This window comes from Salvelinus alpinus, chromosome 6 (genome assembly GCF_045679555.1).
Source record: "Salvelinus alpinus chromosome 6, SLU_Salpinus.1, whole genome shotgun sequence".
Taxonomy (NCBI): domain Eukaryota; kingdom Metazoa; phylum Chordata; class Actinopteri; order Salmoniformes; family Salmonidae; genus Salvelinus; species Salvelinus alpinus.
Window position 1 is genome coordinate 35,868,769 of NC_092091.1, and position 144,179 is coordinate 36,012,947.

At 42.6% G+C, this 144,179-nt stretch overlaps 4 protein-coding genes and 1 long non-coding RNA gene across 8 annotated transcripts; 3 read left to right on the plus strand and 2 right to left on the minus strand.

Moving 5' to 3' along the window:
• Nucleotides 1–14,802: 14,802 nt before the first annotated feature.
• Nucleotides 14,803–33,111, plus strand: LOC139578641 (gelsolin-like). 2 transcript variants are annotated; one of them, XM_071406510.1, is made up of 16 exons: nt 14,803–14,904; nt 21,349–21,533; nt 21,919–22,073; nt 24,232–24,393; nt 24,716–24,865; nt 26,055–26,141; nt 26,287–26,508; nt 26,773–26,988; nt 28,007–28,140; nt 28,839–28,929; nt 29,187–29,357; nt 30,200–30,377; nt 30,642–30,757; nt 30,867–30,944; nt 31,751–31,811; nt 31,943–33,111. In XM_071406510.1, exons 2-16 carry the CDS (start codon nt 21,353–21,355, stop codon nt 32,101–32,103), a joined length of 2,163 nt encoding a protein of 720 aa, XP_071262611.1. In that variant the 5' UTR covers nt 14,803–14,904; nt 21,349–21,352; the 3' UTR covers nt 32,104–33,111. The 2 variants fall into 2 exon arrangements, with proteins under 2 accessions (XP_071262611.1, XP_071262612.1); XM_071406511.1 differs by lacking the exon at nt 14,803–14,904 and adding an exon at nt 15,860–15,992.
• A 13,522-nt stretch (nt 33,112–46,633) lies between these two features.
• Nucleotides 46,634–50,159, plus strand: LOC139578636 (protein Dr1). The gene is made up of 3 exons (XM_071406503.1): nt 46,634–47,451; nt 47,723–47,886; nt 48,357–50,159. The coding sequence occupies exons 1-3, from the start codon at nt 47,232–47,234 to the stop codon at nt 48,501–48,503; spliced, it is 531 nt and encodes a 176-aa protein (XP_071262604.1). The 5' UTR covers nt 46,634–47,231; the 3' UTR covers nt 48,504–50,159.
• Nucleotides 50,160–54,276: 4,117 nt separating this feature from the next.
• LOC139578637 (guanine nucleotide-binding protein G(I)/G(S)/G(O) subunit gamma-12-like) lies at nt 54,277–115,354 on the plus strand. Of its 3 annotated transcripts, XM_071406504.1 has the most exons (5): nt 54,308–54,412; nt 54,547–54,593; nt 114,626–114,668; nt 114,767–114,878; nt 115,110–115,354. In XM_071406504.1, exons 4-5 carry the CDS (start codon nt 114,798–114,800, stop codon nt 115,233–115,235), a joined length of 207 nt encoding a protein of 68 aa, XP_071262605.1. In that variant the 5' UTR covers nt 54,308–54,412; nt 54,547–54,593; nt 114,626–114,668; nt 114,767–114,797; the 3' UTR covers nt 115,236–115,354. The 3 variants fall into 3 exon arrangements, with proteins under 3 accessions (XP_071262607.1, XP_071262605.1, XP_071262606.1); XM_071406506.1 differs by lacking the exon at nt 54,547–54,593 and having other exon boundaries at nt 54,277–54,412; XM_071406505.1 differs by lacking the exon at nt 54,308–54,412 and having other exon boundaries at nt 54,507–54,593.
• On the minus strand, nt 60,360–61,525 carry LOC139577837 (uncharacterized). The gene is made up of 3 exons (XR_011675428.1): nt 61,269–61,525; nt 61,084–61,167; nt 60,360–60,858 (listed from the first exon to the last, which is right to left on the minus strand). It is a non-coding gene; the product is annotated as an uncharacterized lncRNA (long non-coding RNA).
• A 10,768-nt stretch (nt 115,355–126,122) lies between the features above and the next one.
• On the minus strand, nt 126,123–130,531 carry LOC139578638 (growth arrest and DNA damage-inducible protein GADD45 alpha-like). The gene is made up of 4 exons (XM_071406507.1): nt 130,329–130,531; nt 130,011–130,112; nt 129,551–129,764; nt 126,123–128,328 (listed from the first exon to the last, which is right to left on the minus strand). The coding sequence occupies exons 1-4, from the start codon at nt 130,376–130,378 to the stop codon at nt 128,221–128,223; spliced, it is 474 nt and encodes a 157-aa protein (XP_071262608.1). The 5' UTR covers nt 130,379–130,531; the 3' UTR covers nt 126,123–128,220.
• Nucleotides 130,532–144,179: the final 13,648 nt, after the last annotated feature.

The window sequence follows — 144,179 nt, forward strand, 5'->3', positions numbered from 1 at the left end:
TTTTATAAGGGATTTGCGTCAATTCAATCTGGTATCAGGACAAAATGTGATTGAGTCACCGAATATACTTTAAGTATTTTTATTAAACTCAAGCGATAAATGGTAAATGCAATTTTCGTATATACGGGCTCTCTATATCACCTCGCAGGGCAGAACAGAGAACTGGCAGGATGTAAGTAAACAGCTGTTCTTATACTGTGACAGACTAGTTCCAACCCGTCTGTTGGCCTATCACCGTAGAGGCTAAGCGTGGTTTAAACTTTGCTCAGCCTATCGCCGACGCTCAGGCTAGTCCCAGCCTCTTTGCGCTCTTTGGTGTCCCGGCGCTGTTGCTGTGTCGATTACGCTCCCTCACCCCAGAGACTGAGGTCAGACAGCTCTGCAACATTGTCGGCGCTATTTGCACCTGCATACAAAGCACACTGTTCTCGCTCAAGGCTAACCACAGCTTCCCACACACTTATCTGGGGCTAACTGTTACTTCTAGCACACACACACAGACACCCAGGCTAACAGTTGCTAATATATCACATGTGATATAGCATTGGGTTATAGTGCAATAAACACCAATCCTAACAATTTGAATTAGGGCCACAGAATTATGCCGAGGAGGAGCGGCTTCTATGAAGATACTTTGAATGTCCTTTGAGCTAGCTAGCTAACAAGCTTGAGCTAGATAGCTAACAAGCTTCTGTGCAGAACAGCACCAGATTTAAAAACAAGTCTTACCTTTGAGTTAATAAATCCAACGTGAAACATGATAACTAGGTCTATAGTATCCTTAACCAGCATTGAAAAAGTGGCCAGGTACAGTAACCTATGCTTTGGAAGGGGGGGGGGGGGGCAGGTAGCCTAAACACGCACTGGCAAAGATTTTCACCTTGCAGGCAGACGCTGGATTAAGTTTGAGTGACAGAATGAGGGCTTTGCATAGGCACTGTTTGTGACTAGAAAAAAAATGTTGGGAACGTAAAATAACGTTATTAACCCGTATCAATGCTTTAAAATAACAGTTCTGTTCCAGATGAGTATGGATCACTTCAGTTCCTGATTTAGTTTATGGTTTTCGGTTCTGTTCCTTGAACCAGTTCCAACGGTTGTCTGTGTCCAATAATGTTTGTACCATGTTTTGTGCTGCACAGTACCATGTTGTGCTGCTGCCATGTTGTGTTGCTAACATGTTGTTGTCATGCTGTGTTGCTACCATGCTGTGTTGTCATGTGTTGCTGTCATGCTATGTTGTTGTCTTAGGTCTCTATGTAGCGTTGTAGTGTCTCGTGTGATGTGTGTTTTGTCCTATATTTCTTTTACATTTTTAATCCCCCATCCCCACAGGAGGACTTTTGCCTTTTGGTAGGCCATCATTGTAAATAAGAATTTGTTATTATCTGACTTGCCTAGTTAAATACAGGCAACATTAAAAAATAAATAAAAACAGTTCCAACCCCTGGTAGTTAGTGATGGGGAAAACAAAGCTTCCTGAAGCATTTATGGCTTTCCAGTCAATTGTGTCAAAAATACAGTAGGTATATTATGTATTTGTATTTCTTTATTTAACCATGCAAGTCAGTTAAGAACAAATTCCTTTTTACAACGACGGCCTACCCCGGCCACTTGTACGCCGCCCTATGGGACTCCCAATCACGGCCGGTTGTGATACAGCCTGAAATTGAACCAGGGTCTGCAGTGACACCTCTAGCACTGAGATGCAGTGCCTTAGACCACTGTGCCACTCGGGAGCCCATTACTCAAGGCTTTGATGAACGCAGTGTACACTAGTGGCACCTGCTGGTCAAAATAATTTAGAGCAGCAAATTATTATAGATGACGTCCCACACCCCATAGCGCGTGCGCAGTGTAGCCTTTTTGTCTTCTACCAAACCAATCAGGTGGTTTTTCGCCAAAATGAAGCTTCAGATGTCACGTAACGGTTTTGACTTGAGGTTATTATTTATAGGGGTGCCAGGTAGGTTGTGCCTACCAGAGAAAACATTGGTTTCTCCTTTTGGTTTGGGAGGGAATGAGTCCCATCAAGTCTACACCAATAAAAAGGACTTATGTAAAAGTCAGGATGGAAATACACTTTTCATGAACCCTTAAAACATTGGAAAGAACTTCAAAAACAACTATTCTTTTGCATGGGTTGTATTACCAACATAAATGATCACACACACATAACCATTTAACAAATAATGAGCTCTGGTTCCTCCAGAAATGTCCTGTACCTCGGGCCTAAAAAGAGTCCAGCCCGGTAAAGAAGGTCAGGGACTCAAGTGACCTTAGTCACGCAATGTTTGTCCATAGCGTAAACCCAGTATTAATCATACAATCAAAACACTTATTTTACAACAACTATAAAGCGTATCAAAGACTAATACGTCCTCACTTACAACTAACTACATAAATCACGGTGTACATCACCCCAAAACAAATGAAACACCGTGTACAAAAAGGTTGTAGTCAGTCGGTCAGTCAGACAATCCGCCAACAGATCTCCAGCGGAGAAAGGCCACGAAGAACAACGGAGAGGTGTAGTCCACGGATACAAAGAATGGATCCGATCCTGAGTAAACTAGCTATTAGGCTACAAAAGCACACTTTTAAAAATGCAACAGAAGAGACGCTTCAGAACTGAGGGTTGACCACATCCTCATTCACGTCTCCATCACAACCCCACTTTTGCGCAGCTAATGCTGGCTATTTAATTGGGAATTAAAGGGGAAGCGCCCTATTGGAAGGAGAAGAACTATTTAATTGGGAATTAAAGGGGAAGCGCCCTATTGGAAGGAGAAGCACTGAGACGGTTCAGAAAAATTCAGGGCCGTCACAACGTGCTTCTGATAAAGTGATATAGGCATCGGCACACTGCTTCGAAGTACACCGCTTAATCAAAACTCTGTGGCACAAGTTGACTATTTATCCTAAATGGAATCTATGGCATTATTTAGAATGCTTCAGAGAGAAGCTTATACTATACTAAATAAAACAAATTATTTGAACAACAGTGCAGAAAGTGTGGTTTCACATTAAATTATTTTCTAAATATTATGCCTTCAACAGGATTCAACTTCATTCACATCCCTGAATTTTCCATAGTTCCCTACTCTACTAGCTAAGCTACCGGTCAGGTGAAAATACACGTACAAAATCCTAACTATATTTGTAAGTACGGTGTCCAGTTGACATACTTCTGATAAAGTCATATACGCATCGAAACACTGCTTCGAAGTTAGCTGCTTAGCGATTTTGACGCATGCCTCGGAGCTCCTGACTGGTGGTAAATTCAATTGATACGACATGATTTGGAAAGGCACACACCTGTCTATATAAGGTCCCACAGTTGACAGTAAATATCAGAAGAAAAAAACAAGCCATCAGGTCAAAGGAATTGTCTGTAAAGCTTAGAGACAGGATTGTGTCGAGGCACAGATCTGGGGAAGGGTACCAAAACATTTCTCCAGCACTTCTGCAGAAACAAGATTCTGCAGAAACAAGTGCCTTTGAACAGGATATGGTAGAAGGTGCCAGGTGCACAGGTTTGTGTTAAGAACTGCAACGCTGTTGGGTTTTTCACGCTCAACAGTTTCCGGTGTGTATCAAGAAAGGTTCACCACCCAAAGGACATCCAGCCAACTTGACACAACTGTGGGAAGCATTGGCGTCAACATGGGCCAGCATCCTTGTCAAACCCTTTCGACACCTTGTAATCCTCTGAAAAAAATAGTTGAGGCTGTTCTGAGGGCAAAAGGCGGTGCAACTCAATAGTAGGAAGTGTTCCTAATGTTTTGTACATGCATCCTGATTACAGGGGGAAAACATAGAAGAAGAAATTCCTTTTTAACTGTAATTAGACTGTAAAACATTTTCTGTAAGATTTACAGTAACGCACTGGCAGCAATTGGCCACTAAGTTACTGTAATTTATTTTACAGTACAGCTACTGTAATGCATTTTAAGGTAATCAATTTTACTTCACCAAAAATGTTTCTCTAATCTAATTTACGGTATATTACTGGAATTACCCATGCAGCGACACATTACCCAGTGTTATTTGCCAGTTTAAAGTTTTATATAACATTTTGGTAATTTAGTGGGAACTCTTGTCCTTAGCAACTAACATAGCAACCAACTGTAAAATGGAGCCGGAGAAGAAGCGGGACGTTCTACGTGTCCCCAACCGATTGTGTTTTTGTTCGTTTATTTGCATTGTTTGTAACTTATTTTTTTACTTATTTTGAACATAATGTTCTCCATCTCTCGTGACCAAAAGTAACTTCTAGACATCAGGACTGCGATAACTCACCATGGACAGAAAGTATCCTTTTTCCTTTAATTAATCTAACGAGTCCGATGCGAATGATATACTGCTTTCTCGGGAACAGGTCCAGTTCCCCGTGATTTGCGTGAAGAGGAGGCAGAGAAAAAGGGTCCAGAGGGCAGGCTGCCTTCTGAGAATTCGTAGGCGATCGAATAAACCCCCACTTCCTTACATTCTGCTAGCAAACGTGCAATCGTTGGAGAATAAAACCGATGACCTACGCGAAGATTAAACTACCAACGGGATATTCAAAACTGTAATATCTTATGCTTCACGTAGTGACGACACTATCAACATACACCTGGCTGGTTATACACTGTACCAGCAGGATAGAACAGCGGCGTCTGGTAAGACAAGGGGCGGCGGACTATGTATTTTTGTAAATAACAGCTGGTTCACGATATCTAAGGAAGTCTCGAGCTCATGATAAGCTGTAGACCACACAATCTAACTATCTATCTGTATATTTTGTAGCTGTTTACATACCACCACAGACTGAGGCTGGCACTAAGAAAGCATTGAATGAGCTGTATTCCGCCATAAGCAAACAAGAAAACGCTCACCTAGACTACTCCCGCTCTGACGCTTGTCGGATGTGGCAGGACTTGCAAACCATTACAGACTACAAAGGGAAGCACAGCCGAGAGTGCCAAGTGACATGAGCCTACCAGATGAGCTAAACTACTTCTATGCTCGCTTCGAGGCAAATAACACTGAAACATGCATGAGAGCACTAGCTGTTCCCGGAAGACTGTGTGATCACGCTCTCCGCAGCCGAGGTGAGTAAGATCTTTAAACAGGTCAACATCCACAAGGCCGCAGGGCCAGACGGATTACCAGGATGTGTACTGCGAGCATGCGCTGACCAACTGGCAAGCGTCTTCACTGACATTTTCAACCTCTCCCTGTCTGAGTCTGTAATACCAACATGTTTTAAGCAGACCACCATAGTGCCTGTGCCAAAGAACCCTTAGGTAAAATGCCTAAAAGACTACCGACCCGTAGCACTCGTATTCTGTAGCCATGAAGTGCTTTGAAAGGCTGGTCATGGCTCACATCAACACCAATATCCCAAAAACCCTAGACCCACTCCAATTTGCATACCGCCCCAACAGATCCACAGATGATGCTATCGCTATTGCATTCCACACTGACCTTTCCCACCTGGACAAAAGGAACACCAATGTGAGAATGCTATTCATTGACTACAGCGCAGCGTTCAACACCATAGTGCTCTGACCCTGGGTATAATCACCTCCCTCTGCAACTGGATCCTGGATTTCCTGACGGGCCGCCCCCAGGTGGTAAGGATGGGTAACAACACATCCACTACGCTGATCCTCAACACGGGGGACCCTCAGGGGTGCGTACTCAGTCCCCTCCTGTACTCCCTGTTCCCTCATGACTGCACAGCCAGGCAAGACTCCAACACCATCATTAAGTTTGCCAATGACACAGCAGTGGTAGGCCTGATCACCGACAACGATGAGACAACCTATAGGGACAAGGTCAGAGACCTGGCCTACAACAACCTCTCCCTCAGCGTGATGAAGACAAAGGAGGTGATTGTGGACTACAGGAAAAAGAGGACAGAGCATGCCCCCATTCTCATCGACGGGGCTGTAGTGGAGCAGGTTGAGAGCTCAAGTTCTTTGGTGTCCACATCACCAAGCACACCAAGACAGTCGTGAAGAGAGCACGACAAAACCTATTCCCCTTCAGGAGACTGAAAAGATTTGGCATGGGTCCGCTCATTTCCAAGACCGTGACAAGAACTACCACTACATATTACATAAATAGGTACAGGACTTTTTTTAACAGGGACAACAAATATAGCCTCTGTAAAGTTTCCCTGGTTGTTTACTTTTGCTTTTCTTACTTTCACCTAAGTTTATGTCACGTCTCTTGTGAGACGTGAAGAGGGGGAATTAAAACTTTCTCTCTGAGAAAGTTTCCCTGGTTGTTTACTTTTGCTTTTCTTACTTTCACCTAAGTTTATGTCACGTCTCTTGTGAGACGTGAAGAGGGGGAATTAAAACTTTCTCTCTGAGAAAGTTTCCATGGTTGTTTACTTTTGCTTTTCTTACTTTCACCTAAGTTTATGTCACGTCTCTTGTGAGACGTGAAGAGGGGGAATTAAAACTTTCTCTCTGAGAAAGTTTCCCTGGTTGTTTACTTTTGCTTTTCTTACTTTCACCTAAGTTTATGTCACGTCTCTTGTGAGACGTGAAGAGGGGGAATTAAAACTTTCTCTCTGAGAAAGTTTCCCTGGTTGTTTACTTTTGCTTTTCTTACTTTCACCTAAGTTTATGTCACGTCTCTTGTGAGACGTGAAGAGGGGGAATCAAAACTTTATCTTCTGATAAAGTTTACTCTATTTTTTGCCACTTGTAGCTTTTGTCCTAGCGTTTGTCACGTCTCTTGTGAGACGTGAAGAGGGGGATTTGTAATAAATATCATTTATTATAACACAAGCATATTTGCTAATACATTGTTATAACTAACTTCTTTCCAAACAGGGTTTCTCACAAACTCATAGCAGATACGGAGACCCACACACACCCAGAGACAGATGGCTGACACAGGCCTTTTCATAAAGACTGATAAGAAAAGTGGTGCCTGGTACTGCATATCACGAGAAACTGAGACCCACACACACCCAGAGACAGATGGCTGTCACAGGCCTTTTCATAAAGACTGATAAGAAAAGGGGTGCCTGGTACTGCAGATCACGAGAAACTGAGACACACACATACCCAAGGACAGAGGGCTGACGTAAACCTTTCATAAACACAGATAAGACAGGAACATCTACGCACACACAAAAACTCCTCTTCAGTCTGAACATTTTACAGAGACACACAGAAATGTCAAAATAGGAACATCTACGCACACACCTAATCTCCTGTTTTAGCTGAACATTTCTGAAGACAAAGAACTCTACTCAGAGCCAATGGGACAGTGATACTGGCCTGAAGGAGACCTCGCCCAACTCATCAGAACCAACCAGAGGACCAGAACTTCCAGACTCAACCTACTTTCTGTACTGTATAAAATGTATATGCACTCTGTTATCTGGGCTTCTTTCGGAGAGTTCCATTTTGAGCTTGATGAAAGGGTCCGTGCACGCTATTTCAGATATCTTTACCTCTGAATAAATTGCATTTAATTAAACCTAATCCACCCTGTCCAGAGTCTCTACTTCGTCTCAGTTCTCCAGTAAACTTGTTTTATCAACACCTCTTAGAAGACACACTTCAAAATATGTTCATGAGAGACAAACATATTTTGGTGCTCCAAAATTGCAGTATTTGTACTATAATCTGAATTACAGTAAATTACTGCCAGCAATTTACAAATAAGTTAATGTAGCACTTCAGAACAGAGTTAACATAATTCATAAAATACAGTCTATTAGTGTATTTGTGGGGGTACAGCATTCTCACTCATGGGTGCAACAAATATAGCCTTTGACCAACCACGCCTTAAAATATGTTAATGGGCCAAAGGATTTCCCGTCGCCCACAATGTTTTCCCACGATGAACCATAATACTGGTTACTGTAATTAATACTGTAATTAATAATTAATAATTAATACTGTAAAACACATTTACAGTATTTTACTGTGCATTCTACAGTGTTTTACTGTTGAAATTACAGAAAGGTATAACAGTGTGCTGTAAAACAAATGTATGGTATTTCACTGTGCATTCTTCGGGTAATCTACGGTATTCAGTTTATACAGTATCATTCTGTTGATTAATACTGTAAGTTACTGATGAAATTACAAAAAACGCTAACTGTGTACTCTTGCACTTTGTCTGGGAAACACATTGCTCTCAGTTTCAACTATTCATAATTGTTGGGTGTGGACTGGACCCACAAGACACAAGGAATGTTGTCTTACCTGTACGTCTTTTACGTGTTGTCTTTGGGCTTGTTTGATTGTGTTTGGCTTGAGAAGCTGCAGTTTAATTGTAAAAGAAAGGAATGAGTTCCACCTAGTTACAACTTCAGTGTATGCTTGGTAGGACAATGTTTTTTAAACATTTGGAAATCACATTTGTCTCATGAGTTATTCAGATGAATGTGCCTCAACATTCAGTTTCATTCACAATAGGTTTAAAATCTTTGAGTAGTTTAAGCAGGTACGTTCCCTATTGTTATCATCCCCCAAATGATAGGCCTATTGCTTGGTGTCTGCAGCTGCATCACAGAGATAGACGGGTGAGTGCCGAAAGAATATTGAGACTGCACACCACACGTCCTCTCCCAAGATGGATTCAAGATGAGCACAGCATTATGCCTGAAAAATATTCTGCTAGATATCTCTAGCTTAAACAGATTTTGATTAGGATTTTTGTATTACGTTACTCAGATTGATGCATGGGTGCGTCAGTTGACTCTTAAGGATTTGAAACCTTAAATCCAAATGACAATTTTTCACATCTAAAAGTTAATATTCAACCAGAGAAAGATTTTTTGCATTGAGAGTGTAACTGTTGTCATTCACAATAGATGTAAAAACAAACGGACTTGGTTGATTTTCAAGGTTTTACTGCTAACCTACAAAGCATTACATGGGCTTGCTCCTACCTATCTTTCCGATTTGGTCCTGCCGTACATAGCTACACGTACGCTACGGCCACAAGACGCAGGCCTCCTAATTGTCCCTAGAATTTCTAAGCAAATAGCTGGAGGCAGGGCTTTCTTCTATAGAGCTCCATTTTTATGGAATGGTCTGCTTACCCATGTGAGAGACGCAGACTCAGTCTCAACCTTTAAGTCTTTATTGAAGACTCATTTCTTCAGTAGGTCCTATGATTGAGTGTAGTCTGGCCCAGGAGTGTGAAGGTGAACGGAAAGGCACTGGAACAACGAACCGCCCTTGCTGTCTCTGTCTGGCCGGTTCCCCTCTCTCCACTGGGATTCTCTACTTCTAACCCTATTACAGGGGCTGAGTCACTGGCCTACTGGTGCTCTTCCATGCCGTCCCTAGGAGGGGTGCGTCACTTGAGTGGGTTGAATCACTGACGTGGTCTTCCTGTCTGGGTTGGCGCCCCCCCCTTGGGTTGTGCTGTGGCGGAGATCTTTGTGGGCTATACTCGGCCTTGTCTCAGGATGGTAAGTTGGTGGTTGAAGATATCCTTCTAGTGGTGTGGGGGCTGTGCTTTGGCAAAGTGGGTGGGGTTATATCCTGCCTGTTTGGCCCTGTCTGGGGGTATCATCGGATGGGGCCAAAGTATTCATGCTGCAGTAGTTTATGTGTCGGGAGGCTAGGGTTAGTCTGGCCGTGCTGCTGCTCCAGTTTCAACTGTTCTGCCTGCGGCAATGGAACTCTGACCTGTTCACTGGACGTGCTACCTGTCCCAGACCTGGTGTTTTCATCTCTCTAGAGACAGCAGGAGCGGTAGAGATACTCTCAATGATCGGCTATGAAAAGCCAACTGACATTTACTCCTGAGGTGCTGAACTGTTGCACCCTCGACAACTACTGTGATTATTATTATTTTACCATGCTGGTCATTTATGAACATTTTAACATCTTGACCATGTTCTGTTATAATCTCCACCCGGCACAGCCAGAAGAGGACTGGCCACCCATCATAGCCTGGTTCCTCTCTAGGTTTCTTCCTAGGTTTTGGCCTTTCTAGGGAGTTTTTCCTAGCCACCGTGCTTCTACACCTGCATTGCTTGCTGTTTGTGGTTTTAGGCTGAGTTTCTGTACAGCACTTTGAGATATCAGCTGATGTAAGAAAGGCTATATGAATACATTTGATTTGATTTTCTGTGTAATAAAAAGTTAATGTTTCTCCTTGTGTATGTAACAGACAAACTGAATGCAAGCGTGGAGGGGAAATACAAAAACATTCTTCAGATGAGTGAGTGACCAAATCAGTGTATTCAGAGGAAAAAAAATGTATTGGAGAGAGACAGTCTTTCAAAAGTGAACCATTCCCTCGGCTGTGCATGTTTCTATCAAAAAACAGCATCAGTAAGTGTCCCACACAAGTCATGACTGCTCACCTCGCTTGGAAGAGCACTTTGGGACCTACTTCCTAGACCGTTCGACCGTTTGACACGCCTGTAAGTGAAACCAAACATGCGATCGAACTGTGACCGAATGCTGCACACAATGCATTAACGGTTCCTGAATCAAAAGGAATACCCTGCCGTCTCCCTTTGAGCATTAAAACTCACCGTACCCTTCGCCAGCTCATATCTGTGTGAAGCTGGATTTGGTGCGTTCATCTGCATTAAAATCAAATATCGATCAAGCTTGGATGTGACAGCAGAGATGAGGTGCACGCTGTCGACCACACCCCCTGACGCGTCATGCATCAAGCACACCCATCTCATTAGTGATGGTGAGATATGATGCATTATGTCAGACTAATTTGCAATTGACTGTCATATCCCCATATTAAATGTATGTGATGGTGAGTTGAGAAGAGAATCAGAAATCCTGTTGGAATGTTTTTCGATTGCCATGGCCTCAAGTATAAAAGTTAACATTGGCTGTTAATTTTTCACATGGTTGGGGTCACGAGAATTTTCAGATTTCAAAATGGGGTCATGGGCCAAAAAAGTTTGGAACCCCTAATGTAGGGGATCTAGTTTCAGCCGTTAATTTGACGTCTGCTACATAAGGTTATAGATTCATATACACAAAAAAAAAAATTTGGTTAAAAACAACCCAATTTGGTTAAATATTGGACAGAACACACGTTGGGTTATTTTGATCCAGCTAGTTGGCTCATTCAGCTGGGTTGTAGGGTTATTGATGTTGGGTTATTGAGCTATGAACCACCTGGTCAGCTCAAAAGACTGGAGGCATGATTAGTAGGGGGCTGGCTATCAGATAGTTATTTCTGGCCACCCATGACAGTAAATGTAATTCCAGTTCATCTGTTCTGTTGTACTGTTACCTGTATTTTGCGCACTGACATTTGATTAGGGTTTCTGAGTCTTACCCAATATTATGCGTGTCCCAGTGGTGGGAGGGTTACCACTTTGTTTTATTCAAATATTTAATATGATTTTTTTTCAAGAAAAGTACAATTTGCGATGTACAAACATAAAATGATGAACAGGGATTACTTTACTCGCACATGTGGCCAAAAATAACTATCTGAAAGCCACGCCCCCAATAGGCCATGCCTCCTAAAAATAATAACCCGATTACCCAAACATGGGTTAATTTAACTATAATTTGAGTGTTTATTCAATTTCATGCTGGGTTTACCCAACAGCTGGGTCTTTTTTAATGTAATCCACAGGATATTCTAAGGAGGCATGTACAGTGGGCTCCAAAATTACTGGCACCCCTGACTGGCAATGCACAAACAATACTTTAAAAAATATAAACAATATAATTATAGAGAGAAACTCAAAATACCAACATGTGAGAAATACTGTACTTTATTAATCCTGCAATATACAGTATATCTATGTTTCTCAGGATGTTTGATGATATTTTGAATAAAACAGTTTGAAATATGAAAATTACTGTTTATTTTTTTTAAATTTCTATTTTGACAGAGTTTTATTTTTTTTATTTTTTTGTTGTTTTGGGGAGTTATAGGTGCAATATTGACGTCAATTAACTATTGATGTTAACGTTGATACCGAAGCTCCGAGGCATGCGTCAAAATCACTAAGCAGTTTACTTCAAAGCACTGTGCTTCTCACTTAATCAATGTCGTCCAAAGCTTAGTTTTGTCAAACAACCACCTGATTGGTTTGGTATTGGTTTCGGTTGAAGACAAAAAGCTACTCTGCGCAGGTGCTACTGTGTGTGGGACATCATCTATGATCATTTGGCTGCTCTAAATTCTTTTGACCAGTAGGTGCCACTAGTGTACACTGTGTTGATCAAAGCCTCAAATAATGAACCTATTTGACACAATGGGATGGAATGCCTCAGTGCTTCAGGAAGCTTAGTTTCCCTATCAATACAATTTACACAGTTTATACCACATGTACCAGTAGGCGGCAAATTTTTTATAGAAAAATACATACAGAGAAATTATCATATTGATCACAAAGGATTTATTAATAATACAATTGGTATGTAAAGGCTTGGGAAGGGAGTTCCACCTAGTTAAAACCTCTTCTTGGTAGGACAATGTTTTTTAAACACTTGGAAATCACATTTCACTCATGAGTGATTCACATGAATGTGCCACAAAATGCAGTTTCATTCACAATAGGTTTAACGTCTTTGAGTACAGCATGATGCCTGATATCAGTGACAATGAGAAGAGAAAGGCACCAATCTCATGGCCTCAGAGATTTAGTTATTCTCTAGAGAGATATTCTCTCAAGACCCATCTATGTAATTTATGCAGTTGTTGACATTGTTTGAAATGCTACTTTGTTTGCAAAAACATGCCATCATCCACCTACACCACCATAATAAAAATAACAACTCAGAACATAATTTATTACACATAAATACATGTTTATAACATAACAATGTCATAATCTTGATGTGTGCTCCATTGGTGTGAGAATGAATTATGGAATGAATGCAATTTATCATACAGTGACAGTAGTTGTAAAGTTACATAAATAAGGATAAAAACACTTTTTTGAACTTCATGTAACAAAAATAGTCTGTGTACCTGTATGACTGGTATGTACCTAGTGTCTACAGAAAGTTTACACCCCCGTTGGATTTCTTCAAATGGTATTGTCTTAGAAAGTGGTATTAAATGGATTTAATTGTAATTTTTTGTTAACAATTTACACAAAATACTGATGTCAAAGTGGAAGACAAATTCTAACATGTCTTTTAAGATGAATGAAAAGTGAAACACTAATATACAGTACCTTGATTGGATAAGTATTCACCCCCCTGAGTCAATACATGTTAGAAACACCTTCGGCAGCGATTACAGCTGTGAGTCTTCTTGGGTCAGTCTCACAAGAGCTTTGCACACCTGTATTGTGCAATATTTTCCCATTATTCTTTAAAAAAATCTTCAGGTTCTGTCAAGGTGTTGGGGATCATGGCTAGACAGCAATTTTCAAGTCTTGCCATAGATTTTCAAGCAGATTTAAGTCAAAACTGTCCAACTGTCCACTCTTCTTGGTGAGCAACTCCAGTGTAGATTTTGCTTTGTGTTGTACGTTATAGACCTGCTGAAAGGTGAAATGCTCTCCCAGTGTACGGTTTAAAGCAGACTGACGCAGATTTTCCTCTGGGATTTTGCCTGTGCTTAGCTCCATCCCGTTTCTTTCATCCTGAAAAACTCCCCAGTCTTTGCTAATGTCATGCATATACCCATACCGTGACTTGCCTAATTAAATAAAGGTTAAAAAATAACAAATGCACAACCACTATGCTTGAAAATAAGGAAGCAATTATTCAGTGTTGTGTTGGATTTGCCCCAAACATAAGGCTTTGAATTTAGGGCCACATTTTTCAGTATTACATTAATAATAATACGGACCCAAAGTCGCTTTACAATTATAGAAATGAAAAAGAAAACAACAAAACAGGAGTCAAAACAAAACATCAGACTAAACATGACATGAATAAAGAGAGGGTTGGGCTCAAAGAAGGGAAAGAGTGGGGTGTGTCAGTATACAGGAGGGGCGGGATTGGGATTTGGATATGAAACCAGTTTGGGTTAAAGGGAGGGATTGGGGTTAGGATATAAACCCAGTTTATTCTAAGGTAAGGTAAGGGTTTGGTTTCAGTGCTGCTCAGTATGATGAAGAGAGGAGTGGGTTTGGGGGGGGAGTGGGTTCAGAAGGAAAACTGCATATTTGATGTGTCTGGGTGGTTTAGCATAATCCACAGCATAATTCAGTACTTGACCATGCTTAAAGATCTATTCAATGTCTGATGTGTTATTTTTACCCATCTACCAATCACTGCCCTTCGTTATGAGGCTTTTGAAAATCCCCCTGGTTGTTGTAGTTGAATCTGTGAAATTCAATACTTGACTCAGGGACCTTACAAATGTTGTATGTATGGGGGACCGAGGAAGAGGTAGTCATTCAAAAATCATGTCAACCCCTATTAGATCACACAGTCAGTCCATATAACTTATGTGATTTGTTGAGCCAAATTTTACTTCTGAACTAATTTCAGCTTGCCTAAACAAAGGGGGTGAATACTTATGCAACAACTATATTTTAGTTATTACATTTGTATTAATTTGTAAATATATATATATATTGTAAATATTGTAAATATATATATTTATTCACTTTGACATTACAGGAGTATTTTGTGTAGATCAATGACAAAAAAATTACAATTAAATATATTTCAATCCCACTTTGTAACGCAACAAAATATGAAAATAGGTTCAAGAGCGTGTAGGCTTTCTAAAGGCCCTGTACTACCTACTCAAAGTAGGCCTACAGTGGTAAGCACTAGTTTACTATGTGTTGTTACTTGCAGGTTCAGTTGGGGCAGGGCGGGAGACGCCTCTTCTTTCTGAGTGCAAAGCTCCAGCTATATAATAGCCTCACTCACAATCTTTGCAGAATCTTGAATAGGCTACTACACAACATCCACATCTGCCTTTGCTGCTGAGTTCATCTTCGAAAGTTTTCTACACTATCAGGTAAAAAAAATAGAAAAATACACAAGTTGTATAATCAGCAATTATCATACAATTAGGATACAGATAGATTTGTAAAATAAATTGGCTCCACGAGATAATCCTTGACTTTCTGTATATTGTAAAAGTTATTTGTTTCTTTATCAGCAGCATTTTTAGTATTAAAGAAACGTTGCTGCCGGTCTATTCTTTATCATATCGCAGTTGCCTTGCAAACTCATCTGAGGTAGGCTAGATGTATTGGGTATTCTTTCGAATAAATGTCAATAGGTTAATCACCACAAAATGTGTACAATGTCCGAGGGAAATATAAAATAACTTTTTTTGTTCACATAAATTGTTTATACGCTCCCAAAAATGGAGGCGTGGCTTAGTAGTGGTGTGGCTTTTTCATTTTTTTGCCACCCGTGAGAGTAAATTTAATTCCAGTTAATCGGTTCTGCTAAGATTGAGCACAGACTTAATGAGTATTAATGAGGCTTACACAAGAGTATGAGTTCCTCAACCGTCTATGCATATCTTAATGTTGGGATTGTTACCACTTTGTTTTAATATTAAAATAGTAATGTTGCAAATATCCAGCAACGTGTTTTTGTAAGGTGGAGTCAAGCATATTATGTATCTTTTCATTAAATTTATATTCAAATATGTGATGTGCAAAACTATTGATTTAAAAAAAAATCTGCAGTGTACAAACTTAACATGATGAACAGGAATTACATTTACTCCCACGGATAGACAAAACAATCTGAAAGTCACACCCCCAAAAGGGCACACCTCCTCAGGTGCTGGGTCAACCCAGCATGAAAGTTAATAAAAACCCAACTGATGGTTAAATGTTTGGGTAACCGGGCTATTTTCAGAAGACATGGCCTATTAGGGGCGTGGTTTTCAGATAGTTATTTTTGGTCACGACGTGTTGTTACTTGCAAATTGGATTGGGTGGGGCTTGAGATGCCTCTTCTTTCCGAGATGCTCTGGCTTTATAATAGCCTCACTCACAATCTTTGCAGAATCTTGAATAGGCTACTACACAACATCCACATCTGCCTTTGCTGCTGAGTTCATCTTCGAAAGTTTTCTACTATCAGGTAAAAAAAAAAAAAATACAGAAGTTTTATATCCTTACGTCAGCAATTCTCATCCAATTAGGATACAGATATACACGAGAACTAAACTTTAAAGTATTTTTTTTGTTTATCAGCAGAATCTTTGGTGTGAAAGTGACATGTTGCTGCCAGTCTATTCTTTATCGTATCGCAGTTGCCTTGCAAACACATTTCTGGTTTGGCTAGATATATTAGCTATTCTTTTGAATTGATGCATACATGTTAATAGGTTAATTCCCACAAAATGTGTAGAATGGCAGAGGGGTAAAAAAGAAGAACTGTTTCAGTAATAAACTGTGCCTTTAAATTGTAGTTGGTGGCTCAGCTAGTAGGATCCAGGAGGGGAAAACCTATGCAAAAACCGTCTATATGAGTCATATTCATATTTTACAGAGGAATTAACAGTATGATTGCATATTGGAAAGACTTTCACAGACATTTTTTTTAATTACAAATTTTAGAATACATCCATTTTATTGTATACTACAGCCATTTTTCAATTGTATTGCTCAATTGAGTTGCTGTATTAGCATGCTGCAGTGAATAAATAGTATGGAAAGTTACACACATTGGTATATGAGGTAAAACATATATAGGCCTATCTCTGCCATATATCTCTGCATATTGATATGTTTTAACACAATGATATTGTGAACTAAATAAACTAATGACAGATAATTAATTAATTGTTCTATTTTCCATTTATTATTTCATTTTTCATTATGTCGTTTATGTCTCAATCTTACATTACATTTTATGTAAATGTAGCAGTGGGTAAATGTTTTTGGGAGGGTGTGTCACACAGATAACATCAATTATACACTATATATACAAAAGTATGTGGACACACCTTCAAATGAATGGATTCGGTTATTTCAGCCACACCCGTTGCTGACGGGTGTATAAAATCGAGCAAACAGCCATGCAATCTCCATAGTCAAACATTGCAGTAGAATGGCCTTACTGAAGAGCTCAGTGACTTTTAACATGGCACCGTCATAGGATGCCACCTTTCCAACAAGTCAGTTCGTCAAATTTCTGCCCTGCTAGAGCTACCCCGGTCAACTGTAAGTGCTGTTATTGTGAAGTGGAAACTTTTAGAAGCAACGACGGCTCAGCCATGAAGTGGTAGGCCACACAAGCTAACAGAACGGGACCGCCGAGTGCTGGAGCGCGTGGCGCATAAAAATGGTCTGTCCTGCAACACTCACTATCGAGATCCAAACTACCTCTGGAAGCACGGTCAGCACAAGAACTGTTCGTTGGGAGCTTCATGAAATGGGTTTCTATGGCCGAGCAGGCACACACAAGCCTAAGATCACAATGCACAATGCCATGCGTCGGCTGGAGTGGTGTAAAGCTCGCCACCATTGGAATCTGGAGCAGTGGAAACGCTTTCTCTGGAGTAATGAATCACGCTTCACCAACTGGCAGTCCAATGGACGAATCTGGGTTTGACGGATGCCACGAGAACGCTACCTGCCCCATTGCATAGTGCCAACTGTAAAGTTTGGTGGCTGAGGAATAATGGTCTGGTGCTGTTTTTATGGTTCGGGCTAGGATCCTTAGTTCCAATGAAGGGAAATCTTAATGCTACAGCATACAATGACATTCTAGACAATTCTGTGCTTCCAACTTTGTGGCAATAGTTTGGGGAAGGCCCTTTCCTGTTTCAGCATGGCAATGCCCCCGTGCACAAAGCAAAGTCCAAACAGAAATGGTTTGTCAAGATCGGTGTGGAAGAACTTGACTGGCCGGCACAGAGCCCTAACCTCATCCCCATCGAACACCTTTGTGATGAATTGGATCGCTGACTGCCAACCAGGCCTAATCACCCAACATCAGTGCCCGACCTCACTAATGCTCTTGTTGCTGAATGGAAGCAAGTCCCCTCAGCAATGTTCCAACATCTAGTTGAAAGCCTTCCTAGAAAAGTGCAGGCTGTTATAGCAGCTACGGTGGGGACCAACTCGATAGTAATGCCCATGATTTTGGAATGAGATGTTCGACGAGCAGGTGTTCACATACTTTTGGTCATGTAGTGTGTATGTCATTTTGTGGTCTGTCATCCTATAGTTTTTACTGTTTGGCGTCTGAGGTGGGTAAGTGTTGTGAATTAGCCCAGAACCCATCCAGTAGAACCACAGAGGAATCGAGCTGCTTGCGGAATACTGAGAGAGTAATTGGTTAGAGGACCACATGGGCTACAGGGGCATATGTTTACAGATTCCCGTCTTGGGGAAAATGTTTCTTCTTATTCCAATCCAGTCTCATGAGACGCTTCAATCAAAACACTGTATTTGCTGAGATCAATAAAATGAAAAAATATCTTCTATCACGTCTTTTATGTACATGACATTTCAAGTTTGGAACGCAATCATGTCAGGTATGCTTGTATGGTGAATATGGACCACAATACATTTTCAGATGCTGAAATGTTGAGAAATGGATAAGTCATCCTAACAGTCAGTTTGAGAGAAAGAGAAAGAAAGAGAGATAAGTAGAGAGAGAAAGGGAGAGAAACAGTTCTTTCTCTCGAGTCAGTCAGGCTCATGTGACTCACTCTCTCATTTGCACCACCACCCTAGATCAACATTGAGTTACTGTCGGAATTCGAGATAGACACCATTCTCATTAAGGAGTAATGGTAAAGTATCCGGTTTCATGTAAGTCTGATATTGATACAAAAACATGAGGTATGAGAGACATACTGCCTCTGTGATACAGAGCGGTTGTTTGACAACGCGACATTCTAAAAGGTTTCACACACAATGTTAAAAGCATGACATTTTGCTTTAATTATGTGGATGACATCCGTAGTAAAGAAAGACTAAATACCGTTGCCAAATAAATGAAGTAGCCTATGTCTCTGACTCATTTTTCCGGACAGCTGAAGTAAAAACTCTGATGATTTGAAGGAACATTCAAGGCCAATGAGAAGGCTACAATCTTCTCTGTCTGTTGTAAGGGATATTGCAGCTGCACAAGCAGGATGCTGTCCTTACACATTGCATTGGAGTGAAAGCAATCTTTGTTTGTGTGATGATGTAGGCTTATATTTGTAGTTGCTGCCATGTCTTTTTTGGACAACATGTAAACGGCTGCATGTAGCCTAACTCTGAAAAAAGAACATGAAATCATGCTTATGCTTAAAAGCCTACTGAGGCATGGAATGCAATAGTTTGAACTTGTCGACCATCTCCTTTGTGTACAAAATGAAGTGTGTAAGCTACATCAGACAAAGGCATTCATCGCCGATCAAAGCGGCAGTGGAGCAATGAGCAGCAATTACATAGGCAGCAGACTTAGAATAGGGAACAAAATACTAGAATGGACATTAACCTTCTGATGATGGTCTAAGTGTCAGCCATTTTGGTCAAGGAGTTGGTCAACCATGGTGTGCCAGTGCTGTGATAAGATAGTGTGGGAAAAAATTAATTTGAAGAATTTATCTTCACTGTATGTTTGTTAGTTAGCTAGCCAGACAGTTTAAGAGGAATGATTCCAACATTCCATTCAAACAAGGCAGTCAATCCACAGCAATACACTGGCTGAAATCAGTTGATGATAAGAGTTAGACAAGTTGTAAAAAGTACTGATAGTGTATCATATAATAGCACTCACAGTTTACCAAGAAAACAAATAATTTAGTCATTTATGGTCTTTTTGAACATATTTTAGAGGCTATTTGTACAAAACCTGTATAAACTGTATTTATAATTATATGACAATATTTTAAGTTGACAGTAATTCTATTACTCAATTTCTGATATATCACACGCCTATCTGTTATGTTCCTGCATAAATCAAATCTGGATTATGCCTCTACTGCCATTAACTCATATTACACTGGTTTGGATTTGTTCCTGACCAATGTGGCTGCCATTTTCACTCCATTCTTGAACATTAAGAGTGTATGACAAAGCCCCTCTAGTAATTTCATAGGATCTCTATTGCAGCAGCTAAGAAAAAAAATCCTTCACATGGGCAGAAATATCAGTATTTTTAGCCCCAGCAAAACGGTTTCCAGAAAATCCGGAACTGCAACCACTCCTTTGTTTTGCAACAGACACAGGGATCTGCTGACATAATATTGGGTCATTCAACAGAACACACACCTGTCTTAAGTAAACAATACTGTTTAAAGTCAATAGTCATGTGATATGGCCTTCTCTTCAGTGAGCCAATAATTTCCTCTGTTTACCTGGAGAAAATATTACCTGGAGCTTTGACTTGTGTTGTGTAATAAATGCCTCTAAGGATTCAGTCAAACATTAACTAACATAATTGACGTACAACGTACAGTAATGATCCTATTACACATATGACACAATACTAAAGTAGTGGTGTATTATGAAACCTAGGACTTTGGTACTTCTACACTTCAAAAAATGGGTAAATAGTGGACAGAACACAAATAGGGTAATTTGGACGCAGGGTCACTTAATTGGGTGGTTTTCTTTGAAGACTGGAGGCATGGCTTATTAGTGACGTGGCTTTCAGATAGTTCGTTTTGGCCACCCGTGAGAGTAAATGTCATTCCTGTTGATCATGATATGTTTGTGCACTGCAAATTTCAAATGTTCTTCAATATTTTTTGCAAGTTACGTATGTTAATATAAATGTTCTAACATTATTAAAATATTGTAACAGTGGTAACTCTCCCAACATTGGGATATGCATAGGCACCTGAGCAACTCACACTCTTGTGTAACAAGCATTTCGCTACACTCGCATTAACATCTGCTAACCATGTGTATGTGACCAATAAGATTTGATTTGATTTGAACCCTCATAAAAGCCACAAAGTGTCAGTGCGCAACCTCATTAGTGATGACAATACAAAATAACATGAACCAGAATGATATTTACTCTCACGGGAGGCAAAAAATATCAATTTGAAAGCCACGCACCCACGAAGCCACTCTTCCAGTCTTCTGATCTGACCCGGTGGGTCATAGCTCCATAAGCCAGCATCAAAAACCCAACTAAGTGACCCAACTGGCTGTTCCAAAATAACTCAACAAGTGTTCTGTCCAATATTTACCAACATTGATTTTTTTAACCCAGCATTATTTTTGAGTGTACTACCTACAGATTTCCATTTTTAGCACCATATGTCAGCCTTTACCACTACAGACACTATCCAAGGTCTCGTTAACTGGTGATAAAGAGCCATACGTTTACATCATATCTTTGACTTTACTGTGATTCAGATTTTTTTGTGTGTTTGTCAGTGATAATGACAGTCATCTTGTGTATGACCTTGACTCTCCATCACCTCCTCCTCCTCCTAATCACCCCTTCGCTTTCTCCTGCTCCTCCTCCTCCCTTCCAGAACCATGGTGTTCCATAAGGAGTTCCAGATTGCAGGAAAGGGGCCTGGTCTTCAGGTATGGCGTGTGGAGAAGATGGACCTGAAGCCGGTTCCTAAACAGCTCTATGGGAACTTCTTCACTGGAGACTGCTACGTTCTGCTCTACACCACCGCCGCCCCCTCATACTACATCCACATGTGGATGGGTGAGAGATAGAGCTGGTTACCCCAGTGATATATCCTACCACCAGAGTCACACAAGCTGAGCCTTTAACTGCTATCCTATACGTGCAGAAAATGATCATGATAAGCATTATCAAAAGACAAATGCCAGTTCACCTGTCATATTTATTTGATAATTGACTGAATGGTTCCTCCCTTTTATGTTTTGAATGCTCCAGGGTGAAGTTTCCCCTAGGTACACAGCTATATTCAGCAATCCTAACCTTAATCAGTAGTAGGAAAAATGCAAATCTGACCCAAGAACACCGCCTAAGGGGGAACTTCACCCTACATCGTTCTGTATGTTCTATGGCCTTTCCCATTGGTAATCTTCCTCCTCATCTCTGTCTCTATTGGCTGATACCACAGGAAATGAAAGTTCTCAGGATGAAATGGGTGCGGCAGCCATCTTTGGCACCCAACTGGATGATTTCCTGGGCGGAGGCCCGGTCCAATTCAGAGAGGTCCAGAACAATGAGTCTATCACCTTCCTGGGATACTTCAAGTCTGGCATCAAGTACAAGGTGAGGTATTACTGAAAACTGTATCATTAAAAATGACTGAAAGTCTCTGTTTTCTTTTCCAGCACTTAGAAGCTTACTCTGTTATTATACAGCTCACTACTATACTTCTCTGTGTATGTCAATGACATTGAAACCCAATGCAGTGAAGGGAAGGAAAATAATGTGTGCGGGTTTTGCATTATTAGGTTAAGTATTGATAACCAAGTATTGACAACAAAGTAGATTCCAATTTGAACTTGGTGACTAATGAGACTGAAGTTTAGATCTATTGAATTACAGGATACCACAATGGGTGGTCAAAGGTGTAGTAATCAATTCTCTAGTGAGGACCACCCCAACAGCAACACTCCCATTAAGTTAAGGATCTCTTCAGATCGGTGTCCCACCCACTGGACGGTTGCGCTAATGTGCGCTAATATGATTAGTATGACATTGTAAGTAACAAGAACATTTCCCAGGACATAGACATGTCTTATATCGGCAGACAGCTTACATTCTTGTTAATCTAACTGCACTGTCCAATTTACAGTAGCTATTACAGTGAAAACATACCATGCTATTGTTTGAGGAGAGTGTACTGTTATGTACTTGAAAATGTATATATTGAACAATTAGGCACATTTGGGCAGACTTGATACAACATTTTGAACAGAAATGCAATGGTTCATTGGATCAGTCTACAACTTTGCACATACACTGCTGCCGTCTAGTGGCCAAAATCTAAATTGTACCTAGAGTCCTAAGTTAGATACTGGCCTTTCTCTTGCATTTCAAAGATGATGAAAAAAACACATGTTTTTTTCTTTGTATGATCTTTTACCAGATCTAATGTGTTATATTCTCCTACATTGATTTCGCATTTCCACAAACTTCAAAGTGTTTCCTTTCAAACGGTATCAAGAATATGAATATCCTTGCTTCAGGTGCTGAGCTATGGGCAGTTAGATTTGGGTATGTCATTTTAGGCGAAAATTGAAAAAAAGGGTCCAATCCTGTGTTGAAATACTAATGAGTCTCGACACATGTTGCCAAAAAGCTAACTGTACTATTTAAAGGACTGTGTCTTTAAGTTTTAGCTTTAACAGTGGTTAAAGTTTTCCATAGAAGGTTGCTATGGAGAGTTTGAAATGGCAGACAGGCTGAGGGAGGGCACATCTGGGTCTTTTTTCAGAAGGAAGCCTTGGAAGTAAATATTTACTTACTACTCTGGACAAAGTTACTCACAATGAACTTTGAAGTTGGAGTTTGTAACATATGTAATATACACTGAGTATACAAAATATTTATGGAAAATTCCACCCAAAAACTATCTTTTGGTATTTGTTTCATTAGTTAATTGTTGACATAGTCCTAAAATGTTTTGCTTCTCAGCAATCAAGTTTTCAAGACAGCGACCCCTATAACTCAACTCTGGACCTTGAAGCCAGTTCCACTGCTTTTTTTCATTGTTTCCCTCTAATTAGGGACTGATTTAGACCTGGGACACCAGGTGGGTGCAATTAATTGTCAGGTAGAACAGAAAACCAGCAGGCTCCGGACCTCATAGGGTCAGAGTTCAATACCCCTGACATAGACTGACCAGGTGAATCCAGGTGAAAGATATGATCTCTTATTGATGTCACTTGTTAAATCCACTCCAATCAGTGTAGATGAAGGGGAGGAGACAGGCTAAGAGTTTAAAGAAGGATTTTTAAGCTTTGAGACAATTGAGACATGGATTGTGTATGTATGCCATTCAGAGGGTGAATGGGCAAGACAAAATATTTAAGTACCTTTGAATGGGGTATGGTAGTAGGTGCCAGGTGCACCGGTTTGTGTAAAGAACTGCAACGCTGCTGGGTTTTTCACACTCAACAGTTTCCCGTGTGTATAAAGAATAGTCCACCACCCAAAGGACATCCAGCCAACTTGACACAATTTTGGGAAGCATTAGAGTCAACATGGGCCAGCATCACTGTGGAATGCTTTCGACACCTTGTAGGGTCCATGTCCGACTAATTGAGGCTGTTCTGAGGGCAAAAGCAGGAGGGTGCAACTCAATATTAGGAAGGTGTTCCTAATGTTTGGTATACTCACTGTGCATATAAACTTCTTATAAACTATGTTTTATTGTTAGCTTTGTTAACCTGACACATTATTTAAATTCTCTGTCCCTCAGCAAGGTGGGGTGGCCTCTGGCTTCCAGCACGTGGTGACCAACGAGACGAACGTCAAGCGTCTGCTGCACATCAAGGGCCGCAGGGTCATCAGAGCCACAGAGGTGGACATGTCCTGGTCCAGCTTCAACAGTGGGGACTGCTTCATCGTTGACCTGGGAAAGGTGAGCTGGGATAGGGTATCAGTGACTAAGCTCAACGATGAAATTAGAAGTTAAGGAGTTAGGTCTCCTCAACCAGACCCTCGTGCATTGAACTTAGCCGATGCTACATAAGGGGATTGTCACATAGGCAGAAGCACAATGTTTGCATATGTGTAATGGGAGGGATGACGGCTCCAAAGAAGGAGAGGGCAGTAAAATACCCCAGTTGTATTTTGTGGAGCATACATGAGCATGCATAAGTAGTTATATCCAGAGGCAAGACTCCTCCCTTACCCTAAGTCTGAGTCATGGCCATTAAGACAACTTTTGTTTCTATTCTCAGGACATCTTCCAGTGGTGTGGCAGTGAGTGCAACCGCTTCGAGCGACTGAAGGCGTCCGAGGTGGCCATCGATGTCCGTGACAACGAGAGGAATGGCCGGGCCAAGCTGCAAATTGTTGAGGAGGGAGGAGAGCCAGAGGCTATCATCAACGTGAGACATTTGCATTTTTACATTTTAGTAATTTAACACTCTCTTATCCAGACACACACACACACACACACACACACACACACACACACACACACACACACACACACACACACACACACACACACACACACACACACACACACACACACACACACACACACACACACACACACACACACACACACACACACACACACACACAGATGATCGAGGAGGGAGGAGAGCCTCTGACTGAATCCCAAATCATCCCCTCACCGCTCCCCCTCCAATTGCACATTCATGCGCACCTCTGCCATTTGCACAAGTGTCTCATTGCTGAGGGAGTGAAGATGATCGAGAGTGTAGGGGCTAATTAGACCTTCAGATAGTCACTTCCACCGAGCCAGCAAGGCTGCAGGCTTCAGAGCGAAGTGCTATCCCGACACGCACTGCGATATGTTTGGAGTCTGCGCAATTTCATAAAATAATGGAGAGGCATTCCTAATTATATGTTGTTTGCATTTGTTAATGTCTGATTTCGAGACTTGATACATGTAACAGATGACATACCTCCCAAATTAAATGTTTAACTGTTACTGTGGTTTATATCTTGTATAACAACAGGGGGATTCGTTAATTAGAATTTCATGGTCGTTTTATTGTTTAAAAGTGGAAAATGTATTGCATCATTCAAGTAAGGAGTGTGTTCCGAAGTTGATGGGTTTATTGATCCCATCCCTACTCTCTGGAGGTCACCCTCGGAGTTTCGTCAGCAACACGTGACGACGGAGGGCCCTTCGAGCGAGTTGATAGGGGCGAGGGGGCAGTTTGGGATTCACCGACAGGCTGTCATCGACGTGAGTCACCTTCACCACCACTTCCTGTCCCTGTAATACAGGAAGGGAATATGGGAGCGAGGGTTACTGGCATCTGGCATTATTATGCCCTTTTAGCACACTAAGACATTGCAGTATGAACTTGAATCATTTTAGCTGTCTTCTATTTTGTCTCATTTAATGCATTTTTTAAAGGTAAGGAGTTGTTCCTGGTCTTGCACGGTGGTCACAAACTCTATACAAGGGTTTTTATGCAATGGTGGAACTGTAGATGAGCGCAATGGGACTTCTTAGGCAGAGCTGATAAACTTGGCTATGACTTATTTCTCCTTATTCAGGGTATTAATAATAGCTGTGTTTGTGTTTATGTTAAGGCTCTGGGGCCCAAACCCAACATCCCTGCAGGAAGCCCTGATGACGAGACTGTTGAAAAATCCAACAAGAAGGGAGCTCTCTACATGGTAAAGACTCGCAACCCTGTGCTGTTCCCAGTCTGTCATATGTGTATGTTTTGTGGTGGTGCTGTGTACTGTGAAAGCACAATGGTCCATTTCAGTTGTCTCTGTATAATGTGGATGAATAAAGATGTATTGTATTGGGTTGTAGATCTCTGATGCGGCCGGCTCCATGAAGGTGTCAGTGGTGGCCCAGACCAGCCCCTTCAAACAAGAGATGCTCTCTCCCAGCGAGTGTTACATTCTGGACAACGGATCGGACTGCAAGATCTTTGTCTGGAAAGGACCTAGTGCCTCCACAGATGAGCGCAAGGCTGCCATGAATGCTGCAGAACAGTTCATCAAGGAGAAGAATTACCCCAAGCAGACCCAGGTAACGTTACAGCAAACATGTCTTCAGACTGCTGCCGTGCATTCGCATGCCAAAGTTATGCACCATGACAGTATCCTTTCTACCCTACTGCTGCTGAATTGTGCAAAAGTCATACACTACAACAACAACCTCTCCACATCCCATCACCACTCACTCAGCTCTGTGTATTGACCAATTCCTTTGGATCTACTGCTATCATGTCCCTTTACAGATATGTGGGTTGAATGATTGAAGTCCTTTGATGTCTTCTTCTGTCCTGTACAGATCCAGGTGTTGCCGTGCGGAGGAGAGACTACCCTGTTTAAGCAGTTCTTCTGTAACTGGAAGGACAAGGACCAGACCACGGGCCCAGGCCAGGCCTACAGTGTGGGACGTATTGCCAGGGTGGAGCAGGTCCCCTTCGACTCCTCCGCCCTACACACCAACAAGACCATGGTTACCCAACACGGCATGGTGGATGACGGATCCGGGAAGGTTCAGGTACTGCTGAGAGAATATAGTGATGAGATTCAGTATGATGATCTAACTCCAGTGGTGGAAAATACCCAATTGTCATACTTGAGTAAAAGTAAAGATTCCTTAATAGAAAATGACTCAAGTAAAAGTAAAAGTCACCCAGTAAAATCCTAGTTGAGTAAAAGTCTAAACGTATTTGGTTTTAAATATACTTAAGTAACAAAAGTAAATGTAATTGCTAAAATATACTTAAGAATCAAAAGTAAAAGTATGAATCATTTCAAATTCCTTATATTAAGCAAACCAGACGGCACCATTTTCATTTTTTTTCTTTTTATTTATGGATAGCCAGGGGCACGCTCCAACACTCAGACATCATTTACAAACAAAGCATGTGTTTAGTGAGTCCGCCAGATCAGAGGCAGTAGGGATGACCAGGGATGTTCTCTTGATAAGTGTGTGAATTAGAATATTTTCCTGTCCTGCTAAGCATTCAAAATGTAACGAGTACTTTTGGGTGTCAGGGAAAATGTATGGAATAAAAGTACATACTTTTCTTTAGGAATGTAGTGAAGTAAAAGTAAATATAAATATGTCAAAAATATAAATAGTAAAGTACAGATACCCAAAAAAACTACTTAAGTAGTACTTTCAAATATTTTTACATCACTCTCTAATTCTACTACTCCTGGTGGTGTGAGAATAGTTTTTTTGTTTTGTTTAAAGGAGTGAAAAGAGTGAATCTCAATTTGTCTTTCCACAAATCCTTTCATCTTATCTCCTCTCATACTTCTGAACTGTTTTGGAGGAGAACATCCAAGGTCCATCCCCCTCAGACCTCCTTCTCCAATGTGCCTTAGAGCCATAGAGAGAATAACAGGCAGAGGGAGAATGTGTTACAAGGAAGTAGGCAAACTTGTGCATGTGTGCTGGAGGCTGCCGTCCCGACCACTAGACCACCCAGCCCATATGTGAATTGTTTTTAATGTACCACACTGAGAGTTGCACCTTGGTAACTAAAGGTGATGCTTCTCCTCCTCAGGTGTGGCGTGTGGAGGATGGTGCCCAGGTGCCAGTGGACCCCTCCAGCTACGGCCAGTTCTATGGAGGTGACTGCTACCTGGTCCTGTACAGCTACCGCCTAGGAGGCAGGGAGCAGCATATCATCTACACCTGGTGAGTGCTGTTCACCATGTCGCCACAAGAGAGAGCCATCATCAAACTGGAGCTATAGACTGAGTATACCAAACATTGAGAACACCTTCCAAATATTGAGTTGTGCCCTTTTGGCCTCAGAACAGCCTCAATTCGTTGGGCATGGACTCTACAAGGTGTCAAAAACGTTCCACAGGGATGCTGGCCCATATTGACTTCAATGCTTCCCACAGTTGTGTAAGGTTGGCTGGATGTCCTTTTGGGTGGTGGACCATTCTTGATGCACAAGGGAAACTGTTGAGCATGAAAAACCCAGCAGCATTGCAGTTCTTGACACACACCAGCGCCCCTAGGACCTACTACCATACCCTGTTCAAAGGCACTTAAATATTTTTTCTTGCCCATTCACCCACTGAATGGCACATACACACAATCCATGTCTTAATTGTCTCAAGGCATAAAAATCCTTCTTTAACCTGTCTCCTCCCCTTCATCTACACTGATTGAAGTGGATTTAACAAGTGACATCAATAAGGGATCATAGCTTTCACCTGCATTCACCTGGTCAGTCTATGTCATGGAAAGAGCAGGTGTTCTTAATTTGTTGTATACTCAGTGTAACTGCAGGAGCACATTAAGTTCTCTCTGTTTGTGTCTATGTTATCCCATACCATAACAGTGATTGATGGATTGATATATTGATTGATTGATGTCTTCAGGCAGGGGCGGAAGTGTACTCAGGATGAGCTGGCTGCTTCTGCCTTCCTGACGGTCAGGCTGGACGACTCCATGGGAGGCTCACCTGTCCAGGTAACACTTACTGTACAAAGACAATCCAAGAACAATTGCTCCCCATTCAGATAAATCTGATTTAAACACACCTCATATGTCTTTCAAACACTCAGAGAAGTGTCCTCTTGTCTTTGTAGTTTGGAAGTGTGATTTATTTATTTAACCTTAGCCAGGTAAGTCATTGAGAACAAAATCTGTTTTACAGTAACAACCTGGCTGTGAAAGCCCATGGTCTAATGGTTGTGTTGAAATGTCTCCTCTCCTCTCTCCTCCAGGTGCGTGTGACTCAGGGCCAGGAGCCGGCCCACCTGATGAGTCTGTTCAAGGGGAAGCCCATGGTGATCCACCTGGGCGGAACGTCCCGTAAGGGGGGCCAGAGCAAGGTGGGCTCCACACGCCTCTTCCACATCCGCCAGAGCTCCACCAAGGCCACACGGGCTGTAGAGGTCAGTCAGTCACACAACATACACGTATATCTGTGACGCTAAACCAGACAAGATAAAGCATGCCTGTCTATATAATGAATATGAATTGTGTGGGTTGAGGTTATTAAATGTAAAAGCACTAAACCTCTCTCTAAAAGCTTCAAGTTTTTTCTTGAACCCTAAATGTTTTTCAAATAGAGTACTAAGAAAAGCTCATCCATTGTTTAAAAATTGCCTTTTTGCCTTTGTGCAGATTGCCATGTCCCATTTTCGATTAATTTAAAATTAAACATTTTTCAAGTATCTCTCTTTTTCAAGCAAGCACTGCAGAGCTGGTTACAATTTCAATTTCATCCCCCTGAAAAAATAGAACAAATATAATGGCTGAACTCAAATGTGCTGGTTAATAAAAAACCTGTATTTATGTCAAATATGTTTGAAAAGGGTATTTTGTTATTAAATGATATTGTAAATTGGAATGGTAGAGTTATGTATTTTATGGAGTTATCAGAATTGTATGGGAAGGTCTACTCAATCCAAGATTACAACCAATTGATTACAACATTACCACAAAAATGGAGGAGGCAGGTGGCAGCAGGAGGAGGTAAGGAACTGGTCTGTCTGCCTAATATAAAGGATCAAAACTGACGGAGGAATAAAAGTAGCATACATAGGACAGTATGCCAGTTTCATTTGTGGACCAGGATGTTGACAGCTGTGCCATACAAATTGAAAATAGTTGGAAAGAGATTTTTGATGTAGCGATGGTACAACAAAAATGGTACAGGGTGTATGAGTTGATTTATAAAACGACGCAAGATTCAAGACTTCGTGCCCTCCCCCGTCTCCAATCCTCTCCTCAGGTGGAGCCCTCTGCTGCGTTCCTGAACACCAATGATGTGTTTGTGCTGAAGTCCTCTGACACTATGTTCCTGTGGAGGGGAGTGGGGGCCACTGAGGAGGAGATGGCTGCGGCACAGCATGTCACCTCTTTCCTGGGAGGAGGGCGTGCCACTGTGGTGTCAGAGGGCAAGGAGCCTGGTGGGTGTTGTAGTCTTACACCTGGTGACTGTCATAACAAAATGTGCCTTAGTGATGATAGGATTTATTTTACATTCATTTTTTTCTATTTTAAATACTTTTATTGCAGTGCTTTTATTAGCAAATATTACATTTGAACAATCATTACAAAATGATGTACTCACTATAATTTATTCTTGTATTTTTCTGATGTTTCTCCATTTGCATTGAATGAAACTGGTATGATGAGTGTTTTGATGTACCATATTCTGCTCTCTTCCCCAGCTGGGTTCTGGTCTGCTCTGGGAGGGAAGAAGGAGTACCAGACCTCCAGCTGTCTGCAGAAGATGGTGAAGCCACCACGCCTGTTTGGCTGCTCTAACAAGACTGGCAGACTCATAGTGAGTGGAGGAATGCTTTCTCTTAGTGAAGGGATGGCCTATTTGGTTGTGAAGGTTGGAGACATCAAAGGATACTCTGTATTTTTCTCTTTCTCTTTCTCTCTCTCAGGCTGAGGAGGTGCCTGGAGATTTCAACCAGTCAGACTTGGCAACTGATGATGTCATGCTTCTGGACACTTGGGATCAGGTAAGGTCTTGGCATGATGTGGAATACCATTATAAAACCATTAGACAGTATTATCCGCATGATCCCAGTGGCTCTGATACAACTGAAGTCCTGCCATGAGTTTTTAGAGGTAGTGGTCCAATCCTCCAATCCCTCTTCACATCCTGCTTTTATTGTTTCCTGTATAATAATTTGAGTGTGCAGGGTTGATCCCATAGAAATAGAATGACATACTTCCTGATGTATATAAACCCTGGATTGCTGGTACTATGTATTGGCCAATGAGAGGCTTTGAAGCTACCGGTCAGCCGTATTGGCAGTCATCCATAGGAATGAATGGAATTCTACAGTATTTCAATTAAATTTTTAAAGGACAAAATTACATGTATTTAAGAATGTTTTTGTTGTAGTGGGAACAGTAACATAAGATAAAAAATATACAGTTTTTAAAATGTTTACTTTAAGGACTTTAAAAAATATATATATTTATTAGCTCACATAATAGTATTTAAAAGTATACATTAAGGTGTCTATAATAGAATAAAGGTGGCAAAAACAAATGTAGACATCAATACATGTATTTCTGTAGCTTAAATTGTTTTATTTACAATGGTTGGGGAATGCCAAGAAGGAGGCGTGGTTGCTTCAAAACAGCACCTCCTGTCTGTCATCTAGTGTAAATCATTGTTCCTGGCATGGGAACACACACAGTACAATTAATATGGCCGCCGGTCCACACATCACGGAGCATTAACTTGACTGGGAATGTCTGTCTAATTATTCTATTTCTATTGATGATCCACTCTCTTTTTCTATTATTTTAATAGGTCTTCCTCTGGATAGGCAACGAGGCCAACGAAGTGGAGAGGACCGGATCAGCAAAAATTGGTAGGATTGATTAATAATCTGGATTTATTGGCCATTGTTCATACATACACTCTATCCCTACCTCATTGTAGTCATTGACAAAAAGTGTCAATCTATGGGACTTAATGTAGAGCTTTCTTTTTGTCTTTCAGCCACAGACTACTTGGATTCAGACCCCTCTGGACGCCGGGGCATTGCCATCACCACGATCAAGCAGGGAATGGAACCGCCAACCTTCACCGGCTGGTTCCAGGCCTGGGACCCCAAGATGTGGGAAACAGACCCTCTGGAGCGTATCCGTGCACGCTTTTAAAATGTACTGTCACTAGGACAACCACTTCCCCCTGCTCCCTCCCCTTCTTTCCCCTCGCATGGCTTCTTCTCCAGCATGATCCTGTACTCCTAAAAACAAGGCCAAGACATCTGCGAGCAGTTGGACCCATAAGCCAGATGAAACTGGTCCATTATATTGGACCAGTTTACAGTTCTGCTTGGATTAGCTTGGTCGCAGATATGTTTGTGTTCTTGCCTACTCCATTGCTGTGATTGTCAAGCCAAATGTTTGACATAACAATGAGTGACAAGGAGTATTGTCTTTATTTGACTATTTTCATGTATAACTGTGTGGCTTCTCAATAAAACAATAAAACACAATAATTAAAACTAAATATGTTAGCTACACGTGTAAACGTGGCCTTCAAGTGGCAATCAGAAGTTGCGACATACATTTTTGGACTTAGAAATTAATGATGTGTACCCATTGATTCTTGAAGAATATATCTTATAAATACCTCATTAGCTTAGTTCAACTGACGTACCCCATTAGAACCCCAAATATAAGCTTATTTTACTCCAATGTTTGTAAACAATATACCCTCAAAACATTGGTTAAAACTATAATTTTGATATAATGGATGGTCAATCCTTGCGTCCATAGCTCTTTCTATGAAATCGAGAATGATTACATTTTTCCAGCCCCATCTCTCAGCTTTTTGGTACTTTTATTTTCAATTTTTTACTTTTCAATTTTTTACTTAATTTTTTTTTTTTTTTTAATCTTCACTTCTTAAAGCATTGTAGGTTAAGGGTTTGTAAGTAAGCATTTTAGCGCATGTGACAGATAAAATTTGATTTACCAAACCAGGGCTGAGGAGACCGCTTTGTTATGGTTTCTTCTGCTGATTTCCACTTTAACAATGATGGGCATTTAAAAAATAAATTTTTCCTATTGTAAAATTTGCCTAACAAAGTCTATTTCATGCTTGTATACTGTAGTAAATTAACTTTTGTTTGTAATAAAACATCCTGTTTTTTGAAAGAAGGTTGTGCTTTTTTAAAATTGCATGTACAGATTTAGGATCTTAATTTGAGCCAGTTTGCTACAGATCAAATCAAATCAAGTTTATTTTATATAGCCCTTCGTACATCAGCTAATATCTCGAAGTGCTGTACAGAAACCCAGCCTAAAACCCCAAGCAGCAAGCAATGCAGGTGTAGAAGCACGGCGGCTAGGAAAAACTCCCTAGAAAGGCCAAAACCTAGGAAGAAACCTAGAGAGGAACCATGCTATGAGGGGTGGCCAGTCCTCTTCTGGCTGTGCCGGAGATTATAACAGAACATGGCCAAGATGTTCAAATGTTCATAAATGACCAGCATGGTCAAATAATAATCAGAAGTAAATGTCAGTTGGCTTTTCATAGCCGATCATTAAGAGTATCTCTACCGCTCCTGCGGTCTCTAGAGAGTTGAAAACAGCAGGTCTGGGACAGGTAGCACGTCCGGTGGACAGGTCAGGGTTCCATAGCCGCAGGCAGAACAGTTGAAACTGGAACAGCAGCAAGGCCAGGTGGACTGGGGACAGCAAGGAGTCATCATGCCCGGTAATCCTGACGCATGGTCCTAGGGCTCAGGTCCTCCGAGAGAGAGAAAGAAAGAGAGAAGGAGAGAATTAGAGAGAGCATACTTAAATTCACACAGGACACCGGATAAGACAGGAGAAGTACTCCAGATATAACCAACTGACCCTAGCCCCCCGACACATAAACTACTGCAGCATAAATACTGGAGGCTGAGAAAAGCAGGAAAATAATCCTGCAGCAACAGGAAATGTGAATTATTATGTGGATTATAGTTAATGGACATTTTTGTAGTGTTTGATACATTTTTCATAAGGAAAATCAAGTCAGAAATTACACACTTTAGAAACATTTTAAAACCTCAAATACACTACGGGGCAGTTTCCCTGACAGAGTTTAATGTAAGTCATGACTAGGATAACTCTACTTAAATGAATCCAGATAAAAAAAATGGCTTTCTGAGACGTTGCTTAACTTCAGATTAATTAGTTCTAGACTAGGGAGTCCCAGACTAAGGTAAATACAGACTAACCAGTTAATCTTTGTGAAGCCTAATTATGTTAATGATGTGCACTTGGTGCTGACCTGAGGAGCAAGTCACCTAAACCAAACGGTAACACTTTACTCGACACCCATCGGTTTAACACGTTATGACACGGTCATAACCATGTCACAATATGTCATAATAGCTGACATAACTTGTCATAACCTGTTCAAATATGGTCATAAAACTGTCATGACCATACATGTATATTTAGACCTGTTGTGTCATGGCTGGTTATGACACCTACATAAGAGTGTAAAAACACACAAAACCACCCATGGTAGTTATTTTATGGCTGGTTATGACACCTACATATGAGTGTCAAAACCCACGAAACGTACCACACAAGGCAAAACATTCCATTACACCATACCCTTGACACATGTCAACAGTATGTTTGTAATATATATTTTTTAATTGACCATATTAAATTATAATTGTAATTGCGCACACATTGATGTCAGACAATGCTCTGTTGCTGGTGACCGGGATGAATGCAGTAGCAGACTTCAGGAGCAGGACAAGACACCCTCTTTTTGACTGATTACTGATATAAGGGCATGTACATCTAGGCCTATCTGGCTTGTATGATGGTCATTATGCTTTTCGACAATGTCATAAAGTGTATTTTCTTAGTCCAAGTTAAGTGACACAGGATGTTCATATAGCTTCATGACAGTGTCATAAAGTTTAATTTATATAAGTCATTTAAAATATGATGAAAAAAACATGACTGTAAAGAAATCATTACAACAACAACAAAAGATTTAAGAAACAAACTTTCAAACGAAAGGAAACTTCTTGGCAGGGAAAAAAATAATTTGAATAAATGTGGGTTTTGACACTATTATGTAGGTACCATAAATAGCCATAAAATAATGCAATCTATGTCACAATACATGGGTCATGACAGTGTTATGACCTTATTATGACAGGTTATGACACATTATGTCAGCTGTTATGACAAATTATGACATGATTATGACTGTGACACTGCGTATCAAGTCAAGTGTTACCAACCAAACAATGGACGGAGGTCAATAAAACATTCAAAGAGTTCCAGTGAACCCTTGAAGCGAATTGTGTTAAACACCCAATTATCGAGAACAAACAGCATGATTCATCAACAGAAAACAAGACAAATAATGCTTGTACTACCATTTGTAATGAATTCAACTCAAATTAAAAAGGAAACAAAATGACGCTACAACAACTTCAGGTAAGATACTGTATTTACTCTTGGTCCACTTTTACAAATCAGAGTCACTTTTAAATGTTAGTTTTCTTGTGTAACACAACACAATTGGGCCTAAATCTATTTGTGTGACAGAAATGTAACACAAACAATGTCATACACAATTACTAATATCATTTTTATAGTGTCTTGTCTTTCTAAGGTCCTGTGGAAAAACATAAAAACCTACTTAAATAAGACAAATGTTCATGCTCGTAGGGAATGTTTCAAGACTGATGGCGGACCCCCAGTAAGACCAGAGACAAATGAACTGGGGGACTAGTTGACCGGGATTATTGATAGCAGCCACTGCTAGCTAGCCTACTTCACCAGCCAGCAGTACTGTATCATTTTAGTCAATAAGATTTTTTGCAACGTAAGCTTAACTTTCTGAACATTCGAGACGTGTAGTCCACTTGTCATTCCAATCTCCTTTGCATTAGCGTAGCCTCTTCTGTAGCCTGTCAACTATGTGTCTGTCTATCCCTCTTCTCTCCTCTCTGCACAGACCATACAAACGCTTCACACCGCGTGGCCGCTGCCACTCTAACCTGGTGGTCCCAGCGCGCACGACCCACGTGGAGTTCCAGGTCTCCGGCAGCCTCTGGAACTGCCGATCTGCGGCCAACAAGGCAGAGTTCATCTCAGCCTATGCTTCCCTCCAGTCCCTCGACTTCTTGGCACTGACGGAAACATGGATTACCACAGATAACACTGCTACTCCTACTGCTCTCTCCTCGTCTGCCCACGTGTTCTCGCACACCCCGAGAGCTTCTGGTCAGCGGGGTGGTGGCACTGGGATCCTCATCTCTCCCAAGTGGTCATTCTCTCTTTCTCCCCTGACCCATCTGTCTATCGCCTCCTTTGAATTCCAAGCTGTCACAGTTACCAGCCCTTTCAAGCTTAACATCCTTATCATTTATCGCCCTCCAGGTTCCCTTGGAGAGTTCATCAATGAGCTTGACGCCTTGATAAGTTCCTTTCCTGAGGATGGCTCACCTCTCACAGTTCTGGGTGACTTTAACCTCCCCACGTCTACCTTTGACTCATTCCTCTCTGCCTCCTTCTTTCCACTCCTCTCCTCTTTTGACCTCACCCTCTCACCTTTCCCCCCTACTCACAAGGCAGGCAATACGCTTGACCTCATCTTTACTAGATGCTGTTCTTCCACTAATCTCATTGCAACTCCCCTCCAAGTCTCCGACCACTACCTTGTATCCTTTTCCCTCTCGCTCTCATCCAACACTTCCCACACTGCCCCTACTCGGATGGTATCGCACCGTCCCAACCTTCGCTCTCTCTCCCCCGCTACTCTCTCCTCTTCCATCCTATCATCTCTTCCCTCTGCTCAAACCTTCTCCAACCTATCTCCTGATTCTGCCTCCTCAACCCTCCTCTCCTCCCTTTCTGCATCCTTTGACTCTCTATGTCCCCTATCCTCCAGGCCGGCTCGGTCCTCCCCTCCTGCTCCGTGGCTCGACGACTCATTGCGAGCTCACAGAACAGGGCTCCGGGCAGCCGAGCGGAAATGGAGGAAAACTCGCCTCCCTGCGGACCTGGCATCCTTTCACTCCCTCCTCTCTACATTCTCCTCTTCTGTCTCTGCTGCTAAAGCCACTCTAAATTCCAAGCATCTGCCTCTAACCCTAGGAAGCTCTTTGCCACCTTCTCCTCCCTCCTGAATCCTCCTCCCCCTCCTCCCCCCTCCTCCCTCTCTGCTGATGACTTCGTCAACCATTTTGAAAAGAAGGTCGACGACATCCGATCCTCGTTTGCTAAGTCAAACGACACCGCTGGTTCTGCTCACACTGCCCTACCCTGTGCTTTGACCTCTTTCTCCCCTCTCTCTCCAGATGAAATCTCGCGTCTTGTGATGGCCGGCCGCCCAACAACCTGCCCGCTTGACCCTATCCCCTCCTCTCTTCTCCAGACCATTTCCGGAGACCTTCTCCCTTACCTCACCTCGCTCATCAACTCATCCTTGACCGCTGGCTACGTCCCTTCCGTCTTCAAGAGAGCGAGAGTTGCACCCCTTCTGAAAAAACCTACACTCGATCCCTCCGATGTCAACAACTACAAACCAGTATCCCTTCTTTCTTTTCTCTCCAAAACTCTTGAACGTGCCGTCCTTGGCCAGCTCTCCTGCTATCTCTCTCAGAATGACCTTCTTGATCCAAATCAGTCAGGTTTCAAGACTAATCATTCAACTGAGACTGCTCTTCTCTGTGTCACGGAGGCGCTCCGCACTGCTAAAGCTAACTCTCTCTCCTCTGCTCTCATCCTTCTAGACCTATCGGCTGCCTTTGATACTGTGAACCATCAGATCCTCCTCTCCACCCTCTCCGAGCTGGGCATCTCCGGCGCGGCCCACGCTTGGATTGCGTCCTACCTGACAGGTCGCTCCTACCAGGTGGCGTGGCGAGAATCTGTCTCCACACCACGTGCTCTCACCACTGGTGTCCCCCAGGGCTCTGTTCTAGGCCCTCTCCTATTCTCGCTATACACCAAGTCACTTGGCTCTGTCATATCCTCACATGGTCTCTCCTATCATTGCTATGCAGACGACACACAATTAATCTTCTCCTTTCCCCCCTCTGATAACCAGGTGGTGAATCGCATCTCTGCATGTCTGGCAGACATATCAGTGTGGATGACGGATCACCACCTCAAGCTGAACCTCGGCAAGACGGAGCTGCTCTTCCTCCCGGGGAAGGACTGCCCGTTCCATGATCTCGCCATCACGGTTGACAACTCCATTGTGTCCTCCTCCCAGAGTGCTAAGAACCTTGGCGTGATCCTGGACAACACCCTGTCGTTCTCAACTAACATCAAGGCGGTGACCCGTTCCTGTAGGTTCATGCTCTACAACATTCGCAGAGTACGACCTTGCCTCACGCAGGAAGCGGCGCAGGTCCTAATCCAGGCACTTGTCATCTCCCGTCTGGATTACTGCAACTCGCTGTTGGCTGGGCTCCCTGCCTGTGCCATTAAACCCCTACAACTCATCCAGAACGCCGCAGCCCGTCTGGTGTTCAACTTTCCCAAGTTCTCTCACGTCACCCCGCTCCTCCGCTCTCTCCACTGGCTTCCAGTTGAAGCTCGCATCCGCTACAAGACCATGGTGCTTGCCTACGGAGCTGTGAGGGGAACGGCACCTCCGTACCTTCAGGCTCTGATCAGGCCCTACACCCAAACAAGGGCACTGCGTTCATCCACCTCTGGCCTGCTCGCCTCCCTACCTCTGAGGAAGTACAGTTCCCGCTCAGCCCAGTCAAAACTGTTCGCTGCTCTGGCACCCCAATGGTGGAACAAACTCCCTCACGACGCCAGGTCAGCGGAGTCAATCACCACCTTCCGGAGACACCTGAAACCCCACCTCTTTAAGGAATACCTAGGATAGGATAAAGTAATCCTTCTAACCCCCCCCCCCCCCCTTAAAAGAGTTAGATGCACTATAGTAAAGTGGTTGTTCCACTGGATATCATAAGGTGAATGCACCAATTTGTAAGTCGCTCTGGATAAGAGCGTCTGCTAAATGACTTAAATGTAATAGCGAGCAACTCCTGGATGGTATTTGGACAGTTCAGATGGGGGTCCGTTCCAATCTTCATTTGGTTGGACACATTCATTCAACATGTTCCATTCCCGCACTGCAGCGAATATGGAATGTTGTCAGTCATCTCTTGCACTCCCATAATAAAAATTATGTAATGAACTCAATTCTTGTAATGAACTCAACTCAATAATGCAGCAATGTAATAATTTTCTAGAGGCATATGATCACCATAGCTTGGAAGGGATAAGACGGGATGAAGGTCAGCCTGCTACATCTGCAGTAGCCAGGAGTGAAGACTGTGTCAATAACCTGGGCCAGAGGACAAAGACAAAAAGGCTGAGCATGCATGAGAAACTGACAATGGAATTTCATGAGCCAATTATTTAAAAGAAGCATGAACGAAGAGGAGGAAGAGCGAAACATGAAGCAGCAGTACCAATGTTCTTAGGGGTCCCGATATTTCCATTTGTGAATTAAAACCATCTTTGTTACCAATCCATGGATATTGTTTGCTTCAATCACTTGAGCTATCTTTGGGTGAGAAGTGCTCCATAGCAAAAGCATTTCTGCAGGCTAGTCCATTTCTGTCATTGTCTGCCTCAACCACGGGAACATCTGCGTCATCCTCATCTTCAAAGTGAGGATCTGGGCAGCCATGCTGTTTGCAGTAATTGTGAAGCACTGCTGTTGCAATTATGACAATGCAGCATCTTATTGGTTGAAAGCGCAATGTGTTTCTGAGACACTGGAAATGTCTCTTCCAAACACCAAACATGCGATCCACTACACCTCTGGTGCGGATATGAGCTTGGTTGTACCGTTGTTGCTTAGGCCCTATTGCATGAAGATAGGGGTTGAAGAAAAAGGGGGTGCTGCATACCCACTGTCACCAAGTATGATTCCACTATGTTGTCCCCCTTCAAGCTGAGCATACAAAGAGATGTTTTGGAAAATCTGTGCAACAATGTTGGATAACTGCAAATTGGGAGTGCACACACTTTGTACATTTATTGAGAACCAGTTTTTACGATTCCTGTACTCCTCAACATCTGCTGTAGAGGGAAACTTGAACGGTATATCTATACAGCCAATGACTCTGTAGTTGTCTTGGGCAGCAGCGTCAGGGAACTTGATGTAATTGTCTTTCACTTCATATATAGCACTGCAGACTTTATGGACTATTCTGCATACAGACGGTTTACTTACACCACACAAATCTCTTGTTTCACGATGGAAGGTTCAAGATGCCAAAAACCTCAAGGTGATCAGTACTTGTAGGGAAGGAGGAATGGGTCTTCAGATGAAAGCCTTGGCTCAAGCAAACAAATGACGTCATGTACAGTTTCTTTGTACATACAAAAACGGTCACGGAAATTTGATTTAATCAAAATCATTCAGTGGGTTGCTCCTGTCTATAGCCACCCTTCTGTCTGGCCTTGGCGCTGCTCTTTGATCATCATTGAAATAGTCCAGGTAATCCATTTTCCTCCATTGCCAAGGTCAACCTGGGAGCCAACATCCATTCATCTGACGTTAAACCTGCCTCTAGCCAGGTTTAATTTAAGCCTTCACTTAGATCTATACTGACCAAAATGTAAACGCAATATGTAACAATTTCAACGATTTTGCTGAGTTACAGTTCATAAAGAAATCAGTCAATTGAAATAAATTCATTAAGCCCTTGTCACACCCTGATCTGTTTCACCTGTCTTTGTGATTGTCCCCTCCCCCCTCCAGGTGTCGCCCATTTTCCACATCATCCCCTATGTATTTATACCTGTGTTCTCTGTTTGTCTGTTGCCAGTTCGTCTTGTTTGTTCAAGTCAACCAGCGTTTTGTGTCTCAGCTCCTGCTTGTTCCAGTCTCTCTTTTCTCGCCCTCCTGGTTTTGACCCTTGCCTGTCCTGACTACGAGCCCACCTGCCTGACCACTCTGCCTGCCCCTGAGGCTGCTGCCGATCTGTACCTTTGCCCCACTTTGGATTACCGACTTCTGCCTTACCCTGACCCGGAGCCTGCCTGCCGCCCGGTACTGTTGCCTCACCTCTGTTTTACTGATCCCTGCCTGCCTTGACCTGTCTATTGCCTGCCACTGTTGGAATATTAAACTATTGTTTATTCAACGTGGTATGCATCTGGGTCTTACCTTCATACCTGATAGTACGAACTGGCCATGACTGACCCAGCAGACCCGGACAGCTGCGCAATGTCAGCTCCTCCCAAGGAGCCTCCATTGGTAGGCAAGAGGAATTGGCCGCCCCACCGGCCACTCCACCTTCCCGGGAGCCCCGGTTACCTCCTCCGGAACGCTTTAATGGAGAGCCGAGCACCTGTTGGCCGTTTTTATCTCAGTGTGCCCTCATTTTCGAGCTTCCGCCCTCCTCCTTCCCCTCGGATCGCTCCAAAATAGCCTACCTCATCACGCTGATGTCTGGAAGGGCTCTCACCTGGGCTACCGCCGTATGGGAACAGCGGCCGGACATATGCTTGAGCCTGGAGGGGTTCGTGGGAGAGGTGAGGAAGGTCTTTGATGCCCTGTTCTCTGGGAGAGCTGCCCGGAAGCTAATCCAGCTCCGGTAGGACGCCCGCACTGTGGCCGACTATGCGGTGGATTTCCGTATGTTGGCAGCAGAGAGTGCGTGGATCCCATAAGCACTGTTCATCATGTTCCTGCACGGCGTCTCGGAGGAGGTAAAGGACGAGCTTGCGGCTCGGGAGTTACCCACAGATTTTGACTCCCTCATCGATTTGACCAGCCGCATCGATGGGCGATTGCGGGAACAACAGATGGAGAGAAAATTCGATTTCACTCACACGTCCAGGGATTCCACCTCGCTTCTGAGTCATCCCAGAAGTCCTTGACGGTCCCATGGCCGAGAGCACCTGAGATTTCCCCACCTTTATCGAGAGTCACCGAGGAGGACCGAGGCATGGGCTCGAGAAACAGTGCAACTAGGTAGGGCTGGGCTGTCGCCAGCGGAATGGCAACACCGGATCAGCACAAGGAGCTGTCTGTATTGTGGGACTTTTGGTCATTTTGTGTCACTCGTGCCCGGTAAAAGACCAGGCTCACCAGTAGGAGCGAGGACTCTGGTAACCAGTCCAAATCTCTCCAGGTCCTCATTGACTGGGGCCGATGAGAGTTTTTTTGACGCCACACTGGCTTCCGAGCTGAACATCCCCACTCAGCCCCTCTCCATTCCCGTGGATGTTAGAGTGTTGGACGGGCGTTCTATAAGTAGGGTCACCCATAACACCACTCCCATCAACCTACGGGTGTCAGGGAATCACAGCAAGACCATTCAGTTCGTGCTCATCAAGTCCCCCCAGATCCCCGTGGTTTTGGGATTCTCCTGGCTCCACCCACTTATACACTGGTCTACGGGTGCCATCATGGGCTGGAATCCGTTCTGCCACGCACATTGTCTGAAGTCGGCTCAACCTGCCCCGGGACGTCTTCCTGGGGCCTCGGAGGTGGTTCCGGATCTCTCCGCCATTCCCGTGGAGTACCAGGACCTCCTGGAGGTGTTCAGCAAGTCCCGGACCACTTCTCTTCTGCCGCACCGCCCCTATGACTGAGGGATTGGCCTTTTCTCTAGCACCACACCGCCCCGGGGGCATCTGTACTCGCTGTCGGGATCTGAAACCAAGGCTATGGAGGACTACATTGAGGACTACATTGGGGACTACCTAGCTACTGGATTTATCCGTCCCTTTTCCTCTCCCACTAGCGCAGGGTTCTTCTTTGTGGAGAAGAAGGACAAGACCCTGTGCCTGTGCATTGACTACAGGGGACTCATTACGGTTAAGAACCGTTACCCGCTACCACTCATTTCCTCGGCCTTCGAGCCGCTCCAGGGGGCCACTGTGTTTTCCAAGCTGGATCTATGGAACGCCTACCATTTGGTGCGGATACGAGAGGGGAACGAGTGGAAGACCGCCTTCAACATGGCCAGTGGCCACAACGAGTATCTGGTCATGCCTTTTGGCATCACGAACGCCTCTGCTGTGTTCCAAGCTCTGGTAAATGATGTTCTCCGCGACATGTTGAACCGGTTCATCTTCGTCTACATTGATGACATCCTCGTCCCCCCCCCCCCCCAAGAACACGTGCTCCACATCCGACAGGTTCTTCAACGCCTTCTGGAGAATCAGATGTTTGTGAAGGCGGAGAAGTGCGGGTTCCATCGCTCCACCATCCCCTTTCTGGGTTACATCATCTCTGCTGGGAGTGTCCAGATAGATTGTGGGAAGGTGAGAGCGGTGGTGGATTTGCCTCCGCCTACGTCCAGAGTGCAGCAGCAACGTTTCCAACTTTGCCAAATTTTATCGCCGCTTTATCTGGGGTTACAGCACCCTGGCTTCCCCTGTGTCTGCACTCACCTCTACCAAGGTTCCGATCACGTGGTCTCTGCCGCTGACCGGGCATTCCGGGACCTCAAAACTGTTTCACCACTGCTCCTTTCTTGGCTCATCCTGACCCTTCCCGTCAGTTCGTGGTGGGGGCTGTCCTGTCCCAACGTTCTGCCCTGGACCATAAGCTGCATCCCTGTGCCTTCTTCTCCCACTGCCTCAATGCCACGGAGAGGAACTACTATGTGGGGAATCGGGAGCTTCTCGCGGTGAAGATGGCGTTGGAGGAATGGAGGCTCTGGCTGGAAGGGAAGGAACATCTGTTCATTGCATGGATCGACCACAAAAACCTGGATTATCTCCGCACTGCCAAGCACCTCAACTCCAGGCAAGCGAGATGGGCCCTGCTGTTTACCCGAGTCCAACTTTTCCCTCTCTTACCGGCCGGGGTCCAAGAACGTCAAGCAAGATGCCCTGTCTCGCCACTATAGCTCCACGCTTACCACTCCGGAGCTCGAGACCATCCTTCCCACCTCGTGCCTGGTGACGGCACTCAGCTGGGATATAGGGAAACAGGTCCGGGAGGCGCAGCGGTCCCAGCTGAACCCTGGGGTGGGCCTAGAAAACCGGATGTTTGTGCCTGACGCTGTCCGCTCTGCGGTCCTGGAGTGGGCCCAATCCTCCAGGCTTGCCTGCCACCCGGGCTCCCGTCAGACCCTGGCCTTTGTGCGACAACGCTTTTGGTGGCCTACTATGGTTCTGGATGTCGGCGCGTTTGTCACTGCCTGCACGGTCTGTGCTCAGAACAAGACTCCTCGGCAAGCTCCTGCTGGTCTTCTGCATCCACTGCCTGTCCCTCACCGTCCCTGGTCCAACATATCCCTGGATTTTGTCACAGGTCTCCCCCCGTCTGAGGGCAACACTGCCATCCTGACTGTGGTCGACCGGTTTTCCAAAGCCGCCCACTTCATTCCTCTCCCCAAACTACCCTCGGCCAAGGAGTCCAGCTCATGGTGCAGCATGTCTTCTGGATCCATGGACTGCTGGTGGACATGGTCTCCGACCGGGGGCCTCAGTTCTCATCCCGGTTCTGAAAGGCGTTCTGCACCCTCAGTGGATCGTCGGCCAGCCTGTCCTCTGGGTTCCACCCCCAGTCCAATGGCCAGTCGGAGCGAGCCAACCAGGACCTTGAGACTAGTCTGCGCTGCCTGGTCTCCGCCAACCCCACCACCTGGAGCCAGCAGCTTGTGTGGGTGGAATACGCCTGCAACACCGTTCCCTGCTCTGCCACGGGCCTATCACCATTTGAGTGTTCCCTGGGCATCTGTCGCCTATGTAGATATTCCATTAAAAATCTGCCATTTCCAACTACAATAGTCAGCTACAACATTAACAATGTCTACTGTATTTCTGATCAATTTGATGTTGTTTTAATGGACAGAAAATGTGCTTTTCTTTCAAAATCAAGGACCCCAAACTTTTGAACTGTAGTGTATATGTAAATAATAAAAAATAGCAAAAATAACCAAAAATAATTATTCCATTAGGGGGTGAGTAATCACTGTCCTGATATCTAGAAGCTCTTTTCGGTCATAATGTTTCTGCCACCGTCTCTTATGTACAAAATAACTTACAATAACGCTAAAAAACACACACAATCGCACAATTGGTTAGGGGACCGTAAAACGGCAGCCATCTCCTCCGGCGCCGTTATAAAACCATGTGCCTTTTACTGAGGAGCGGCTTCAGTCTGGCCGCTCTACCATAAAAACCTGATTGGTGGAGTGCTGCAGAGATTGTTGTCCTTCTGGAAGGTTCTCCCATCTCCACAGAGAAACTCTGGAGCTCTGTCAGAGTGACCATCGGGTTCTTGGTCACCTCCCTGACCAAGGCCCTTCTCCCCCGATTGCTCAGTTTGGCCGGGTGGCCAGCTCTAGGAAGAGTCTTAGTGGTTACAAACTTCTTCCATTTAAGAATGATGGAGGCCACTGTGTTCTTGGGGGCTTTCAATGCTGCAGGAATGTCCTGGTACCCTTTCCCAGATCTGTGCCTCAACACAATCTTGTCTCTGAGCTCTACGGCAATTCCTTCGACCTCATGGCTTGGTTTTTGCTCGGACATGCGTTGTCAACTGTGGGACCTTATATAGACAGGTGTGTGCCTTTTCAAATCATGACCAATGAATTAATTTTATCAAAGCTGGACTCCAATCAAGTTGTAGAAACATCTAAAGGATGATCAATGGAAACAGGATGCACCTGAGCTCAATTTTGAGTATTATAGCAAATGGTCTGAATACTTATGTTAATCATGTATTTCTGTTTTCTATTTTTTATAAATTTGCAACCACCACCTGTTTTCACTTTGTCATTATGGGGTATTGTGTGTAGATTTATGAGTACAAAAAAACATTTAATTTTAGAATAAGGCTGTAACTTAACAAAATGTTGAAAAAGTCATGGCGTCTACATTCTTTCCGCATGCACTGTATGTTACTTTGCAGAGTACAGATAGACCACAAACTTCCACGTCCACATGATATCCCTATCCCTGATACATGATACTCCCTTCAAGCATTTTAAAGCCTTCACTATATGCACCCTTTTATGCTCCATAATCAGAACAAAAAATGACAGTGGCAAAATTATTAAACACAACATTTTGTGATCAAATTATCCAATTAATTACCCTTTTTATTATCAATTATAAAGCAACATAAAAGTATAATGGTTGTGTCTTGAAGAGTGTTTATGTTGAAAATGTACAGCTTCAAATGCTGATGGAAAAGTTACCTTTGAATTTTAGATTTTATTTTTACTGGGTAATCTCAATGGACTTTTGTATTGACAGAGCCTACAATAAAAGGATCCACTGATAAATTGTGTGGAGATCCAATTATGTAACAATGTTATCTACTGGGTCAGTAATGATTCAGAGGGTATATTGCACTAGCATTCAAAGCCCCCGTTGTATTGAAGGATAATCCAATATTAACCACTACCTAAACATTATTATATCCACTTTTTGATTGCCCTGAACAAACACAAAACAGGAATATGGTGACATGTGATGAAACTAATATGGTAAAGGTCCACAGCAATACTTGTTTCAGTCTAATGTGGAAAGCGAAATGATCTTGCAAATCCAAGTATTATAGCCATAGGTCTACTTGTAGTCTTGGCCCACATTTTTATGACAGTATTATTTCGCCTCCAACACAGTAGGCGGCGACATGTGCCTTTGGTCGCCAGCACAGGCACTGTGAAAAAAATTATATACCGGATATGGATTTTGTTCGTGTGGAGTCGTTTCCGGAGACATTTCAGTGCTGATGAAGCAGACATAAGATAATTAATTAATTAAAGTATTTAATTCGGACGATAAAGGAACAGCAATTATCTTTCAGTGCATACAATATTTTGTTAGAATTTTTTGGGGGGATCAACACTGCGTTACGAAATGATCCCAACGAAACGCTTGCTAGCGTAGCCATGTCCTCAAAAGCCGCTGCAAAGCAATGTTGTTGCTAGCTAACGACGTTGCGAGGGGGACCATAGCTAACGTAACTCGCTAGCTAGTTTTCTCCCTGCCATCATATTTACGTTGACTTTTCCGTTACATCCAACGTCTCTGCAGTAGCATTATGGTGTGCTGTGTCAATGGGCATTTGTCTTGTAACTAACTAGGTTGCTATACATAGCAAACGTTGTTTAGTTTAATAACTTTTCAAAACCAACTACTCCGAGTTCGGCTAACTAGCTAACGTTAATGTTAGCTTCTAACTCACGACATTGTTCAACACAAAGACCGCTACGAAACCCTACTATCAAAGCAAGGCTTTCTTCCAGTTTCGTTTGTACTACGTTAACTTGACAAGCTTGCTAGTTTTCTGGAATACGATGGCTTCTTCGTCGGGAAACGATGACGACCTCACCATTCCCAGGGCAGCTATCAACAAAATGATCAAAGAAACTTTGCCCAATGTACGGGTTGCCAACGATGCGAGGGAACTTGTTGTGAACTGTTGCACAGAGTTCATACATCTAATTTCATCAGAGGCGAATGAAATATGTAACAAGTCTGAAAAGAAGACTATATCTCCTGAACATGTTATTAATGGTTAGTGATTATTGTCTTTATCTATTCAGTGCAACAGGTTTCAATGCATTATTGTACTGTGTGGGTGTTTCCCTTTCTTGCCATGTGTTTTGAAGTTGATGTCTATGTTAGCTATATACTAGCCTGGTCCCACATTTTGTTCTGTCTTACCAGCTCAAAACAATCAGATATCGATCCAGGCTAGCTGTGCACTATTAGGTCCTCAATAATCAAGTGACAAGATGGTTTTCAGTTTTTTCCCCCCTAACCTTGTATTCATAATTTTCCACAGCACTTGAAAGCCTGGGTTTTGCGTCGTACATCACAGAGGTGAAGGATGTCTTGCAGGAATGTAAAACTGTAGCACTTAAGAGGAGAAAGGCCAGCTCTCGTCTGGAAAACCTGGGTATCCCAGAGGAAGAGCTCCTCAGACAACAACAGGAACTCTTTGCTAAGGTAATGTTCAAGTTTGTAGTCTGAGTGCTATTCTGTTTGTGCTGTCATGCCACAATAGAGTTGGCAAAAGCACAAACCGATCTGGGACTAAGCTGTCAGCCCAAAACAATCTGGGACCAGGCTATCAAGACACAGTAATAAGATCAAGACTGATAACCTGTGTTAGGAGGTTCAAGTTGCATAACCTAATAGGAGTCAGACCATTTCCTGCTGCATGTCTGACTACACTTTCACACACAGATCACATGGTAAGTGTACATTGCCTGATGATCGCATCTTTGATTAATACCCTTCACACATGAACATGTCAATTCCCAACACCAGTTTCTACAGGAGAGACGGTACAAAAATGAGAGCCTGGACTGGGAAGTGAACCCCGGTCTCTGGTGGGGGACAGTATATGTGTAGAGTTGTGGTGTTACACACAACCTGAATCACTAACCCTGACTAACTTGTTTATTGTGTTCCAGGCACGGCAGCAGCAAGCAGAGCTAGCCCAGCAGGAGTGGCTCCAGATGCAGCAGGCTGCCCAGCAGGCCCAGTTGGCTGCAGCATCTGCCAGTGCTGGACAGCAGGCTGGCTCCTCACAGGACGAGGATGACGAGGATGACATGTGATGATGACCCCTGGGACTGGAATTTGGGCAACAACAAGAAGGCAGGGTCGTCTTCCAAAGGGCACACCGTAGCAAAACATTTTGCAACGGATACTCAAAGCAAGCGTTTCTTATTGGATAACTACAGATAGTAGGCTACCACCCCGTTTCAGGCTGTTTTCTCCCTGTTTCGTGCCTATTGAACACGACCCAGGCCATATCCCTTTTCTTTGGACAGTGTCAGCAAGCAGCCCTCTCTCTCAATGCTCTCATTGGTAGAGATCTGAGCTATGTAGAGACATAATGCGCGTAATCTCACCAGTCCAGTATCAGGCGTACACATTGTTATGGACAGTTTCAAGCTATATAGATAGACATATTTTTTGTTGTTTTTGACAGTAATATCTGAAAACGCACATATTTGGATAAAGATGCATTTTCAAGCATTCCTCCACTCAGCTGAAATTTTATTTTTGCCAATCACAAATCAAATGTTAACTCTGTCATGGAATTGTCATGTGCTGTGTGATTTGGAGATTATTGTTGGATGCAAGGTAGAATGGAACATGCTGCTGAAGGTAGAAAGTGTATTGAAAAAAAGTATCATGGTTTTGGCTATGTTGAGAAAAGAACGTTAGTACAGTTCAGGTACGGCTCCTTTTAGATTGTGTTTCTACTAGATTATTTGGGGGGTTCAGGAGAACAGCTCCTCACTCTTTGCCAAAGGTGGGCTTTACTTATTCCTCCTACCCGTTTGTGGTCCTTTTTGGGTAGTAGTTTTGACATAAATAGTTCCTTACCCCCTTCGTATGTTTGTTTAACAGGACGGATGTGTCCCAAACAGCACCCTATGTCCTATATAGTTCATTACATTTGACCAGAACCCTATAGGCCCTGGTCAAGTATTGCACTATAATGGGAATAGGGTGCCATTTGGGTTGCACACAATATTTCTGAAACACTTAGAGGGGTTGTGAATATGTATTTGATTTGTAAAATTGGGTTTGAAAATGCTTTTTGTTTTATTTTAGCTCAGTCATTATCTAAGTAGGTTGATGCTTTTTTCTTATGTTCACCTACAGTATTGCTAATTGATTAGCTACTCGTTTCAGAATCTTTTTGACTCATAGAACCAAATATATAGGTTGCATCCCGAATGGCACCGTCTTTCCTATATAGTGCAATACTTTTTACCAGAACCCAATTGGCCTTGGTCATAGTGCACTATATAGGGAATAGGGTGCAATGTGGGATACAGCTTAACAACCCTGAATATATGAGATGAGGCCACGGTGTAGGTTCCATGTGTAGAATAAAGAGACTTGGGTGCAGTGTGCACTCAGGTTACTGTTCACAATGCTGATGGTAACTTTCACTTTGATAAAAATGCTTTATCATCTTGGCTTAATCTGTTTTTGTGTGTGTCCCAAATGGCAGCCTATTTCCTTTAGTGCATATGAATACTTTGGCTCTAGTCAAAAGTAGTGCACCATGTAGGGAATAGGGTGCCATTTGGGGCACACTCTTTTTTTTCCCTCCAGTGTGGAATGAAAAAGTTGCGTTGTGAATTGTTTAAAAATGTAAAGATTGGTAACCTCTAGGTGTGATACACATTCACATGCCTTCTATAAAGTTGTATTCTTTAAGCAATAAAGTTAACATGTTTTATAGAGACCAATCCTTCCTCTTCATGTTTTGTGGAGTTATTTACAGTCCTTTCCTATTTTTTTGTTAACTGTACTTTGTTAGCCCCCTTAGTTTTTCATCCTCATGGACAAAAGCTGTACATTTTTTTTTTTTACTATGACCAAAAAGTCATACAATATGCTGTTATGATACATTTCCACCATATTCCAAGCAATGTAAATCCAATGTTCACACATCTTGCTAAATTATTCTAAATGGGAAAACTGTAATATACTGGAATGTAAAATACTTGCAATGAGTCTAATGTGCACTGACTGTAAATTGCTCTGCATAAGAGTCTGCTAAATCGGTGGTTCCCAAACTGGTGTGCGAGAGGTCGGCCCTCCCCAAAAAAAACATTTTACAAAGGATACTGAAAATAGTTTTTCTTATTGGATAACTACTGATATATACAGTGCATTTTGTAAGTATTCAGACCCCTTGACTTTTTGCACATTTTGTTACATCACAGCCTTATTCTAAAATGTATTAAATTATTTTTCCCTCATCTACACACAATACCCCATAATGCCATAATGACAGTTTTTAATGACAGGTTTTTGAAATGTATGCAAATGTATAAAAAATGAAACTGAATTATCAACTTTACGTAAATATTCAGACCCTTTACTCAGTACTTTGTTGAAGCACCTTTAGTAGCGATTACAGCCTTGAGCATTATTGGGTATGACACTACAAGCTTAGCACACCCATTCTTCTCTGCAGATCCTCTCAAGCTCTGTCAGGTTGGATGGGGAGTGTCTCTGCACAACTATTTCAGGTCTTTCCAGAGATGTTCAATCGGGTTCAAGTCCGGGCTCTGGCTGGGCCACTCAAGGACATTCAGAGGCTTGTCCCGAAGGCACCTCTGCGTTGTCTTGTCTGTGCTTAAGGTCGTTGTCCTGTTGGATGGTGAACCTTCGCCCCCAGTAAGAGGTCCTGATTGCTCAAGTTGTAGAAACATCTTAAGGATGATCAAAGGAAGCAGGATGCATTTTAGCTCAATTTTGAGTCTCAAAGCAAAGGGTCTGAATACTAATGTAAATAAGGTATTTCAGTTTAAAAATTGTAATATATTTGCAAAAATGTAACAAAAAATGTTTTTGCTTTGTCATTATGGGGTACTGTGTGTAGATTGATGATGATTTGTTTTTATTTAATCCATTTTACTATAAGGCTGTAACAAAATGTGGAAAAAAGGAAGGGGTCTCAATACTTTCCGAATGTGCTGTATATATGTATATATATATATTTTTTTTAAGTAACTCAGTCTGGCTTTAAACTTGCTCTTGAAAATGTTTATAATAGAATGCGCAAGTTGCAATTTTGAAATTGGGTAGTGCATCATCAGTTTCTCTTGTCATGTTAGTTATTGCATACCTTTGAGATCTATTTATAACTTGTCAGATTAACTAGCTCATTTTTATATTGTTTAGACATGGTAAAACGCATAGAAATACAAGAAAATTTGCTGTAAAACGGCATAATTTTCTTTGCAGCCCTTGATTTTTTGGGGGGAATTGCAGGAAATAAACTTTAATCCTGCAAAATTCTTTCCACCAACAAGAGGGGTGTGAACAGTTTGTGTCATGAACAATGCTTGTGCCCATAGAAATAGACGTGGTGCGCGAGCAGGGAGGCCGCGGGATGTTCCCCCAATGCTAGAAGGGGGGCCCGAGTGAAAACGTTTGGCAACCCCTGTGCTAAATGATCAAAATGTAAATGTCGATTTAGGTAACCAACCATTGTGGGCCTGTTACATACATACATCATTACGGATTTTACAAATATCCACTTTGTTAGATCAGATTTGTTGAATGTGCAGTTCGTTTTGGTTGTTTCAGATTATTTTGTGCCAAATAGAAATGAATGGTAAATAATGTATTGTGTCATTTAGGGGTGTCAATAATTTTGGACCCCTACCTTTTTGAGAAAAACTATTATTACTTGTTAAACTAAATCTCTTTCTCTGAGCAATTGTATAAGTATAATATAATTTCCTAATTTCTTTGAACATACAATATAGATCAGTATTTGCATTATTTATTTTATGTAGACAGTCATTATTGCTCATCTTTATCAAGGGTGTCAATAATTTCGTACCCCACTGTATATAAATATATTATACAAACTCACACTCTATCTATGACTTGATGTTGGGAGCATTATCCTCATAGATGTGGTAAAGCGCTATGACATGCATATCATGACGTCATATCATTTGTCAATTTATTCACTTTGCCAATGATAGACACTATGATATTTTACCTTATCATTATATAAATGTGCATTGTCAAATTTATGATATGCGATTTGTCATGCCCATGCATTCTAGTTTGGTATTGACTGTTACAGTATGTGGGTGCAAATAAACTTGAACTTGATAAGTATTTTAATTGAATGCCTACGTTTCATTCAAGCATCTGTACAGCCTGGCTGACGCGACCCACGTGACTACACAGCAAAGAGCTTTTTATTTATTTATTTTTAATTTTTTAATTATGAACACAAAACAACAAAACAACAAAACAAATACACACAAAAAAAAGAAATATACAAACAAGAGTACATAAACCTAACAGACAGGGATATTACATATCAAAATTAATTTTCAATTTGTTAAATACTTTTATGGTGCGTATTGCTTTTTTGTTTTTACATTTACTGATCATTTCAAAATAATATTTAAATTCTATCTTAAATAATGTGAAAAGGGGTTTGTTCTCTGCCCACTTCATTTTATGGATAAAGAATCTTCCATGAAAGATAAACAAATGAACAATGAAAGTTAAGTCAGGGTCCATATCACTTGGATCAAAATAAAATAATATCAGAGTCTCTCAGATTAACACTAATAGTTGTTTATTTTAATATAAAATCTTCTAACTCAAATCTTCTTACATAAGAACAGCCCCAAAATAAATGGTCAAGAGCTTCTGGGTCACAACCACAAAATACACATTTGTTATCAATAGCTATTTTAAATCTGTGTATAATAAAGGTCTTTACAGGATTGATTCTATGAATGAGTTTGTATGATACTTCTTTCACCGTATTAGATATACAATATTTACTTGACAACAACGAAACTTTGTTCCAGTTCACTTGTCCTAGGGCTGCATTCCAGTACATTTTAGCAGAGGGAATAGTAACATATTTACATAGTTTCCTTATATACATGTTAATACATTTATAGTTTAAAATGTAAATTCCTTATAATTGTATTGAGGCTACAAAATCCTCAACAGCTGCACTTGGAGAATTGTTATATTCTCCTAAAAGAAGAATAGCACCTTTAGGGACAGCTCTAACAACTATTTGATAGTCCTCAGGAGTGAATGTAACATTGTGTGTCCTCATAAATTCTGGATAATCATATAGTTGTCCATCATTATTCACTAATTGTTTAACCCAAATAATGTTGTTGTCAAACCAGTTTTGGAAAAATAAAGACTTGTTTTTGTATTTTATGTCTTTATTATTCCAGATTGTATACCTATGTGGGGAAAAATTGTGTTTGTACATGAGGTTCCAAGTTAGAAGTACTTGTTTATGAAAGTTTGCAAGCTTAATAGGGATTTTACCCATAACAAAGTTGCATTTGAGTAAGAATTCTAGACCACCAATCTGTTGGAATATTATAGGGATAATATTCCAAATGCAATCCTTTTTCTTAAATAGTTTTGTATCCATTTAATCTTAAATATTATATTACAGGTTTTAAAATCCAGAGCATTCAACCCTCCCTCACCTTGGGTGCTACATATTACCGCTTTTCTTAAATAATGAGGTTTATTCCTCCATATGAAGTTAAATAATTTAGTATCAATTTTAGTTACTAACAGAGGAACATCCAAGGCAAGGGAGGTATAAACTAATCTGGACAGACCTTCAGATTTTGATCAAAGTACACGCCCAGATAAAGAAAGATCTCTTAATAACCAGGAGTTAAATCTCTTTCCAATTTTCTCTACAGTAGGAATAGAAGGACTTCGAGAGCTGGTGTCAGACTAAACACTGTAGGCCTAGCTATGAGATTGAGCAACAGGCAGGCAGGCTCACAGGCAGAGGGCGCCCTGCATATTGAGAAGGAGAGGATGGGAAGAAATGTCACAACTTCAGTCCTCCAGCCAGCGTTCCCACCATTCCATGTATTCAGAGAGAAGGTCGTTCCCCGTCTGTCATTCAGCTGCGCAATTTAGCGAAATCGCGGTAGGCGCAAAGGCGACGGAGTTGGTCATAACGGTAGGTTTATGTTGATTGAAAAACAATTTATTACTTTTTACACAAGAAAGTGTACACGACGCGATTTTCACTGACTTCAACATACTTTATCGATTCCAAGAAGGCAATGAAAACTGCTTTTTGACAATTTACAGCTCTGGACCTTTTCCACTTTGCGCTTGGAAACGAGTCCATAACACAGGTGAGTGTAGAGCTATCGAGGTGTCAACCAGATTGGTGAGAATAAACAATTCAAATTTTCTAGGCGACGACAGCACATGTAACGGAACTTCCACAGAATATAGTCGGTATGGATGTGTAGGATTAGGATACCTATCTTTGTGTTACACAGGCCTAGGGTTTCTCTCACTTTTGCATGATGCCGTTGTCAGTCTTGCCATGGTCAGTTTCCTACTCATATGGGTGTAAGCAAATGTGTAGCGTCACTGGTTTACTCCAGTAACAACATTGTATTTTGTAAATGTGTTCGTTTTACACTAAAATATAAATGTCTTTAATTGCATTGTTATTTGCCAAAGTTTTCGCCCTTTGGTAGAGAAAATTGTTGATGTTATCCTGAATGCTGACTTTTATTGAGGAATTTATAGCTATACTTCAAAACCTGTGTTGAACACTAACGTTACCAATGATACTCTGATCAAAATCAATGTTTTACCCATCTCTCTCTACCTTACGGGTGATTCCTCACTAAACTAGAACAAAACAGGACCATGATATTTATAGTATTTTCACGAAATGTTATCAATATACAGTTCCTTTTGGAGGAAGGATTGTTGACATATATTTCACTTTTCTATCTTAAAGCATAATTGAGAAATAATTAATTGAAGTTGGTCTATTTGTGACATTTTGGCCTTACCCAGGCCTCCTTTGAGACTCCATAATGTTACATCTGTAGGTGATACAAAGCTGTCATATGATGCTTAACTGTAAAACTGAATGACACCAATTTTGGTCTATTCATACCCCCTGACTTATTCCACATTTTGTTGTGTTACAGCCTGAATTCAAAATGGATTAAATATGTTTGTTCTCTCATCCATCTACACACATTTACCCCATTATGGCAAAGTGAAAACATGTTTTTGTAAATGTATTGAAAATGAAATATAGATATCTATTTTAAATAAGCATTCACAACCATGAGTCACTTTGTATGAGTACCTTTCACACTGATTACAGCTGTGAGTCTTTCTGGTAAGTCTCAAGTGCTTAAAATCAAATCGAATTGTATTTGTCACGTGCCGAATACCACAGTGAAATTACTTACACGCCCTTTAACACTTTTTTCTTGAAACTACACTGTAAGTTAAAAAAAAATAAAAGTAACAAATAATTAAACAGCACCAGTAAAATAAGAATAGCTATATACAGGGGGTACCGGTATAGAGTAGCAGCAGCGTAAAAGAGGGGTCTGGGTAGCACTTTAATTACCTGTTCAGGAGTCTTATGGCTTGAGGGTAGAAGCTGTTAAGAAGCTTTTTGGACCTAGACTTGGCGCTCCGGTACTGCTTGCCGTGCGGTAGCAGAGAGAACAGTCTATCACGAGGGTGGCTGGAGTCTTTGACAATTTTTAGGGCCTTCCACTGACACCGCCTGGTATAGAGGTCCTGGATGGCAGGAAGCTTGGCCCCAGTGATGTACTGGACCGTACGCACTACCCCACTGTCTGTAGTGCCTTGTGGTCAGAGGCCAAGCATTTGCCATACCAGGCAGTGATCCAACCAGTCAGGATGCTCTCTATGGTGCAACTGTAGAACCTTTTGAGGATCTGAGGACCCATGCCAAATCTTTTCAGTCTGAGGGGGAATAGGTTTTGTCGTGCCCTTTTCACAACTTTCTTAGTGTGATTGGACCATGTTAGTTTGTTGGTGATGTGAACACTAAGGAACTTGAAGCTCTCAACCTGCTCCTCTACAGCCCCATCGATGAGAATGGGGGCGTGCTCGGTCTTCCTTATCCTGTCGTCCACAATCATCTCATTTGTCTTGATCACGTTGAGGGAGAGGTTGTTGTCCTGGCACCTCACGGCTAGGTGTCTGACCTCCTCCCTATAGGCTGTCTCATCGTTGTCGGTGATCAGGCCTATCACTGTTGTGAGCACGCATCCCTGAGGGGCCCCCGTGTTGAGGATCAGTGTGGTGGATGTGTTGTTACCTACCCTTACCACCATGAGGCAGCCCTTCAGGAAGTCCAGGATCCAGTTGCAGAGGAAGGTGTTTAGTCCGAGGGCGTTTAGCTTAGCTCAATGCATGCTCAGAGTATACGTCCTGGTAATCAGTCTGCCTTGTGAATGTTGACCTGTTTTAAAGGTCTTACTCACATTGGCTACATAGAGCGTGATCACACAGTCGTCCGGAACAGCTGATTCTCTCATGCATGTTTCAGTGTTACTTGCCTCTAAGCGAGCATAGAAGTAATTTAGCTTGTCTGGTAGGCTTGTGTCACTGGGCAGCTCGTGGCTGTGCTTCTCTTTGTAGTCTGTAATAGTTTGCAAGCCCTGCCACATACACGAACATCGGAGCCGGTGTTGTACTATATTGGCGCTTTGCCTGTTTGATGGTTTGTCAGAGGGCAGAGTCCCGCTCCATGAAAGCGGCAGCTCTACCCTTTAGCTCAGTGCTGATGTTGCCTGTAAACCATGGCTTCTGGTTGGGGTATGTACGTACAGTCACTGTGGGGACAACGTCATCGATGCACTTATTGATGAAGCCAGTGACTGATGTGGTGTACTCCTCATTGCCATCAGAAGAATATCGGAACATGTTCCAGTCTGTGCTACTAAAACCGTCCTGTAGCTTAGCATCTGCTTCATCTGACCAATTGTTTTATTGACCAAGTCACTGGTGCTTCCTACATTAGTTTTTGCTTGTAAGCAGGAATCAGGAGGATAGAATTATGGTCAGATTTGCCAAATGGAGGGTGAGGGAGAGTTTTGTACTGGTCTCTGTGTGTGGAGTAAAGGTGGTCTACAGCCCCCCCCCCCCCCCCCCCCCTCTGATTGCACATTTAACATGCTGGTAGAAATGAGATAAAACAGATTTAAGTTTTCCTGCATCAAAGTCTCTGGCCACTAGGAGCGCTGTCTCTGGATGAGCGTTTTCCTGTTTGCTTATGGCCGTATACAGCTCATTGGGTGCGGTATTAGTGCCAGCATCGGTTTGTGGTGGTAAATAGACAGCTACAAAGAATATAGTTGAAAACTTTCTCTTCGTAAATAGTGTGGTCTACAGCTTATCATGAGATACTCTACCTCAGGCGAGCAACACCTCGAGACTTCCTTAGATTTCATGCACCAGCTGTTGTTTACAAGTATACATAGACCGCCACCCCTTGTCTTACCAGAGGCCGCTGTTCTATCCTGCCGAAAAAGCGTAAAACCCGCCAGCTGTATGTTATTCATGTCATCGTTCAGCTACGACTCGGTGAAACATAAGATATTACAGTTTTTAATGTCCTGTTGGTAGGATATACATGATCGTAGTTCATCTATTTTATTATCCATTGATTGTACGTTGGCAAATAGGGACCGATGGTAAAGGGAGATTACCCACTCATCGTCAGATCCTTATAAGGCACCCAGAACAGTGAAGAGGCGACTCCAGGATGCTGGCCTTCTAAGCAGAGTTCCTCTGTCCAGTGTCTGTGTTCTTTTGCCCATCTTAATCTCTGAGATATGGCTTTTTCTTTGTTACTCTGCTTAGAAGGCCAGCATCCCGGAGTCGCCTCTTCACTGTTGACGTTGAGAATGGTCTTTTGCGGGTGCTATTTAATGAAGCTGCCAGTTGAGGACTTATGAGGCACCTGTTTCTCAAACTGGACACTAATGTACTTGTCCTCTTGCTCAGTTTTGCACCAGGGCCTCCCACTCCTCTTTCTATTCTGGTTAGAGCCAATTTGGCCTGTTCTGTGAAGGGAGTAGTACACCGTGTTGTACGAGATCTTTAGTTTCTTGGCAGTTTCTTTTATGGAATAACCTTCATTTCGCAGAACAAGAATAGACTGATGAGTTTCAGAAGAAAGTTCTTTGTTTCTGGCCATTTTGAGCCTGTAATCGAACCCACAAATGCTGATGCTCCAGATACTCAACTAGTCTAAAGAAGGCCAGTTTTATTTCTTCTTTAATCAGAAGATTAGTTTTCAGCTGTGGTAACATAACCCTTTTGCAATTTTCTAATGATCAATTAGCCTTTTAAAATTATACACTTGGATTTGCTAACACAACGTGCCATTGGAACACAGGAGTGATGGTTGCTGATAATAGGCCTCTGTACACCTATGTAGATATTCCATTAAAAATCAGCCGTTTCCAGCTACAATAGTCGTTTACAACTAACAATGTCTACACTGTATTTCTGATCAATTTGATGTTATTTTAATGGACAAAATGTTTTATTTTATTTCTAAGTGACCCCAAACTTTTGAACGTGTGTGTGTGTCTGTGTATATATATATTATTATTTAAAATTCAGCTCCCTGATTAAAATGTAAAGTCTTGTCACCTTACAGTAATATGTGACTAAAATAAATGGGTGTTGTTGCATCAAACCTGCTGTATCACAGAAGAATGACAAGCAGCTTGCAGGAAGCAACCATGACAGCGTTAAAAGGGACAATCTCACCTTTTCCCCCGGGGGCTCTGGAGCACAGCTCTTTTATCCGGAATGGGACGGAATGGTGACGTCATAGAGAGTGTTGCCTGGACAACTGAGCAGCGTAGATGGAATTAAAACCCTCCATGTCTCTCCTCATCTGTGTCATTGGGTTACCAGGGCGTCTTCCATTAATTCACACCAACAGCAGGAACACACACACACACTGTAGTTAGTCAGCAGTAGTGTTTTGTGTTGCTCCCTCCCTCTTTGTGTGTTTCTTGGATCAATGCAAGAGGATGAAAGTCAAGTGGAATGAAAAGAGGAGGCGTGACCTTTAGGGCGATTCCATATTTTTGGTATGTGAGATTTGTTCTTGTAATTCTAACATAGAAAATTCATTGGGAGTGAGGGTGTTTGACATGCTTTTTACATTTGTAACAAATTATTTTTGAGAAATCCATGATGAGTGGCCATTTTAAGCTGTTTTTAGACCAGTACATGTTTCCTGTAAGAGCTTATTATCTGTGAACCGTATCTGATACAGCCAACATCTTGGTGTCATTATACTCACTATAGTGTGCTCTGACATTATAGGTCAATAACCAATCACAGCCCTCATTTAGGATTGCAGATTCAGCAAATCACCAGCAGAGGGAGTTCCAGTTGAATCCATTTTTCCATTCACTCTGTTAGTACTGCTCATAAAATGTATCAGAATTAGCGGTTAAGAGCATTAGTCTAGTAACCGAAAGGTCGCTGGTTCGAATCTCAGAGGGAGCAAGGTAGAAAACTCTGCAGTACTGCCCTTGAGCAAGGCAGTTAACCTCCCAAAACAACTGCTCCCCTGGCGTCAATGACGTGGAAATCGATTAAAGCAGCCCATTGCACCTCTCTGATTCAGAAGGGTTGGGTTGGACGTGGAAGACACATTTCCGTTGAATGCATTCAGTTGTGCAACTGACTAGGTATCCCCTTTCTTTTTCCAGTATATTGTTCAAAACGATATGTCCTAAAATGAACAAAATCAAAAAGGGTACTTTTGAGATATTAATATGTTGAATAAATCAAAAAAAAAAATCAAAATCAAGATATACTCCATATTTTAGAGAACACTATAGGGAGTACAATGACACCCAGATGTTGTCTTTATCATGTACAGTTCAGAGATATTAGGTTCTTACAGGAGGCTAAAATGGCCCCTTTCATCATGATTTTCTCAAATGGTTTCTAATACAAATGTAAAGAGCATGTGAAATATTTTGGGGCTAAGCTAGCATGGAATCGCCCTTTAGTTTAATGAGACCATTGATTTGCATAAAGGACCACACACTGAAATTACTGTTGAGGGCAGGGGCGAAAATCTGATATCAACCTTGGAGGGGACAATTACATGAAATTTTCTCAGGAGCAATTCCTGAGGGGGACACCAAAACTAGTGCTGTAACACATAGACTATGTTGTAATATGTTAAATGTATATTGAGGGACCATAATCACTACTACTGGATAATTGTTAGGTACAGTAGTTAACTGAAGGGTTGTCCCAACTTGTTTAAATCATTATAATACTACTACTAATAATAGTTATAGCAGTGTTCCTTATCAGTGCAGTGTTCCTCTCTCTTGAAACGTCAACACTCTGTTTGCAAGAGTTTGCGGTTCTATAAATTGTGGGTGTGGCTGATATGGTTCTGTGTCATCACTGAGGTAACTGGACGATGCTGTGCCACTGTCCCCTATACTGGTGCTGCTGGCAACAAGGGTGACACCTGGTCCTGCTGTGACACTGTCCTCTGAAGTCTCTCTCCTTGGCTCTTTCCCTTTCACCACCCTCACTGACTCAGTCTGTCTCCTAGAAAATAAATAAGGTGTTTGCTGTACTCCTAACTACCGGTACCCAAAACTACACAATTAATCACAACAGCAATACCATTGCCTTAAACTGATGACTAAACTAAGATTTGTTTAAGTTGAGAGCGGGGGTATCCATGGCATTTTCCAATTATGTCCCTATTTTACAAATCAAAAAATTGAGAACCTTTCATAATGTTGCCAAACAAAGACTCAACAAATTTACCTGAGACTCCCTGTCTCTGCCAGTCTGTCCCTGCATATCTGTCCCCAGCTCTGCTGTCTGTGTGCCATCTGTTGCCTGCTCTGCCTAATGACATCATTGTGAAACATTTCCATTAGCATTTCACTTCTTTCTTATGAACATTTTATCAACTGGTCTTTGAGATATTAGGCTACTAGAGTTCTTACTTTGCGTTTTGGTGTACTGAAAAATACTCTGATGTCCGTCTTTTTACTTTTTTCTGACATTTTTCTACCTGGCTGGCTGGCTGGCTGACCGGTCTAGCTGCACACACACATTTACACAACACATGCTGCAACGTTTTGAAATTTTAACATAGTTTGTTTCATATTGGCAGGCTTCCAACAATAGCTGAATTTGCAAAGCTAGCGAGCACCAATTCCGTTTCTGTGGTGTTTGCTATAATCTTTGCTACCTGGTTAAAGGTGAAAAAAAATAATTATTCACTAGCGACAATTATCATATTTTTCCCAGGATGGGGGGGTCGTGTCCCCCCCGTTCCCCCTGGGATTTCCGCCTATGGTTGAGGGTGATGTGGGGGAGGGGAAGAATGTAGAAGGAGAGGAGAAGCAGAAGGAGGCTGACTTGGCATGTTCTTGTTGGTGTATTATTTTAAGAGATTAGACAAAGGACATGTTTTCCTCCACTACCAGAGCTTTACTGAGATAGCAGTGTACTGTGGGACCCTGAGCCATAGTTTGCCATATGTTGGGCTCCCTAGTGGAAACCAGCTGAAAATTGCTTTCTGCTCCTGTGAATTAATGGTTTTTAAAGAGGCTAGTCCACTGGGAGGGGTGTGAGTGGTGAAGAGGGGGTGATGGGAGGAAGTTATTTTTGGAAGCAGACATCAGTATGACGTTGGGCGGTCATGCTTGTGGTTGCCAAATCTCTATGGAATCTGGTACTGTTGTTGGAGTGTCATTCTGTTGTGTCTGAGTCAATTCATTCGTTTTTCGTTATAATTCTAAACGTTGCCTCTTTTGTATGCCCAAACCGGTCCAGCCCAATAGTGACAGGTCAGACTGCGTCAATAGCAGCACACGATTCTGTTCACAGCTTCACCCTTTTTAAAGGATTAATTACTTGTACACACAATTGTGTTTGAAAACAAACACAATTTTCTTTCTTTCTTCAGTTCTCCAAAACGAAAACAAACAAGTGTTAGGGCCACACTGTTGACTGGATGCAAAGGTGTGTGTGTGTGTGTGTGTGTGTGTGTGTGTGTGTGTGTGTGTGTGTTGATTTGTGGTCTGCACACTGAAGTGGTGGAGCTTCTGAAACAGAACAGTCCAGTTGTGCAGCCTCAGCACTTCCTTGTTGGATTTCCTTGTCACGCACCTGTAGAGGCACGCAGACAACCTGGTTCTTGCTTAGTGCAGGTAAACCCTGGTTATTCAGGACTGTCTACATGGTGTGTTTTTAATGCACTGTTTGTTGTGAGTGCAGGCAAATGGCTGTACTGTAACTGACATTGGCTAGGTCACCTTCAGACAGTACGAGAGAGCCTTGTTGTTGCTGCTGCTGTCACTGCTTCGGTGTGATGGGGGTGTTATAGACTCCTGCTGTGTGTCTGTGCTTGTGTGGTATGTCTGTGTGCTTGCGCTAGCTGCCCCACCTCTTCTCTAACTAACATAATCCAGGACCTCTGCCCATTATCAGCCTCAAAACGCCATCCTGTCATGTTTTTGCAACATGTTAGGCACCAACCAACGCTTTATGTGAACTGGCCATGCTCCCAGCAAGCTTTGCGGTGCCAATAAGAAAAGATGAGCGTCAACCTATTGAAGCTTACGTCAGTATATTGCAGTCAATGGGAAAATATGAGACTCACAGACATGTCTCTCTCTCTCTCTTCTCTAATCCCCATCTCGCTCGCTCTCCCTCCCTCCCTCTCTCCTTCTCTTTGCTTCCCTCTATCTTTCGCTCTACCTCCTCTTTATCCCCCTCTTCTCTCTCCCTTCCCCTTCATTCATTTATCTCTTCCACCCTCCTTAAGATATTGAGAAAAAAAAAGAAAAGATAACGATCCTATTATATAAAGTGATCTATAACAGAGCTTTGGTCTGCGATGCTTTATGCTAGAAACAAGCTGTAAAATACCCGGGAAAGACATGACTCCGATGCATATGAGGATATCATTGTTTGGTTTCTTTGACATTCAGAGACTAACTTTGCTTGGGAAGTAGTCTAATTATGTCCCTATCAATTTATTAAGCTATTCACATTCAGTAAAATAGATGTTTAAAGCTAGACAGCTTTTAGGAAAACACTTGTGACCTTTTCTCGTTGGGTTAAGCCACGGAAGAAGAGTAGTAAGTAGTTAAAGCTTAAGTTCTTCTGTGTCGGTAGGCCTACTCTGTCTGGGGTAGAAAGGTAGGTCTATTTTTCGCCCGCAGTTTGATACCGTGCTTCCTCATCCGACTAAGCACTCTTCTCAGGTCTTCCACTTCTCAAATGTTTCACTGAACGTCTTGGAATAGCAGAGAACATCGCCCCGATATGGCGAACAGCAGTCGTCTCTCATGCCCTCTAGAACTCCTTCCACACACCTCTGGAAAGCAGATGGGGTGTTGGTCAAACCAAAGGGGATGCGGACCTACTCATATAGCCCCCAGGGGGTGCTGAACGCGATGGCTTGTCTTGAGCTTTCATCTACGAAGCCTTCATGGTAAGCGCTGCCTGGGTCTAGTATCGAAAACCATGTGTATCCCCCTAGGTTACCCAGCAGGTCTTGTATCCGTGGCAACAGATGACGGTCAGGGATGGTCTTGCGATTCAGGTCCCGGAAGTTGACACACAACCGCAGGCTGCTGTCCTTCTTGCGCACGCAGGTCACCGGGGATGAATATGGAGATGTGGATTTCTTGATCCAGCCTCTCTCCAGTAAGTTTTGGACATTATTCTTTCACCTATTTGTATAGAGGTTTTGGAATGGAGTTGTAACTTTTCTGGATAGTCGTATGATCCTTTAAGTTGAGTTTCAGCCTAAGGTTCGGAATGTAGCTAATATATCCATCTTCCTGTGCGACACATCAGATTCTTCATACGGCATTCTTCTGACTATTTTCTGTTCCTCTTCCTGTAGATGTTCTAAGTCAACAGGTGGCTGCCGTTTTTCTCTGGACCCACCCAACTGGTGTGTGACTCTCTATTCTCTTCTCAACATGGTGAAGCTGAGTGGAGCACAGGAAAGCATCACTAGACTGACTCACATGCTTCTTCTGACAGTCTGATGCTGTGATGACAGGTCTGATGCCATCCATCAGCTCTACCCAACCCAGCACTGTTCTCTGAGAGGTAAATGTCATGTTGTGTGGAGTTGGAATCTTTACCACCTTCGAGGCTCCACAGGGCACATCCACAAGGCATGGAAACAGCTCCAAACCTTCTGGGCAATGGCTGTCCATGGCTGAATAGAACATGGCCAGGCTCTGATTCTACATTTAACCTCAGCTATTTGACCTGTAGGAATACTAAGTCCTTTCTTTCCCACTTTTACCAAACAGCTCAGTGACATTTCGTCGTGGGTCATAACTTTAATGGCAGAAACAATGGTTTCAACAGCTTTTTCTTTTACATTCAGGCTCTCACTCAGCAGTGCACTGAGATTGACATCATCAGTCTGTTCACTGTTTTCTCTGACTTCCTCTATGACATTAAAGCCTAGTAGTGGACAGTCTACACAGCTCTGACTAACTAGCATAGGCACATGTATGGCTATTTTCCCATGTGTACTACTCAGAAGCTCCAGGGACACTTCAATCCATCCATCAAAGGGGACAGTAGTGCCGTTTGCTGCGGTCACGTGGAGCTGGCCTTCGGTTAACAAAATCTCAAGGGGTTGGATCTCATCACTTGGCAAAACGTTCTCTACCCAGGCCCTCCTTACAATGCAAACCTGTGCCCCAGTGTCTAACAACATCTCATCTTTGACTCCATTACATACTGTAGGCATGAGACCGTACATCTATTCCCAATACGCTGTGTGGCGTGTTTCACCTTGGGTGTCTTAGGCTGAGTGTGTGTCGGTGTTCCTGTGTGTTGACGTGTAGCTGGTTTCTCTGTCTTCACACAGGTAATTTGGAGTAGGGTCGTTTTGTTTGCAGCGGTCACTGTCTGTCCCTCGCCAGCGTCCTGGACCCGTTTCCCGACGTCTGTCTCTTTAGGCAGCCGACAGCTCTGTATCCTTGTCCACAACGGAAGCAGTGAGGGCAGCTTTCAATTCCCTGCTGGACACAGTCTTGACATTTACCCTTAGTGTGGGCCCTCTCGTCGTTGCTCTGGATGGTGATGAAGAGGCATATCTCTGTGCCTCTCTTGTTGGTGCTCTGGAGGATAGGTGATGGGCATATCCCTGGACCTCACCTCTTGTCTGACCTCCGGAGGGTTGGGGGATGTGTGTTCCCCTGGGCTTCACCTGCAGCAGGTTATATTCTTTTCTCCAGGTTTTTAGCCAGTGCAGACACTGTCAGCTCCTGGATGGCTGTGCGATTCGCCTTCACTTCACCATCAACCTGAGTGGGGGAAGACTGGTCACAATAGCACAGTAACAAGGGAACAGTGACTGAGTTGACATTTACTGGTCTGGGTCTAGTACTGCAACCTAGATGTTTCTGTCTAAGAAAAACCCTTGAATGAGTAGGTGTGTCCAAACTTTTGACTGGTACTGTAATTATTCAGACCCTTTACTCAGTACTTTGTTGAAGCACCTTTGGCAGAGATAACAGCCTTGAGTCTTCTTGGGTATGATGCTAGAAGCTTGGCACCTCTGTATTTAGGGAGTTTCTCCCATTCTTCTCTGCAGGTCCCCTCAAACTCTGTCAGGTTGGATGGGGAGCGTCACTGCACAGCTATTTTCAGGTCTTTCCAGAAATGTTCGATTGGGTTCAAGTCCGGGCTCTGGCTGGGCCAATTAAGGACTTTGAGACTTGTCTCGAAGCCACTCCTGCGTTATCTTGGCTGTGTGCTTAGGGTCGTTGTCCTATTGGAAGTTGAACCTTCGTCCCAGTCTGAGGTCCTGAGCGCTCTGAAGCAGGTTTTCATCAAGGATCTCTCTGTACTTTGCTCCGTTCATCTTTTCCTCGATCCTGACTAATCTCCCAGCTGCTGAGAATCTTCTTTCTCATGGTCTGAGAGTCTTTAGATGCCTTTTGGCAAACTCCAAGTGGGCTGCCATGTGCCTTTCACTGGGGAGTGGCTTCCGTCTGACCTCTCTACCATAAAGGCCTGATTGGTGGAGTGCTGCAGAGATGGCTGTCCTTCTGGAAGGTTCTCCCATCTCCACAGAGGAACTCTGGAGCTCTGTCAGAGGTCCAATCGGGTTCTTGGTCACCTCCCTGACCAAGGCCCTTCTCCCTCGATTGCTCAGTTTGGCCAAGCGACCAGCTCTAGGAAGAGACTTGGTGGTTCCAAACTTCTTCCATTTAAGAATGATGGAGGCCACTGTGTTCTTGGGGACCTTCAATGCTGCAGACATTTCTTGGTACCCTTCCCCAGATCTGTGCGTCGACACAATTCCTTCAACCTCATGTCTTGGTTTTTGCTCCGACGTACTATTAACTGTGGGACCTTATATAGACAGGTGTGTGCCTTTCCATATCATGTCCAATCAATTTGAATTTCCCACAGGTACTCCAATCAAGTTGTATAAACATCTCAAGTATGATCAATGTAAGCATGTTGCACCTGAGCTCAATTTCGCATCTCAGAGCAAAGGGACTGGATACTTATGTAAATAAGGTATTTCTGTTTTCATATTTTATACATTTGCTAAAATTGATAACTTGTCTTTGCTTTGTCATTATGGGGTATTGTATGTAGATTGATTATGAAAATATTGTATTTAATACATTTTAGAAGGCTGTAACGTAACAAAATGTGGAAAGAGTGTAGAGGTCTGAATACTTTCCGAATGCACTGTACATTTTGATTTCTAAGACATTCTAAGGTTGGTATCATTCACAACTAAAGTTGCCAAATAACTCAGTCTAGTGTATAGAACCTGTTTCAAATGACCACTTAGCCACTTCATATTCGCACTTGCTCGGGAATAGGGAAAAATCCTTTCTATTTTATTATATTCATTTTACTATTAAATTATAGAACATCAAATAATGCCAAGGGATTTATATGCATATCTTGTCTGCTAAATGAACTAGCCTAGGCTGCCATTGGCATGGCGCTTAGCCAGATAAAATACAGTAGGCTGATTCAGAATATGCTGTTCTGTTCGTCTGAAATGCATTTTCTTTATATTGTAATGTATATATATTTTTTGACCTGCCTAAAATAAATAATGGATTTATTGTGAAAGGTATATATTAAATTGACTTATTAGATAAAAAATTGTTGATCTAAAGGTGGTGTGGAGGCCTGAAGATGCTAAATGTGTTTATGCTAATTAACTGTCAATTACCGTGAGACCAGCAGTCATTTGCATGACAGTTACCGTCTGACAAAATGTCATGACCGCCACAGCCCTAGGAGGGAGGGGAGAGGGAGGGGAGAGAGAGAGGGTGAAGGAGAGAGGGTGAAGGAGGGAGGGGGAGAGAGAGGGATGTTAGATGTGAGAGAGAAGGATGGAGGAGGTGAAAGAAGGTGGGAGAGAGAAGAGAAACATGGAGGCAAAGAAGTAGAGGTAGGGAGGAAGAGGGGGACGTCTTGAAATAAGCGGCAACCCTGTGACATCTTTTTTTCCATTGAATGCAATGTATTGACATAAGTATCAAGTGGTTGACGCTCATCTTTTCCAATTGGCAACACAAACCCTGCTGGGAGCATGGCCAATTGACATAGGCGTCAATTGGTTGATGCCTAACTTTTAGCAAAAACATGACAGGATTACGTTTTCCTGTGATATCATGTTGAGGACCCTGCCGACCATTGTATTGGGCAAACACTCAGCCACAGTTATATTATATACAGTACACTAAGTCTCCTAAGTGCATCTCTAGCTGCTTTGGGACTGCTGCGTTCTGTAATAAAGAACATGTCATTTACTCCCACTACTCCTCTCCCTATTTACTTCCTCCCATGAATCACTAGTGCTTGTCTGTAGAGGCATTGACTGATTGACTTATAGTGAGTGCATACATTCCCTATGGGAATTGAACACACAGCCCTGGAGTTACTTGCACCATGCTCTAACCAACTGAGCCACACAGGACCACAGGAAGAGGTTTTCCCCCAGCACCACAATCCTCATAGTAGGACAAGGCTTAATCACTACTTATAATGGGGAACGTGCTCATTTTGGGATCCCTTTAATGTTCAAATATGCAGGTCATCAGAGTCAATATTACAAGACCTAGAGAACAACATAAATGTGGTTTTATTAGCATTTAGTATTAGTTTAAGATTTTTGAATTGAGTCAAAACCATGTTGAAGGTCATGAATGGCCTGCTGTACTGAGAGGGCACAGGAATACATAACTGTATCATCTGCATAGAGATGAATGTTACAGGTTGCAACAGATAGACCTATATTATTTATATAAATAGTTAAATAGTGAAGAGAAAATTGATAGCACATAATCTAAGACGAGTGTATACATGGCAGAGGCTCAATCAAACTTGTCGTGTCTTCTTGACTCTTTTTTAAAAAGTTGAATATTTTATTTTTGCTTTTTCCAGTTAAGAACATTCAAAACAAATTAAAATATATTAGACAACAATATAAGTGACAATAACCTTACAAGACAACAGACGAGTTAAAAAAAAATATATATATAATAAATGAAAGTCATAATAAAAAAATGGAGACATCGTAAGCTACATACTATACATTAAGTGTGAAACATTACGTGAGGATTATATAGAGATGCAATCAATATGATGTGAGGGGAGATTCTCCATATAGTCAAAAGGTTGCCAAATTCTGAAAAATGTGTAACTTATTCCTCAAGCAGTAAGTGATTTTTCTCCAGTCGGATACAACTATTAACTTCTGATAGCCACATTGCAACTAGCAGGATGGAATCCGATTTTCCATTTCAAGGCAATACATTTCTTGGCAATCGCTAGCAATATTTCTGTTAGCTTTATACTGTAGTATGGCTTTGCCTAAGATTGGAATTAGTCAAATTACCCAGTAGACAAACCTCTGCGTCTAAAGGGAATGCAATGATATAGTATCGCATATCCCCTGCCAGAAACGGTGTAGTTTTGAACACTGCCAAGTGGAATGGAGGAATGTTCCTTCATCTGAGCCACATCTAAAACATGAGGAGGAGATATCAGGGTTGAACATCTAGATGGGGTGATATAGAGCTGATGGAGAAAATTAAACTGGATCAGTCTGTATCTGGAGTTAAATGTGGAAGTAACACCATCCCTACATACAGTAGGTCACTCCATAGTCCCTCATCAAGATTAATACCCAGATCTTTTCCCCCCCATCTAAGTTGGGGTTTATCTAGCTCAAGCAGTGTTAGTCCTGTCATAAGAGCATCGTGAACACAGGAAATGGTCTTGGACAGTGGTTGGTCTGCATGGCAGTTGTTCAATAGGTGACATCTTAGGTAGTTTCCATTTTCCTTTGAGAGTCACCATAATAACATTTTGTAGTTGTAGGTAACTAAAGAAGTCCCTGTTAGAGTAGTGGTATTTCTGTTTCAGCTGTTCAAAAGACATAAGAATTCCCTCATAACAATGTTCCAGAAGAGTGATACCCTTATCAGACCATGGACTAAAATTACTATTCTGGGAAAAAATTGGAATAAATCTATTGTTCCATAGTGGTGTTTTAGGGGAAAGAAATCCCTCTCATCTGAACAGCTCATGTAGTTTGCACCATGCCAGGACAGAATGTATAATTAAAGGTTTGTCTGTGATGCTTTTTATAGACTTCCTGTCCCATTTGTAAAACAATTCTGCCCCAGTGTCCTCATCTACCTCAAACTTTTCAATGTTAAACCATGAGGGAGAAGGACCATTGTCAAAACTCTGAGCCAGAAATCTAGACTGTGCAGCCAGTGATGCCAACTTAGCAAATTTGTTGCTAGATGTACCAACTTTCAGACTACCCTGGCAACTTTTTTTCCAAACAGCACCTAGCAACAATTTTAGCTACTTAAAAAAATAAAAACTTTTAGCAACTTTTGAAAAGTGACTCAAATGCTAAAATGCACACATTTTCCCTCTAAATGACACAACACCGATTTTCTCTGTCATACACTCAGTCACAACACACGTGCCTGACTGCAAAAGTGCATTGTGAGTGACGTCAGCAGCAGGCGCACAGCTCGTGCACATGGAAGCAGCAGGCCAGCAGAAATTTCAGCAAATTGCAAATCATTGTTGGCTGACTGCAACAGCAGTAGTATTCATTTGACGAGACAAACCCAATGAATATAGTTGGTCCTGAATGTTTGATCTTGAACAGAACTTACATCAATCAACATGTCTCAATTAAAATTGTACAGACAAGAGTGGGAGTCTGTACCTGGATTTAAAGGGTGGCTGAAGCCAGTAATTGGGGATGATTGTCGGGAATACTGTGCGTACTGCAAATCAGATATGCTTTCAAAAATGTATGACAACAAAAAACATTGTACTACAGCAAAGCATATAAATAAATCAAAACCGTTCAACCCCGCAACGCAGTCTACATTACCATGGTTGGTTAAGAAAGTGGATAACTGCAAAAGCCCAGAAGCTACTATGACACTGGTCATTGTGGAGCATTGTTCGCTGCTAGCATGCGACCATTTAGGTATGACTTGCAAAGCTGCCTTTTCAGATTCTGTGGCAACAACAAACTTCCAAATGCACAGAAATGATTATGGGAGTACTGGCTCCTTATTTTCTCAAAAGGGTAACATCAGATGTGGGGGATGAGAAGTTCAGTCTCCTTTTGGATGAGTCCACTGATCTCAGTGTCTCGAAATACCTGGGTGTGGTGATTCGGTATTTCAGTGCTAAAAAAAGAACTTGTGTCCACATTTCTCGGGCTGGTTGAATTGGAGGGGGGCGATGCCAGATCAATAGCAAAGGTGGAGAGGCCTACAAGCCACAGTGTCTCGCACCCACTGTGAAATTTGGTGGAGGATCGGTGATGATCTGGGGGTGCTTCAGCAAGACTGGAATCGGGCAGATTTGTCTTTGTGAAGGACGCATGAATCAAGCCACGTACAAGGTTGTCCTGGAAGAAAACTTGCTTCCTTCTGCTCTGACAATGTTCCCCAACTCTGAGGATTGGTTTTTCCAGCAGGACAATGCTTCATGCCACAGAGCCAGGTCAATCAATGTGTGGATTTAGGACCACCAGATCAAGACCCTGTCATGGTCAGCCCAATCTCCAGACCTGAACCACATTGAAAACCTCTGGAATGTGATCAAGAGGAAGGGTAGATGGTCACAAGCCGTCAAACAAAGTCGAGCTGCTTGAATTTTTGTGCCAGGGGTGGCATAAAGTCACGACGCATGAAAGCTGTGATTGAAAATCAGGGTTATTCCACCAAATTCTGAACTCTTCCTAAGTTAAAACATTAGTATTGTGTCGTTTAAAAATGAATTTGAAATGGTTTTCTTTGCATTAGTTGAGGTCTGACAACACTGCATTGTTTTGTTATTTTGACCAGTTGTCATTTTCTGCTAATAAATGCTCTAAATTACAATATTTTTATTTGGAATTTTGGAGAAATGTTTTAAGTAGTTTATAGAATGAAACGAAAAATGTAATTTTACCCAGACACATACCTATAAATAAATATTTTTGGTGCAAAAAGAATATATGGGGGATTGGAAGTGAAGCAGACAATTACATTGATGGAAGCTACAATCTATCTGCAATATTAAAGCTAATCTACCCCCTATTTAATATATATATATTTTTTAAAGTGTAGCCACTGAAACAATCTCATGTCCAGGTTTAAAAACTGATTGGTGCTCATTTAAGAATAGAATGAGAAGTTTAAGTTCTCAGCTGAGAGTTGGCCAGGGACTCTAAAACTTTGGCGTGGCAAAATAGCTTGGAAATTGGACAGTAGTTATCCAATTCAGAAGGATCTCTGCTTTTGTGTACGGGGAGGACTTCCATATTTTCGAGAACACCAGAAACAATTGTCAAGTTATTAAACATAGGTCAATGATTCTGCAAAATGTGGGGCAGAAAACTGCAGCAAAAATGGAACAAGTGAGTCGGCCTCAGTGGATTTTTAATTTACATTTTTTTACATCGATCTACGATAAGACACTTAGCATATCATAGACATCCAATGGTTGACATGAAAATGAGGAATGTGTATCTAGGAATGTGTCGTTCTCTGCAACCTGGATCAAAGTGAGTAAAGGACTCCCTCTGCTCGGTTGAGTTTTCAGAGGCTATGCTTTCAAATAGGTAGGCCCGACTTTTCAGTTATTGGATCAGAGGTGGTCATAACCTGCTGGGGTAATGAGGGTGTCGAGTTTTGTTTTGAGATTTTTTTCTATTTTCCAGAAGGCAGCTGGATTCCCACCATTCTCAGATACACAGTTCAAGAAGTATGTCGATTTTGCTTTTCTAACCAGGGATAGACATCTATTTCTCAAGCATCAGTTTGGCCCCTCCAAGCAAAACACCTGTGTACATTTCCATATCATCAAACACATGTAATATACAGTGTCAACGTTTATGATCACTATGTTTGATGTACAGTTACAAGATGACATGGCGTTATACCCTGGGTTGGCCTGAACAGAATGTGCCTATTTTTATCGTATTGTAAATCAAATTTGCCGGGGACCATGCATCTGAGTACACTCATGACTCCATTCCATGCCCACCAAAATTACATTCTGCTTCTCTGAATTGCCTTGCGAAAGTCTTACAGTGTAAGATCGTATTTTATAATTTAGCTAGTCATGTTGGCAATAGAACAAGCTTTCAAATTATGCCTACCTGACCCAGATTGCGATTTATAATGGCCCGTTTTTGGATTGCGTAAACAACGACTGTATATGTTTTTAAAGATGGGTAGGCAGGGTTGTGTTCCATTCAAAACAACTACAAGATGTGCTTGCTCTAGTTCCTAAACGGCACAGCTAGAGAGCGCAAAAAAAGCACATTTATAGTTGAAGACTCTTCTTTGAGTCATAGAAGTGCTTTGAAATGACTTAGGAACTGGGGAGGTGTGACCACTTGGAAACACCAGTTAGACCTCTCACTCTAACCTTTGTCATTTGTTTGTCTTATGTTGCGCCTACCTGAAATTTTCCAAGAATATTCTTATGTTACTGAATGTATCCAGAGTATTTTCATATTTCGTTATCAACACATCTGGTAAAACGTATATTAAATCTAAAATGCACATAAAATCAACAATCTTGTGTCTGGTGAACTGTTGTGTCCTCACCTTCAGTCTAATAATTTCCCGTAATATCAAAACTGTTCCCATTTTATTGTCACCATGGTTATGCATTTCCATATTTATTCTGTAAGAAACACTTAAAGGTACCCCTGTCCATATAGGCCAATTCCCACGAGTGTAAAGGGTTAGTAACACAACTCTGAGCCACATGCTACTCACCCTCAGCTTGAGTCCTAAATGGTACCCTATTCTCTACACAGTGCACTATATAGACTAGAGCCTTGAGGGCCCTGGGCCCTGGTCAAAAGTTGCACACTATATAGGGAATAGGGGGCCTGTTACATGTTTATTACATATCTGTATATGTGTCAGAGCAGAGAATCCAGTGGCCAGTGCCATGGTGATGCTGCTATTTATGTTGTGGTGGCAACAAGAGCTGAGCTGACACTTGACTAGCTGAAAACTAAGTGTGTGTCCTAAATGACACTTTATTCCCTGTATAGTGCACTATAAAGGGAATAGGATGTCATTTGGGATGCTGTATAAGATTGGAGCAGCTTTAGCAACTGAATGTACCCTGGTTAGGAAGTAACAGGTTGCTTAGCAACTGCCAGACACAGTGGGTAATAAAACATATTTGGTTTCAGAGTCTTACAACAATAGCCATCCGACCATGAATTGGGTCAAACAACTACATTATATAACATTCAGTGCCTTCGAAAAATGTATTAAAATGGACTAAATGCATTTTAAAAACTCAGCAATCTACACACAATTCCCCGTAATGCCAAAGCGAAAACAGGTTTTTAGAAATTTTTGCAAAATTATTAAAAATAAAAACCGGAAATGCCAAGCGTCATGTCTGGAGGAAACCTGGCACCATCCCTACGGTGAAGCATGGTGGTGACAGCATCATGCTGTGGGGATTTTTTTTCAGCTGCAGGGACTGGGAGACTAGTCAGGATTGAGGGAAAAATGAACGGAGCAAAGTACAGAGAGATCCTTGGTGAAAATCTACTCCAGAGCACTCAGGACCTCAGACTCGGGTGAAGGTTCACCTTCCAACAGGACAACAACCCTAAGCACACAGCCAGGACAATGACCCTAAGCCCACAGCCAAGACAACGCAGGAGTGGCTTCTGGACAATTCTCTGAATGTCCTTGAGTGGCCCAGCCAGAGCCTGGACTTGAACCCGATCGAACATCTCTAGAGAGACCTGAAAATAGCCGTGCAGTGACGCTCTTTATCCAACCTGACAGAGCTTGAGAGAATCTGCAGAGAAGAATGGGAGAAACTCCCCAAATACAGGTGTGCCAAGCTTGTAGCGTCATACCCAAGAAGAATCAAGGCTGTAATCGCTGCCAAAGGTGCTTCAGCAAAGTACTGCGTAAAGGGTCTGAATACTTATGTAAATGTGATATTTCCGTTTTTTAATTTTTTGAAATTAGCAAACATTTCTAAACCTCGTTTTGTTATGACATTATGGGGTATTGTGTATAGATTGAGTATTTAAAAAATATATATATTAGAATAAGGCTGTAACGTAACAAAATGTGGAAAAAGTCCAGGGGTACTTTCCGAAGGCACTGTATACTCCAGTTCATGTTCCTAGGTTATCATAGAGTGTTGGGCAATTTTTATTTTACCTTTATTTAACTAGGCAAGTCAGTTAAGAACAAATTCTTATTTTCAATGATGGCCTCAGACCAGTGGGTTAACTGCCTTGTTCAGGGGCAGAACGATAGCTTTTTACCTTGTCAGCTCGAGGATTCGATCTTACAACCTTTCGGTTGCAAGTCCAATGCTCTAACCACTAGGCTACCTGCCTAATGCATGTTGTTACTGTATTTTTGGGAAGTGATTGTCCTATGGGAACCTAAAACGCTTTGAATTACTTGGAGATTAATCAATGTCCTTTGCATATTCAGAAAGAACAGGTTGTTACTAGGTTTAGTAGGTTATCATGGTCGAGTATTTTGGGTTGGGCTAGTGCATGTTACTGTATAATAGGGATTGTGATGTGGGAACCTAAAATGTTTTGAATTACCGAATTACTTCTTTGCATATTCAGAAAAGAACAATGCCAGGTGTGGTCCCAAATGGTACCCTATTCCCTTTATAGTGCACTACTTTTGACCAGACCCTATGGGTCCTGGTCAAAAGTAGTGCACTATAGGGAGTAGGATGCATTTTCGGACGTATACCATATTTCCCTTCTCCCGGCTCTATTAATAGCTGTTGTTTTTTGCGCAGCTTGAAATGGTGCTGACATACCGTGGTTTCCCTGTTTCCCTCCAATTATACAAGCACAATGCCAACTGTTGTTTTCAGCAAACAACCCACAGAGCAACCTCTCTGTGTCACCCAATACTGTTACAATGCTCCCTTGTCATTGGGGTGATTTGGGGGAAACCCCCAATGGGAACATCACAGATGAGTAGCACATAAGTACCACATCCTGGGAAAGAGTAGCCTTTCACTCCAAAGTTAAACCCCTGTTTCCCTTTAAATGTAAATCAAATTGAAAACCTTGTCATTATTATGAAGAGCTTATTTTAGTTTCAAGCCTTTCAGGGGCATTAAAAAGAACACAAAGTTCTGTGGGGCCTATCATATAACAGATTTGCATCACTGAAATAAAGTAATAGTGTAGTATTTCAACTTTGCCAGCCGTTACACTTTATACCCTGTTATTTTGTTTGAACTTTTCATCTGGAGTGGCGCTCTTTCTGGTCTCCATGTCAAGTTTCCTGCCCGTTGCCTAAAAATCCAGAAGCCCACATATGGCCCCAGCCCTTTTAGAGAATTGGCTTTGTCGGAGAGGAAGGGAACCGCTCAGGGATTTCACCATGAGGCCTATGGTGACTTTAAAACAGTTAGAGTTTAAGGCTGTGATAGGAGATACCCGAGGAAGCGATCAACAACATTGTAGTTACTCCACAATACTAACCTAATTGACAGTGAAAAGAAGGAAGCCTCTACAGAATTTAAATATTCCAAAACATGCATTCTGTTTGCAACAAAGCGCTAAAGTAATACTGCAAAAAATGTGGCTAAGCAATTACATTTTTGCCTTGAGTACAAAGTGTTATGTTCAGGGCAAATCCAATACAACACATCACTGAGTACCACTCCATATTTTCAAGCATATTGGTGACTGCATCATGTTATGGATATGCTTGTAATTGTTAAGGACGGCAGAGTTTTTCAGGATAACAAATGAATGGATTTTTACATTTTTTATTTTATTGAACCTTTATTTAACTAGGAAAGTCAGTTAAGAACAAGTTCTTATTTACAATGACGGCTTAGGAACAGGGTTAACTGCCTTGTTACCTTGTCAGCTTAGGGATTCGATCTAGCAACCTTTCGGTTACTGGCCGAATGCTCAAAACACTAGGCTACCTGTCGGAACGGAGCAAAGCACAGGCAAAATCCTAGAGGAGAACCTGGTTCTGTCTGCTTTCCACCAGACACTTGGAGATGAATTCACCTTGCAGCTTAAAACACAAGGCCAAATCTACACTGGAGTAGCTTACCAAGAAGACAGTGAATGTTCCCGAGTGGCCAAGTTACAGTTTTGACTGCAATTTGCTTGAAAATATATGGCAAGACCTGAAAATGGTTGTCTTGCAGTAATCAACAACCCCTTGACAGAGCTTGAAGAATTTTGAAAAGAATAATGGGCAAATGTTGCACAATCCAGGTGTGGAAAGCTCTTATAGACTTACCCATAAAGGCTCACAGCTTTAATCGTTGTCAAAGGTGCTTCTACAAAGTATTGACTCTGGGGTGTGAATACTCTATGTAAATGAGATATTTCTGTATATTTAAAAAAAACACTTTTTAAATGTCTGAGAACATGTTTTCATTTTGTCAATATGGGGTATTGTGTGTAGGTGGGTGAGGGAAAAACAATTAATTTAATACATTTTGAATTCAGTCTAACACATCAAAATGTAGAATGAGTCAAGGGGTATGAATACTTTCTGAAGGCACTGTGTACATACAAAAGTATGTGGACACCTGCTCGTTGAACATCTCATTCAAAAATCATGGGCATTAATATGGAGTTTGTCTCCCCTTTGCTGCTATAACAGCCTCCACTCTTCTGGGAAGGTTTTCCGCTACAGTAGATGTTGTAACATTGCTGTGGGGACTTGCTTCCATTCAGCCACGAGCATTAGTCAGGTAGGCACTGATGTTGGGCGATTAGGCCTGGCTCGCAATTGGAGTTCCAATTCATCCCAAAGGTGTTCGATGGGGTTGAGGTCAGGGCTCTGTGGAGGCCAGTCAAGTTCTTCCACACCGATCTCGACAAACCATTTCTGTAGAGACCTCGCTTTGTGCATTGGGGCATTGCCATGCTGAAACAGGAAAGGGCCTTCCCCAAACTGTTGCCACAAAGTTAGAAGCACAGAATCATGAAGATTGTCATTGTATGTTGTAGTGTTAAGGGGCCTAGCCCAAACCATAAACAGCTATTTCATAGTGTTGTCTTCACTATTATTCTACAATGTAGAAATTTGTAAAAAATTAAGAAAAACCCTTGAATGTGTAGGTGTGTCCAAACTTTTGACTGATACTGTATATACACATATACAGTGGGGAGAACAAGTATTTGATACACTGCTGATTTTGCAGGTTTTCCTACTTACAAAGCATGTAGAGGTCTGTAATTTTTTATCATAGGTACACTTCAACTGTGAGAGACGGAATCTAAAACAAAAATCCAGAAAATCACATTGTATGATTTTTAAGCAGATGTTTGCCTTAAACAAATTGCTCCATTTATGGCTCTGATGGACCCGGAAGTACTAAACACTGAATGACCTCAGCCCCAGGCTTACTACACCCACTCTAAGCCTATGGAAGATGAATGAGGACCAAAAATGGTCCTATGCACCCAATAACTGCTTTGATTGTTTTGTGGGTTTAGCCTATAGATCATAGATGGTCCTGTTGGCCTATCAGACTCTCGCCTCTTTTATACAAGATCCTAAGCATGATGGAATGTTAACTGCTTAATTAACACAGGAACCACACCTGTGTGGAAGCACCTGCTTTCAATATACTTTCTATCCCTCATTTACTCAAGCGTTTCATTATTTTGGCAGTTACCTGAAGATACATTATCACTTTCCAGAGCCCAGTTTTTCAAAACCTTGAATATAGATCAACATTTTTGCAATTTAGGATCAGATCGATCTTGCTGTTTTTGAGCCGTTTTTTTTCAGAAAATTTATCGGATAGGATCATTCTGATCCAGATACCACAATATCAAGGTCACAGAATCGGGATTTCCAGTGCTTTGAACAGGCCTACTGTACACCTTGCCGTCTACTCGGCAGGTTGTGGTACTACTTCTACACTACTAACACCGACTTTGCTGATAACTACTTTATTTATGGAACATGTACTTACTATGACGGAGATACAGTTGAAGTCAGAAGTTTACATACACCTTAGCCAAATACATTTAAACTCAGTTTTTCACAATTCCTGACATCCTAGTAAAAATTCCCAGTCTTACGTCAGTTAGGATCACCACTTTATTTTAAGAATGTGAAATGTCAGAATAATAGTAGAGTGATTTATTTCAGCTTTTATTTATTTCATCATTCCCAGTGTGTCAGAAGTTTACATACACTCAATTAGTATTTGGTAGCATTGCCTTTAAATGGTTTAACTTGGGTTAAACATTTTGGGTAGCCTTCCACAAGCTTCCCACAATATGTTGGTTGAATTTTGGCCCATTCCTCCTGACAGAGCTGGTGTAACGGAGTCAGATTTGTAGGCCTCCTTGCTCGCACACGTTTTTTCAGGTCTGCCCACAAATTTTCTATGGGATTGAGGTCAGGGCTTTGTGATGGCCACTCCAATACCTTGACTTTGTTGTCCTTAAGCCATTTTGCCACAACTTTATGTATGCTTGGGGTCATTGTCCATTTGGAAGACCCATTTGCGACCAAGCTTTAACTTCCTGGCTGATGTCTTGAGATGTTGCTTCAATATATCCACATAATTTTCCTTCCTCGTGAAGCCATCTATTTTGTGTAGTGCAACAGTCCCTCCTGCAACAAAGCACCCCCACAACATGATGCTGCCACCCCCGTGCTTCACGGTTGGGATGGTGTTCTTCGGCTTGCAAGCCTCCCCCTTTTCCTCCAAACATAACGATGGTCATTATGACCAAACAGTTCTATTTTTGTTTCATCAGACCAGAGGACATTTCTCCAAAAAGTACGATATTTTTCCCTAAGTGCAGTTGCAAATCGTAGTCTGGCTTTTTTTATGGCGGTTTTGGAGCAGTGGCTTCTTCCTTGCTGAGTGGCCTTTCAGGTTAATTCGATATAGGACTCGTTTTACTGTGGACATAGATACTTTTGTACCTGTTTCCTCCAGCATCTTCACAAGGTCCTTTGCCGTTGTTCTGTGAGTGATTTGCACTTTTCGCGCCAAAGTACGTTCATCTCTAGGAGACAGAACGCGTCTCCTTCCTGAGCGGTATGACGGCTGTGTGGTCCCATGATGTTTATACTTGCTTACTATTGTTTGTACAGATGAACGTGGTACCTTCAGGCGTTTGGAAATTGCTCCCAAGGATGATCCAGAGTTGTGGAGGTCTACAATATTTTTTTCTGAGGTCTTGGCTGATTTCTTTTGATTTTCCCATGTTGTCAAGCAAAGAGGCACTGAGTTTGAAGGTAGGCCTTGAAATACATCCACAGGTACACCTCCAATTGACTCAAATTATGTCAATTAGCCTATCAGAAGCTTCTAAAACGATGACATCCTTTTCTGGAATTTTCTTAGCTGTTTAAAGGCACAGTCAACTTAGTGTATGTCAACTTCTGACCCACTGGAATTGTGATACAGTGAATTATAAGTGAAATAATCTGTCTGTAAACAATTGTTGGAAAAATTACTCGTGTCGTGCACAAAGTAGATGTCCTAACCGACTTGCCAAAACTATAGTTTGTTAACAAGAAATTTGTGGGGTGGTTGAAAAACGAGTTTTAATGACTCCAACCCAAGTGTATGTAAACTTCCGACTTCAACTGTATGTAGTTCTCACTTTGCTATTGGGCTTGAATTTCTTAGGGACCTCACAATACAATATTGTCACGATACTTCTCTGTCGATATGTATTGCAATTCTCACGATTCTATGAGTATTGCAACTCGATATAAAGGAAAAATACAGGAGTTTTGGTGCAGGTACAGCCAACTAGATCAAACATAATATTGCGATAGTGTCAAAATGGTATGATACGATATATCGTCAAAAATAATATCCAATATGTTACTTTATCAATTTCTTCCCCTAGAGAATGACTAAAATGTAATTGTAAATAGGTAAACAAAGATGAGTAAACTACATTAATAAATAAAAGATACCTTGATTAAATGTTAAAGAGCTTGCATATGATTTATAAGGAGTAGATACATTTATTTCACACTCAATATAAAATTGACCACATGGCTAAACTACGGTCAATTTAACATAGTTCGCTTTTATTTTAATGTACGATTTCATTTTAATCCTCATTTTAGTTACATTGACATGTATTGGTTGTAGTGCCTTTCACCTTTCTAAATCCACCCTGAATCCACCCTTCTAGTGGGATCAAAATAAACCAGATTTTCGGCATCAAAACTATCGTAATCATTATGTTTAGTTTTGAAAAATGCAAAAATTACATTCAAGCCTTTTTTTCTTTTTTTGTTGTATTTTATTATTATTATTTTGTATTTTTTCTTTTTTTTTACTCAGATTGGATTCCAATTCCTTATCCCTATCCAGAGGATCAGAATCACATTTTTCAGTTTTGAAAAACCCCCAATTCTAACATTTAATCCTATCTGATTGTCAAAAAGTAATCTGATCAGATTTCAGCAAACTGGGCCCTGGAAAATGGTCACTCCTAAAGACACCTGAGGGGACACTTCCCTCTACTGGTGATTAAAAAAAGCATTACTGTATGTCTGTTACCAGAGTTGTGCTACAACCTGTTATCCACATGATGGCAGTATTGGGCACTAGTTGAACTTCAGTGTTGTAGTCCCGATGCATAGCCCAATACTGGACAGCAAGCAACTCCTGAGCAAATGCATTTTTAACCGTCAACTTTTTCAGTTTCTGGATTTATGTATAGCTTTCAACTGAAGCAACAAACTACAGCTTGAAGGGCAGAAAATACTACATTTTCTGTTTATATAGCTTTTCTATTGACATTTAATTAATTGGATTAGCTATCCATGACAATAATATTGTTGCATGGATCATAAAACTGTGTCTCGTCCATGCACAGCATTCTCTCTACAGGGGTGAGAACAAGATTGCACTTCAAAAGTTGGACAGCCAGATGGCAAGGTTTATACAAAACATCACTGTTGGAAATAAAATGCTAAGCTAGAAGCAAGAGGAAGTAATGTGTTAAAAAAATCCCTTATTGCTTAACATTGGTCATGTGGTACAGAGAGAATGTTGGTCGCATGTGTGTTAGTCCACAAGTGTCAATTCTTAGCCCAGGGCTAAAGCTTAGCCCAGGGTTAACAAATGCTTGCGTGAACAAAGGATAATCTAGCCCAGTGCCAGTTGTAGCCTGGGGATAAGGTAGCCTGAGGCTAAGAACAATGCAGTGTGAAAAGGCCTCAAGGTGTGTTCTCACTCAGGTACAGGTGGCCTGGTGGCTGGCCCCAGGAGAGTGTGTACTGTGTGTCGGTGTCCTTCCCATGTAATTGCGGAGGCGGAGTGAGAGGGTAGAGTACGAGTGAGACAGAGCGAGCAAGGCTGACAGCACAGGTGTTCAACAATAGCTCTTTCTCCTGCATGGAGGACTAGACAGGTGTGAGGCTGGATGGGCTAGCCAGGCTGGCTGAGGGGCCTCTCTCTGCCTCTCCTCTCTGCACAGACTGAAGAGGGGAACAGTGTCTTTTTCCTGAACACTGATGGATGTTTCAATGTCATCAACCTTGCATTGACTGAAGCCTGTTCCAAAGAAACCATTTTTTGTTGACTCCTTGCAGTTTTTTTTTGAAGATGACTACAAACAGACGTCATTCCTGTTAGAATTGTGTTACATTTGCCACTTTTGTATATATTTTTAGAAAGAAGAAGTAAGGCAGGCTTTTTGCTCTTGTAAAGTTAAAGCGATTGTCTGGTTATCATACCATACGTACTCTAGTAGTGCTTTCATGAGCACGAGAATCCAGCTGCAATCTACTATTTTAGAAACTACTGTTTATACCACACCCTTGATATGATTGATTTAATCATGTGAGCCGCTCTCAGCTCTCTCATCACTTGGGCTTGTGTCTTTGTTGCATAATGCCAAGGTTTCATTCACGCTGTGGAAGCACATACTGTACTGTACAGGATAGCCTGTAATGATGCATGTGTCAGACAGAGAGTGAATAGAGTCGTTTCTGTGAGGCTATGAGAACCTGAGCTCTTTGTGCGTGTGCCTGCCTGTGTGTAATGATGGATCTATGTGTAGGATGTGTTGTATACATTACTGTATGTAATTCCATCCTGATCCTTAAGCCTACGCTCATATATGGGCGTCCCATCCTCCTCCTGTGTTGGCTCTAGGTTCCTCTAGGTCCACTTCCTGCACCACCCTTCCCCCCCACGCCCCCCTCCCTGTTAGCAAAGGGTGAAGCAGACATACAGGCGTGGTCTCCTGAAGGAGGAAGTGATGTGGTTGATACTCTCCTTTGATCATCACTTTTCATCTCTCATATTAGAAACCATGGCCCAGCATTAATGTGGTTGTTCAGTTTCTTTCCCTTCCCACCCTGTTTTGTTGACGTAGGGAGGAAGCATTCATAGGAACTCTGTAACAAACCCTACCTGTAACTGCATGTTCTAGGATGGATGAGTTTTTCCCTCTTTGTGAGAGAGGATTATTAATGTGCATATATGGACTTTGTGCTTCCCGGGAACCAGGAACACGTTGCTGCAACTGCTTCTCTTTTCTTGGAAAGAGCGAGGGAGGACAGGTCTGTTTTGATCTCGAAAAGATAGGCAGAGCAGAGGTCAAGCAGAAGCCCTCAGTGCAAGGCCCTCTCCTCTCCCCAGCTCTCTTTCCCTGTCCTAGACCATGCCCATGAGGCACTGCTTCCCTTTGTTCCTATATGTCAGTGAGGCCAACAGGAGGCTGTTCTCCCCTCTGTCACTGCCAGGTGGCTCACAGAGATACAAGGCCAGCAGAGCAATCCCTGATGTTCAAACAGCTGGCTATCTGTTCCTCTGCAGAACTACTTTACCATGAACTTTCTGAGGACATTTTCTGTGCTACTTGTGGCTTGTCAGTTATTATCCAGATTATCATGGGTGCAGGTAGAGCCTTTTTATTTGGAATGTAAAAGGCAATGGGTATAGTTAGAAAGCTCCTATATCTTAGTATGATATCCACCACTAACTACAGATGTAGGATCTTAATTTGATTTGTTGCTGAGAATTTTCCTGCTCAGCAGGAAATGCACATTTGTAGTGTATTTGAGGTTTACAAAGTCTTCTAAAGTTTATTTCCACTTTGAAATTTCAGGCTTGATTTGCCCTAATGAAAAATGTATCAACCCCTACAAAAATGTCCATTAATTATAATCCACATAATAATTCACATTTCCTGTAAGATTATTTTCCTGCTGTAACAAACTGGTACAAATTAAGATCCGACACCTGTAAACTCTAGAGATTTTGGGTGTCCCCTTGGGGGAATCCCCGCAGCCATATTTGTCATCGGTCGAAATGATTCGCCAAGCAAGGGAAGCCCCTCGGCCCTCATTTTTTTTCTTCTCCCCAATTTCGTCATATCCAGTTGGTAGTTACAGTCTTGTCCCATCGCTGCAACTCCTGCTTACTCAAACACTACCCAGCCAAGCCCTTACTGCTTCTTGACACAACACCCGCTTAACCCAAAGCCAGCCGCACCAATGTGTCGAAGGAAACACCGTACACCTGGCAACCGTGTCAGCGTGTACAAGAGTCGCTAACATGCTGACCAAACCGGCGTCGCAAAATACATTTAGAAATCCATTTTATTCAATTATTGCACCCACACCGCTCCCGCGCGCCAACGAGCGTCTGCGTTGCCAAGAGATGAAATAGAACTCCTTTCTATTTCTGACGCAGATCGCGCTGAAAGTCCTGCCTCTCCCATCTCGTCATTGGTTTATAGAAGCAGGTACCCACGTGCCATCTCCTCATTGTTTATACCCACGTGGGTGATTGAAAGACAAACTGTTTTGCCAGTTGTCGTGGTAATACTATGAAAGTGTAGATGCCGATCACCATATAAGTTCAAAGATGAAAAAGCCTGTAAGGAGGAGAGATGACTAGAAACGATTCTGTTGGCTGTTTTATGTGTGGATTAATTGTCGGAGTAGAGGACCTTGTGCATATCAGGTAAAATAACAACTCAATGTTTATATCCCAGGACAAATTAGCTAGGAACAGCAAGCTAGCTAAATAGGACAAATTAGCTAGCAAGTGCAAGCCAACTAGCTAAATTGCCATACATGTTTAATGCTTTTCGATCTGTCCCCAAATGAATGACATTGGTTCAGAGTTTGTTTTGATATTTTAACCTGCGTGTTGTGATTGCGTTTGGTGTGGGGGGATAAAATGAATTTATGCACGATGGCGCACGCGCGCAGCCGGTTTGGGTTCCGTAATGCACGATGGGACAGGAACATCCCTGCCGCCCAAACCCTCCCCTAACCCGGAAGGCCCTAGGCCAATTGTGCGCCGCCCCATGGGTCTCCCGATCACGGCCGGCTGGGACAGAGCCTGGACTCGAACCAGCATCTCTAGTGGCACAGCTAGTACTGCGATGCAGTGCTTTAGACCACTGCGCCACTTGGGAGGCCAGCCCTCGTTTTTAATGGAGTTTGCGAGTGTACAATTATGTTCACTTCGGAGCCTGAAACGCACCATAATTCAATTTGCGATGATTGTACATCCGCTAAAAAAGTCTGCCAAACTTGTGTACCTTTCCAAATCATGTCCAATCAATTGAATTTACCACAGGTGGACTCCAATCAAGCTGTAGAAACATCTCAAGGATGATAAATGGAAACAGGATGCACCTGAGCTCAATTTCGAGTCTCATAGCAAAGGGTCTGAATTCTTATGTAAATAAGGTATTTCTGTTTTTTTATTTTAGATACGTTTGCAAACATTTTGAAAAACCTGTTTTCACTTTGTCATTGTGGGGTATTGTGTGTAGATGAGGGTAAAACATTTTATCAATTTTAGAACAAGGTTGTAACATAACAAAATATGAAAAGGGGGTGGGGGTCTGAATACTTTCTGCACTGTAGATAATAAAGCACTGGTGGCTGAGAACACAATCATCGTGGGATGAACGAGTGACGGATTTCCGGGCAAGGGCGGTCCATTTATAAATCATTCCTTCCTCCCTCGCCCCTTGCCCTGCAAGTGTATACGCGTCAGACGTCATGGTACGTCATCTGAAGTGTCCATTTAATTTGAGGGCTGAGGGGATAGGGTGTGTCTTTTAAGTGTTTGGCATGCAGTCTAGGTGTCAGATGTCTGCTCTGTAACCTCGCACACAGGCCTCTCACTGCCCTTGACGTGTGCATGCCTTGTTTAGGATTGCATGTCCTCCCTCCTGTCTGCACAGCTGTAATGTAGTCCACTGTGGGCTTTATAGAAGTAGGACAGCACAGCAACAGCTTCATAAATCTATCTTACTCCACAGGTCATTCAGACGACACACTATACTGTACTGTGCAGCACAGATGGTTATCACTGTGTGTATTTTTGTATTATAATTTTTTTTGTATTTTACCTAATTTTTCTCCCCAATTTTCGATCTTGTTTCATCGCTGCAACTCCCCAACGGGCTCGGGTGAGGCGAAGGTGAAGTTATGCGTCCTCTGAAACATGACCCACCTAACCGCGCTCCTTAACACCCACCAGATTAACCTGGAAGCCAGCCGCACCAATGTGACGGAGGAAACAGTTCAACTGGCGTCCGGGTTCATCCCGCAGGCACCCGACCCGCCAAAATTAGTTGCTAGAGCGCGATCAGCCAAGTAAAGCCCCACCGGCCAAAGCCTTCCCTAATCCGGACGATGCTGGGCCAATTGTGTGCCGTTCTATGGGATTCCCGGCCACGGACGGTTGTGGCACAGCCCGGGAAATTAACCTGGGTCTGTAGTAACGCCTCTAGCACTGCATGTGATGCAGTGCCTTTGACTGCTATGCCACTCTGGAGGCCCTGTGTGATTTTCTTGGGGGGGGGGGGGGGTACTGTATGAATAGTATAGTGAACCTTCTTGATAAGAAATATGATTTGCAGTGAATTGTGTTTTCATTTCTTTATGTGATAATGTATGCATAACAATGGACAATGCACTTATATAATAAAATAAAATAAAAATGTCGCATTTATTTATAGCCCGAGGTCTAGTTGTGTGTCTGTACATAGTGGGAGTACTTCTTCAGGGACTTGTGTATCTGCTATTGTCTCCTCTGAAGATTATTAACCCCTTCTCTATATACAGTGCATTCGGAAAGTATTCAGACAATTGACATATTCCACATTTTGTTACGTTACATCCTTATTCTAAAATGGATTTAAATTGTTTTTTAACCTCATCAATCTATACACAATACCCCATAATGACAAAGCAAAATCAGGTATTTAGAATCTTTTGCAAATGTAATAGAAATAAAAAAATATATATTACATTTACATAAGTATTCAGACCCTCTACTCAGTACTTTGTTGAAGCACCTTTGGCAGCGATTACAGCCTCGAGTCTTAAAAAATATGTAATACATTTTAGAATAAGGCTGTAACATAGCAAAATGTGGAAAAGGGGTAGGGGTCTGAATACTTTCCCGAATGCACTGTAGATGTGGCCCTGGCCCCCTTGTTGTCTACTCCATGCACTAAAATACTTCCCAGTACAACTAGGTAACAGCAAATCAGGTTCCCAGGGCTGCATTATTCACACATTATAATGTTATCCCACTGCCAGGATTTGTGATTTAGATACACTTTGTTTAGAGGCTGTGTTTAAAATGGCCTTGTGTTAAACAATACCTTTTCGACTAACAGTCCTCGGCCGCCTAACACTGTCTAGAGTCTAGAAAGTCTTTGTGGAAAATGTCTGGCTGTCTGAATTAAACATTCTGACATTAAACAACCAACGCTTTCTGAGTCAGCTCTATCTGTGCACATGCCCTGGCTGTGTCCACTCCTAAAAGCCTGTCCCCCCCATCTAGTGATCCGTGTCTGTAAGTGGATAAGAATTCCAGCTTCTGCCGCAGGAGTCATCCCGGGAATGCCGCCCAGTCGGCCGTCACTTAGTTTCTAGCAGACGCAGACGAGTCTGGCAGCCTAGCGTATCACAGGCAGCAGTCAGGAGCTTTGTCCCAAATGGCACCCTATTCCCTATATATTGCACTACTTATGACCAGAGCCCAATGGCACTCTATTCCCTATGGGCCCTGTTCAAAGTAATACACTTTCAAAGGGAATAGGGTGTCATTTGGGACTCAGGATCCTACAGTGGCTCTGCCTGGAAAAATCCGCCCAGCCACCGACCGACCACATGCCTTGAATTCCTGCCGGAGCTTCTTTTTCCTGTTGCCTTTTGATTCTGTTTTCCTACTCTGGCTGACTGAAACCAACCATTAGATCCTAGCAGACCAGACAGATGGGGAAAAATAAATATTTCAGTCCAGAAATAATTGCATCCATCGCCCAGAATTGCGGAGTTGGTGGTCTGCATTTTGTGTAAAACATTTTTTTTATTGATGTTCATTAGGGGTTGATGCTGGGTGGTACAGCAGAGCATTGCAGGTGCAGATGCTGCATTCCATTGGCGTTTTACTGTGGATATGTCCCAAATGGCATCCTATTCCTTGTGCACTACTTTTTTACCAGGGCCTATGTCTGGATTAAGATGCCATTTGGGTCGCATACACAGTAACTCCCAACTAACCACTACCATCAGCCCTCACATACCTTCTCGGTGAGATCTCCTGAACTTTAATGAATACTTCCTTGTTCTCCCGGTTGAGTTCCATCCCGACACCAGGAAAACACATCCTTTCTGTTTCTACCTCATGAGCTACATCACTGTCTGGTGTGCTAATGCACGTCAGTGCTGGAGGAATATGTCAACATGCAGTAAAACACAATAATTAAGAGTAGGTTGACTTGGGCTGCTGTTACATTAGTAAAGCATCAGTGGTTAGTCTAACCTAGGTCATATACTACTACGACAGTATGTGATAGCTAGGTCATTTGGAACAACCAAGCATTAGGAACACCTTCCTAATAATGAGTTGAACCCCCCCCCTTTTGCCCTCAGAACAGCCTCAATTCGTCGTGGGCATGGACTCTACAAGGTGTCAAAGTGTTCCACAAGGATGCGGGCCCATGTTGACTCCAATGCTTCCCACTGTTGTGTCAAGTTGGCTGGATGTCCTTTGGGTGGTGGACTAGTCTTGATACACCCTGGAGCGGGAAAAACTCAGCAGCTTTACAGTTCTTGGCACAAACCGGTGCGCCAGGCACCTACTACCATACCCCGTTCAAAGGCAACAAATGTTTTTGTCTTTCCCATTCACCCTCTGAATGGCACACACACACAATCCATGTCCCAATTGTCTCGAGGCTTAAAAATCCTTCTTTGACCTGTCTCCTCCCCTTCATCTACACTGATTTTGAAGTGGCTTTGACAAGTGACATCAATAAGTGATCATAGAGTTCACCAGGATTCACCTGATCAGTCTGTCATGGAAAGAGCAGGTATTCTTAATGTTTTGTATACACAGTGTAGGTCTAGGAATGTGAAGGCTAATTTGTTGCATATTTGGCACACCAGTAGGTTATACATAAAACCGACTCATGAACACCACACAGACCCACACACAGCGGAGCTGTTAGACTCCCTCCTCTCTGTACCTGTTTAGATTGGGCTTGATCTCTTACTGACTCACACATGTCCATTCTGCCTGTCCAATGGATGATTTTGCTGGAACGTGCATGGGAGTTTGTGTGTGTGTGTGTGTTCACAGGGCTGCTGCCTGCTGAAGTAGTGCTGGGAGAGAGACAGACCGTTGAGGGGTTCTGTTTCCTGTCTGATAAGACCAGCTCCCAGCTAGGCAAATACATCTGAAGGGCTTAGACCAACTGCATGGCCTCTGGCTCTTGGGGGGGTGGTATTATATGTGTGCATGCAAGTGTTTACTCAGTGTCCTTATTGCACTTAGTTAGAATTTTAGCATTCTAGATGCAAAGTCTTTTGAACATGATTTGCATGTTGTGGCACCAGATGCTATGCCACAGGGCCATGTGACAGGTGTTGAACAGTCAGTCAGTCTGTACTCCTTTGTTATGAACGCATTCTTGTTTAACTGAATGCCATCAGAATAAGGGGGAAAAAAGCGAGATTATTTGCATGAATGGTATCAGGGAGGAATGTTGTTCTGCAGGTAAGTCACCGGTGCAGCGGTCTGTCTGAGAAAGTAGTCCCTGGCAGCTGATCCAAGGACCAGACCAGATGTGGCATGCTGATGCCACTCCCATGGCTGGGCCTGATGAGTGTGTCCGGTGCCAGCTGTCAGTATTGCCTACAGTGCCTAGACCAGGTGAATGCTACGGCTGCTTTGATTGTTGGAATGTGTCTGTCGGTCATTGCTTGTTGTGGGGCCTTTTAGCAAGTTACCTCACCTTAGATTGACAATAAAAGTTTTTTTTTGTGTGTTTTTTTCCCAACGATCTTATAGTTAAACAGTAGCCTACTTTGTCTGGGTAGGATGTAAGGAATGGGATTGATATGTTGTCAGATCAGGCCATCCTCCTAGCCCACTGATGCATGCAGAGGTGTCACTTAGGTAAACTTAGGGCCTCTTGTAGGGGGAGGGGGAGGTACCTCTGTCTCATTCCAGGAGGGGGGCTATTCTCTGGTCTCCTTGCTTCCCTTGCTGGTTGTTATCAGTGTAACACAGCCCCCCTGTGGTAATACACTCCAATAGGCACTGATTCTATAACGAGGTCAAAGCTAGAGCATTTGAACCAATTAAGGAAAAATTCACTATACTATTCATTCTATGTGGCAAATCCTTACTAGCCTGGTCAGTCATGCATTGATGTCAATTGGCACCCAAAAGTTGCATTGTTTGTTCTTGTGTTTTTCGGCCGGGCTTCTGGTCAGGTGACAAATTGCTCCTGATAAAGCAACTTCCTGATGTGAATTAAAATCATATTTAATTTTTAATTTTTTTGAACCTTTATTTAACTAGGCAAGTCATGTGATTGTGAATCAGGGAAACATACTTGGCTCTCAGCCTGTGACACACAAATGCAATGTGAGAGAGTCTGATAAACTTTAGGTCGGCTGACTCCTACCCTACAAAAGAAAATGGAATTTATTACCTCTCTCGCTCTCACTCAAACACGAAGCACTGCAAACTTTTATCTAACAGTATATAGCCTTTTGTGTAATCTAATGCACGAAAAGGGCAGTAGTTGTCCTCTCTCTCCTTGTAATCTGACACTCAGTCTCACTGGGAGAAGGGGATATTGGCCTGTGTTCAGTTTGAGGATCCGTTTCGTTTTCAGTTTGTTCTAGTCGTGACGATTTCCAAGAAATGCTTGGCCATGATCCATGTGCCGTTAAAGATTAACATAACAACAAGGTTCAGATCTCCACATAATCTTCACTACACATATAATAGGCCCGATTTCTAACATGAGATGTGTGCAGGTAACTAGAGTTTTTTTTCATTCATTGACATGAATGCATGATTAGGTGATCATCAGAGTTAAGCGCGCACATCTACACTTACAGATATTCAGATACTCTAAGACCACAGAATGATGAATAGATGACCATGAGTAAATTAGGAACATATGCAGCAGCTTTGTATGAATGGTGTCATTGAATGTACAGTATATGGAGGAGAAGGTCAAGAAAGTTTTCCTATGCTGAATCTGCATTCTGACCGTGTGCATATTGTCTGCACTGACCCTCAAATACTGTATACTAAGTTTAGCACGGTGCACACACTGTAAAAAGTCATACGTTCTGCTAGCAACTTTTTTTTTGTGGAACCCTGTTGCCTAATACTTTGTTATTGGTCACACACATATTTTGCATATGTTATCACAGGTGCAGTGAAATGCTTGATGGCTATCTAGCAATGATCAAAAACCTACTTGACAATGCTTGAAGAATTTAAAAGAATAATGGGCAAATATTATACAATCCAAGTGTGCAAAGCTCTTAGAGACTTACGCAGAAAGACTCACAGCTGTAATTGCTGCCAAAGGTGATTCTAACGTATTGACTCGTGGTTAAATACTTATCTAATCAAGATATATTATTGTTTTATTTTATGTTTTTTTTAAATGTTAACATTTTCTCCCACTTTGACATCCGAGTATTTTGTGTAGATCGTTGACAAAAAAATGACAATTGAAAAACATTTTAATACAACAAAATGTGAAAAAACTCAAGGGGTGTGAATACTCTCTCAAAGCACTGTATGTATATAATGTATGGACAATATATGAAAGGTGTGTACAGCAGGAGTTATATAGCAGGAGTTATATAGGATGAGCCTTGACTAGAATACTGTATATACATATTAAGTTGGTGAAACAGTATGTAAACATTATTCAAGTGACCAATTCAATGACTATGTACATAGGGCAGCAGTCTCTAAGGTGCAGGGTAGAGTACCGGGTGGCAGCCGGCTAGTAACTGTGACTAAGGTTCAGGGTATGGTACGGTGCAGAGGCTGACTAGTGGTGACTATTTAACAGTCTGGAGATTAGAAGCTGTTTTTTAGTCTCTCTGTCCCAGCTTTGACGCACAAGTACTGCCTCTGCCTTCTAGATTGTAGCGGGGTGAACAGGCCATGGCTCGGGTGGCTGAAGTTCTTAATGACCTTCTTGACCTTCCTGTGACACCGGGTGCTGTACATGTCTTCAAATATCAATGTGTCTGACTACTACTTTATTATTTTGTAAAGACATAAAACATAATAGAACCAAGTAAGAACAACTTATTTATTTAATGTTATACTGACTTTAAAATATTAAATCTTAACTTTTAGAAACTCAGCTTTAGCAGAACACAAATAATTCAAGTTATATTTACTCAATAACTTAATATTTGTGAACAGTACTCAAACACATTAAGCGATAAGAAATCTTATTGACATAATGAGTTGGTACCACTTTCATGATTTGAGTTCCACTGACCTTTGGAGATGTTTGTCAGGCAGTTACTTTTTACAGTGCAGAAATAGCTGTAAACAGTAGGACTATTTTCCCCATGTTGCTCAATTGAATATATGTGTGTGCATGCACCGCATTGTATACAGCAATATACAGACTTTGTCCTTTGTGTGAGTTGTAAGAAGGACTAGAGGTGAGTCATCGTGCAGGATTGCAGGGAGCCGTCAGCCCGGTGGCTTCCAAGAAGAGAGAAGTCATGCTGGTCTGTTATGAGAACCACATCTCCTTAATTTGACCCTCTTGGCCTCTCCACAGAGAGAGCGGTGGGGCAGAAGGAGAGTGGGGAGGGAGGGTGGGGGAAGAGGTTTGTGTATATACGCTCAGTATTCACAGCCACGGAACTCTGGGGCGTTGGGAAGTTCCAAAGACCACAGAGGGGGAGGAGGCTGGGTGGCATTCCAGTTCTGATATTCTCAACCCCTCCCTTTTCCCCTCTGTCCCCTCTATACTTCTGCCTGCTGTTGGCAGTGATAAGCAGTCAGTCAGGCGGTCGGCCTCGTGAGGAACTCTCCCTCTGCAGTGGTGTGATAGTGAATGATATCATGCATCCCAACCCCAAACCACCATCCCTTCCTCAGAGTGCTACTGATGATGCCATGATTGGATCATTCTCATCCTTCCAAATAAGGAAAATGTTCCAGTCCAACTGTTCTTAAAATCTTAACTAGGGTCTGCCTTACTAACCTTTTTACTTACTACTCACTCAGGTGTAGCCTGTAAATTGCATGCTGCATGAAAATATACTTTTGGACCAGAATGATGTTATTCTTATGCCTGGAGTAGCTGTGCATTAGTGCATGCTCAACAGTGTCTTGTTGTAGCCTGACCACAAGAGGCATTGTGAGCTTCAAGTCTGACCTGTTTCCCAGAGTGGAATCTGTGAGGTATTATTTTTGAACTATTGTAGCTACTGTGTCTCTGGCAGCACAATAATGACTTATCACATATTCCGTTGTGTGCCAAGTGTCATTACACCGGTCTTAAATCCAGTTTCAGGGATTGTGGTCCAGCCCATGTCTCCCATTTGTCATCGCTTTAGATTTTTATGACTTCAAGACACGCCTACTAAAACCAGTCAAAGCATGGACACAGATCATGTTCAAACAATGCCCCCACACACCTGGAATGTTGTTTTATGAACATGTTGTATGTACTAAACATTTATCTGTGAACAGGTTCTTCTTTAATTTGTGCACGCACACTGACTTTTCACGTAATCCCTTTAACGTGCTTGTGTTTCCTCGAAACGATTCATCGCATGCGCGTTCTAAAATCTGCAGGATTCATCTCGTTTGTGAACGGTGTTTTTGGAGTTGCGTTAGCATACTGTCTCTGACTGTTTCACCCGCTTTACAGAAGGTGCTTTAAAACACACGGTACTGTTTCACTCTCTTTACAAATGTCTTTCCTCTTGCTCCACAAACCTTAAGAAGTATCATTCCCCATATATAGAAGACAATGTTATTGTGCTTAGATGTAGCTATACATTTAGTTTTTTCATCTAAGTGGGTTACGGCACAGTTACTACCGTTTAAAGTCATGTTTATGGGACTTCCAGCATTTGACAGATAACATAAAGAACTCTAAGGACTGCAGCATGCGTATGATATGATGCACGAAATACAGTTGAAGTCGGGAGTTTACATACACTTAGGTTGGAGTCATTAAAACTCGTTTTTCAACCACTCCACACATTTCTTGTTAACAAACTATAGTTTAAACAGCTTGGAAAATTCTAGAAAATGATGTCATGGCTTTAGAAGCTTCTGATAGGCTAATTGACATAATTTGAGTCAATTGGAGGTGTACCTGTGGATGTATTTCAAGGCCTCCCTTCAAACTCAGTGCCTCTTTGGTTGACATCATGGGAAAATCAAAAGAAATCAGCCAAGACCTCAGAAAAAAACTGTAGACCTCCAAGTCTGGTTCATCCTTGGGAGCAATTTCCAAACATCTGAATCTACCACATTCATCTGTACAAACAATAGTACGCAAGTATAAACACCATGGGACCACGCAGCCGTCATACCGCTCAGGAAGGAGACGCGTTCTGTCTCCTGGAGATGAACGTACTCTGGTGCGAAAAGTGCAAATCGATCCCAGAACAACAGCAAAATACCTTGTGAAGATGCTGGAGGAAACCGGTACAAAAGTATCTATATCCACAGTCAAACGAGTCCTATATCGACATAACCTGAAAGGTCGCTCAGGAAGGAAGAAGCCACTGCTTCAAAACCCGCCCGAAATATGAAAGCCAAACTACATTTCGCAACTGCAAATGGGGACAAAGATCATACTTTTTGGAGAAATGTCCTCTGGTCTGATGAAACTAAAATGGAACTGTTTGGCCATAATGACCATTGATATGTTTGGAGGAAAAAGGGGTGGCTTGCAAGCCAAAGAACACCATCCCAACCGTGAAGCACGGGGGTGGCAGCATCATGTTGTGGGGGTGCTTTGCTGCAGGAGGGACTGTTGCACTACACAAAATAGATGGCAACATGAGGAAGGAAAATGATGTGGATATATTGAAGCAACATCTCAAGACGTCAGTCAGGAAGTTGAAGCTTGGTCGCAAATGGGTCTTCCAAATGGACAGTGACCCCAAGCATACTTCCAAAGTTGTGGCAAAATGGCTTAAGGTCAACAAAGTCAAAGTATTGGAGTGGCCATCACAAAGCCTTGACCTCAATCCCATAGAAAATTTGTGGGCAGAACTGAAAAAGCGTGTGCGACCAAGGAGGCCTACCTACCTGACTTAGTTACACCAGCTCTGTCAGGAGGAATGGGCCAAAATTCACCCAACTTACTGTGGAAAGCTTGTGGAAGGCTACCCAAAATGTTTGACCCAAGTTAAACAATTTAAAGGCAATGCTACCAAATACTAATTGAGTGTATGTAAACTTCTGACCCACTGGGAATGTGATTAAAGAAATAAAAGCTGAAATAAATCATTCTCTCTACTATTATTCTGACATTTCACATTCTTAAAATAAAGTTGTGATCCTAACTGACCTAAAACAGGGAATTTTTACTAGGATTAAATGTCTGGAATTGTGAAAAACTGAGTTTAAATGTATTTGGCTAAGGTGTATGTAAACATCCAACTTCAACTGTATAAGAGATGTAAAAATGTATATGTGTGTACGTGTGTGAGGTCATCATGCTCAGAGAGCTTGACCCTGCTCACATTGGCCAAATGATGTGCCATCAACAATGGCCCCACCTCAGCCTGCTGGCAATGGATGTATCTCAAATTGAATCCTATTCCCTATATAGCGCATTACTTTTGACCAGAGCACTAAGGGCCCTAGTGGAAAATAGTGCACTACATAGGGAACAGTTCTGTTCAGGTTTTGTCACATGCACAGTGAAAGTACAGTGAAATGTTCAACTTGCAAGCTCTACCCAGCAGTGCAGTAATCAATATATATTATTTTTTATAACTAATAAAAATATCTATATAACAAGGAATAAGGGGGGAAGCTACTTAAAGGGATGGTGTCAATACCAAATGTGCAGGGATATTGGAGTAGTTTGAGGTAGATACAGTGGGGAGAACAAGTATTTGATACACTGCCGATTTTGCAGGTTTTCCTACTTACAAAGCATGTAGAGGTCTGTAATTTTTATCATAGGTACACTTCAACTGTGAGAGACGGAATCTAAAACAAAAATCCAGAAAATCACATTGTATGATTTTTAAGTAATTAATTTGCATTTTATTGCATGACATAAGTATTTGATCACCTACCAACCAGTAAGAATTCCGGCTCTCACAGACCTGTTAGTTTTTCTTTATTAAGAAGCCCTCCTGTTCTCCACTCATTACCTGTATTAACTGCAACTGTTTGAACTCGTTACCTGTATAAAAGACACCTGTCCACACACTCAATCAAACAGACTCCAACCTCTCCACAATGGCCACGAACAGAGAGCTGTGTAAGGACATCAGGGATAAAATTGTAGACCTGCACAAGGCTGGGATGGGCTACAGGACAATAGGCAAGCAGCTTGGTGAGAAGGCAACAACTGTTGGCGCAATTATTTGAAAATGCAGAAAATCCCCTTTCTGCAAAGGGGACAGGACGACTGCACCGTATTGAGGGGAGGATGGATGAGGCCATGTATCGCGAGATCTTGGCCAACAACCTCCTTCCCTCAGTAAGAGCATTGAAGATGGGTCGTGGCTGGGTCTTCCAGCATGACAACGACCCGAAACACACAGCCAGTGCAACTAAGGAGTGGCTCTGTAAGAAGCATCTCAAGGTCCTGGAGTGGCCTAGCCAGTCTCCAGACCTGAACCCAATAGAAAATCTTTGGAGGGAGCTGAAAGTCCGTATTGCCCAGCAACAGCCCCGAAACCTGAAGGATCTGGAGAAGGTCTGTATGGAGGAGTGGGCCAAAATCCCTGCTGCAGTGTGTGCAAATCTGGTCAAGAACTACAGGAAACGTATGATCTCTGTAATTGCAAACAAAGGTTTTTGTACCAAATATTAAGTTCTGCTTTTCTGACGTATCAAATACTTATGTCATGCAATAAAATGCAAATTAATTACTTAAAAATCATACAATGTGATTTTCTGGATTTTTGTTAGGGTTAGGGTTAGCAGGATAAATAATAATCAGTGGTGGAAAAAGTACACAATTGTCATATTTGAATAAAAGTAAAGATGCCTTTAATAGAAAATGACTGAAGTAAAAGTGAGTCACCCAGTAAAATACTACTTGAGTATTTGGTTGTAAATATACTTAAGTATCAAAGGTAAATGTAATTGCTCAAATATACTTAAGTATCAAAAGTAAAAGTATAAATCATTTAAAATTCCTTATGAAGCAAACCAGACAGCAGCATTTTCTTGTTTTTTAAAATTTATTGATAGACAGGGGCACACTCCAACACTCAGATATCATTTACAAACGAAGCATTTGTGTTTAGTGAGATCAGAGGCAATAGGGATGATCAGGGATATTCACTTGATAAGTGTGTGAATTGGACCGTTTTCCTGTCCTAGCAGCATTCAAAATATAATGAGGTACTTTTGGGTGTTAGGGAAAATGTATGGCGTAAAAAGTACATTATTTTCTTTTAGAATGTAGGGAAGTAAAAATATAAAAAGTTACCCCCCAAAACGACTTAAATAGTACTTTTAAAGTATTTTTACTTAAGCATTTTACACCACTGATAATAATACTAAACAGTATGGCATCAGCATAATTGGTGTGTGTGCGTGCGTGTTATTGTGAGTGTGATAGGCAGATATGCATGTAAACAGGACTGAAAAGTGACTGGTAGCAGGACACTACAGTATACACTGAGTGTACAAAACATTAGGAACACTATCATAATATTGAGTTGCACCCATTTTTGCCCTCACAACAGGCTCAATTCGTCAGGTTATTTACTCTACAAGGTGTCGAAAGCGTTTCACAGGAATGCTGGCCCGTGTTGACTCCAATGCTTCCCACAAAAAATCTATTCCCATATGGGTTCACTGCTGCCATGAAGGGATGCACCTGATTGGCAATGATGTTCAGATATTCTGTGGCATTCAAACGTTGCCCCACTTTTATCAAGGAGCCCAATGTGTGCAATGAAAACATACATCACACCATCACACCACCCTGCAATGTTGAACACCCGGCATGATGGATGTATGTACTCCCGTGATTTTCTCCATACCCTAGTCATGCCATCAGCATGAAACATCAGGAACCAGGATTCATCAGACCAGGCAATGTTTTTCCAATTCTCCAGTGTCCAGTGTTTTTGTTCCGTAGCCCACTGCAACTGCAGTTTCTTGTTTTTTGCTGAAAGAAGTGGAACTCTGTATGGTCATCGGCTGCCATACCCGATTCATGTCAAGGTACGATGAGTTGTGCATTCTCTTATGGATCTTTGGGCACCAATGTTGTACTGGACTGTCAGTTGACTAACTGTAGCCCGTCTGTTGCTCTGCACAATTCGTGTCAGCCTCCTTTGTTCTCTTTCATCAATTACTTTTTTTGGGACCTACTACCATACCCCGTTCAAAGGCACTTCAATATTTTGTCTTGCCCATTCACCCTCTTAATGGCACACATACACATTCCATGTCTCAAGACTTAAAAATCCTTCTTGAACCTGTCTCGTCCACTTCAGCTACAGTGATTTGAAGTGGATTTAATAAGTGAAGTCAATAAGGAATCATAACTTCACCTGGATTCAGCTGGCCAGTATATGTCATGGAAAGAGCAGGTGTTCCAAATGTTTTGTACACTCAGTGTAAATACTTATGGTAATGTATACATGTAAACGGGAGTAATATAGTGACCAGTAGCAGGATAAAATAGATTGGTTTTATATATTACCACTATGCTACTGTTCATTGCCAATACCATTAGTATCTATCATCATTTTAGCAGCAGCGTAGGTCTCAGGGGGCGCAGTAGGAGTTAGCCATTTAACAGTCTTATGGCCAGGGGATAGAAGCTGTTTAGGTGTCTGTTGGTCTGAGCCTTGATGCACCGTCTGTACCGTCTGCCGTACTGGAGCATGGAGGACAGTGCATGTCTCAGGTGGCTGAAGTCTTTGAAAAATGTTCAGGCCTTTCTCAGACACCGCCTGGCATGTACATCCTGGAGGAAGAGGGAGTCATTTAGGACGTGTCTCATCGCTACAGTTTCATCGTCATTATTACAATACAAAAAGGGTCGCCCGATATTATGTATTCTGTTTGGTTTCGAGACTTAACCGCTTTCCCTCCTCAGGCAACCTGACATACGCCTTACCTCCGCGTCTGATTACTACCGTTAAGTTTGCCGATGACACAACAGTGGTAGGCCTGAGCACCGACAACGCTGAGACAGCCTATAGGGATGAGGTCAGAGACCTGACCGTGTGGTGCAAGGACAACAACCTCTCCCTCAATGTGATCAAGACAAAGGAGATGATTGTGGACTACAGAAAAAGGAGGACCTAGCACACCACCATTCTCATCGACGGGCTGTAGTGGAGCAGGTTGAGAGCTCCAAGCACACCAAGACAGTCGTGAAGAGGGCACGACAAAACCTATTCCCCCTCAGGAGACTGAAAAGATTTGGCATGATCCTCAAAAGGTTTTACAGCTGTACCATCGAGAGCATCCTGACGAGTTGCATCACTGCCTGGTATGGCAACTGCTCAGTCTCTGACCGCAAGGCACTACAAAGGGTAGTGCGTAAGGCCCAGTACATCACCGGGCCAAGCTTCCTGCCATCCCATCCAGGACCTCTATACCAGACGGTGTCAGATCAAGGCCCTAAAAATTGACAAGGACTCCAGCCAACCTAGTCATAGACTGTTCTCTCTGCTACAGCACGGCAAGCGGTACCGAAGAGCCAAGTCTAGGTCCAAGAGGCTTCTAAACAGCTTCTACCCCCAAGCCATAAGTCTCCTGAACATCTAATGAAATGGCTACCCAGACTATTTGCACCCCCCACCCTCTACGCTGCTGCTAGTCTCTTATCATCTATGCATAGTCACTTTAATAACTCTACCTACATGTACATATTACCTCAATTACCTCGACACCGGTGCCCTCTTACATTGACTGTACCGGTACCCCCTGTATATAGCCCCACTATTGTTATTTACTGCTGCTCTTTAATTATTTGTTTTTCTTGTCTCTTTTTTTTTCTGTATTTTCTTAACTGCATTGTTGGTTAAGGGCTGCAAGTAAGCATTTCACTGTAAGGTCTACACCTGTTGTATTCGGCGTATGTGACAAATTGTATTTGATGTTGTCATTTGCAACGTAAATGTCAGTCATTCTTAGTCAAATAGTCTAAAGGTACACAGGCCTTCGGCTATTTGGATGATAATTGCCAGTTCATGTGAATTGCATTATGTTGGTCTCCTGGAAGGAAGTCCTAATCTGTGTCCCAAATGGCACCCTATTCCCTATATAGTGGTCAAAGGTACTGCACTATATAGGGAATAGGCTGCCCTTTGGGATTCACAGTCCTTATGCTAGCAATATTAATAGTACAATCTTTTTACAAATCATGCACCCTGCATTCCCCTTGTGCATGTTCTCTGGAAATTGTGATATACACAGCGTGCCCTTTATTTCCCGCTCTGGGAGTCAGGAATGTCTTGTGGCAAATAGAGGAAATGCTCTCTGCAAGTTACCTTGAAGGGACTACACCTAGGGGTTGAACTTTGCACATGATGTACACCAATGTTTTTGTTATGGAATGGGAGGAACAAAAGATACACTCAGTATCTGTTAGTGGAACCGCCTCGAGAGAAGAGACTTGTACTATTGAATATTGTTATCTCATAAGTACTCGTATGCCCACATGCAGTGTGGTATACTCTGTGAGCATTCAAACGGGTGAGAAAGTGTTGTCTGCTTTGCTGTAGATCCTCAACAATACTTCCTTTTACACAAGAACTGAAAAATGACATTTTCTCATAATGCTGACAGAATTGTTTTGTTCAGCAAAATGGTCCAATCAAGCTAATAACAAATATGTGGTATTGCCAGCTAGAGTGTTGCATTAAGGTGTTGTAGAGTAAGAGAGATACCTTTTTGTAGCATAAGGACTGTGAATTAACTAACTGTCTGGTGCAGCCAGCGTGAGAGAAACAGCACAAGGTAATAATATAACAATGAGGGGTTGTGGGTTAGCTGGATTCCTATCCGGTGAGCTAGTACTGCAGTCGGGGTCTCTGCTCTGTCTAGACACAGGCGAGCCGTTGCCTGTCGGTCAGTGAGACCCACACAAAAAAAATGCTGGATTGAAAACAACCCAATTTGGTTGTTTGTAACCTAGCGCTGGGTAAATATTGGACAGAAGTTGAACACGCTGGGTTATTTTGACCCAGCCAGTTGGGTTGCGTGGATAACCAAACATGTTGGGCTGTTTGGATTACCCAAACAGGTTAATTTAACCATCAGTTGTTTTTTTGTTAACCATCAGTTGGGTTGACCCAGCAGCTGGTTCTTTCTTTAATGTAATCCATGAGTTATTTTCAGCAGGCGTGGCCTATTAGGGGCGTGGCTTTAAGATAATTATTTTGGGCCACCCATAAGAGTAAATGTCATTCCTGTTCATCAAATGAAAATCTTAATTAAATGTTATTGCATATATTTTAATATAAAATATTATTTTATAAAATTCATAATGTTATTATTTACAATTTTGGGATATGTATTTACATGTATTAAAAAAAAGCATTCCAGGTGAAGCAGGTTGTAAGAAGGCCTAGACTCTAGGCCTAGAGTGTTCAAAGCTGTCATCGAGGCAAAGGGTGGCTATTTTGAAGAATCTCAAATAACATTTTCATTTGTTTAATACTTTTTTGGTTACTACATGATTCCACATGTGTTATTTCAATGTTTAGATGTCTTCACTATTATTCTAAGATGTAGAAAATAGTAAAAAATAAAGAAAAACTCTGCAATGAGTAAGTATTTAAAAACTTTTGACTCAAATCTAATCAACTTTTATTTGTCACATACACGTGTTTAACAGATGTTATTGCGGGTGTAGAGACATGCTTGTGATTCTAGCTCCAACTGCAGTAATATCTAACGACTGGTACTGTATGTGCGGGCACACGCATGCATGTGAGTGTGAAGAGGGGTTCCGGCTTAGCTAATTTCTTACTCCTCTGTGGGATTTTAGCATATACGGTGCAACTACTCTAACTTCCAGACAGCTTTGTGTGCTGTGCAGTCATGCAAGTTTTTCTCTCCTATTCTGAGAGGGTGGAGAAAGCAAGCCAGCCAAGGCAGGTTTTCACAGTCCGTTGTATCAGACCAGCAGTAAGGAGAGGCCTCAGCCCTTTCAACTCTCTTACTCAATAGGAAACAGTGGCCTTAGTCTGGTCTAGCAGAGTAACACACAGTCAGACACAGTAAGCAGTTACCAACACTTACTGCCCTGCTTGCATGGACACACACAAACATGGATTTCCGCTTACTGACCAACAGTGTTTATCACTGCTGGGAAGAGAATAAAAAAGGGAATTAAAAAACATCCACAAGCAGCAGCATCTTAGCCTGGTCACAGAACTCCTATGGTCGTTGTATGACAGGAGTTGACATCCCCGAACAAATAGATCTGGGACCAGGCTAGCATCACCTCACTGTTTTAAGTAATTTTTTTGATTGAGATACTCACTGTTCGTATTAGAAGAAGTGATAGCAACATGATCTCATCACAGCTGCTTCATAATGGAGTGGTTGTTACAGAGTTACACGATTTTGAAAGTTACATGACAACTTGTCACTTGAGAAGAGCTATTAAGATGATGAGAGCTGTTCTGTGTCACTTAAGGTGTCAGCAAGTGTCAGACACGAAAGCTCCGATTTTAGTTGGCTTAGGATGACTGACCGGTATGGTTAGGTATTTCTTTCACTTCCAAATCTTTGTTCATCACTCGGATATTGGAAGATTGATTCAGAAGGAACGTGAGAAAGCTGGAAATTGAGGTTCGGCATTGGGTGTTAGATCAGTAGAGCTTCAGCCAATCAGGGGCTCTGTTCACGATGTGCAGTATTTGTCATAACTACCTGAACACGAACACACACAACGTTTGTTTTTGTTACTAGCCACCTGAGTTCCGATAACCTGCCACACACAAAGATGAGCTCTGAAACCACCTCAGGCCTCCGCTCCTCAGGCCTCCGCTCCTCAGCCCACCGCTCCTCAGGCCTCCGCTCCTCAGGCCTCCGCTCCTCAGGCCTCCGCTCCTCAGGCCTCCGCTCCTCAGGCCTCCGCTCCTCAGGCCTCCGCTCCCCAGCCCTCCGCTCCTCAGCCCCCACACTTTCATCTTTCATAAAGCCAACGCCAGAACACTTGATTGGGGCAAGTTGACAAAAGGATGAGAGACAGTCAAACGCTTCTCTGCAGTTGCCGTCATTTGGCTTGACTTTCTTGTCTGGCTGTGAATAAGACATAGGAATAAAAACTGAGGCTGAGTGTTAAGATGTGCCAGAGCAGACAGTGTGACTAAAGTTTCATGATCTTATCTGTAATTCTGAACCATGTCTTGCGGGTGTTTCTTTCTCTCTCTGCAAGAAAAGCAACAACCGCACTTTGTGCAGAGTCTTTCTTTTGTGGGGGATTATTCTACAAGATAACACCTAGAGTGTGTCTATGAATTGTAGCGGCTAGGAAAGTATGCAGAATGACGTTAAAGCAAGTAAGCAACATGGACTGACACGTGAAAATTAATGTCCCTCACCACCACCCTTACCAGCTTGTGAGATTTTCTATTGCTGTGTAGAGTAGAGGAAGAACCGGTCTTATTTGCTTCATTGTCCTGATTGTTCTAAAGTAAGCATTTGGGTTGGTCTCAGCGGAGATGAAAAGCCTCTAATGGATCTGGAGAGACTGTTGCGTGAAAGGCCCTTTTCATTACGCTGCTTCAAAGTAAATGGAAGGCATGCAACAGGTTTAGTTTGCATGACATCTCTCCTCCCCTGTTCCTCCCCTCCCCCTTTGTCCTCCACTGTGTGTGTGTGTGTGTGTGTGTGTGTGTGTGTGTGTGCGCGCATCTATTAATAGAACCAAATGGTGGAGCGTTTCATTGATGTTGCATCTGGTCATACACACTGTGCCAGACAGACTCTCTACCCCTCTCTTACATGCCACCCTGTTGCCTGCTGAAAGAAGTGCATATGCAGAGGTTATCTCATATTTACTGCTAGGCTACAGATGACTGCAGTTTTGAGGAGACACTGATCATGATCGAATGAAAACAAATACATTGAATCAAGATAAAATATACCGTGTGCTTCCTGAAGGGAAATTATGCACATGTATGTCAATGTGTAACCGCACCTGGCTCTTGCCTTTTGCTTGTCACCATCTATTGACTGGCTCACAGATGTACTATATGGAGAGTAAATACACTTCATAGCAAGCCTTAATCCATGGACATTGCTCACCTTCCCTCTCCTCTCACTGCAGGGTGTACATGCATTGGAAGCCATAGATGGACTGCTGCTGTATCTTAGGAAATCTTACATCAGACATCTTACTCACAAAGCTTTGATCACTTTCTGATTGTTAGCCAATCTGTGTTGTGTGGGATGGCCACACACAGCTCACCTCTGCTGCAATACAGAAAGGCAAAGAAAGGCAGGTGTAAAGAAAGAGAGGAAAGGGTGAGAAAAGACTCTGAGACGTTATTGTCCTGCATTTGACACTACCAGCACACCTTATTCGCTACTTGGCTCTGCAGAGCTCAGTGTGAGAACAGAGGAGACTTATTCTCTGGAGCCAAGAATTAAACCTGTAGCAAGTGACTCAGTGGCAAAGAAGCCTTCTATCCTGTTGAGTAGACTGTAAATAAAACACCCAGTCTATGTTCCAAATGGCACCCTATTCCCTATATAGTGCATTACTTTTGACCTGAAAAGTAGTGCACTAAATAGGGAATAGAATGCCATTTGGGACATAGGTGGGTCGTTCCACCAATTAGGTGCCTTTTGAGTATTGTAACCTTCTGAAAAATATATATATTTCACAAAATGTTAAACATTCTGTCATAAAGACCACATGTTCAACTAAATAAAAAAAGCATTTTACCATCTTGAGGTTAGATTTTTTTTAAATGACTAGTAAGTGCCTATTAAGTGCCAAATAAAGTAACAGGGTTGACCATAAGATTTCATCTTAAATCAGCCATAAATCCCCTTGTGATGGGTAATGGAAGCTTGTGGTTGTGCAACAGGGAAGGACAATTAAATGCGAGCTTCACAAAAAAATATATAATTGTGATAACATTTCTAGCCTGTCTATCTATGGGTTAAAGGGTTGACATGTTATGCTCGACCTGCTCAGTTTTCCACCACAAAACGCAAGCCAAAAAGACTAGAACCAGCTCACCTGCTTTTACAACACTATGATTAGACTATTAGATGTTAAATGCTTCTTTTGAAAAAAGGGTTTAGTTCAACAGGGTTGACCTTAAAATGAGGGACATTTATTTATTTATTTTTTAACCTTAAAATGAATCTCTAATCACATTAAATAAACAATCTTCAGAAATTACTTTGTCAAAGCAACAAAATCATTAGAGCTTTACAATTATGGTAAAACGGGAAGAAATGTGGGGTTATGTGGGTTAATCTTCCTAGAAGTCACAGAGGGACATGTCAAAATGCTGAATTTTAGCACTTTAGCAAATGTTTATTCATACAAAAAAATCTGATTTACTGAATTTTCCATGTGGTCTATGTTAAAGGGCACTTTATATAAAAAACAGGCTTTTAAAATTCTATATTTGTGCACAATATCTACTTAATATAACAAAGGGACGCCAAAGGCATTCATTTTGTTGCATATCGCATTTCATCTTGGCTGACTATACACCGTAGGCGTCCGAGTCAGTTTGAACTACAAATAACTGCACTGTAAATCTGTCATCATAAACATTATTACCTATCAATGTTGACTCCTACAATTTAATGCTCAACCCTGCTTGACTGTCGTTCTTGTTGCACTGGTCATTATGGAGTTATCAATAGTCCTACTATGTTTGGGAACCTGTCTTTCTCTGCACGCCTGACAAGCTGCCTGCTCTCGTCTCGGACAGTCTGTCTCCTAGTCCCAGATAGCATCAGGCCGTGTGAGATTAGCACACATGAGAGCTCAGATAAACTTGTAAGAAATCTCCCGGACCCTATTTTTGCTGCCACTATTTTACACGTCACGAGCAGTCAGTAATGCAGTGTCTGACTCTGGTGCGTCTAGTCGCACTGATAACACATCTGCATTGTCCCTGTGGGAATGTAATGGCCCCTGAGGCCTCAGAGCTCATTGTAGTATCATTGTGGTATTCGGCACCAGACACATATTTAGGCCCAGGCGTGAAGCAAGGCCATCTTGTTGCTAGGCAGTTTAGTAGTGGAGAGGACAAATAATGGACTTTCTTTTTCTCCCGTTCTCACCCGAGGGGGTGTGTTATATGGCCAATATACCACGGCTAAGGGCTGTTCTTATGGATACAGCCCGTAGCCGTGGTATATTGGCCATATATCACAAACCCCTGAGCTGCCATATTGCTATTATAAACTGGTTACCAATGTAATTAGAGCATTAAAAATAACTTTTGTCATACCTGTGGAATGCGACCTAATATACCACGGCTGTCAGCCAATCAGCATTCAGGGCTCGAAACACCCAGTTTATAATGGATAATAAATCATTCTCACAGCTCAGCCAAGTCTCTCTTCTTACAATCATCCCTCAATCACTGAATAAATCCAGTGTAAATTTCAGAGTGTATTAGCAATATAGTAATTGGTAATACCTACAAGTAATCATAGTAATAACCATCATTTCACAAAACGAGGCCTTAAATATCTCAACCATTTGATCATAGTTTCACACTACAGGTCAGAGCTTGCCGTTCGTTCGACCTCTGCTTCTTCTGGTGTGGCGAGAACCCACCTGTGTACACTACAGCCACAGGAAAGCAGTGCCTCTGTGGTCTCAGAGCAGTCTACAAATATGAAGGTCATTAGTATCAATGGTGCAGTGTGTTGTGGTATATACTTACATGGTTTTAATTGGCATTACAAAAGACTCCAATCTCAGGTCCAGAGAGGTGGCTGGGGAGCAGGATGGGATGCTAGCTATGGCATTCCTACAGACAGACATTCCCAATCCCTGACTCTTGGCTGCCAATTCCTGGACGGGAGAGTAGAGAAGGGGGGTGGTCCTGTTGGCTGGCTATTTATTTGTCAGTGAGAATCTGTGAATCCCTTGACTAAGTCCCTCCAGCACTGCCGACCGGGGAACTGTCACGTTCCTGACCTTATTTTCCTTTGTTTAACTTTGTTTAGTTGGTCAGGACGTGAACTGGGTGGGTAGTCTATGTTATGTGTTTCTATGTTGGGTTCAATGTGTTGCCTGATATGGTTCTCAATTAGGGGCAGGTGTTTGACGTTTCCTCTGATTGAGAACCATATTAAGGTAGGCTGTTCACACCGTTTGTTTGTGGGTGATTGTCTTCCGTGTCAGTGTTGTTACCACACGGGACTGTTTCGTTTGTTTAGTCTGTTCCTGTTCGTGCGTTCTTCGTGTTTTTGTAAGTTCTCATGTTCAGGTCTGTCTACGTCGTTTTGTTGTTTTGTAGTTATTCAAGTGTGCTTCGTGTTCGTCTTGTTTAATAAATCATTCATGTATTCCACCTACGCTGCATTTTGGTCCGATCCTTCTCGCCTCTCCTCATCCGAGGAGGAGGAAGAAATAGACGGACGTTACAGGAACGGAGGACAGGGTTAATTCAGGGCCGGGAGATACATCAGAGGCCTGGAAGGGACCTCCTCTGTCAGCCAGGGTCTATGTCCCAAATGGCACCCTATTCCCTATAGTGCACTTATTTTGACCAGGCCCCATAGGGCTCTTGTCAAAAGTAGTGCGCCACATGTATATAGGGTAAAAGGGCCCTGGTCAAAAGCAGTATACTATATAGTGAATAGGGTGCCATAGAGCCAAAGGGCTCTAGTCAGAGTAGTGCACTAAATAAATATGGAATAAGGTGCAATTTGGGACGCATACAGGCTGTTCCTAGAGGAAAGCCAATCAGCACGGCTTGTGCCAAACTTCCTTCCTTTACTGATTTACTGCTATTGATGCATAGCAAGGCCATGGACAACAGCTTTCAGCTTGTGCCAAAGCCACAGGGAAATGCCACTGCCAGCACAGAGGTGTACTGTATGTGTGGTCTGGGGGTGGTGGCCACCTCTGCTGCCAGCCTAGCCGTGCCAGGTGGGCCTTTTACTGTGTCCTTGTGGACCATGTCCTTAGGTGGTCTGACCAGGTGTGGAGCGTCCGAGTCCATCCAGTACAAAAACATGATGCACAAAGACACCCAGCTGCAAATCAGAGCACAGGACGACTCTAAATCTGCATCCCAAATGCCACCCTATTCCGTATTTAGTACACTACATTTGACCAGGGACCATAGGCCTCTGGTTAAAGGTAGTGCACTAAATAGGCTATTGGGTGCTATTTTGGGCACACTAATACTGTACATACTAATACTGTTCAGTACTTTCTTCAAGAAGATACAAGGTATGATCAGATTTAAAGCCTCTCAAAATAGCTCCAACTGAACACGTGTCATTGAGTTGACTAGACTTTACTGCAGCCTTTATTATTAAACATAATCTATTATTGGGAAAATGTGTTAGATTTTTATCCTCTACCATATCATGAGTTGAGAGCTATCTATCTATCCAATAGAACACAGAGGAGATTATTTAATGGAAGCTTCTCTAATGTAAAACATGTAAAGTGTGGTATTCCGCAAGGCAGCTGTCATGGTCCTTAAACAAAACCTGTGTGTCTATGTACGCTGATGATTCAACATTAGACACTTCAGCATCACAGCTAGTGAAATCACTGCAGCCTTAAACAAAGAGTTGCAGTCAGTTTTGGAATGGGTGGCTAGTAATAATCTAGTCCTGAACATACAGTGTCTAAAAGTAAAAGCATTGTATTTGGTACAAATCATTCCCTAAGTTTTAGACCTCTGGTCTCTGACTGTTGAGGAAATGAAACGTTTTGGTGTTACCTTAGACTGTAAATTGTCATGGTCAAGGAATATTGAATCAGTTGTTGTAAAGATTGGGAGAGAGGTATGTCTGTGATAAAGAGATGCTCAGCATTTTTAACACCACAGTAAACCAAACAAGTCCTGCAGGCTCAGTATTTGTATTGTTTCTTTTTTTTCCAATGTGTGAAAATTTGTGTGTTTTTAATAGTATTTCTTTATTATAATTGTTTTATATGTCTGTAGTGTCTATCTTTAATGATTTAAATGTATGTACCTTGTAAAATATTTTTGTCTGTCTTTTTCATTATGTGTCGGCCATTGGCGTCAGCTAATGGGGATCCTCATAAAATCATGAATCATAAAGCTGGTTGTGAGTGTTGCACACAGCAGCACCCAGCCCATTGCCCTCAAGTAATCAAATCAAATCAAAGTTTATTGGTCGCATACACAGATTGGCAGATGTTACCGCAGGTGCAGTAAAATGCTTGTCTCTAGCTCCAACAATGCACTAATACCTAGCAATACAAAATACTCACATAATTCAGAATATATATATATATATATCAGTAAGCATTGTCAGAGACCTGAATATAAATATATATACACTATATATACAAAAGAGTGTGGACACCCCTTCAAATTAGTGGATTCAGCTATTTCCACCATACCCGTTGCTGACAAGTGTATAAAATCGAGCACACAGCCATGCAATCTCCATAGACAGACATTGGCAGTAAAATGGCCTTACTGAAGAGCTCAGTGACTTTCAACGTGGCACCGTCATAGGATGCCACCTTTCCAACAAGTCAGTTCGTCAAATTTCTGCCCTGCTAGAGCTTCCCCGGTCAACTGTAAGTGCTGTTATTGTGAAGTGGAAACGTCTAGGAGCAACAACGGCTCAGCTGCGAAGTGGTAGGCCACACAAGCTCACAGAACGGGATCGCCGAGTGCTGAAATCGTCTGTCCTCGGTTGCAACACTTCCTACTGTGTTCCAAACTCCCTCTGGAAGCAACGTCAGCACAAGAACTGTTTGTCGGGAGCTTCGTGAAATGGGTTTCCATGGCCGAGCAGGCGCACACAAGTCTAAGATCACCATGCGCAATGTCAAGCGTAGACTGGAGTGGTGTAAAGCTAGCAGCCATTGGACTCTGGAGCAGTGGAAACACGTTCTCTGGAGTGATTAATTACGCTTCACAATCTGGCAGTCTGATGGGCGAATCTGGGTTTGGTGGATGCCAGGAGAACACTACCTGCACGAATGCATAGTCTAAACTGTAAAGTTTGGTGGCTGAGGAATAATGGTCTTGGGCTGTTTTTCATGGTTCAGGCTAAGGGCCTTAGTTCCAGTGAAGGGAAATCTTAACACTACAGCGTACAATGACATTCTAGACGATTCTGTGCTTCCAACTTTGTGGCAACAGTTTGGGGAAGGCCCTTTCCTGTTTCAGCATGACAATGCCCCTGTGCACAAAGCAAGGTCCATACAGAAATGGTTTTTTGATCGGTGAGAAAGAACTTGACTGGCCTGCAGAGAGCCCTGACCTCAACCCCATCGAACACCTTTGGGATAAATTGGAATGCAGACTGGGAGCCAGGCCTAGTCGCCCAACATCAGTGCCCGACTTCACTAATGCTTTTGTGGCTGCTGCGGAGACTTGCTTCCATTCAATGTTCCAACATCTAGTAGAAAGCCTTCTTAGAAGAGTGGAGGCTGTTATAGCAGCAATGGCAGGACCAACTCCATATTATTGCTCATGATTTTGGAATGAGATATTTGACGAGCAGGTGTCTACATACTTTTGGCAATGTAGTGTACATATAATGGTGTGTAAAGACAGTATGGACAGTATATGAATAGAAAAGGTGTTTACAGCAGTAGTTCCACTGAACAAAAATATAAACGCAACATACAACAATTTCATTGATTTTACTGAATTAACGTTCATATGAAGAAATCAGTCAATTGAAATTAATTAGCCCCTAATCTATGGATTTCACATGACTGGGAATACAGATGTGCATTTGTTGGTCACAGAATGGTCCTCACAATGGGCCTCAGGATCTTGTCACGGTATTTTTGTGCATTCAAATTGCCACTAACAAAATGCTAAAGGAGTCCGTTGTCTGTAGCTAAGGACTGCCGATACCATAACCCCACCGCCACCATGGGGCACGCTGTTCACAAAGTTGACATCGGCAAACCACTCGCCCACAAGACGCCATACATGTGGTCTGTGGTTGTGAGGCCGGTTGGACCTAATGCCAAATTCTCTAAAATGACATTGGAGGCTGTTTATGGTAGTGAAATAAACATTACATTCTCTGGCAACAGCTCTGGTGGACATTCCTTCAGTCATCATGCCAATTGCACGCTCCCTCTACTTGAGACATCTGTGGCATTGTGTTGTGTGACAAAACTGCACATTTTGGAGTGGCCTTTTTTGTCCCCATCACAAGGTGCACCTGTGTAATGAGCATGCTGTTAAATTAGCTTCTTGATATGCCACACCTGTCAGTTGGATTAATTATCTTGGCAAAGGAGAAATGCTCACTAACAGGGATGTAAACAAATTTGTGCTCACAATTTGAGAGAAATAAGCTTTTTGTGCATATGGAATGTTTCTGAGATTTATTTTATTTTAGCTCATGAAACATGGGACCAACACTTTACATGTTGAGTTTATAGTTTTGTTCAGTGTTTATAGTATGAGCCATGACTAGAATACAGTATATACATATAAAGTGGGTAAAACAGTATGTAAACATTATTAAAGTGACCAGTCTTCAATGACTTCAATGGGCAGCACTCTAAGGTGCAGAGTAGAGTACCTGGTCGTAACTGGCTAGAACAGTGACTTAGGTTCAGGGCAGGGTACTGGGCCGAGGCCAGCTAGCGGTGACTAACAGTCTTATGGCCTGGAGATTGAAGCTGTTTCTCAGTACAGCTGCATCAAAGCTGGGACCGAGAGACTGTCTCCACCTTCTATGGTAGCGAGGTGAACAGGCTGTGGCTCGGGTGGCTGAGGGCAGGCAGTGTGCCCCTGGTGATGAATTGGCCTGCCCGCACCACCCTCTGGAGAGCCTTGCGGGTGTGGACGGTGCAATTGCCATACCAGGCGGTGATTCCAGCCCGACAGGATGCTCTCAATGGTGCATCTGTAGAAGTTTGTGGGGGTCTTAGGGGCCAAGATGAATTTCTTCAGCTTCCTGAGGTTGAAGAGGCGCTGTTGCGGCGGCTTCACCAAACTGTCTGTGAAGGGACAATTTCAGGTTGTCAGTGATGTACTTCCTCTTTACTCCCCAAGCCCTAGCTGCTAGCATCATGCGTCTCATACAGAGCTGCCAGGGTCACGTTGTGTCTCGTGCAGAGCTGTAAATACTAAACACTGGGTTCGTAGCCCTTGTCTGACCCAGCCCTCAGATAATGGGATTCTTCCTGTGTTCACTCCATCTGTGTGTTTTTAAAACCTGCTCTTGTGCAAAGAACACAGACATATGCACATTAAACCATTCCAGTGTCTACCCAAGCCAAGCACACAAAAGGCACTAAGACAGACATGAGGATGAAAGGTGTCTTGTATACATTTTACGGAAAGCTGTAGTGTGGAAGAGGATGAAGTATCTTATGATTATTTCCATGATTCAGTGAAGATCCTCTCATGTGAAGAAAAGATTGTTGAGACTGTTGTTGAGACTATGGTCTTCAAATGTTTATTTGTCAGGATCCTGTGATGCTATTCCTGTACTCACTCCCCGTGGTCTTAAGCTTTATGTTCCTGTCGGTTTGTTTGAGTAACCACCTCTGCAGCTCTTTCTTCTTCCGCCGGGCTCTATTTTTAAAACCGGAACATATTTAAGAATTTATACTTCAGAGGGAAACTGAACTGGCTGTCTGGCTGGGGATACAGCTTCCTGTGAAGGGATGAAGGGAAGGAGGAAAGGAAAGGAGTGGGTTGGTGGGGTGGTTAGTGAGATGTATGCTTCCGATGGAGGTCTCTCAATCCACTTTGTACTCAGCTGTACTGTGGCTGGCTACCAATGACTTCATTGTTTCTGCTTCCTTACGTGCATCCTCCTCCTCCATAAACCTCTCAGCTATTGTAATAGAAGTGGAATCGCAGTTTGATGACCTCAATACAAAGGTTATAATTGAGGCTTCTTCTCAAAGTAACTGTACTGTGTGTGCGTGCGTGTGCAATGGTTTTGTTGTTATAATGTAACACATGTGTTCCTTTCCCTGACTTAAACACAGCTGCTGAGCTAGTCTACCTTGCCCGATTCATTCATGTACTGTACTGTTGACCAAGAGATACTGTATTTCTTTTTCAATATTGCATCATGTGCAGATAGTCAACCTGAACTCAGAGGTAGATGTAACATAGTAAAAGTAAATCTGGTACACAGTTTCGTACAGTATGTATTAATTTGTGGATGTCCATCATCCATTTCGTGTGTTACGAATTTCAATTCGTACAATGTTACGAATTTGCTAAATGCATGAAATGTTTTACGTATTCCATTTTGTTTTGCCTAATGTTAGCTAAGTAGCTAAAGCTAACATTGGCTAGGTGGCTAAAGACGTGGATGTCGATTTAAAGGAGCCCCCGCACCTTAATCTTAATTGGGTTAAATGCGGAAAGACACATTTCAGTTGTACAACTGACTAGGTATCCTTCTTTCCCCTTTAATTTGAGTCTTCCGGAGTTACGTTTACTATGTTACGTCTAGTCTGAGACCAGGCTGAGATAGTAGAATACAGCAAGTAGGCTAAATCTTGCCCCAATAACTCAAACCAAGATTCCCACTCAGTCAATCTGAATCCACAGGTTCCAAGGTGAGAGAGAAACCTGGCAGACCAGGTGCTTTGAACAGTGCCAACACCCCAGGCAATCTCTTTCTTACTACATACAGACCCACTATAGCAGACTGTCCTCTCAGGCAATGTCTTTATTGCTATGGACCAATGTAGACTTCCCATGATGTGTGAGATTGTGCAAAAGTTTCCATCTTGGCCAATCTTTATGTGATTACGTCCGCTAGCTTGTTTGCAGGTTGTTGGTTTAGTAAATTGCAGATTTAACTTCCGACTGTCACTTTTGGGAAGTTACTCTGGAGAAGGACAGTGGAATAACAGCTGCTCCTAGGCTTGTTTTTTTGTTGGTATATTGTGTTTGGCAGCTTTTCAAAGTTATGTTCCTGACACTTAACCATATTGGGTAACTTTCCAACACACCATCTGTTGTGCAAAGACGTAAGAAGGGCCAGCTGATGTAACTGGGATATCTTTTATGACACAGTTATACAGGGACTGGCTGTTCTGCTGCCCTATATCAGTGTACAACTGGTGATTTTAATTATGTCTTATTGTGCTTTTCTTTTCTTTTTCCAGATAAAGCCACTCACACACTGCCGCTACTCCCAAATTGTGGAAGGTATACCCAATAACAATGTTAATTCAATCAGTGAGTCAGTTCATTCATTCTTTCCCATGGTGTTATACAGTAGGTGAATCCAGTATGTGTTTTAACAGAGGTTTGCGGAGACCAACATATCTTTCGAAGATGCAGAGTTCCAATAACATTGCCCATGCCAGGAGGGCAGTCCAGCAGCTGAGAATAGAAGCCAGCATTGAGAGAATTAAGGTACGCTTCTCAAACAACCCATATATCCATATATACCAAGATATACGTATATGACATTACATGTTCCATCCTGCAAGAACTTAGTCTGGCTGACACCAGCTCTCAAAGTCCTATGTAGTCGCGTGGGTTGTGTCAGCCAGGCTAGCAAGACCTGCCTTCTCTGACCTTCTCTCTATGTGTGTGTTGCCTTGTGTTGCCAATTGTAACCTGCTGTATGATTCTCTCCTGCAGGTGTCCAAGGCCTCAGCAGACCTGATGCACTACTGTGGAGAACAGGGTAAATATGACCCTCTACTCATGGGTATCCCAGCCTCTGAAAACCCCTTCAAAGACAAGAAGCCATGCACTATATTATAGTAGCGGAACAGCTGAATTACCTTTGCTTTTTTATTTGTATTCTTTTATAGTGAGAAATATACAACGTTAATACCGGTACACTATTTGCCTTAAGGCCAGCCCAGTCCCACTCCCCATGTTTCCTTGTACTTTAGGTTGATTTCAAAATGTTACCTTAGGGCCTATAGGGCTCTGGTCAAAAGTAGTGCAATATAAAGGGAATAGGGTGCCATTTGGGACTAATTCACTCTCTCCTTTAAACAAGTGCCATTTTGGTAGAATCAGAATCATTGGTCCTCTCTCTCCATCAGATACAACAATTAATTTGTGACCCAGAAAAAAAGCTTTTAGTTCAGTCAGTCATGAATAGATAAGAGCTCATTCTGAGGCTCCTCTCAACAGAGACTGGTGTTCTTTCAGATTGTTACCGTATGTTATGCAGACTAAAGACCAGCTGGGTTTGAACAGGGGGTTCCCAACTTTGTCATGTTAACACTAAAACAGTTCCTTTAAAATGTACATCAACTTACTGGCAGCAAATGTATTTTACAGTACAGCTACTGTAATCCATTTTACTGTAATCCATTTTACAGTACCACAAATGTTACTGTAATCCAATTTACAGTATATTACTGAAATTACCCATGCAGTAACATATTATCCAGTGTTCTTTGCAAGTTTTCATTTTTAGAATTACATTTTGGTCATTTAGCGGGCACTCTTGACCTTAGCAGCTTAGTCAGTGCATTCAACCAAGGTTGATAAAAAAACACATATCACAGTCATAGCAAGTAAAAAGTTATTTTAACCGTAGATACCATTTTATGTCTCTGTGTCCAGTATGAAGGACGTTTAAAAGTAGTTTCGCGAGCCAATGCTAACTAGCGTCATTACAATGACTGGAAATCTATGGGTAAACTGACAGTGACTACAGGGCGAAACAGATCAAAGGACAGGGCTGGCTACTCAACCATGAATGGTTTTGAGACTTGCTGCCACTCTGATCTACCCCTATATACATTTAATTGTTAGGGAACTACTACCACCTATCACTTGGTACAGCACTCTCACTAATGGGTGCAACAAATATGGCCGCTTGCAAGACACTCCTCAAAATATATTAATTAATGACTGAGAAACAACAATACCATAAACCAGTTAGTGTTCAAAAGGTTTTTGGCTCTCCAAAAATACGGTATTGGTAATGTATTATAAATTACAGTAAATTACTGGTAGCAATTAGCCAGAAAGGTTTGTAGAATTCCTAAAATACAGTATATTGCCGTATTCTGTAGGGGTACAGCATTCTCACTCATTGGTACAACAAATATAGCCTCTTACAATTTACGTTATTTTACTGTGCACTCTACAATGTTTTACTGTTGAAATTACAGAAAAGTCTTAGTGTGCTGTAAAACAAATGCATGGTATTTTACTGTGCCTTCTATGATAATCTACTGTATTCAGTTTATACAGTATCATACTGTTGATTAATACAGTAAGTAACAGATAAAATTACAAAAACATCTAACAGTGCACATCAGCTGGAGCATAAATAATGTCAAAGGCCCTAAAGCATTGCAGTTGCACCACACTAGTTAAACCTTTAAGCTCCTGATTGCGTCAGTCAGTCCCCCCACAGTAGCTTCTTTGGAAAACAATCAGTCTAGTTTGAATGCTGCTGATAAGCTTGTAATAACCCTGTTATGTAAATCAGCCAGTCCCATGACACAGGAGTACACTAACCAGTGCTGATGGACTGGTAAACCACTGGTAAACCACTGTATGTCTTTGTTCCAAATGGCATCCTATTCCCGATATAGTGAACTACTTTTGACCAGAGCCCTATGGGCCCTTGTTAAAAGTAGTGCACTAAAGGGAAAAGGCTGCCATTTGGGACTGACCTGTGAATGCCCCATCAAAACAAGAGAGGGCAGGCTGGCCAAAAGGTCATGGCCTCTGTGACAAATTAACACACTCTCAAAGGGTGCCTGTCATTCTGTAAGGGAAAACATCTAGCTTGCATCCACAGGGCCTGAAGAAAGTTAAAGCATGACCGCTTCACCCTGTTTAACAAGCATTGTTTTGTTTCTGCAAAGACAATGTCAGAGATCGTTTTGTTTTCAGGCGTGGGTAAAGGGTGGGGGGGGGGTATCAATTCAGACTATCCCACTTCTATGTATTTGTTTTGAAACTCAGACTAACCTTTGCCTTAGAAACCAACCTTTGTGACTTTGCGTAGTTGTCTTGCTTGTATGTGGTACGGTAGATAGATAATGTAGTATCAATATGAAGTATTGCAGACCACAGTACACTGATATTATGTAACCCTTTAAATGAGTGTAATATGCCTTACGTTGATGTAAAAGATGTTGGTCCATAATGTTATCTCTACATAGCTGAAGCAGAGGAGGTAAGATCCGTCTGTGCCGTCACAATGACATCCTATCCAATGTACCAGCATCAGAGGAAACATACTGTACTAGCCTGAGTGCCAGTCTGTATGTGCTGTCATGCAAACTCCTTGTGACTCATTTTCTTGGCAAACAATTGTGAAAACTAGGGAATAAGCAAGAGCACAAACCAATCTGGTACCAGGCTAGAAATGTACAGGTTTTCTGATTTGTATTTTATTGTGAGTACTTTTAGTGTTTCACTCTGATAATATTTCATTGATAAATGTACGACTTCTATCCTGAAAGGGATTCCGTGAACTTTGTGTAAGACCGTTATTATGATTTCTTCTTGAGTTTTAACATTCCATGTTTACAATAACAATACAATAATAATTTCTTATTTCATGCTCTCACAATGGTCATGATGGTCACAGTGGTTGAATAATTGTTATTGTGTGGGAGTATGCATTCGTGTAAGTGTACGTGTGTGACTTTGCACACGACTGGCAAAAGCAACTCGGTAACCAGTGTCATGTTCAGTAGGGCATACGGTAGCTAAAACTATAGTTTCTTATCAGACAAGTTCAGGTAGTACCTCCCCGGTTCACGTCGCTTTGTACCCAATGAACACGACCCAGCTTAACTATCCAGGGCCTTAATATTGAAGTAGTCTTGCTTCGGCATCTCACCACTACCTTTCAGCCACACTCCTCAAACAACACTAGGATAATAGTGTGAACAACGGAATCACGACATTCCCGGTGGATGCAGGGAGCACATCTATGCTGTCATTTTTGTTGTTGTTAGCTATTCAAATAATAGAGACTGACTGCTATTTGGATGGTCAACTGACCGCCATGGAGACAGGCTGCAGCACCAATTAAAATGTTCCCACACCCACATGGTATGCTATTTGTCTCCATATTCTGGGCAATCTCGGCAACCCAGAACCAAAGATCTCACATTCTACTATTTATGTTACGCTCACTCCACAAGATATTATATTCTGTGGCTTTGAAAGGCTTGCTTGAAGTTGCGTGTTGCTGTATGTTGTGTTTCTACACTTGCTTCTTCTCACTGTCACAGTATGGCACTGCAATGACATGCTGAACTTCAGTCGAATCTAGACTCTGTATATGTGTGTCAACACTTTTTTTTTTTTGTCCTTTTTGACGATTTTTTTTCCTCCTTTTTGACGATAATACAGTAGGGGAGAGCGAGGTATGTTGTCACACTTTTCACGATGTCTAACATTTACTGGGCACAATACATCACAATGGTATAAATGTCATACAAATGAAAGAAGGAAGTCTTGGGCACATATGTTGTATCCATTACATCTTCATATCTTACATATCTTCACAGTTTTGCAAAAGCCTATACGACGTACATCCGTATCTGACTAATCAGACTCATCTTCAGAGTCACAGTTCTGGCACACATAAATTGCCTGGCCTGAGGTGCAAGCATCATGGGCCCATTTGTTGCGTCTCACACACTTCACCCAAGTCTCCTTTGGAAGGCTGTTTGAAAATGGCTCCACACAGACGAGGCAGAAGCACTCCTCTTCATCTGATGATGACTCTTCTATGATTTTTTTCTTTTTTTAGCTGCCTTTTTCTTTGCAGATCCAGATTTTGACTCCCCCTTGCTTCCCTTTCCTCAGAAACAGCCTTTTCCTAGATTGTGCCTTTATTCTTTTCCATTTCTAGTACCTGCTTTGCTGGTTTGCTCTGTTTTCTTCCTTTGCAAGCTGATTTTTGGGGGCCTGCTTTTGCGTATGGCCAGATATCCTCTGGAGTAGGTAGTCCGCTGTCAGCAATGGCATTACTGTACAAGGGTGAGCTGGTGTTCGCATAAGAACTGGGCGGGTCTGTGTCTGAGCTCGTGCTATGCAGGGCTAGAATTGTGCTGGGGCCTGACAGGGCTGGAATAGTGCTGGGGCCTGACAGGGGTGGAATGTTGCTGGGGCCTGGCAGGGCTGGAATGTTGCGGGGGCCTGGCAGGGCTGGAATGTTGCTGGGGCCTGGTAGGGTTGGGTTCTGAATGGGGCGATCTTTAACGTAGGATGGCGCAAACTTCCATAAATACATCCCTATTGTAAGGCTGTACCCCAGCCACCCTAACGCCAGCCTGAATGCTCAAGGGGGTTGCAGCCAGAGGATAGGCGATTGCCACAATCCCAGGAATGTCATAAATTTACATTGTCTCCCCGGGATTGTTCCTCATCCGGCATCACAAGCGGTGTTCATGTGCCTCTTTAGCGGCCCGTAGACAGACCTATCTAAGGGTTGAAGCTGATGAGAGCAATGGGTTGGGAATGACAGCATAATTATGCCATTTCTTTGGCATAATTGAGTCCATCAATGGACAGATGAGACTCGTGGTTTTGTCCAAAAGGAGTAAACGGCTTCTCCTTTGAGAATTTCGTATGCTGGACAAAATGTTTCAGGACGTCAACAAAGTGCACATCTTTCATCCACCCAGAGGGATTTGCCCCTCCTTTGCTGCCAGGTGGCCCGTTGATCAGGAAATGATCGCGGAAGTTGACACAGGGGAATATAAAATATGGAGGTATACTATTCCCTGTGGCTGAGACAGCACAGGCCAGTGTGACGAGGGTTCCCCTTTCAGCGGAGGTCAGTGACCCTACTTGTTTGACTCCACGTCTGCCCACCACTTTGCCAGGTTTATGTACAGTGGTCACCCCAGTTTCATCAACATTCCATATGTCTCCTGGTCCAAATTGATATCTCTGTAGCACGTCTGCTACATTGTCGAAGAAAGCATTAACATTTTCTCTGTTGAAGCTACTTGCCCTGTCAAGGCTAGTTGCCTCTGGCTTTCTCAACGACAGCGCTGGGTGCTGCTTTAAGAAGCCCGTAAACCACTCTAAGCTGGTCTTTTCTTTTTCTGCCCACATTGGCGCGAACTTCAGCTGGTGTGCCACAGCAAACTGGTAGGCAAGTCTTCTGACCTCACTTGGCGACAGACCAAAATAAATGTCAGCTGACCTTGTAATATACTGAACAAGCTGCATCTCCAAATCAGGTGAAAAAACCTGCTGTGGCTTTGAATAGCCAACCACTGTTGTTGGCATGGCTGTCTGACTTTCAACTTCTTCTCTGATAACCTTTTGAAAATACAGAGTCAGATTACGGTAATTTATGTAAAATTATTTGCTGTACTCCTGATTGATTTGTTCTGAAACTTCACCTGCCTCACTGCCTATAACATTGTGCCAGGTGGTGTGCTGCCATTCTGTCTTTTATCCTTTCTAACCATCTTTCTTTCCTTCCCCTCTTTCTTTCTTTCCTTTCTTTCCTTCAAAAAAACATTTCCTCATTGCAATTATATATTCATTACAGGCTTATTGTGCCCACCTCCCTGTCTACTATCATTGTTGCCACATTGCAATTCATAACACCACATTAAATGTATGACTGTGTGTGTGTGTGGATATACTGTCTCATACAGTAGGCATGTAGTGTGTTAGTAGATACAGGCGCCCACACACCACACACACACACACACAAGCCAGAGCCTGTCTTCTGTAGTCCAGGGATATGTCTGCTGCTCTAAACTATATGTATATATAATAATCAATTTATGGTAACATTTAATACTACTATCAGAGCTGATTACACAATATCACCATTTTTTAAAGCCTGTTCTATGTATACTGGGGCAAGTTGTCACATGTGAAGACTTGCCCCAAGGTCATTAAAACAACTTGCCCCAAACTGACGTGTGCTAATGTTGGCTAAATCTCAAGGTTAGCTCAAAATAGGACTGCAGCTAAAGTATCAAAAGACACGTTATTGTCTCCTCTACTCAGTGCAAAATTATAATTTAACATTCATACCTAACAAAGTTTTATTGCATAAAATGTAAAGTGCCAATTTTTTACTTTTGAAGGGGAAAAATAATAAACTTGTGCTCACCTCAGATTAGAGTGACCATGACCACATGTGAACAGGAAGTTGACCATAGAACATGTAGTCACACAAAGTAGCTATTTGATTTTTTTTACATAGCGCCTCTAGTGTTGGAGGTATGAACAGTTTGACAACTTACCTCGCTCTCCCCTATATGTTATTTTGATGTGTGTGTTCCATTTGATTTTTGCCGACTCAATTCAGGTTGAAAATGGATTTTACAGTTTTAAAGCAACATTCTTTTTTTCTCTCTGTGACAAATAACGATACTGGATTTGGTCTCTGGTACATATTGTACATGTGGATATTTTTCCTGTGTCATGTAATTTTTGCATTTTATTCCCAATTTTGACGCCTTATATTTGTAGATGTTAATAAAAGTCTTTAAACACATGATTTAGGTGATTTTCGAGTGATTTATAAACATACTTGTCCTGGCACAAAAAATTGCTTGTGTGTAAAAAAACTATACATTTATTACAATGATAAGATACATTTTAGAGGATAACTTGAGTATAGCTTGTTTAATTGTCACAACAACTAATAGACAAACCCGTTTATCTAGTATCAGGTCAATCACTGGACTGTAAACCTTCCCATTTGCTCAGATTTTTGCTGTATTTTGTTGTACTGTTCTCTGTCCCCAAGTCAAGACAGGGCTGTTATGTTACAGTGCCTAGTGAAAGTCTACACACCCCTTGCACAGTCTTCACATTTTGCTGCCTTAAAACTATATCAAAACCTTTATTAAATTGGATTCCACTCCACAACCTACAATTTTCAAAGTGAAAGAAAAATTATAGAACATTAAAAAAAGAGCTCTTAATTGCATATGCCTTCACACCCCAGGGTTAATGTTTGGTGGAAGCCACATTAGCAGCCATTACAGCTGTGAATAATTTTGAATAAGATTCTACCAACTTTGTTAAAAAATCCACTCCAAATCATCCATTACTGTTTGCAACAAGGCCGTTAGTAATACTTCAAGACAACATGGCAAAGAAATGGCCTGAATAAAAAAACAACTGGTTTGGGTCCAATACAACATAACAGAGTGAAACCCTCTGTATTTTCTAGTGGTGTGGTGGCAGCATCATGTTACACACATTTTAATACCAAAAACAATGGATAAATGTTGCCTTAAGAGTTGTGCAAAGTTTGTAGAATCATATTCAAAATTATTCACAAAGTATTAACTCTGCGCATGTCTTCACACCCCAATCAAGACATCTGTTATTTTTTATTATTAGACAATTTTTAACGCTTCTATAATTTTTCTTTCACTTTGAAAATGTGGAGTAGATTGTTTAGATCGGTAAGGAAAAAATTGAATGTATTTCCTTTTTAGATTTCATTTTGGGACAGCAAAATGTGAAGACTGCAAGGCGTGTGTAGACTTTCACTAGCGACTATGTAATGCTCCCTGTGCCTACGAGTGGTCTCTCTCTCTCTCTCTCTCTCTCTCTCTCTCTCGCTCTCACTCTCCTCTCTGAGGGTTTAATGTTACAGGCAGAAACCAGATCTGGCTATATTTGTTGGCCCACATGGATGTAATCACCACTCTCCCATCTGATGATGGATGATACTGGGGCTTTGTGGAGATGTGATGGTGTTACATTGACAGAAAAAACTCTGGGATAAGCAACCTATTTGCTATACACTGAGTGTACAAAACATTAGGAACACCTGCTCTTTCCATGACATAGGTGACTGACCAGGTGAATCTAGGTGAAAACTAGGATCCCTTATTGATGTCACCTGTTAAATCCCCTTCAAGTCAGTGTAGATGAAGGGGAGGAGACAGGTCAAAGAATAATTTGCAGTTTGAAAATAAATAGCCTGCGCTGAAGATGTCTATATTGGTCAGCTAATACAGGGCTAGTAATGGGCCATTGCACTACTTTTGTGAAAACATTTAAACTAAATGTATTTGAGTGTCTACCTGACATTTATATGTACAAAACAATTAATCTGATAATACTTACTTGATATGTTTTCCAGCTTCTTGAAATACTTATTAAAAATAAATATGATTAAATACAACTTATTTCTATGTGTAAACTGAAATGGTCCATTCAATCCTTTTACATTTTAGTAGATGCCCTTACCCAGAGCAACTTTCAGTAGTGATTACATACATTTTCTTACTGGTCCCCTGTAGCAATGGAACCCACGCCCACAACCCTAGCGTTGCAAGCACCATGCTCTACCAACTGAGCCACATCATCACAAACCACTTGATGTCACAATGTACTCAATTACTGTATTGTGCATTGTTTTTCTTCCTGGTGATGGAAAGTCTACAGGTCCCTAGATGACCAGCCTACTGTATGTACAATACTGTCATTTACATTAAGTGGTTTGTAAGGATGGTAAATTAACACTGCACAAAAAGTGGTTGTTTTCCGTCTTAATTTGATGTGCATGTTTTGTCTCTTTGCCCAAACTTTGCACCTTTTGATGTGAATGTTTGAAGACAGGGTTTTGTTCTTTCTGGATTCCGTTAGAATGACAATCGCAGAGAAAACGACGTAATCCTGCAAGATACTGTTCTTAATTATCCCACTACTTTTTTGGTTGCTAGGCAGTTAACGTTAGCTGGCGCTAGATGACTGTAATTGCACCAAAACTCTGTTATGTCTCCTACCATTGCTTGTCCTCAATCTTCTTTTTAAACGGTGACACATTTTTATTTCCATAACTAATCAAAACGAGTTTTCTCATGGCTCTCTCTTGTCCCTCTGTAGCAGGCATATACTGTAGTGAGCAATATGTTTGGAACATCAAATCGCAATGTAAATCTCAGTATCAAATCGCAATACATATAGAATCGCGATGAATTGTCATAGATATAGAATTGCAATACATATCATATAGGCACCTAAGTATTGTGATTAAAATCATATTGTGAGGTCCCTGGCAATTCCCAGCCCTACAGATCAGTGTCTTTTATCAAATGTTTCCATTCTGTTGGCATTGCGATTTAGGCCTATAGATCCATAGTGAAAACCTGCATAAACCGTGCATTCAGAGTTCATCAGAAAATGATAGTAGGGTTCTGTTCTGTTCATTTGTCTATGCTTGCTCCTCCCTGCTGAATTCCGGTCATCAGTGTCATGTGTTGATTTTCACTGGTGGTACCCCCAGCCCAGCTATTTTCCATGACTCTTATGGAAAATAGGAGTTAAAGTTCAGAGGAGTGAGGCTGCAGTGTACTGGCCTTCTCCTAACCTCCAGTCACCCACCTGACTGACGCCCCATTCCTGACTTGCAGTTCTTTAACTCCTGTGAAAACACTAGATCGCTACCTCAGGAGAAGGTAGTAGCCCCCCTATTCATACACCCCTGCATTCCATACCACAGAGGCTCTATTCTCACTCACTCCAAGTCAAATCAGCATAGCATCCTACTGCTCAGTGTTGATCTGATGACTGAAACTGTGGGCTCACACCCATGTCTCTCATGCGAAGACCGCTATGGTGACTTGCCCGAAGAAAACAAAAAGGTGGTTATTGCCCCCCCCCCCCCCCCAAATGTATCATTGAACAGCCGTATTTCAGGCCTGCACGACATCAGGGGGTTTCAAGTTAACAGCCAGCTCCGCTTGTGTTGCTTTCTAAATAGTAACACTATTATTACTATCAGTGCGTCACTGGGACTGCATCACCTCCATTCATAGGGTCTATTTATAGCTATTATGAAGTCAGTAGTACCCTCCCGTACTCTCACTGTGAGTCTGAATGAGCCTTGACTCATAGTCACACACTCATCAGCTGCTCTTTGAGGGCTTTGTCCCTCTGCTCTGCTCCACACACACACATTAAGTTCTGGTGTCCTCTGAGTGAGCTGGCTAGTAATATATATTTTCTTTCCTCTCTGGCTGTTTTTGGCCCTGTTGTTTATCCCCTTGTGTGTTTGGCCCTGTGACAGCAAGAGCTGTCATTGTGATCACACACACGGATGCTGCTGTTCACAGAAGGAAACTACATGTATGGGAATTCTCCCTCGTGAGTGATGGTTAATTATATGTTTTGTTAAGATGTGAACGCAGAGTGTGGAACTGTTGTTACAAGGGCTTTTAATAACAGACACGCTGTAGTGTTTACCACTGGTGTCAATGGATGGATGTATTGTATTGCTCAGACATGTTACATAATAAATACAAGCTAAACTAAGTGCTAGCTTTTTGCACCAGGTTAAACAGTGCACACATCCTTGATCCTTTCTTTATTCAGCTGAATATGCAAGATCACTTGAAAGCGTTGCATGCCATTACCCTGAACTGAGGCTTTTAGTCAAAACCTGCAGCTGAGGGGAAAAAAACACTACCTATGAGAAATGACAAAAGGTACTGCAGCTGTAATTGTGCTGAATTATCTAGTGACCTCAGTGAAAAGCCTCTTTTGGCATCTACTAAAATGTTGAAAGCAGAATCCTTGTTCAATGGCCCTGATTTCCATTGCCTTTACAGAGAAGCATTATAAGTCCGGACTCATGTGTCCCTAACAGGTAACTCAGAAACCCGCTGAGTGATGCTCATAACTCACTGCATAAAATCCAAGAAAGCAAAGCAATTAAATGTTTAGTTCAGTTTAGTTTATTTCTCTGCAAAGGTAGCTGATGAACATTGCAACATCAATTCATTAAATGAACACAAACATTGAATTAAACAAAATAACGAAGTTAATGTTTAAGTCAATACATTGGTTTGTGCTGACAATGACCTAAACAAGACCTTCCCTCTTAGTTTAAATAATTCTCAAAATAACAATTTCAGAAATAATCAAGATCATATAAATTACAGTTGTGATGTATTTTTTTCCACACTGTAAAACATTTCCTGTACAATGTACACTAACTTACTGGCAGAAATTGGCCAATAAGTTACTGTAATTTATTTTACAGTACAACATTTTGCAGTACCAACAATGTTACTGTAATCTAATTTAGAGTATATTACTAGAATTCCCCATGCAGCGACACATTACCCAGTGTTCTTTGCAAGTTTTTTTATTTTAACATTTACATTTTGGTAATTTAGCAGGTACGCTTGTCCTAAGCAACTTAGTCAGTGCATTCAACCAAGGTTGATTAAAAAAATAAATAATACATATCACAGTCATAGCAAGTAAAACCTTTTTATTTTATAACCATTACTGAAAATGTTGTAGTTAAAGATACATTGGTCTTCAAAATAATTATAATTACAACAAGATATCTAATGATGTATCGCTGACAATCTCTGGATAGTGCCAATACAATACAGAGATATTCATGGTAAATTGATGTCAGAGCAATGAAATACAGTGACTAAACTAAGAAAATACAGTATTTTACTTTAACTACAAGGGATTAGAGCAAGCAGGTTTGCATTTGCATATTACAGCATATTAATGAATACTAGCTGTTTTATATCACTTGCACTTTATGCTTTAACAAAGGCTTCTAAACTGACAGTGACTAAAGGGCAAAACAGATCAAAATGGATCGCCACTCAACTATTAAAGGTTTGAGACTTGCTGACACTCTGATCTGTCCCCTATATACATTGCATTGTTAGGGAATCACTTCCCCATACTGCATCACGTAAATTGGTACTCTCACTAACGGGTGCAACAAATACAGCCTCTTACAACACACGCATCAACATATGTTAATGAGTGTTCAATGTTTTTTGGCGCTCAAACTGCAGTATTGGTACTGTATTCTGAATTACAGAATATGACTGGCAGCAATTGGCTACTGTAGAGTTTCAGGGCAAGGTTTGTAGAATCCCTAAAATACAGTATATTACCGTATTCTGTGGGGGTTCAGCATTCTCACCACGGGTGCAACAAATATAGCCTCTTACAAGGCACACCATAATATGTTAATGAGCCAGAGACTCTTTTCCCGCCCACAACAATTTCCCACAATGCACTATATGAATACTGTAAAACACATTTACTGTTGAAATTACAGAAAAGTCTAGAAAAGTCTGAGTGTGCTGTAAAACAAACATATGGCATTTTACTGTGCATTCGATGGTAATCTACTGTATTCAGTTTATACAGTATCATAATGTTGAATAATACAGTAAGTTACTGATACAATTGCATAAACCTTTAGCATCCAGAGTATATCCACATGGAAATTTGGTCCACTTTCCTTGAGGCATTATCCATCCTGTAGTCCCAGACTAGTCCAGACTACTCCGGTCCAGTTCAGAAAACTCTAGTTTGGTTTAGTTTGGTTTAGTTCAGTCCTTGAGTATGGTCCTTGGAGTCAGTCCTTTGAGCATCCAGGAGATTCCAATCCCCTGCTGCCTTGTGCACTCTGCTCTGCTCACCCCTAAATGCGTATGTCTGCTCTGCTGTGTGTGCTTACATGAGTCAGCTTCCTGTAATGGCAGCGCCTGGGCATGAGGACAAAGTCATACCAACGACCAATCGCTACCTTCGCATTACAGTCATACCATTGTTACCTTGGCAGTCCTGGAATCCAGAATGCTAAATCCCTCTACCTCAGCATAAAATCCACACTGATCCAGCAGGTTTTCTTGTTCTTCTTCCCTCTGTTGAATGAGGTTTGTTCATGAGTTCCAACAAAGGCATTATTACACAGATCTAGTGCAGTGTGCTGTGCTTCAATATAAAGTGTACAACGTGGTTACGTGGAGTCCATGCTGCTTGTTCACCGGTCAGGTAAGTTGATGATGGGGACCCACTGGTCCAGTATTCGACTGTCTCTACAGAAGCGATTCACTTTGCTCAGAGCTGGGTCCTTGCACGTGGTTGACTTCTGTGAAGAGAAATGGAAAACAAAAACAGTTAGGCCAATGTTGCTTTCTAAAAACATGCATTAAAATACAGACAAGTATGCCTTATAAATGTAGAACAACCCTAATCAGTTAGGCCTGAGTGTTCTATACAAGTGTAGTAATAACTGCACACACACAGTTAATAACCACACATCTAGCCTATTGCTGTGCTTTCTAAACATGTGCATCAAATATAAGGACACACAATTCTTTGTAACAACCATAATCAGATAAGGGTTCTCTGCAACGTGAGGTATGACCTGATAGTGGGCCTCAGAGATCAGATCACTACCAAGGAAGTGTATGAGCAGGGCATAAAAATGTCTCCGTGCTGACTTCTGCCGTCTAAGAGTCTCGCTGTAAATGTGCCATCATTCATCCTCTTTCTCCTATGAGCTAAGCTTCATTTCCTGGAACGTGGGTTTGAAAAAGTACTAGTGGCCCACAGGAAGAGCAGTTAAGAGTACACATTGCTACGCTAACCCAGCCACAAATGTCTAGGTTACGTCCCAAATGGTTCCCTATATCGGGTAGGCAACCCTGGTCCTGGGGTGCCGCAGGCAAGTCAGGTTTTTGGTTTAACTGACCTGGAAGACGAGGTGTGTTGAACTTAGGTAATCACTGAACTGATCAATTAGCTCGGTTGGTCACGTGTGGTGCCTAGTTGGAACAAAATCCTGCAGTACCTCCGGCAATCCAGGAACAGGGTTGCCTACCCCCTGAACTACATAGTGCACTACTTTGGGCCCTGGTCAAAAATAGTGCACTATGTAGGGCATAGGGTGCCATTTGGACGTAGCCCTAGTAACTGGAGTCAGATCACTCGCAGTACTACAGCCAGCGTAAGCTACGTCAGACTACTAGGAAAGCCACATCACAGACACACTGCAGATCATGCGGCTGCAGTCAGCTGGATCACGCTTCAAAGAGCTGAGCAATGAATGAAGACATAACTACCAGGCCAGATGTGGTGGCTGTTAAAATCAAGTATTTGCATCCATCTAGGGCTAGGCCTTTCATGCTGTACTCAAAGCTCTTGAACTGCAAATCTTTAGCATCCATGAACATTTTTATTATAACCTAGCTGGTATAATGTACCACACCGGCAGAGACCCCACCTGAGGAACTGATATCAAAGTCTAGCACTGTTAAGTAGATGAAAAGCCAGGGACATGGAAGTAGGAACAAAGTAATGAAACGTACAGTAACTAGTACACAGTGCAGGTCCATGGGCTCTTCTCCAGACTTCACTCCTCCAAGTATCTCAGCGAGGCGCCTCATGTTGCTGACCCGCAGGATGTTGATGTCGTTCTCGCAGCAGAACGCCTGAATCAGGGTGAAGTGGATCTGTAAAGCCACGTCCTCGACCTGCTCCTCATCTGTGGCCAGGAGGCACAGTACCACATTATCGGGGTCCCTGGTGAATTAAATGTCAATACAATTAGCTAGCTAATCAAGTAACATTACAGTAGTAGATGCATGAAATTATTTCAGAGTAGATGTATTACTGTTTAATAATTTAAGAATAATCTATTGAAAAATAATTTTGCTACTTCATTCACTCCTCGTATTTAGTTGTTTAAGAATATAGGTCTTATTGTATAGTAGCTAACGTTAACGTTATGCCTGTAGCTAATAATCTCTTGCAACGTGCTTCACTTACACATTGAGTGACTTTGCTGCCTCGTAGACTCCTACAGTGACGCAACCTTGGGGTAACGCGGAGGTGATAACCTCCTCCAATGCTTTAGACACCGAATCCATCCTGTGGGTGCAAAATAATAGGTAACCATACTGAGACAAATATACGACTTTATTATTTAGTCAGCTTGCATCAATATAGAAACTAGCTATATAGGCTACTGTAACTGCTAGCTAGTTAGCTAAATTAGATTGGGCAAACTCGTGCATACAGGGAGACGAGTTTGACAGTTAGTGCTCCAGCAGTGACATATTCAACAAGTTGCAAAGATAATCTTACCTTTCTGTAGAGTTTTCTCCACTGGTTTCCTCAAAAGTCATATTGCACATAGGAAAATGATCCACGTTGAAATCAGAATATTCACTGATGGTCTCTCCAGTAACGTCCCAGTCAAATTAGTGTCCGTGTGTATCTGCACGTCTAGTCTTTGTGCATCTGACTCTCCTCTCACCTTTCCCACTCCCCGACTTTAACGTGGAAACGGGAGTTCGAGCGCCTCATATTTGCATATCCAATCCCATTGGTCACATGCTAATTATCAAAGTGGTTCCCGCGAAAGCGCAGCGCCCCCAATTTATCACACGTCATTAAACTAGAGGTACACTGCGACACCAGGTGGCGAAAATAGTAGTGGCTCACTGTATTTCCGTGCATACATGGTAGGCTATCCACACCAAGAACGATAAAATATACATAACTATAACTTGTTGGCAAACATCCACTCCAGAGGAAAGCGTAAGGTTCTATAGTACACCTGTCTATCAACTGATCCAATACATCCTCTAGGCCTATTAATATGGTGGTAACACAGATATCTCGGCTTTCAGGATGTGTTCATTGTCATAGTGACAACTGCAAATAACACTTCAATGTACATGTAATGAAAAATAATATTGAAACTCATATTTAAATGTAGCAACAAAAAACACCGTTTAGCCTGTGTATTTACAGCATGTCATTGCTTGCCTTGTTGTCAAGTGGTTTTCAAGTGATTTCCATTTTTCTAATGTTTGTCAATTATTTTCAATCTTATTTTTGTCTGTCCTGTGCAACCATTTGCAATACATGCAACAATGTTATGATCACCGGTCAAAATGATCACAATGCACTCTCTCTCCTCAACTTTCCCCTTTCTCCGACAGTTAATTTGTCCTATGCTGTAGGCAAATCTTACATTCCACTATTAACAAGAGCAAGCATCCTTCTCTCCTCGAATTGGCTATTATGCCTAGTATAAAACATGTTCAAAATAAATGTCCTATAGCGTTTATAGCCTATAGCCTTTCCTGTGTTTTCAAGAGAAGAGGAATAGCAGAGAGGCTTGCTTATACCCTAGCCTATGTCACACGAGAACAGCTGGAAGAGAGCGACTAGAGATGTGTAGTAAGAAGCTAAATATTAAGTAGATACTTGACCATTAATTAGCTTAATATTAGGGCTATAATATAAATATGAATATTTACCTGTCAAAGTGCAAGAAAAAAAGTTAAAAGATTATGAAATGTCAGATCTGTGCGTTCCTCCAGGCTGCACTCTGCAGTCCCCGGGCACGCAATGCTCCACAGTTGATTAGGCCTATGTTTTTAGTGCAGTGATGTATAGGCTAATTTGAATAACAGCTCAAAGGTCCTGTTTTGAATGCGTCTTTCATGCCGAAATAACTGCATACAGCCTAGGCCTGCTTATGCAACTATTTGGATCATTTATGGGTCTATTGACCGTTTACAAGGTCCAGAAAGGTAGGCTACATTAGCAGGTCACTCATATGGTATGTTTTGTCGGAATGTATCAGCGTCAACAAATAACATAGGAAAATATGGTCTTCTGATACTGAGATGTGCTGTCTGTCGTGGAACATCAGTCTCCCAAGCCGTCCTATAATTAATGTTGACTGACACCAATATGCTCACATGCCCAGTTATTCAGGAAAGCTCACCGTGCGCTCTGCCTCACATCCTCTCCCCTCCTAGCATCTATTCCTCGCGCACCTAGAACCTAGAACGCTTCAATAGAACGCGTTTTTGATTGGTTGTTGACGCTGTATGGTTGGGGGACAGGGAACAAATCGCTCTGAAAGTGATCCCAACAATGGCTAGCGTTGTCGTTCTCTACTGTTAATGTGGTTATCGTTGTAGTGTGGACGCTTCTGTTAACTTGAATTTAACAATTTGTATCATTATAGTTATTTGATGTTGAGTGCAGAATAGTGCAGAAGGAGTCGAATATCCTATTTGAATACTATTTATAGGCTACTTGTCCACAGAGATTTTATAGAGGAAGCCTATCTTGAAATATCTAAAACATTGCCTAACTGATCATTCAGAGATGTGTGTCCTTAAAATACACTACTGATATGGGCCTCCCATCTGTGGGAGTCCTCTAACCTTTTCCCTTCCCAATATGGAGGTTTTATTATACCAACCCGGCTATATGTAAGGCAGCAGTGCTGTTTTTTTCTCCACTGCATGATTTTTCAGTCAACAGTGTTTGACGCAACGTGGCATGTGCTGACCGTCCTGACAATCCTCATAAACTAAAGAAAAACATGGAAATTGATAAAATTATTGTTCACATACACAACACATCGTAAAAGTTATTGAGTACATAGAAATAACATGTAAGTAATTGAAAGTAATCTCTTTTTAAAGTAATCTAATTTGTATTATAACGGTCCTGCTGTCAAGGGCGTCTGCCAATGGTTTACTAACGCACATGTTTTGGGGCCACAGATTAGAAATTAATTTAGGAATACATTTTGATGGATACAATATGACTTTTTTCATTTTTTCTATCAAAAAGTTTCTATCCGAAATCTTCAATATTGCATGTGAGCAAAGTTAAATATGCTGCTAATGAAATACAAAGTATTTGTGCATGTATTAGGTAGAAAGCCTTGTTTGTGTGACTGTTACAAAAATGAAGATTGCCAGGAAAATGTGTTCAACCTCAAGAGATCTGCTGCTTAAAGATTCAGGATTTTATTCCATGATAACACATTTGTAGCAAGTCAATTACCTAATGCAAAAAAAAAAAAATGTTTTTATTTAACCATTATTTAACAAGGCAAGTCTGTCACGCCCTGACCGTAGAGAGCTTTTTATGTCTCTATTTTGGTTTGGTCAGGGTGTGATTTGGGTGGGCATTCTATGTTCTTTTTTCTATGATTTGTATTTCTGTGTGTTTGGCCGGGTGTGGTTCTCAATCAGAGGCAGCTGTCTATCGTTGTCTCTGATTGGGAACCATACTTAGGTAGCCCTTTCTGTCCTTTCAGTGTGGGAAGTTGTCTTTGTTTGTGGCACATTAGCCTTAATGTGTTTGTCGCACATTAGCCAGACTTCCCCCTTTCACAGTTACAGGAGGACACTATTATTGTATGGCTCACTACATCACACACGGATGGGACGTAGGGGAAGTAAGAACATGCAATAAGACAGAGAATGTTACAGCTGACAAGACAAGGAGGGACCTGACTGGGTGGTTGAGCCGAGGATTTTAGTAAGATAAAAAGGCCCAGAGCGGATGTCTGGTGGTTATGTGGAGGGATGAGGCTGTGGCCTGACCTGCCTACCAATTGGATCGGTAGTTGTGCACTAGTGCAGTTAGGCCTGCCCTTCACCCTTATCAAACACGAGGACCTAGAACCAGGTAGAAGAGAGAGAAGGAATGCTCCGTCCGGATCTTTTGACAATAGAATTTACATAGGAGAGTATTGGATATGTTACTGGCTGAAAAGGGTGGTGGTATTCGGAGTAGAATGTTGTCTTTTCATCCCCGATAAAACAGCTCCAGACGGATCAGTGACCAAGGCCCTGGCTGGTTTACCCACATAAGCTCACGAATTGGCAGAGAACTCTGGGGTAGATAATGCTCTAACAAATTAAATTGGCTTGATAGTATGTTTGGGAAATGGAAAAATGTCATAATCACTGTGTTATGGGCAACCTTCACCTGTATGAGTGTTTTGGTTCTGTCAGGACCCGGTGCGAGAAACAGTCACTAATAATGGGCAGAACCCAGAAGATGAGGCAGACACAGCAGTACTAGAGATGGTGGTTTAATAACAAATAGATATCTTCCAAAATACAAAGAAAATCCACAAAGTGGTAAAAACAGCAAGGGAAAAAACAAACCTCAAAAGACCAATCCAAAAATACACGAGAACAAAACCAGAGAACCTCTGGAAAATCCAACAAGAGAAAAATGATCACAAAGGCTGGGGCTGGGTGCTAACATACAAACACTGAGCAAGGAACTGAGGAACACACAGGGTTTAAATACTAACAAGGGAATGACTTACAGGTGCAAACAATAATTAGGGCAAGAAAAACAAAAGGTACAAAAAAGGTGCAAGGGGGACATCTAGTGAACAAAACCTGAACAGTCCTGGCCAAAACCTGACAGGTTCTGTGTGGGTGTTGTGTTGTTTGGTCCCTTGTGTGAAAGTTTTGCTTATCAGGACTCTGGAGAGGTCAATGACGCAACAGATGGTGAGGTACGGACCGATTTCGAGCTCTGGCCTGTGTGATGACGAATACGGGCATCAAGGCCTAGGAGATGGCTCCCACGATAAGACAGCTCAGACCAATCAGCACTCCTGTAAAGCCCCACCCTTTCCCGGAGAACATATCATCATCTAGCGGCCATTGCATGTCAGCACTCGTTCTATTTAGCGTCACGTTTGTTTTTGTTACTTTGTTAGTTTGTTCAGTGTTCTTCCTTTATTAAAAAGAAGAATGTATTCATATCACGCTGCGCCTTGGTCTCCTCAATACGACAAACGTGACAGAACTACCCACCAAAAGAGGACCAAGCAGCGTGGTTACCTGGAGAGTTGGACATGGGAGGAAATCCTGGAAGGCAAGGGACCCTGGGGACAGACGAGAGAACATCGCCGTCCTGAGGAGGTGGCACAGTGGAGCAGGCACGAGAGGCAGCCCCCAACATTTTTTTGGGGGGAGCACACGAGGAGTTTGGCTCAGTCAGATTGTAGACCTGAGCCAACTCCCCGTGCTTACCGGGTGGAGCGTCGTACTGGTCAGGCACCGTGTTATGCGGTGGTGCGCACGGTGTCTCCAGTGCACGTTCACAGCCCGGTACGCTACATCGCAGCTCCTCGCATCGGCCGGGCTAGAGTGGGCATCGAGCCAGGAGGGATGGTGCCGGCTCAGCGCATCTGGTCTCCAGTGCGTCTCTTCGGCTCGGGTTATCCTGCGCCAGCCCTACGCATGGTGTCCCCGGTTCGCCAGCACAGCCCAGTGCGGCCTGTTCCAGCTCCCCGCACTTGTCGGGCTACAGGGTGTATCCAGCCAGGACGAGTTGTGCTAGCTCTGCGTTCGAAACCGCCAGTGCGCCTCCACGGCCCAGTGTATCCGGTGCCTCGGCCAAGGAAGAGGCCTCCTGCATGTCTCCCCAGCCTGGTGAGTCCTGTGCCTGTGCTAAGAACTAACCCTCCTGCATGTCTCCCCAGCCTGGTGAGTCCTGTGCCTGCTCCCAGAGCCAGGCCTCCTGTGTGTCTCTCCACTCCAGTGGTGACCCATGGCACGAAGCCTCCAGTGATGATCCATGGCAAGAAGCCTCCAGTGATGATTCATGGCACGAAGCCTCCAGTGATGATTCATGGCACGAAGCCTCCAGTGATGATCCATGGCAAGAAGCCTCCAGTGATGATCCATGGCACGAAGCCTCCAGTGATGATCCATGGCACGAAGCCTCCAGTGATGATCCATGGCACGAAGCCTCCAGTGGTGATCCATGGCAAGAAGCCTCCTGTGGTGATCCATGGCACAAAGCCTCCAGTGATGATCCATGGCAAGAAGCCTCCAGTGATGATCCATGGCAAGAAGCTTCCAGAGGCGCCCTTCAGTCCGGAGCTTCCAGAGGCGCCCTTCAGTCCGGAGCTTCCAGAGGCGCCCTTCAGTCCGGAGCTTCCAGAGGCGCCCTTTAGTCCGGAGCCTCCAGAGGCGCCCTTCAGTCCGCAGCCTCCAGAGGCGCCCTTCAGTCCGGAGCCTCCAGAGGCGCCCTTCAGTCCGGAGCCTCCAGAGGCGCCCTTCAGTCCGGAGCCTCCAGAGGCGCCCTTCAGTCCGGAGCCTCCAGAGGCGCCCTTCAGTCCGGAGCCTCCAGAGGCGCCCTTCAGTCCGGAGCCTCCAGAGGCGCCCTTCAGTCCGGAGCCTCTAGAGGCACCCTTCAGTCCGGAGCCTCCAGAGACGCCCTCCAGTCCGGAGCTCCCAACAAGGGTCCCCAGTCCGGCCCCCACAACGATGGTCCCCAGTCCGGGGCCCGCTACGAGGGTCCCCGCTCTAGAGGCGCCACCTATGTGGGCCAAGCCAAAGGTGGAGCGGGGTCTACGTCCCACACCAGAGCCGCCACCGCGGTGAAATGCCCACCCAGACCCTCCCCTATAGGTTCAGGTTTTGCGGCCGGAGTCCGCACCTTGGGGGGGGGGGGGGGGGGGTACTGTCACGCCCTGACCATAGAGAGCTTTTTATGTCTCTATTTCTTTTGGTCAGGGTGTGATTTGGGTGGGCATTCTATGTTCTTTTTTCTATGATTTGTATTTCTGTGTGTTTGGCCGGGTGTGGTTCTCAATCAGAGGCAGCTGTCTATCGTTGTCTCTGATTGAGAACCATACTTAGGTTGCCTTTTCCCACCTGTCTGTGTGGGTAGTTGTCTATGTGGAGTTGCATGTCAGCACTCGTTCTATTTAGCGTCACGTTCGTTTTTGTTACTTTGTTAGTTTGTTCAGTGTTCTTCCTTTATTAAAAAGAAGAATGTATTCATATCACGCTGCGCCTTGGTCTCCTCAATACGACGAATGTGACAAAGTCAGCAAACATGCAAACATACAGTGCCTAGGGAAAGTCTACACACACCTTCAGATTTTGCTGCCTCAAAATGAAATTCGATTTTTTTTCCCCCTACAAACCTACCCAACTTACTCCACATTTTCAAAATGATAGAACATTTCCAAAATCAATACAAAAATGTAAGAAAGATTTACACTGTAAAGGGGTTAGTGTGAATTTGACAGTAGCTTAACTGACAGCTTGGTGGCAAGTACAATAAGTAATTAAACCAACTTAAGCAAATCAAAAGAAAACAAACAAATATCCATGAAAAAAAGAACAAAACCCCAAATGCATTCAATCAAAAAACAGGTAGCAATAATCAGTCCTTCAATTTGTTAGTCAGTCAGTCAGTTATGGTTGGTCTGGTGGAGTAGTTGATGGTATGTTAGTGTCTTTGTGTTGGGGAGGGGAAGTGGTGGGGTCTGGGCTGGCAGTTGCTGGATGGAGGTGGTATTGTGGTTGATTGATGCTGTGTCCAGGGTTGGTGCTGGTGTTGGGACTGGGACAGGGAAAACCTGGGTTGGTGTTGGGGCTGGGTTGTAAATCAGTCTGGTACCAGGGCTAGAATGCAGGGGTTGGAGCTGAGACTGGGGACCTGGGAAGAATCAGGAACCCGGGAACTGGGTCTGGGTCGGGATCTATAGAGGGGAGGAAGGACAACCTGAGAAGCAAGCAGACATCTAAAGGAGCCCTTGACCTGGAGGTCAATTGTGGCACTCCCCTGTGGTCCGCTTGCTCCAGGTGAATGTCTGTTGTTTGGTCCCTCCTCTGCGCCTCTTCCAGGGTTCTGGTGTTGCGACTGGGTCTGGAGCTGGTGTTGGATCTGCAGAGGTGAGGAAGGACAACCTGAGGAGCGAGCTGACTCACCTGGAAGCACAAGACCCAGAGGTCAATCATGGTATTCCACTGTGGCCTGCTCGCTCCGGGTGTAGGTCTATAGCTTTGGTCATTCCTCCGCGCCTCTTCTGGTGTGCTGATTTGTATTTGTATTTATTATGGATCCCCATTAGCTGCTGCCAAGGCAGAAGCTACTCTTCCTGGGGTCCCGAAACATTTACGCAATTATACATTTTAAAAACATTACAATACATTAATAACAGATTTCACAACATATTCAGTGTGTGCCCTCAGGCCTCTACTCTAATACCACATATCTGTAACACAAAATCCATGTGTACATGTGTGTATAGTGCGTATGTTATCGTGTGTTGGTATGCATGTGTCTATGTTTGTGTTGCGTCACAGTCCCCGCTGTTCCAGAAGGTGTATTTTTATCTGTTTTTTGAATCAAATTTTACTGCTGGCATGAGTTACTTGATGTAGAATAGAGTTCCATGTAATCTTGCCTCTATGTAGTACTGTGAGCCTCCCATAGTCTGTTCTGGACTTGGGGACTGTGAAGAGACCTCTGGTGGCATGTCTTGTGGGGTATGCATGGGTGTCTGAGCTGTGTGCCAGTAGTTCAAACAGACAGCTAGGTGCATTCAACATGCCAATACCTCTCATAAATACAAGTGGTGATGAAGTCAATTTCTCCTCTACTTTGAGCCAGGAGAGATTGACATGCATATTAATGTTAGCTCTCTGTGTACACCCAAGGGCCAGCCATGATGCCCTGTTCTGAGCCAATTGCAATTTTCCTAAGTCCGTCTTTGTGGCACCTGACCACACGACTGAACAGTAGTCCAGGTGCGACAAAACTAGGGCCTGTAGGACAGTGCTGTTATGAATGCGGAGCAGTGCTTTATTATAAACAGACTTCTCCCCATCCTAGCTACTGTGGTATCAATATGTTTTGACTATGACAGTTTACAATCCAGGGTTACTCCAAGCAGTTAAGTCTCAAATTGCTCAATTTCCACATTATTCATTACAATATTTAGTTGAGGTTTAGGGTTAAGTGAATGATTTGTCCCAAATGCAATGCTTTTAGTTTTTGAAATACTTAGGACTAGGTTATTCCTTGCCACCCATTCTGAAACTAACTGCAGCTCTTTGTTAAGTGTTGCTGTCATTTCAGTCACTGTGGTAGCTGACATGTATAGTGTTGAGTCATCTGCATACATAGACACACTGGCTTTACTCAAAGCTAGTGACATGTCGTTAGTAAAGATTGAAAAAAGTAAGGGGCCTAGACAGCTGCCCTGGGGACTTCTTGATTCTACCTGGATTTTGTTGGAGAGGCTTCCATTACATAACACCTTCTGTGTTCTGTTAGACATGTAGGTCTTTATCTACAATATAGCAGGAAGTGTAAAGCCATTACACATATGTTTCCAGCAACAAACTATGATCGATAATGTCAAAAGCTGCACTGAAGTCTAACAAAACAGCCCCCATAATCTGATATCCTGAACGTTTGCCCCAGGAAAACACAAATTCTTTGCCCCAAGTACAGATATATGCCTCACCATCGAACTCCCTGTCACAGTCGCCAGGTCTGATCATTTCATTGCAGATTTGGATGAGGGCCTCTAGTGAGTCAGTTGTATTGTTGGGTGGTTCTTGGCTATTCACAGGTCTTGACATGCCTCCCCACTGACTGCCTGGTAAAACACTGTACTGTCTTGGTGATGGACTGGGGGATTCTGGGAGGGGTGAAGGCGGTTCAGAGAATCCGGGGGGTCTGGACTGAGGCTGGCTGATTTGCTGCTGTGCAGGATCATGGGCAGGGAGCACTAAGGGGTGTGGATCTGGGTTGCTAAGGAGCAGGGGGTGAGAGTCAGTGGCAGTAGGGGGTATGGTACGGGGGTTCAAGGGCAGTTGATAGTGGGAGTGGGGAATCCGGGACAGTAAGGGGCAGGGAGTAGCGATCAGCTGAAGTAATGGACTGGGGGGGAAGGGGGTGGTATGGTGAAGGGTCTGGGAGGGGGAGACAGTTTGTAGGAAGGGAGTTCCGGCGCCGAAAAGAGATGGCTGCCTCGCTTCGTGTTCCTTGGAAAATATGCAGTATTTTGTTTTTTTACGTGTTATTTCTTACATCGGTACCCCGGGTAATCTTAGGTTTCATTACATACAGTCGGGAGGAACTACTGAATATACGATTAACGTCAACTCATCATCGTTCCTACCAGGAATATGACTTTCCCGAAACGGATCCAGTGTTTTGCCTTCCACACAATACAATGGATCTGATCCCAGCCGGCGACTCTGTGCGACGCCGAAAAAGGGGAAAACGTGGCGGTCTCGTGGTCAGGCTTCGGAGACGGGCACATCGCGCTCCACTCCCTAGCATACTACTCGCCAATGTCCAGTCTCTTGACAATAAGGTTGATGAAATCCGAGCACGGGTAGCATTCCAGAGAGACATCAGGGATTGCAACGTGCTCTGCTTCACGGAAACATGGCTAACTCAAGGGACGCTAACGGAGTCGGTGCAGCCAGCTGGTTTCTTCATGCATCGCGCCGACAGAAACAAACATCTTTCCGGTAAGAAGAGGGGCGGGGGGGTATGCCTTATGATTAACGAGAAGTGGTGTGATCATCATAACAACACACAAGAACTCAAGTCGTTCTGTTCACCTGATCTAGAACTCCTCACAATCAAATGTCGACCGCATTATCTACCAAGGGAATTCTCGTCAATCATAATCACAGCCGTATACATTCCCCCCCAAGCAGACACATCGATGGCCCTGAACGAACTTTATCTGACTCTTTGTAAACTGGAAACCACACACCCTGAGGCTGCATTCATCGTAGCTGGGGATTTTAACAAGGCTAATCTAAAAACAAAACTCCCTAAATTCTATCAGCATATCGATTGTGCTACCAGGGCTGGAAAAACACTAGACCATTGTTATACTAATTTCCGCGACGCTTATAAGGCCCTCCCCCGCCCCCCTTTCGGAAAAGCTGACCACGACTCCATTTTGTTGATTCCAGCCTACAAACAAAAACTCAAACAACAAGCTCCCGCGCTCAGGTCTGTTCAACGCTGGTCCGACCAATCTGAATCCACGCTTCAAGACTGCTTCGATCACGCGGATTGGAATATGTTCCGCATCGCGTCCAACAACAATATTGACGAATATGCTGATTCGGTGAGCGAGTTCATTAGGAAGTGCATTGACGATGTCGTACCCACAGCAACGATAAAAACATTCCCAAACCAGAAACCGTGGATTGACGGCAGCATTCGCGTGAAACTGAAAGCGCGAACCACTGCTTTTAACCAGGGCAAGGTGACCGGAAGCATGACCGAATACAAACAGTGTAGCTATTCTCTCCGCAAGGCAATCAAACAGGCTAAGTCTCAGTACAGAGACAAAATCGAGTCGAAATTCAACAGCTCAGACACAAGAGGTATGTGGCAGGGTCTACAGTCAATCACGGACTACAAAAAGAAAACCAGCCCCGTCGAGGACCAGGATGTCTTGCTCCCAGACAGGCTAAACAACTTTTTTGCCCGCTTTGAGGACAATACAGTGCCACTGACACGGCCCCCTACCAAAACCTGCGGGCTCTCCTTCACTGCAGCCGAGGTGAGTAAAACATTTAAACGTGTTAACCCTCGCAAGGCTGCAGGCCCAGACGGCATTCCCAGCCGCGTCCTCAGAGCATGCGCAGACCAGCTGGCTGGTGTGTTTACGGACATATTCAATCAATCCTTATCCCAGTCTGCTGTTCCCACATGCTTCAAGAGGGCCACCATTGTTCCTGTTCCCAAGAAAGCTAAGGTAACTGAGCTAAACGACTACCGCCCCGTAGCACTCACTTCCGTCATCATGAAGTGCTTTGAGAGACTAGTCAAGGACCATATCACCTCCACCCTACCGGACACCCTAGACCCACTCCAATTTGCTTACCGACCCAATAGGTCCACAGACGACGCAATCGCAACCACACTGCACACTGCCCTAACCCATCTGGACAAGAGGAATACCCATGTGAGAATGCTGTTCATCGATTACAGCTCAGCATTTAACACCATAGTACCCTCCAAACTCGTCATCAAGCTCGAGACCCTGGGTCTCGACCCCGCCCTGTGCAACTGGGTCCTGGACTTCCTGACGGGCCGCCCCCAGGTGGTGAGGGTAGGTAACAACATCTCCACCCCGCTGATCCTCAACACTGGGGCCCCACAAGGGTGCGTTCTGAGCCCTCTCCTGTACTCCCTGTTCACCCACGACTGCGTGGCCATGCACGCCTCCAACTCAATCATCAAGTTTGCGGATGACACTACAGTGGTAGGCTTGATCACCAACAACGACGAGACGGCCTACAGGGAGGAGGTGAGGGCCCTCGGAGTGTGGTGTCAGGAAAATAACCTCATACTCAACGTCAACAAAACAAAGGAGATGATTGTGGACTTCAGGAAACAGCAGAGGGAGCACCCCCCTATCCACATCGACGGGTCAGTAGTGGAGAAGGTGGAAAGTTTTAAGTTCCTCGGTGTACACATCACGGACAAACTGAACTGGTCCACCCACACAGACAGCGTTGTGAAGAAGGCGCAGCAGCGCCTCTTCAACCTCAGGAGGCTGAAGAAATTCGGCTTGTCACCAAAAGCACTCACAAACTTCTACAGATGCACAATCGAGAGCATCCTGTCGGGCTGTATCACCGCCTGGTACGGCAACTGCTCCGCCCACAACCGTAAGGCTCTCCAGAGGGTAGTGAGGTCTGCAGAACGCATCACCAGGGGCAAACTACCTGCCCTCCAGGACACCTACACCACCCGATGTCACAGGAAGGCCATAAAGATCATCAAGGACAACAACCACCCAAGCCACTGCCTGTTCACCCCGCTATCATCCAGAAGGCGAGGTCAGTACAGGTGCATCAAAGCAGGGACCGAGAGACTGAAAAACAGCTTCTATCTCAAGGCCATCAGACTGTTAAACAGCCACCACTAACATTTAGCGGCCGCTGCCAACATACTGACCCAACTCCAGCCACTTTAAAAATGGGAATTGATGGAAATTATGTAAAAATGTACCACTAGCCACTTTAAGCAATGCCACTTAATACAATGTTTACATACCCTACATTACCCATCTCATATGTATATATACTGTACTCTATATCATCTACTGCATCTTGCCATCTTTATGCAATACATGTACCACTAGCCACTTTAAACTATGCCACTTTATGTTTACATACCCTACAGTACTCATCTCATATGTATATACCGTACTCTATACCATCTACTGCATCTGCCATGCCGTTCTGTACCACCACTCATTCATATATCTTTATGTACATATTCTTTATCCCTTTACACTTGTGTGTGTGTGTAAGGTAGTAGTGTGGAATTGTTAGGTTAGATTACTGTTGGTTATTACTGCATTGTCGGAACTAGAAGCACAAGCATTTCGCTACACTCGCATTAACATCTGCTAACCATGTGTATGTGACTAATAAAATTTGATTTGATTTGATTTGATTTGATTTGGAATTTGGCAGGTCATGCTTGCTGGCGTCGGGATTTGGGTTCTGGGGTGGTCTTCTCATCTGGTCACTTGTTTGTCTGGTCTTTTCCATTTGTACTTTTGTCTAGCTTGGGTCGTCTAAGAACTGGAGTTGTGAGGTGAAGGGGTCTTCCGGTTGTATGACCTCTTGAAACCGGCTCCCCTTTGACCAGGGGTTTGGAGGGGGTGGAGGTGGCAGGGAAGGGATTTGTTGGGGGTGCAAAGGTGGAGGGGCCAGCAGGGGTGGGGGCCGTTTCTGAGACATCTTGCATGGTGGGTTGGGCGGTGCCTGTGGAAAGGTCTGGGTCTTCATTGTCTGCTGGAGGGTTGATGGATTTGGGTTGGTGGCGTTGACCCTTGTCCTGCCGGCATTGGAACTGGGGTAAGTTCTGAAGAAACATCCCCCTTTCCCGCACAGGTTGCAGGGGCATGTGGAGGTACAGTCTGAGGTGTGATGGTTATCTTTACAGATATAGCAGATGATGGCTGTGCAGGCTGCGGCAAGTTCCTGCACAGTTTGGGGATGCTATAGTAGTGAACGGATCCTCTGTTGTTTCCCAGCGTGATGGTGTTGTACTCCGCCCACTCCGGTTGGGTACGGTCTTAACAGGACTAGACATTTTTGTGCCCCAGTCCAGACATCGTCTTCATCCAGGACCCTCCTAGCCGCTGACTTGAGGATGGGGAACCTGCTTAACCAAGCTTGTACGTCGTAGTCCTGGATGCATTCAAACTGTACTGTAACTACCTTGGATTCTGTGTCTGAAAGGGGGTATGCTCGGAGTTTGTTAAACGGGGCTGAAGCTTTGCACTTTCTGAATTTTGACCAAAACTCTTCCAGTGACTGTGGAGTCTTGAAACTTCAAATG

Bases quoted from the DNA above. Each gene is read 5' to 3' on its own strand.
- LOC139578638 (XM_071406507.1), bottom strand. From the start codon at position 130,378: ATGTGCAATATGACTTTTGAGGAAACCAGTGGAGAAAACTCTACAGAA. The intron at 129,765-130,010 runs GTAAGTGAAGCA...TTAATTCACCAG, and splicing joins GCAGCAAAGTCACTCAATGT to GGACCCCGATAATGTGGTAC. The intron at 128,329-129,550 runs GTACGTTTCATT...TTCTCTTCACAG, and splicing joins TGCACTGTGTACTAGTTACT to AAGTCAACCACGTGCAAGGA.
- LOC139578636 (XM_071406503.1), top strand. From the start codon at position 47,232: ATGGCTTCTTCGTCGGGAAACGATGACGACCTCACCATTCCCAGGGCA. The intron at 47,452-47,722 runs GTTAGTGATTAT...AATTTTCCACAG, and splicing joins TCCTGAACATGTTATTAATG to CACTTGAAAGCCTGGGTTTT. The intron at 47,887-48,356 runs GTAATGTTCAAG...ATTGTGTTCCAG, and splicing joins AACAGGAACTCTTTGCTAAG to GCACGGCAGCAGCAAGCAGA.
- LOC139578637 (XM_071406506.1), top strand. From the start codon at position 114,798: ATGCAGAGTTCCAATAACATTGCCCATGCCAGGAGGGCAGTCCAGCAG. The intron at 114,879-115,109 runs GTACGCTTCTCA...TCTCTCCTGCAG, and splicing joins CCAGCATTGAGAGAATTAAG to GTGTCCAAGGCCTCAGCAGA.
- LOC139578641 (XM_071406510.1), top strand. From the start codon at position 21,353: ATGGTGTTCCATAAGGAGTTCCAGATTGCAGGAAAGGGGCCTGGTCTT. The intron at 24,394-24,715 runs GTGAGCTGGGAT...TTCTATTCTCAG, and splicing joins TCATCGTTGACCTGGGAAAG to GACATCTTCCAGTGGTGTGG. The intron at 24,866-26,054 runs GTGAGACATTTG...GTTTATGTTAAG, and splicing joins AGCCAGAGGCTATCATCAAC to GCTCTGGGGCCCAAACCCAA.